The 139,411-nt window shown below is 57.4% G+C and overlaps 3 protein-coding genes and 1 long non-coding RNA gene across 7 annotated transcripts in view; 3 read left to right on the top strand and 1 right to left on the bottom strand.

The window, feature by feature from the left end:
- The window catches only part of CCDC85C (coiled-coil domain containing 85C), a 75,753-nt gene extending 48,439 nt beyond the window's left edge, over positions 1-27,314 (bottom strand). For all 4 annotated transcript variants that reach the window (XM_039252940.1, XM_039252941.1, XM_039252942.1 and 1 more), the window contains exon 1: positions 26,506-27,314. In XM_039252940.1, coding sequence (XP_039108871.1) covers positions 26,506-27,310 — 805 coding nt within the window. In that variant the 5' untranslated portion in view covers positions 27,311-27,314. The remainder of the gene's footprint in view (positions 1-26,505) is intronic.
- Positions 27,315-31,434: 4,120 nt separating this feature from the next.
- Positions 31,435-43,501, top strand: LOC120245761. The gene is made up of 3 exons (XR_005531868.1): positions 31,435-31,515; positions 32,739-32,886; positions 43,285-43,501. It is a non-coding gene; the product is annotated as an uncharacterized LOC120245761 (long non-coding RNA).
- Positions 43,502-56,857: 13,356 nt separating this feature from the next.
- Positions 56,858-87,786, top strand: HHIPL1 (HHIP like 1). The gene is made up of 9 exons (XM_039252916.1): positions 56,858-57,127; positions 64,933-65,579; positions 68,444-68,587; positions 70,744-71,072; positions 71,585-71,711; positions 75,168-75,313; positions 78,359-78,440; positions 81,591-81,673; positions 83,771-87,786. Exons 1-9 carry the CDS (start codon positions 56,858-56,860, stop codon positions 84,304-84,306), a joined length of 2,364 nt encoding a protein of 787 aa, XP_039108847.1. The 3' UTR covers positions 84,307-87,786.
- A 2,619-nt stretch (positions 87,787-90,405) lies between these two features.
- Positions 90,406-122,240, top strand: LOC120245736 (cholesterol 24-hydroxylase). The gene is made up of 15 exons (XM_039252921.1): positions 90,406-90,599; positions 97,480-97,560; positions 98,086-98,167; positions 104,260-104,333; positions 104,762-104,848; positions 109,586-109,724; positions 110,403-110,513; positions 111,316-111,466; positions 111,635-111,697; positions 113,584-113,656; positions 116,186-116,270; positions 116,926-117,036; positions 120,425-120,513; positions 121,281-121,347; positions 121,516-122,240. Exons 1-15 carry the CDS (start codon positions 90,478-90,480, stop codon positions 121,681-121,683), a joined length of 1,503 nt encoding a protein of 500 aa, XP_039108852.1. The 5' UTR covers positions 90,406-90,477; the 3' UTR covers positions 121,684-122,240.
- Positions 122,241-139,411: the final 17,171 nt, after the last annotated feature.

Raw genomic sequence — 139,411 nt, 5'->3', positions numbered from 1 at the left:
GCCTCCAAGGCCCCAGGTCAGGGAAGTATGTTTCAAGCGCCAGTGAAGTTCATTCGGTCTCAGACAAAGCAGCCCAGGGATGACAGCACCGGATCCCAATCACCAGACCACCAGGGAGCGTCCGCTGCCACCAGTGTGCCACACCACCTGAGGCCACAGCCTGGAGGGGTCAGACACCCCTCCCTAGGTCTGGGCCCCTCCCCCCCAGAGGGGCGGGTCACACAGGGCCTTGCTGGCAGCAGCTGGTGATGAAGCCCGTAGCTTCAAGGACAGGGCCCAACGGCATCTGGCTCCAACGGATGCCAACTCGCCGTCCTGAGCAGGCCTGGGAAGGGGGGGAGGGGCGCCGCACATCTATTACTCTGTTACTTCTATTCTCTGCCCTCAGTGACGTCTGACAGGTGTGCTGCTGGGGGGGGGACAAGGGGGAGGGAGAGGGAGGTGGGCAGGGGCGATGGCAGCCCTCCAGGCCACCTGGCTCTTACAGCCGTTGTCCCCTAAAGCACCCCTCACCAGAACCCCCCCAAGACCCTCTGCACCTCCCCCATGGAAGGGAGGGTGGAGGGTGGAGGCAGGTGAGCCTGGGCAGGGCCACTGCACCTGCTGGGTGCGGAGCAGGTTCCTCGGTGTCTCTGAGCCTCAGATTTTTGGAAATGCTCATGCCTGCGGACCTGCAGAGTATCCAGCTGAGATGCAAATGAGGGGCTGGGGGCGGAGGGGGGGGGGGCGATCCTGCCTTGCTGGAACTCCGCTCCTCATCGTGGTGTGGAAGGAAGGATGGGGACTGCCACATTTAGGTGCTGTCCCTGGAGCCCCAGATCTTGAGCGGACACCCTCACTGACAGAGGCCACGCGTGGCTGCCAACTTTGTGCAGGAGTTCAATTCTCAGGCAAGTTCTAAGTTCACGACTGCTCGTTCCCTCCCGCCCCAGCTGCGCTCTCTGACCTCTGGCACCTTCGCCACCTCGCAGCCGCTGCCGCAGCAGAGGGCAAGGGGAGCCCTGCCCCTGGGGCGGCTCAATGACATGAAATCGCTCTGGGAATTTCTCTGTGTGCTCAGCCGTGGAAACAGGTAGCCCTCGATGGGAACCTGTCCTGGATGGGGGAGGCAGGGAGATGCTGGCTCTGACACGCACCTGGCATGGTCTCCCTGCCCCTCTGGGGCCGAGCCCGAGAGCACTGCAAAGTTCAGTCCAGACTCGAGGCAGTGGGGGGATAAAGATGAAGGAGACCCATGGTCAGGGGGCTCCCCTGGCAGGTACAGGGCGCATGAGGGAGGCGGGAGGAACGCAGGGAAGGGACGTCCCGTGTGCCACGCTGGGTTCCAAACTAAGGATGGGGACCTTGTCTACTCCAAGTGATTTGCTTGGTCCTCACACCTGCCCTGAGGGCTGTCCCCGCCGGCAGGCTGGGGTCGGTCGGCCTGCTGGGCCCACTGCTTACAGCTCTGTGACCCAGGCATGTTCTTAAACCTGCTTTCACTTCTACTTCTGCAGGACCCACAGAGGGCCTGAATCTGGAGGTTAAGGGATCACAGGTCAGGTGCTCCCCCGGGGAAGGGCCTCGGAAACTGCTCTGTGGGGCGCCAGCCGTCCCGTGGGTCGTCCCATTTTTATACCCAGAGTCCGCCCCCTCCCCCGGAGAAGCGGGTGCCTGCCAAGGTCACTTAGCAAAGGGCTTTGACCAGCAGCAGGGAGGAAAGGCTTCCTGGAGGATGGGGACTGCAGCCAGAGATGGTGGCTCTATGGATCTCACCGGAATGGGGCCAGGTCCCGGCCTCTGCAGGGACAGCCGGTGCCTCCTTCCTGTCTCACTGGCACCACCCCAGGATCCAGCCTGTCCGGCCCCAGTTCCCTGACTCCGGGGCTCTGGGGTGGGGCCTGCTTCCTGACCCTCGGCCAGCACTGCGGATTAGGGTGCCTGTGCAGGGGGAGTGGCACAGCCCTCGGGAGACGCAGAGAGGCCTCGTGACTCGGGAGCATGGATCCAGGGCTGATCTCTGCCATCAGGGGCCCACCAGGGCGCTGCTCACCACGCAGGGCTCCAGCCACTCCTTTCTGTCACTGCGCGCGCAGGGCTCGGCACGCACCGGCACCCGGGACTCACTGGGTAGCGCTCGCAGCACGATGGAAATGCACGTTGGCAATGCTAGAGGAAACCATTCACGAACGCCCGACCAGGAGGCCCTTAAATGGACCTCCTGGTGCATTGGCAGACGGAGTGGCCCACCTGCTTCAGGCACTCTGAGCCGCGCCCCCCACAGACACCGAGCTACAGGCCCAAGAGGTGGCCCCGCCCCAGGCTTTCCCTGGCCCTGCCAGTGGCCGGGACATTCACCGACGTGCAGAGAGAAAACTGAACCCATGGGGAGGCAGCTTCTGGAACAAAGAGCCCACCCTGGGACGCCCAGCACTGACAGGCATGCTGGCACATGGGCCGACCCTCACAGACCAGTCTGTGTTTCGGGGGCGCCGGCCAGGGGCCCAGGGTGGACATCAGGGATGGGAGCCACATCAGACACCTGTGAGCAGAGATGATCTCCCCACCCCTTCCTGTCCAGAACTCAAGCAGTAACAGAAAACCACCTCATCTCTGTCCATGCGCCTCTCACGGGGACGGCCAGACGGTCGGTCGCATCTCCCTCCACCCCCAAACGGAAACCACAACCCCACAAAGGGGGTGGAGGGCGCATGGAAGGGGCTGTCACGCACAGTCATGTGTGACATTCAGTGGGGATTCCTGGCTACCCCGCTACAGACCAGAGCGTGGCTGCTGAGTCTCCCCCATGAGCACCAGCAGCCCCGAGATGGCACACACGGCAGACGGCACAGGGCAGCCCTTCCTGCTCTGGACGGGACCGAGCTGGCCCAGGAGAAGGAGCCCCCAGGAGGCTCACCCCCACCCCTGCCTGGTACCGCGCAGGCCCTGGGACAGGATGGGGCTGTCCACGCACACGCCATGAACCTCCCCGGTGGGGCCTGCCTCTCTGGCCCGACAGCCTCACCTCCAAGAACTTGTGAGATCCAGGAGTATTAAAAGGAAGCCAATGGGCGCCTGGGTGGCTCAGTCATTAAGAGTCCAGCTCAGGTCATCCTCCCAAGGTCAAGCCCCGTGTCAGGGAGCCTGCTTGGGATTCTCTCTCTCTCTGCCCCTCCCCCACTTATGCTCTTACTCTCTCAAAATAAATAAACTGTAGAAAAATAATAGCACAAAATAAATAAAAAGAAGCCAAGTCCAGGTTGACATGGAGATACCAGGGCATGTGAGGTATAGTAGCCCTTGCGGGAACCTCACATCCCACTCCCCTCCAATCTGATGAGAACAGAGCTCCCCACGTGGGCTGCCCGGAAGGCGCCAAACATGTGCCTGGCCTCTGCCAGGTTTACAATCTTCTGGCCCCACAACACCTTGGGGACCCAGGGGCGGCGACCCTGTCAGTCACTCTGCAGGGAATAGGGGCTCAGAGAGGGTAGGCCACATGCCCGAGGTAACAAAGCAAGTCAGCAACTCTTTTCGTCCCACCCTCCCCACCCCACCACCCCAGATGCCTTTGTCGGAACACCTACCCACACCCACGGGTGAGCCCTCCCACCCCACCCAGGCTGCCTGGGCGCAAAGGGGAGCACCAATGACCATATGCCCCAGGGGCCCCGCTCCCGGATCAGCTCTGCAGCTGGAGGCCCCACGCATCAGAGGAAGACCTCGCAGGGAGCCGGGGTCAGGAGAGCGGATGCACAGACACAATCTGATCCAGCCTCCCCAGACACGACGCTCCTAACCTGTCTCCTCTGTGATTCTGAGTCTGCCTCCTGCTCACCAGCCCTGCGCGGGGCCCTTAATAAGCCCTGATGAGTGAACAGCGGCATCACCACCGTTGAGAACTGGCAACGCGCAAGTGTGCATCCCCGACCCACACAGCACCACCGGTGTCCCTGAGCCCCCCACAGCTGAGCAGACCAAGGCCAGCAGCTGAAACAATGCGCCCAGACAGCGGGTGGCACGATCAGAAGTCACTGCACTCCCCCAGGGCGCTTCCTCCTCCACCAGCCAAGTGGGTCCAGGCTTGCGCCCCAGGGAAGCCACGGCGAGGATGACGGACACCGCGGTGGGTGCCCACACCCTCCCTGTCTCCATTTGGTTGGTCCATCATCCCCTGAACACCATCGGTGGGGGAAACACACACACTGGAACCCAGGGCCACCTCGGGGCTCAGGGCTCCCTAGGCATGACCTGGCCAGCTCCCTCCATGCCTCGAGCCTCAGTTTCCTCCCCTGCAATGAGGGCTTCATAAGCACGAGAGAGGAAGGGGCTGCGTGCTGGTGGGGCCGCTCCCAACACGCGCCCAGGCACCGGGCTGGGGGAGGGGGTCACCCTCCACACACTCCATGGGGACTGAAGGGCGGGGCCGGGGGCGCCTCAAGCACCAAGTGTCACCCAGAACCTTCCGTGGGTGCAGCCAAACCGCCCAGCAGAGTGTTAACTACCCTGGGAAAGGGCTTAGGGGAGTTGGCTCTGCTCTTAGGAGGAGCTGAGGGAAACGGCGTTGATGTTAAAAGGAATGAAAGCGCTCCCAACCGCACGTGCTAAAGGCCACATCACGCCAGTGGCCCCGCGGTTGTGACTGTTCCACTGAAGAGAGAAACAAAAATAGAAGCCACGGGGAGGAGGGGGGGAGCCTTCTAAAGCCATTGAACGTGGCCAAAGGGGGTGAGTACGGGCTGTACCGGCTGTGGACACACACACACACACACACACACACACTCACACACACAGTCATGTATACACACGCTCTCACACAAACTCATATAGTCTGTGTGTGTCTCTCACACTCACACACACACCCTGCCCCACCCCTCGTCTTCCCCAGGTCAACCTCCTCAGCTCCCCTACAACCCAGGGACCCGTTCCTCACTCCTGCCCCACTCCGGGCACTGGGCGCAGGGCAGGCCGGAGAGAGCCCGGGGCCTGTTCTCAGGGAGCCCGGTCAGAGGCCACGCACCCCTCGCCTCAGCGTCCTGTGTCGCGGACGGCAGCTCGGTTCATCGGAGAAGCCGGTGGCTCCACGGTTGAGAACGGGGGCTTGGGGCAGGCAGGGGAGCCCCCGACCTACAGGGCACCCACGAAGGGCCCAGGATGTTCCAGACGTCCAAGGGCAGCAAGCCACCCCCTTCACCCTCTGAGCCTTCCCAGAATGCAGCCCCAAACAGCCCAGGCGAGAAGCATGGGGCAGAACCGCCCCAAAGGGCAAGGACACTTGCCCGGGATGGCTGGAGGCTGGCCAGGGTGGGACGGAGCCTGACTGCCCGGTGACTGTCGGGCCTTGCCCACCCCCCACCCCACTGAGGGGGCTGTGAGCTCAGGGTGGCTGAGGAGGGGTCACACACCAGCCTCCACCTGCTGTCACCCCTCCTGACCTCACCTTCCTTGTCTTACTAATGGGGACACTGAGGCACAGAAGGCTTCAGACTGTCTGCCTCAAAGCAGCCTGAGTCCAGACCGACACCCCCCCCCCCGCCAATCCAGCCTGGTCTCACAGCAGGGTGGTGGGTATCTCAGCCTGGGGCCGGGGGTATGAGGCAGGGTGGAGTTTGAGATGTGACCCCAGCAGCGCCCTCTGTGTAAAAACCACGTGCACTTGGAGCGAGTCACTGGGGTGACTCTCCTCCTGGTGTCACATTCTGGGGCCGCCACTGGAGGGTCACACTTCCAGGAACCCCGCCATTCAGGTGGCCAGAGCCACGGGGTGGGGAAGCCGGGCTCCCTGGGGCCCAGAGGAAGGAGGGACAGGCAGCTCACACCCGGTCCTTGACCAACAACAGTTAAGGAACAGCACAGACCCAGGAATGCACTGCAGAGGCTGGTGTTGAAATGGTCACAGTCTGGACAGAATGAAACGCATCTCGGATCCACACTCAGCACTGAGGGTGAAGGCAAGAGAGGCAGTTTGGAGTCTGGGGAAGGGGAAATGGGGAAAGGGGGCGGTATTTCAGCCAGAACTTGCAAACAAGCAGGATTTTTCAGGAGAGGCGAGAGCAAGGAAGGGGAAGGGTACTGGAGGCTGGGAAGAAGACAACCAAGGCCAAGCACAGGGTGTGGAAATGCCTGGACAGTATTCAGGGACTGCTACTGGCCTGGGGTCACAGCTTCCAGAAGAGGTAGGAGAGGGTGTGGTAAAGGAGTCCAGGTCAGAGCCCAGAGCACCTCCAACTTTGTTCCCTGGGAGCCCGAACTCCACGCTGAAGCGAGGGTCCCTGCAAGGGGTGGGGACAGGGCAGAGGCTATGTTTCAAGAAGAATATTCCAGAAGGGACAATCCTGGAGTTGGGGAGGCCAGCTGGGAAGCTGGCTCCCGGAAGCTGGAGCAGAGGGTTGGCGTGGGGGTGGGGGCGAAAGCCTGGCACTGAGATGGACAGACAGAGCGAAGCCAGTACTAAACCCAGTACCAGGACCCCACAGCCACCCAGTGTCCCCACACCACCGTGCTGGCCAGAGTGTCGACCTGGCCAAGGTGGGTGGACAGGCCGTGCAGAAGCTACAGGCCAGGCTCCACACAGTGGGAAGCCAGGGCACGGCTCCTCTGCCCAGGTCTGGCAAACACTCCCCTTCCGCAGAAGTGTTTGGGGGGGGGGCAGCCCCCATGGGTCTGCCCTACCCCGCCCCAGCCCAGGGCATCCACTGACCCTGCCCAGACGGCCCCAACAATTGTGCCTTTTGTTTCAGGTCCCCATTGTCTCCGATTCTCTCGCCTGCCTGCCCCAGAGCCAAAGGAGGATTTCCAGCGGGAGTTCTCATGGGCTCACAGAGAAACACCCTGGCAGCAGGACCTGCTGTTGGCCGCCTGGCCCTGAAAGGCCACCGAGGGGTGGGGTCAATGACCCCTTGGAATGGCCCCAGATTCGAGTAGCTATTCATTTTTTTATGTTTTTTTTTTTAAATGTATTTCTAAGAGAGAGACAGCGTGAGCAGGGGAGGGTCAGAGAGAGAGGGAGACACAGAATCTGAAACAGGCTTCAGGCTCTGAGCTGTCAGCACAGAGCCCAACACGGGGCTCGAACCCAAGAACCATGAGATCATGACCTGAGCTGAAGTTGGACGGTTAACTGACTGAGCCACCCAGGCGCCCCTCGAGTGGCTGTTCTTAACCGAGCAATCTGTGGGCTGCACGGTGGGACACAGGAGCTGATCAGAGGAAAGGCTGCTCCATCTCGAAATCTAAAATCTGTCGCCTCCAGGGCACCTGCGTGGCTCAGTCAGTTTAGCCTCCAACCTTTGATCATGGCTCAGGGATCATGATTTCATGGTTCGTGGGTTTAAGCTGACAGTGCAGAGCCTGCTAGAGATTCTCTCTCTTCCCTCTCTCTGCCCCTCCTCACTCACACATGCTCGCTCTCTCTCTCTCTGTCTCTCTAACATAAACATTAAAAAATGATAGAAAGAAATAAAACCTGTGTTCTCCACCATTACTGTTCACCAGTAGTGACAGTGACTTGCTCTTCCTGCACTTTGCAAACAAACCCTCATTTGCTTCTCTCGACAGGCTGCGAAGGACCTCTGAGTGTGCCTGGCTTCCCCAGGGGAAACTGAGGCTCACAGAGGTGGTGGGACTCACACAAGATCACGGGGCCAGTGCGGGCAGAGCCATGTGTTATAACCTCTCCCTCCACCCCACCCCACCCCACTGCCATGCTCTGCCCCCGTGTGACCTCGTCCAGTCTGTCACAGACACACGCCCTCGTGTTCACGAAGGTTCAGCTGTCCCGGGTGATTCGTCCCAGGAGGGCGGGACTCAAGGTGGCCTCAAGGACGCCGGGAGAGGCTTGTCTGCCTCCTCCAAAGCTGTCCCCACATCACACAGAAGACGGTGCCAGGCCGGCCCGTAGGACCCCCTTGCAGGACAGACCGATGTGACGGAAGAAGCCAAGATGGTGCAGCATCCCTTCCGAAGCTTCCCACCCCTCCAGGCAAAAGGTGGGGGTGGGGGGTGCATACAACAGAAGGGGCAAGCAACTACACGTTCAAAGACCAGTCCATGATGCAATAAGATAGAATTAACATCTCCCATAGAAAAAGGTGAGATTATCAACCGCAGGGATATTATGAGGCAAATTGTTTTTTTTTTTATTTTTTTAATGTTTTTCACTTTTGAGAAAGAGAGACACAGTGCGAGTGGGGGAGGGGCAGAGAGAGAGGGAGACACAGAATCCCAAGCAGGCTCCAGGCTCCGAGCTGTCAGCACAGAGCTCAGTGCAGGGCTCGAACCCATGGAGATCATGACCTGAGCCAAAGTCAGACGCTTAACCGACTGAGCCACCCAGGCACCCCTGTGGCAAATCATTTTTTAAGAATTGTGTCGGGGCGCCTGGGTGGCTCAGTCGGTTGNTCTCAAAAATGAATAAACAGCAAAGAAAAAAAGGATTACAAATAAAGCCATGACATTCTGTTTCATCCCTCTGGGGAAGAAGCTATCGCCCTACTGACATAATACAAGGTGGTTAGTCTGTCACACTTTCTCCTATTTTTCTATAGAGGTTTAAATGTAACCTTTCAGGGGTGCCTGGGTGGCTCAGTTGGTTAAGTATCCGACTTCTGCTCAGGTCATGATCTTACAGTTCGTGGGTTCCAGCCCAGTCGGGCTCTGTGCTGACAGCTCAGAGCCTGGAGCCTGCTTCAGATTCTGTGTCTCCCTCTCTCTCTGATCCTCCCCTGCTCACGCTGTCTCTCTCTCTCAGAAATAAATTAAAAAAATAAAACATTTAAAAAAAATAAAAAGAATTGTGTCTTGGATAGGATCCTGCATAGAAGACGGACAGGGGGTAAAAGCTAAGGAAACCCAGTTAATACTAATGGATCAGTATCGATTCATTGCCTGCCACAAAGGGCAGGAAGCTCACAGCGGGGGCCGGCGCATGGGCTACGGAACTTTATCTTCTCAATCATTCTGTAAATCTGAAATTGGATTGGTTCCAAATAACAAGGTTTAGTTTTTAAAAAGCAGGACAACTCTACTCGTGTGATAAAATCTCATAAAACTACGCGCGCAGAGAAAAATGAGTGCCGGTAAGAGCAGGTGCCGTGTGAGTTACTATCTGTGTGTATCTGTGTCCTGCTTCAATAACACGCTGTGCTAAGATGTCACCACTGAGGGAAGCGGGGGGAAGGGGAGAAGGGAGCCCTCTCTAACGCTTTTGCAACTTCTTGCGAGGCTGCAATCATTTCAAAATAAAAAGCTAAAGAGGTGTCTAGGGCTCTCTTTGGACCTGGCGTTTCCTGATCTGGGAAACAGAGCAAAATGCTAACGTCAGATCTCTCCAGAGGACAGGATTAGAGATGATTTTTAAATTTGAATTTCGAGACTCCGGGTGTCTTCCAAGCTTTCCACAATGAGCAATGGATTCTTCAGGGGAGAAGGATACTCCGTACCTCCACCAGCGATAAATCAGGGGGAGGGCGGGAGCCCGCAGCCTGAAGGACCAGGTGAGCCGGCAGCTGCAGAGGTGTGTCCGGGAGAGGCGCCTGGAGCACGGGGAGCACGCCCTCCCCACCTGCACACACCCCCTCCCAGCCCCGGGGGACTCACACATCAGCAGGCATTCTGGCCTCCCAGAGCCCCTGTCGGGGGAATCGCAGGATAAATTAGGAGGGCTGTGCATCTCAGGTCACACCGAAGGCAGAGACGACATCTGGGGCGCATGACGCACCCTGAGAAATCTGTAATGTGCTGCATGGCTCTGGAGCCAGCGTCCCACCTGTACTCCACCTTCAAGTCCACGCGACAGCCCCAGCGCCCACGGAGAGGAGAAAACCCGCACCAGAAACTAGAATGTCCCAACTGTCTCCTTAACAAGCCCATTTAACCAGCCAGTCCTCCCATGGGAGGTGAGGAAACACACCAGTTACTGATACCATCCCCCCGGCCACATCTCCGTGGTTCCCAGAGGCCGCCTGGGTGCTGGGGCCCAAGGTGATCATTCTCCCAAATTCTCTATAGAAAATGGAGAAAAGTTATTGACGGGGTCGTGGCTGCAGCCCCTGAGCCAGAGGGCTGGGCGTCCAATCCCAGCTCTGCCCTTTTCTACACTGGACCTCAGGCTGCTTAAGCCTCCTGGGCCTCAGTTTCCTCTTCCGGTCAAATGGAGAAATCTAAGTGCCCTGGCTTCTTGGGGACCACGTGAGTGAATGTGCAGAAGGCACGGAGTGCCCGTTAGCGGCTGCTGCTACCATCCATGCACATGACTGTGCCGTCCCCACAGTGGCCCATGGATGGAACGGACGGGTCACCCATCTAACGGAGGCAGAGGGCTGAGGCACGGGGGTTTGCTCGACTTGTCTAGGATCGCAGAGGTGGACCCACGACCAGAGCTCAGGTGTGAGGGCCCTTCCTCAGGACCCTCTCAGGTAGCACAAAATCCTCAGGGTGCTGGCCAGGTAACCGAATCACCACCTCATCTGGGACCTGCTGGGGAATCAGCCTTTGGCAAACACACCCCAGGCCTGCTGGAGGCCTCCTGCCGCCACGGTATCAGGATACAATCGGGGGACGTTGGGGTGACTTGGTCGGGTAACGTGCAGCTCTTGATTTCGGCTCAGGTCACGGTCTCGTGGTTCGTGGGTTCAAGCCCCACGTCAGGCTCTGCGCTGATGGTGTGGAGCTTGCTTGGGATTCTCTCTCTTTCCCTCTCTGCCTCTCCCCTGCTCACTCTCTCTCTCTCAAAATAAATAAATAAATGTTAGGGGGAAAATGATACAACCTGAGGACAGGAATAAAGGGCACTGGGGATGTGATGGAGCACAATCACCTGCTTCGGGAGAGAGCTGCGTCTCAGGAGTCCATCAGCCTGACACCCCAACTGTGGCTGCTCACTCCCCTCCAAGACCATCTTCCACCTCGTTCTCTAAAACCCATCAGCAAAACAGCTGAAGTGTGTGATGTTAATGGTCAGAACTAAGTCCCTGACGGAGGCTGTGTTTGTTAGTTCCCTTTGAAAGGAAAAAACCCAGAATGGTTGTACCTGGATTTATTCCAACCCACAGAGGTGGTCCTCAGAGGTCCCCAACTCAAGGGTCTGGTTCGCAGGTGATGAAGTAGAGCCAGGGAGGGGAGGCGGCAGAGAAAGGGAGGAGGCAGGGAAGGCCCATGCCCTCTGAGCACCTCAACAAATCCGACTTCCACTCACCGCTCCCCTGAGGGGCCCCCAGCCAGACTAGAGCAGCTGTGGGGCTGGCGTGGTGGAGGTGGCCTGGCGCGGCCCAGCGGTCCGGGTGCCCACAGCGTACCTGGCTCTGTGGGAGGTCCTCCTGGCAGAGCGGTGCACCTGCGGGGGGTCTCCCTGCCCACCCCCCTTTCCCTGCCCTCGCAGCGGGCTGGTCCTGTCCCCCGGAAGCCTCATTCCCGGGTGTGAAAGGACATGGCACAGGCAGTCACCCCGGCCGGGAGCCCCACGCCACAGGATGCCTCAGAAACGCCTGCTCCACAAATGAGCAAAGCCCCGTCACACTCGTGGCGAGCCTCAGCTTCCTATCTGCAGGGAGAACCCGGTGAGCCCGGCCCAGTACCCCTTCTATCTCCCCTCAGCCCTCCCCGCTCACCTGGTCACACACCCCCCAACACCTGCCTCAACGCCCTGAGGCCACCCAGGCTTCTCAGCTGCATCTACCCACGGGGACCCCCTTCCTGCTTCTTCCAGCTGACAATCAGGGAACCCCCGAGGGGCAAGCGGGGATGATGTCGGGGAGACAGCATCTCAGACGGGTACAGGACTGCCCCCTCCCCGGCAGAGCCACTTCACCCCACTGGTACCCAGGATGCAGAAAACGCCAGGCAGCATGCAAGTAAATTAACACCTTTCAAAGTCAAGTGTCCTTGGCCAGTCCGTCCAGCGCCCCAGTCACCACCTCCTCCTGGCTCCTGGGCCTCCCCTGGAGGCTTCCAAGCCTGGCATTTTCATTAAGGCAAACAAGACACGAATGCATGTATATTTAGCCAGGGAAGAAGGGGAGCCTGCAGGCCTATTCAAAAGGCACCAGAGTCCTGGTCCGTAGGAGGAGGGGGAAGGATCAAGGTTGCAATTGAAAAGAAGAAAATTCGAAGACTTTCCCATTTTTATTCTGCTCCTGCTGGCAACGACTGCTGTGCCTGGCAGCCTCAGGGGACATGGCACGTGAGACCTACAGGGGCACAATACTGGGAAAGGGAGGCCTTGTGGGGGAGGGTGGCAAATGATCCCTCCTGGCTGTCGCCTCCTGAGTCTGGGTCAGATCATTCCCCCACCTGGGCAAGCACTTGCACAGTGAGGGCCTGAGGTTAGAAACTGGGCCACTATGGATCCTCAAGGCCCCAGAGCAGCAGAAAACAGACAGACAGACAGACAGACAAACCAGGTGGCACTGGTTAGGCCTCATGCGAAGAGGGGACAGTCTGGGAGCAGCCTTGCGGGCGAGGCTGATGCCCAGAGATGACCCAGGCACTTCAGGAACTTCACAAAGTCCTTCCAGACTCTCTGAGTCTCTGAGGACCTGACCCGACTGCCTCATCATACAGATGGGTAAACTGAGGCTTGGGGAAAATCAAGGGTAGAAATCAAGGCAGAGAGGAAACGACAAGGAGGGAGATGCCCAGGAGGCCGAAAAGGTTTATAGGAAAACACCTGCACGATCCTAACACATAAATACAGCTTCGGGAAGGAGGCTCAGGGGTGTGACCTCTAAAGACGGAGGGCAGCCAGTGGGGACACAGAGCTGGCCATCCAAACCTGCCAGACGACAGACACAAACCAGGACTGCCGGGTGTCAGCGGTCAGCTCAGGGAGGAAGGCCTTTCCGGCTCCCTCGGCCCCTCTGTGTCCTGCGTGTGGCTTCCTGACCATGAGCACGCGTTACGTTTACCCCTTGCCGTTGGTGTTGAAGGCTTCGTGGAAGAACTTCACTAACCCTCTACTGTGGTTACTGCTCTTTCCGGGGCTGCGGACCGCTCCAGAAGACACGGGTCATGTCCCAGGAAAAATGTATGAGGACACAGTCGTTTCAGGGGCCCAGGGGGTTCCTGAACCCGCCGAGGATGCTGATGGACGCATCTGCAGACGGGTCAGCCCAGAGGAGATGGCAAGGCTGATCCCGAGGGGCCAGAAGAGGCATCTCCCTCCTAAATAAAGCCCCAAGCCAGGCGATCCAGGGCGCCTGCTTGGGCCAAAGTTTCGGGGAACAAGAGAGGCCCTCCGCCCTCCCTCGTGTTCAGACTTTGGGCTGCACCAGAAACCAGGGGTCTTGTCATGGGCGTCTCCCACAGCACGGCGGCACTGCACGCGGGGAGCGGGTCACACGGCCACAGCCAGGCTGGCACTCACAGGGGCAAGGTCTACACTCTGCAGAAGGGGATTAAGATCTCTGTGGCGGGAAGGGCAGGATGAACGGTGCCAGGCTCAGGCCACCCTCGGGGTGGGGCCCTGGGTGGCAGGAGGGCAGGGAGTATGGCCAGGGCGTCCCCAATTACCGGGTCACACTCGGGAGCTGCCCTCTGCCCCCCATCAGCCAGGAAATGCCCTCAGGGGGCAGGGAGGGCAGAAGCGGGTGGGAGGGGACCCTCCCCCTGCCGGAACTCCTGCCTCCACACGGTCTGCATTACCAGAAAGTTCACTAGGCGCTCTCCTCTGACCCTCCCGGCCCCCGAGGTCAGAAAAGCCAGAACAACGTCAGCCCCTCTTCCCAGGGTGTGGCCCTCAAAGGGGACAAGGGAGAGAGCTCCATCCCGCTGTGATCTCACCAATACCACCGTGACCACCACCCCCCCACACACACACACCAGCGGGCTCGGTGGCAAGGACAGACGGAGGCACGGCAAGCCACGGGGCCAACCCCAGAGCCCCAGGTGTGGCACATGTGGCCTCATCTGCCAGGCACTGGCTGCAGGAATGGTCCACAGCTGGACACAGGCAGCTCATTTAAGCCCACAAGTCGAGGTGATGAGGCTGCCTGCTACTGGCCACGGCCACGGCCACGGGAATCAACAGCTCAAAGGGCAGGAGGGGGGCCACGCTCATATTTATTGGGTAACAACTGGGCCAGGGCAGGTATGCAGCCTCTCCAGAAAGCTCCACACACGGAGGGGAGGGGAGAGGAGGGAAGGGAGGCTGGCCTAAGTCCATTCCATGCGGCCACCCTACCCCGCCCCACCCCGCCCTGCCCCGCCCCGCTCCACTGTTTTTAAAAGCCATTTTCTTTGTTTTCTACTCCTGCAGGCCTCTTGACCTCATTTTGAGGATAAGGAGCTGGTGGCTGGGCTCTGCGGGGGAGACTTCTAGAGCCTCCTAGAGCCGTGTGGCCTCTCCAGGCTTGCATGTGAACCCACACGTCAGGCCTCCAGCCCAAGTGGCTTCCAGGGCGGCAGGGTCACCACCCGGAGCCTGGCTTGAGGATTCCACGTAGACAAGAGCAGCTGGTCACACATCCCACGACTGGCCACCTCCAGGGGCTGCCCCCAGCCTCCGAGGAAGGGCGGGGTTTGGGTGGGTGCAGGAGGCAGGAAAGGGCCATCCCTCCCGCAGCAGCCGGAAGGGCCCGTGGTGCGCCTGAAGCATGCGGGGGGGGGACAGGAGGGAGCCCCACCGTCATGCTCAGGCATTAGTGCTTCCTTGTAGAGACCAGGGAAAAGTTGTATGGCCCAGCAAGGAGTTGTCTGGACCAGCCCTGCCCAAGAGAACTCTCTGGAATGATGCAAATATTCCTTTACTGCACTGTCAACAGGTGCGAAGCACTTGCAAGGGGGCTAATGTGACTCAGGAAGTGAAACTCTCCATGGTACTTAATCTTAATTAAATGGAATTGAAGCGGTCACGTGTGGCCAGCGCAGCTCGGGGCTCAAGCCAGGAAACCCGGCAGCAGGGTGGCCGCCAGCGAGGCCGAGGCTACAGGCACGCGGGTGAGGAAGGAAGGGGCCCAAACTCAAAGGACAGGGCCGACAGGATGGAGACTAGTAGGGAAGCCTGGGCTCAGGATCAGCAGCAAGAGATGAGAGAGAGAGAGACGAGGGGGCTCAGCACAGGGCGGGCGGGGGGCAGAGCCAGAAGCTCCAGTCGGAGAAGAGGGAGGTAACCAGCCCGCCCTGTTCTGGAAGACAAGCCCAGAGTGGGCATCAAATGCCACCCACTTGTCAGGACAAGAGGCCACTGGACAAAGCCGGAGCCAGGCCTGCTGGGGGCAAGAACCGCCAGCAGGGAGGGGCAGGGTGGCCTGGGGAGGGCGGGATGACAGAAGGGAGAGGATTTTGTTTACTGCTTTGGACGAGGAAACATGAGCCTGTTTGCAGGGGAAAGAGCACAAGAGGAAGGAGACAATGGTGCAGGGAGGTCCCCCAGGAGGGGCTGGGGGAGGAAGGAGAGCAGAGGCCGCCCTCCAGGCCGGCCAGGGAGACAGGGACAAACTCGCGGCTCCTAATTCCCCTGTCCAGGCATAGAAGTGGGGTGGGCGCATCCCAGAAAAATACGGAAAAGACAGAAAACGGGGGCGCCTGGGTGGCTTAGTTGGTTGAGCGTCCGACTTTCGCTCAGGTCATGATCTCGCGGTTCGTGGGTTCGAGCCCCACGTTGGGCTCTGTGCTGACAGCTCGGAGTCTGGAGCCTGTTTCAGTCTGTGTCTCCCTCTCTCTCTAACCCTCCCCTGCTCACGCTGTCTCTCTCTCTCTGTCTCCTAGAAATAAATAAAAAACATTAAAAAAAAAAAAAAGAAAACGGAGAAAGGGCAGGCCAGGGAGCGTCCCATTGTCCCCGCAGCTACAAGGGACGCCGGGCGGCCGGGAAATGGAGCCTTCTGAGAGCTCTGGCACCGGTGGCGCGGCCGGAACCCGCCACAAAGGGCCACTCCCAGAGCGGGCTCATTAGGCAGAGGAGCCGGTGCCGCGCTCGCTCAGGGACAGGCGGGCACATTCAGGGCCCGAGCACAATCAGGCCCTTGTGGGGGGCGGCGGGCGGGGGCTCGGGGGGACTCTGATTCCAAGACAAGAGCGCGCCTCCTTATTGCCTTACAGCCCGGGAGACGGAAAGGCTGATTTGGGGAGACAAAGAGACGCTTCCCCTGACAGAGGATGGGCTATTTTTGGAAATGGGTCGACGCTTCTCCATAACGGCAATGTCAGTGCCACAGGCCTTGCCTGCATCTGTCTGTCCCCTTGAATGCAGCCTAAAAAGGCCCCCAGCCCGTCTGGGGTGGGCCAGCACCCCACAATGGGGGTGCTGAAGGCCACGCCTGGCTGCCTGATACAGGAGGAGGGGAGGAGCCGGCCAGGTGCGTCCAGGGCTGGAAATGCACATTCAGGTTCAAAGCCAGCTTCCCCCTCCTGCCAGGCGGCCCCCTCCCACCCCACCCCCCCCGGGCATCCACGCAGCAAAGGTCAGCAAGGGGAGACACAAACAGGCCGCTCTCTCCCTTCCTGCTAACGGGAGCTGACACCAGCCTCCCCACGCCATCGCCATCGGGCCAGGCTCTGCGATGCCCCAGCGTGGGGCCGTGGCTGCCTCCGGCCCACATGCTGACAGGCCAGCTTAAGCTTGGAGGCCGCAGCAGGCCGGGTGGCTTTTCTCCCGAGCTTTCCCCTCCTCCACCGGCTGCCCAGCAGAATCCCAGGGAAGCCTGCACAGCCCCCCCACCCCCACCCCATGCCTCTAGAACCTACAGGGCCCATGCCTGGGGGCAGAAGCAGGCACTGACATTGTTTAAAGCTCCCCGAGCGATACCGAATATGAAGCTGCGGGTAGGAATCACTGGTAAAAAGCAAGTGTGTATTTTTTAGTAATTGTTACAGGAGACAGGGAGGGGAAGTATGCGAGCCCCCACCCTCAGCGGGGAGGTTTGTATTTTTTTCTTTCTAAAGTAACTGAAGGCCATTTGGTGCCAAATGGAGCAAATGGGGTGGGGGGGGAGAAAAGGGCAGGTGGCCAAAGTGCGTTTAAAGTAACAAGAAGGTCACCTTGTGCGGTGCCTCCCCCTCCCCAGTCCTCTCCCGGATGTATCCCACGCATCCACTGCGGGGAGAAGGCTGTGGACCAGGCAGACACAGGATTGCCACACAGAGAAACCTCAAGTCCGAGACGGGTGGTCTTGTCCCGAGCAAACCCCACACAAGGGCACTGGGACCCGGCGCAGTCTCCCAGCGCCAAGCACGCTACCCAGGCTCAGCAGAGGAGAGTGGGTGGCGAGGGGAGGGAATTCCATCAGCCCCTCACGAAAACAGGCTGGCCGGGCAGGAGTCGCAGCCTCAGTGCTGGACAGGCGCCCTCCATCGCGCCAGGTGCCCCACGGGGAGACGTGCCCCCAGGCTGAGCACTGGCCACGGCACAGAACCACAAAGATGACCGAAGACAGGCAGGGGGCCATTCCCTTGTGACTCTATTCTAGAAACGGAGTCAGGGGGGCCTCAGAAGGCTGGGGGCTACGGGACCCTCAGCACAGCCTTCCCAAGCTTCCCATCTTACAAGTGAGAAAATGAGGAGGCACCCGGGTGGCTCAGTGGTTAAGCGTCTGACTTCAGCTTAGGTCATGATCTCATGGTTCGTGGGTTCAAGCCCCATGTTGGGATCTGTGCTGACAGCTCAGAGCCTGGAGCCTGCTTCAGATTCTGTGTCTCCCTCTCTCTCTGCCGCTCCCCTTCTCATGTACTGTCTCTCATTGTCTCTCTCTCAATCTCTCTCAAAAATAAATAAACCTTAACAAAATTTTTTTTAAAAAGGAAAAAACAAAGGGGGAAATGGGGGCCTGGAGGGAGGAAGGTGGGGTCGGAAGTGGGCCGAAGCCACTGACTCTATCCGTGTTCTCAGGTGCATGGAGCGGTGCTGGGTGGCATGCTGCGCCCCCAAATCCCCAGATGTGGGGGGCACATCAGCTGACGGGGCCACTGATGACGAGGGTGTGTTTCCCTTTCCTCCTGGCTTCCCCGTCAGCCAGAGGCCTTTGCCATTTGTTATTTCCTGAATTCGAAGATGAACATCTTCCCTTCTCTGTTACGAGGTGGGGTGCTGCTCGGAGCGAATGTGTGCGTCTACTGTAGGGTCCTCCCCTCCCTACAAAAACCGCTGTGAAGTGCGCAGGGCATCCGCGGCTGATGGTATCTCAGGAGGAAATGCTGTGCCTGGGAAAGCCGGAAACCCCTGACAAACTGCCCGGAGTCCTAAGGCACTAGCAGGAGAGCTGGAAGGGAAAGGGACCCACCCCGGGACTCAGCCACGCGGGAGCTGGGGCCCTCGGTCCGTCATCTGTCTATCTCGGAGCCTGTGTGGCCAGGGCCCTGGTGCCCTTGACTCACCCCCTTGGCACAGAGGGGCAGGTTCCAAAACTCTTTTGAGCAGAACTCAACATGCCTGGCGCAGTGCTCAGAGCCTCCTGGCTCCCGCAGGAAGGAAAAGCCCTGCAGGGACCCCCTGGGATCCCAGCTTTGCTGAGGAAAAGGCGGGCGGGGGGGGGGGGCAAGTCACAGGGGGTCATGTGGTGGGGTGAGGGAGACGGTGGGGCGGGAGCTCTGGCCCACAGGACCCTGGAACCTGCCCGGCCACACGTGCCCAGGTGGCCCAATCCCCTGGTGGGATTGGTTTTTTTCATCGTGTCCCTTTCGGTCGCAGAAGGACCCTGGGCTTTCCACCCCTTCAGGGTGCTCACAGCTCAGCAGAGGGGGCGGCTAAGATCGGGAGCTGAGCTGAGCCCCAAAAGTGCAGCAGGTTAGCACAAGCAGAACAGAGCAGGGGAGAGTCCCGGCGTGGCAGCAGGAAGGAGCCCGGGCACATGTGGTTCAGGGGGGTGGAGGGTGACGGGGAGCACGGGGTGGGCGGTGGGGTGTGCTGGGGCGGTGGGATCTGTGAAGCCCCTCCCACTGCACCACCACCGCCCTCCCCGAGTCCCTGGGTTGGGCTTTTCTTCAGGCCTTTTCTGAAGGGCTTTCCCTAAGGGATCCGGAGTGATCTGTTCGTGGTCTGCTCACAAACCTTTCTGTAGCAACATCCCCTCCCTTTCTCCTGCTCCCGCTTAAAGAATACATAGGGTCGTGAGTTTGAGCCCCATGTCGGGTTCTGTGCTGACAGCTCAGAGCCCAGACCCTGCTTTGAATTCTGTATCTCCCTCTCTGCCCCTCCCCAAGTCTCACCCTGTCTCTCTCTCCCAAAAATAAATATTAAAATTTAAAAACTTGGGAGTGGGGGGCACCTGGGTGGCTCACTCAGTTAAGTATCTGACTTCGGCTCAGGTCATGATCTCCCAGTTTGTGAGCTTGAGCCCCCCACTGGGCTCTGTGCTAACAGCTCAGAGCCTGGAGCCTGCTTCGGATTCTGTGCCTCCCTCTGTCTCCCTCTCTCTCTGCCCTCTACCCCCCTCTCTCTCAAAAATAAACATTTTAAAAATTTTTAATAAAAATGGTTTTAAATATTTTAATAAATAAAAAAAATAAAGAAGCCACAGTGTTCCACACCCCTGTTCAAACATCACACACAGGGTGAGCCCAAGAACATTTACAGGCAAATCAATAAAAGTCCTAAGCTTCCTGCCCTGCTTCCTAGAGAGCTGGAGACCATTACAGTGACTCATTCAAGAGCAGGCATCCACCACTGGGCGACCCAGCTCCAAACCTGCCCAAGAACCTTCCACCCACCTGCTCCCGCCAGCCCATGGGGGCAGGGGACAGCGTCAGGGAAATGTGTGACAGCAGCAAGCTCTAGGCGCTTACTAGGAGGGGGGCCATTCCTGACTTTCCACGATCAAGGAACATCCCAACGCTTTAGCAGACCAGCTTTGTTCTGTCACCAAACCTTGGGGGATGGCACCTAGGTACCCTCCTCACCCTGCTCCAGGGGGATGGAACTCCCTACTTCCCAGCTCTGAAGTCCCAGCAGCATCCCTACACGGCCCCTGGGCACCCAGGTTGTAGGCGTGGGCAGAGAGTGATGGTGGGCTGTGACTATTCCGTGAGCGGATACAGAACGAGGCGGCAGACAAGAGAGAGGAAGCCCCCGCCAGCCCAGGACTGCCCGACCCTAGAAGTCACAAGCAGGAAGACAGGGGCTGGGGGCAGGGCTTTGGGTCAGACCCGCCGGGTCTGAGAACCTGCAGGGTCTCTCCCGTGGCCACGATCATCACGGCCACCTTGGAGGCTCCAGGCTTCCTCCCTTGCTGTCCCCGGCCCGGCCATGACAGCCACCGGATTAGTGCTCCTGAATCGCCACGCCCCAAGCCAGCCCACATGAATCACTGTGTGCGTGTCACCCATAACTCAGGGTAACCGCTCAATAAACGTGTGCCCACGTCACCCTTCCTGCTTGAAGGGCAAACTCTCTCAACAACACGGCCCCGCCCTTCCACCTCCCAACTCTTCTCTACTCCCTGTTCTCTGCTCACACAATCACACCCCCAGAGCTGTCTGGGCTCTCGCGCTGCACGAGGTCAGGAATTCCCTTACCCGTCCAGGCTGCTGCCCGCACTCCTCCCCCGCTGGGGAGCCACCCACCCCCAGGGGCAACAGGGTCCTCCCGGACCTCGTGATCCTCTTCTCCATGGCCGCCGAAGGCTGGGTGGCTGCAACTCTGGGGCTCCATCCCCAGGGGCTGGGCACAGCACCCAGTCCCCGGGCTGACAGCGCTCCCTGCCTCACAGCACCAGCACCTTGGCCCCAAGGCTTTTCTTCCCTGAGCTCCACATTCCAGTTTTTTCTGTTCAGAGGAGGAGGCGTCCAGGCCCAGTGTTACCCCAGCTCCTCCCGGGCTCTCGGCACCTGTGGTCAGACCCACCTGTGGACCTCACTCTGCCTTATTCCTGCTGAAATGCTGTCTCCCTTCCGTCCAGCTAGGCAAGGGCTCGTTTGGCTCTGACACGAGGCAGGTGCAAGGCTGCCCTCCAAGCTTGCGGCAGGGGTCCCCCGTCCCCACCCCGAGCAGGCAAACCTGCAGGGGCCCGGGGGACGGCGGAAGGCCACCGAACCTATCCTTGGAGGCCCAGCTCTAGGACCAGGGTGTCACCATCCTCAGGACAGGGGAGGAAACTGAGGCAGGTGAGTGCCACACTGAGCTGGGTGGGTTCAGGGAGGGCCACACTCGCAGAGCAGGCGGCAAGGTGAGGCTTCAGCCAGGGCTCTCGGCCCGGAGCAGGAGCCCCACCCAGCACTGAATGCTCCAGCCAGCCGGGAGGAGGATGACTAGCGTGTGGCCACAGTCACACACCTCACTTTGCCCCCCGCCCCCGCTTCCCGCAACCCAAAGGCTGGTAGCAGCCTCCCACTTTGCAGATGAGAAAACAGAGGCCCCCAAAGGTTCCGGAACTCGCCTAAGGTCCCAGGCTTCCAATTCTCTGTGCTGATGACAGTGACAGTCATGGGGTGGAAAATCCCCAGGGGCGGAAAACACAGATTACGAGCAGCAGAGGATTTGCTCACTCATCATGCTGCGCTGGGGACGATGTTATAAGCGAAGTTGTGTGCCAGGGGCTCGGAGGCGAGGGGTCTGGTGGGGTCACCACGGCAGAGGGAAGCCAGCCTGGGAGAGAAGCGAGGGAACGAAAACACAAGAAGCGAGGAAGGACTCCCCACCAATGGAAGCCCGCGCCGCGCCCACGCCCCCCATTTTAGGGATCTCCACGAGCCACGCCGTCTCCCACGGGAACCCAGGGGAGCAGGAATGAGGCACCAGGTCTAGCTTTCCCAGAAGCAGTGTCACGCCTTTGCTACACAGGTCTGGCCTCTGGGGCTGCCCCCGGCCCTGGGCCCGTCTGCCAGAGACTGAGCTCTGGGAGGCCTTCCACAGCGCGCGGGGACTCCCACGGGAATGCCTCCTACGCCGACAAAGACAGAACGACCCGGCCCAGGGGGCAGCACACACAGAGGGGCAAGCCCAGACTCTGACACAGAAGACCCAGCATGGACCCTAGGTCTCCCAAGCAGTCGCATGGGACCTAGAGCAAGTCACGGGGCCTCTCCAAGCCTCAGTTTCCCCATCTATAATATGGGACCATTTGGGAGCTCTGAGCATAACAGAATCAGGACTGGGAAGCTCTTTCTGGGAACCTGTAAAGGGCTAGGGATGCCCTGGCCCTCCCCCAGGTCACCTGCCTGTGAGCCTCTTAGGGTCAAGGCTTCCTTTTGTGCCTGGCCCTGGGGGCCCAACACCCCAAGGAAGGTCAGGTTGGAGAGGGAGGGGGAAAGGCTTATCTAACCCGCCCCATTGTCTTTGCTGACCTTTGCTCCCAGGCCTGCCTGGGTTTAGGAAAAGCTGATCCTGCCCCTAATGAAAGACCTATTCAGGGCCTTTTTACAAGCTCCGGACCACCCTCACTCCATCCTCCCTTGAAACCAACAAAAAAACACACGCAGGAGAATAAATCCATCTTATTTTGAGAAGCTCAAATTTTTCATCCCAACTTCTAAAAGTAAACACGGCGCATACAAAGGCTGCCAGAGGCCCCGACTTCCCTAGGTTAGCTAACGTGGAAAGGGCCAGGGTGTGCCGGGTGGGCAAGATGCTGACACAGGAACTGGGGGGGGGGGGGGGGGGGGGGGGGGGGGGGGGGGGGGGGGGGGAGGGAAACTGCTGAAAATGCTTTTGTTTGGGGGAGGCTGGGTGGCTCAGCCGGTTAAGCTTCCGACTTCAGCCTAGGTCAAGTTCTGGCCATTCCGTTCCTGAGTTCCAGCCCCTCGTCGGGCTCAGTGCTGACAGCTCAGAGCCCGTAGCCTGGTTCAGATTCTCTGTCTCGTTCTCTCCCTCTGCCCCTCCCCTGCTCCCGCTCTCTCTCTCTCTCTCGAAAATAAATATTAAAAAAAATTTTTTCTTAAGAAAATGCATTTTAAGGCCAACAGACACATGAAACGATGCTCAGCATCCCTCCTCATCAGGGAAATACAAATCAAAACCACACTGAGATACCACCTCACGCCAGTCAGAGTGGCTAAAATGACCAAATCAGAGAACTCTAGATGCTGGCGAGGATGTGGAGAAACGGGCACCCTCCTACACTGTTGGTGGGAATGTAAACTGGTACAGCCCCTCTGGAAAACAGTGTGGAGGTTCCTCAGGAAACTAACAATAGAACTCCCTTATGACCCAGCAATAGCACTGCTAGGAATTTACCCAAGGGATACAGAAATGCTGAGGCATAGGAGCACATGTACCCCAATGTTCATAGCAGCACTCTCCACAATAGCTAAAACATGGAAAGAGCCTAAGTGTCCATCAACAGATGAATGGATCAAGAAGATGTGGTTTATCTATACCATGGAATACTACATGGCAATGAGAAACAATGAAATCTGGCCATGTGTAGCAACATGGATGGACCTTGAGGGTGTTATGCTGAGCGAAATAAGTCAGGCAGAGAAGGACAAATATCATATGTTTGCACGTATAGGAGGATTAGGAGGAACTTGACGGAGGACCAAGGGGGAGAAGAAGGGCGGAAATGGTGGGGGAAAGGGAGAGAGGCAAACCATGAGAGACTCTTGAATGCTGACAAAAACTGAGGACTGATGGATGTGGGGGGGAGGGGGGGATGGGCATGGAGGAGGGCACTTTGGGGATGAGCACTGAGTGTTATGTGGAAACCAATTTGACAATAAACTATTTGTAAAAAAAATAAAAAATAAAAAATAAAAATGATAACATCAAAAAAAATGCATTTTAAAAATCATTCGTTGGGGGAGCAAACCTGACTCTCTTGAGTTTGGGGTTCACCGGCCTCATCTGCCCCCCATGAGTACAGTGAACAGGACTCTAGTCCAGACTGCAGTCAGCACAGCCCAGACCTCGGTCAACGCGACCTCGGGAAAAGGCCTATTTGCATATGCGTTCTCAGCTGCCAGCCCCACCTGCCAAGGACAGCCTGGAATCAGGTGGGCCCGGGCGGCCTTCCTCAGCACCCCCCCACCCCCCACCCCCCACAAGGCTGCAGGTACCCCGCCACTTCAAGGTGACTCCAGGGCCACAGTCCCCCATCTCCTGGACAGGTGTTGTGGGCTCAAACATCCAGGCGAGCTGTCTAAACAGCAGAGTTGTGAAAAGAACACCAAAGTCTGCCTGGCAGATTTGCAAAGGGGTCCCTCTTGTTTTTTCATGAGAAGCCTAGGAAGGAAAACGCAGGACAAGGATCTGAGAGGTACACAGACTTCCCGTGTGCGGATCCTGACCACCCTCGACCTCGGTGGATAAAGGGGACGCTCTGGGTTTGGGCCCGCTTTGCAGGAAAGCAGAGAGGGGCTCAGAGAAGTTAAGGAGACGGTCCCTGAGCCCAGGAGGAGGCAGATTCGAATGAAGACAGTCTGACCCCTCCGGGTAGCAGGGTTATCAACCATCTGCTCCGTGGTCACCGATAAGGAAGTGACACTTCCCAGAATGTCAGACAAGAGCAAAACCAGGGTCAGGAATCAAGAATAGGGAGCCAACAATGTCTGCTAAGAGTCCTGGCAAGAAGGACACTAGGCCGGAGATGCAAGCCAGCCCCCACTCGGCCTGAGCCAGGGAGGAGCCCCTGCTGCCCCTGGAAGACCCCCCTCCCAGCAACCACACCCCCCCACCCACCTCCTCCAGGCAACTACTGCTAAGACACTTCCAATCCCCACTGCTTTCCCAGGCAATGCTCAGAACCTCTCTCAGCCTCCACAGAGAGACGGACACAGAATCCCCAGCGGGCTCCGTCGTGCTGTCAGCGCAGAGCCCAACATGGGGCTCGAACTCCCGAACCGTGAGATCATGTCTTGAGCCAGAATCAAGAGTCGGACGCTTCACTGACTGAGCCACCCAGGCACCCCCAGAAAAGTATTTTTTAAGAGAAGGGCCTTTCCTTGTTTCCAGGCATCCTAGTCACCTGGTTGGGAGAATTTATCTCAAGGCCATGCAAGACTTCAATAGACAAAACTAAACACCAACCTGTCTCAGCACCCACACTTCAGTGCCAAGAGCCACTCTCCCCAAGTGTCATTGGATGTCGCAGCTGAAAGCCAGGAACGTTTCATTTCCCAGCCACGGGGCTGCAGTGATCCCTCCTTGAACTCGGGAGAAACTAAGGCCCAGAAATCTGCCCTCCCCCCCCGCCAAGGCCCCCAAAGCCCGAGGCTGGGAGTCCTGACTCTCTAGACCCAAGAAACCACAACAAGTTACACCACCCACTGGCCTTAAGCAGCAGGCTGGGGTGGGAAGTGGGGGTGGGTACAGAGTTACAAAGGGAAACCCGAGTTGTAGTGGTAGATTGCTAATCAGTAACAAAATATCCCTCTCAACCCAGTCCTGCTCTGAACTCACAAGCACCGAAGGTAAATAAAGGAAAAATTGTGCTGTGATAGCTCTCCCCACCTCCAGGCGGCCAGTGCCCACCCCTACACCCCCCAGAGGCCACTTGGCCACCACCAAACCAGAGAGAGAGCGCCCCTCCTCTGCTCAGGCGTCACTCTGGGGGAAGAACAGGCATTTGAAGCCTAGACACATTTTCTCTGAACTAGGAAAGCCTTTAAAGAGAACCAGAAAGGGCTGTTTAATCTCCACCTTCAGGCAAATAGTTCAGGCAGCAGCGATTGCCACCACAACTGGGAGCCAAGCCACCAAAAATGTGGATGAACAGGGAGATAGGGAGAGCCACCGATCAGAGCATTTCGAACAGAAGCCACAGAAGCGGTTGCTGGTGCTGGGGGCCCGACAGTCACAGGGCCACCGTGGAAGCCAGTAGCTGAGCTTTCCTGAGGCCAAAGGTCCTCCACCCACACCCAGGCCACCTACCACCACTGCACTTCCTGTAAGGCACCCACGGTTTACAAATCCCTTGCGGGGGGGTGGGGGGGCGGGTATCTCCACCTCCGATCCACAAGGCAGGGAAAAGCTCCGTTCTACAGATAAAAAAATGGAGGCAGGCAGAGGAGAAAAAGCCAGGATCCATTCCAAGCACATATCCCTCTGGAAAGCTTTAGAGTCCAGGTTCAAAAAGGTCCCTCCTCCCTGAGTTCAAGACTGAGAACACACCAGAACGGGTCTCAACCCCGGGACCTCTGGCCCAGCTGCCTGCGAGCACTGTCCGTGCTCCCTCTCAGCCAGAAGGCAGCACCGAGAGCCCAGCTGGAATTCCCGCCCGGCACACACGTGCATGCTCCCCCGGTCTGGGGGGTCCCGGCTCCTCCAAATGCGACGGGACATTCACCTGTACCGGACAAGTCTTTTTCTCCCCCCGCCCTCCCAGAAACTTCCCGCTCCTGGACAAGGATTTCCAGGCTGGGACGAGGCGTCCCTAGCCAGCCTTGCAGTGCCAAACACCAATACTGATCATTCCGCGGGACGGAAACTTTTCTGGGGTCCACCGGGGCCCCGGCCCGGCTGCGGGTTCGGAGCTGGGCAGGGCCACGCCTCCATCGCTTGACCAGAAAAACAGTATTACCCGAAGCCCCACTGTGGGTGGGCGCGGGATCCCCGGGCCCAGAGGCTGGACACCAGCCGGAGGAGGGGTCTGGAGTGGCGGCCGCCCCTGGGGGGCAGGGGCCGTGGGCCCGAGACCCGCGCTCCCCGACGCGCGCGGTGCTTACCGTGCAAGCCGTTGGGGATGCTTCGGTGGTGCGGCGGCGCGGAGAGGTCGTCCAGGGACCTGCGCGTGGCCACTGCCTTGCAGTCGGGGGCCTTGTGCGGCCCGGGGGGCAGCAGCGGGGGCGGGGCGTGGTGGTGGTGGTCCGGGCTGCCCCCGCTGCCCGCGCTGGACGTGCTGCTGCCGTCGCCCACGTCGCGGGCCCCCGTGCCCGCCGCGCCGCCCGCCAGCGGCCCGCTCAGGCTGGCCTGGCTGTCGATGGAGCTGCGGGAGCCCGCGCCGCCGCCGCCGCCACCGCCGCCGCCGCCCGCGCCGCCCGCGCCGCCCGCCAGCGCCGCGCGCTCCTCGTCCAGCATCAGCACCAGCTCCTTGAGCTCCAGGTTCTCACGCAGCAGGGCCTCCTGGCGCGCCTCGAGCTCGCGCAGTTTCTGCTGCGAGCGGGCCACCTCGTGCCACACGGCGCCGGCCGCGTGGCGCCCGAAGCGCTGCCACTCGCGCGCCAGCTTGCGCCCCTTCTGCCGGTCGTCGTCGAGGAAGCAGCAGAGCTCGCGGAGCTCCTGGTTGTCGTCCTGCAGCCGCTGGTTCACGTCCTTGAGGCCGCGGATCTCCAGCAGGTGCTGCTGCAGCCGCCGGTTCACGTCGCGCATCAGGCCGCCGTGCTCCAGCATGAGGCCCACCTTCTCGCCCTCCGCGCGCCGCAGCCGCCGCGCCAGCTCCTCCTTGCTCCAGCGCAGCAGCTCCTCGTCCGGCACCTGGCTCAGCTCCTCCGACGCCGCCGCCGCCGCCGCCGCCGCCGGGGGCTTCGCCATGGCGGGGCCGTCACCGCGGCATCGCCCGCGCCCTCGCGCGGCCGGCGCGCCCCGCGCCGGGGCTGCGCGGGGCCGGTCGGCTCACGGGCAGGGGGCGGCCGGGGGCGCGTGCGGGCCGCCCCGCGCCACCCCGCGAGCCCTCACGCAGCGTCCGCCCGGGGCCGCCCGGGAACCGCGGGGCTCGGGGCTCGGCGAGCTGGGGCCGCTGCTGCGTCGGCGGCCGCCGTGCCGGGCGCTCTCCGGGTTCGGGCGAAGCAGGCGGAGGCCCGCCCCCGGCCCAGCTCCCGGAGCCCCGGCCGCCCCGCCCACTCCGGGCGGGGAGGGGGCGGGGCGCCCCCGCCGGCTCCGCCTCCGCGGGGAGCGAGGGGACGGGCAGAGGCGCGCCCGGCCCCCGACGTCCCCCCGCGCCGTGCGCCCGCCCGCCCGGCGCCCTGCCAGAGGCGCATTCGAGCCGCGGTCCCGCCCTCCCGCCCACCCGATTGGGCCGCTCCGGGGGTGTGTGGGAGGGGCGGGGCGCACGCGGGGGAAGCCGAGGAGATGGTACAGTCCAGCCTCCCGGCTTCCACCACCTCCCCCTCCCGGCGGTTCAAGTTTCTGCGCCCGGAGGACGCGGCCTCGGCCAATCCCTGGGCTACAGGGCGCTTTTAAAATGCAGGTACGGCTGCGGGGAGGGGAACGGTGGGAAAGGTAGGGCAGGGCTTTCCTTAAAGGAGACGCGCGGAAATGGACGCCGAGCCCCCTCCCAGGTCCGCGTCCGCCCCCCCACTCCCCCGCCCCAAATAAACAGACACCCGCGAGGCGGAGGACAGCCCCGCTTCTCCCTCCCGGGGGCACCAGAGTCCAGCGTAGTCGGAGACACAACGAACAATGGGACTGTGACTCGGAGGTCGCTCTCCCCGGAGGCAGGGCGGCTCTTTGTCCCCTTCCGAGCCCCCGACTCCTCCGCCCCCGTCCCCACCCCTGGCCGGAGCCAGCAGAGGCTGCGTCTCCACTCCAGCCCGGGGCTGTGACTCCTGCGTCTGCGCCCCAACGGGGCCGGCGCCTCGCCCTGGACCCTCTTCCCTGCCCTGAGGGGGCGAGGGCACCGGGAACCTGCCCCCCAGCCCCCCACCCCGCCGGGAGCCGGGCTCAGAGTACCGCTCCCCCGCCCACCCGACCGCTAGTCCCTGAGCTGCTGGGCAGAGTCGGTGATTCCTGAGGTGGAGACCAGTGGAGAGGACCGAGGAAGATCTCCCAGTGGGGCCTAAACAACCGGGGTCGGGGGTCGCCGGGCCTGCCACAGAACCTGCCCCCCACCGGCAGCCTCGCTCCGCACCCGGCTGTTCCCCCAGCCCAGGAGTCTGCCTCTTTATCCCCGCGTCCCCGGAGCGTGTTTACGGCGCGCCTGCGGCCAGCCGGTCGGAGGGGGGCGTCCCTCCCCCACGACCCGCGACCGGATAAAACCCGCGCACTCGACCGTGAGCCTCCAAGGCCTGCGGCGCGCGCCCGCGCGGCGGCTGATGTCCCCATTTCCAGTTGCTCAACCATTCGTTGGACGACTGCGTATCCCAGCACCTTCTCTACACCGGTCCCGTTACACACACACACACACACACACACACACACACACACACCCCGGCGTGGTTGGGGGGCGGGGCGGGGGGGCTCTGCGGGGCACGACAGCAGAGGTCACTGCCCTCCAGGGGGAGGTTGCACTCTGGGGAGGAGGAGAGAGAAGATAATAAACACGAGATAACCATGAGATTGTAATAAGCACTGTGCAGGGGATTAAGACCGGCTGCTGTCACAGAACGCGGTAATCAGTTACTTTAGATGCCGTGGTCAAGGAGGATCTCTCAGGAGGTGCATCTAAGCTGAAAGGAGAAAAGCCCTAGGGTTGGCCTGTTACTGGCCTGTTCAAGCAAGGCCAGTGGGCACGGGAATGGGCCGAGGAAGGGGTGAGGGATGAGGTCAGAGGGGCCAGATCACACATGATTCTAAGGCAGCTGGGAAATCAGCGGGGGGGGGGGGGGGGGTTAGCACCTAGCAACATGACCTGATTTGCCTTTTAAGAGGCTCACTCTAACCCATATGTGGAGAAGGGATGGGGGAGGTGCTTAGAGAGGTCCAGATTCAGTACCTTATTCCCCATCCAGCCGCCCCTCTCCCCAGGTAGATATTCAGGATGGGGCGGTGAGGAATAAATTTGCGGGTTAAGCCCTAGAGGAGCTCAGGGTTCCCAGAACTCCGGCCTGGTGAGCCATGCTGTTCGCCACGGGCCCAACGCAGCACAGCTGAGTTTGGAGACGGTTTCAGCTCACACCTGAAAGCTGCCAGCCTGTCTTACCCCAGGAAGCCGGATTAATCAGCCCCCTGGAGGCATCCCGAAAAGAAGCCTGTACAGAGAGCGGCTTCTGGGATTTGGGGGGGGAGGGGGCTTAGGACACATGGACTCAGTAGGGAAGTCACTGAGATGAACCCCCTTCCCATTCGTGCGTGGCCCAAGGTAGTTCTTGCAGCCTGCATCTCAGTCCCCTGCTCCTCCAGGACTGGCAGCTTCAGCTGAACTTTTCCAAGACAAAAAGGAAGCTCCAGAGCTTTCCAAGAGAAAAAGGAAGCCCCCAGCTAGCTGGGGTTTGCATGCATCAGCTACAGACTCTAGGACCAAGAGTCCCCACCAGCCAAGACCCAGGAAGACATCCCTAACACCCCCCAACACAGCAAAGACAAAGTGCTAAAGATGAGGCTACCGGGTGGCCCGAGGGAGACTCTGCTCCCTGCACCATTGCTGGACAGGCTTGGGCACGACCAAATAGGATGGCTGGAGGTTGAGGGGGCTGAGCTCAGACGGGGTCCTGAAGCAAGAGGGATCGGCCAAGCCAGAACCCCCTCCCTAAGGGCCTGTGTCCCCCCGGGTCCAGCAAGGGGTGCCAAGCCCCCTAGAACACAGTCCAACAGACCTTGCACCCCAAGCCATGGTCTCAGAAATGTCATGTGCCTTGCTGTCTAGCTTCATGGTCGTAACAAACTCAGCTTTCTCATGAAAACAGTAAAACCAAATAATGGCTCTCTGGCACAGTAATTCTCTAAATATCCAGTTAAAGTAGTTGTGGGTCTTTTAAATAATAAAGATGCGCCCTCACCTGCCAATTTTTTTCTTTGGAATCTCCCAGCATGCATCTACCTAAAGCCACACAAATGTTTTGTTTATAAATGTTTATCTATTTTGAAAATGACAGCTCCACTGAGCAGGGGGAGGGGCAGAGAGAAAGGGAGAGAGAGAAATCCCAAGCAGGCTCTGCACTGTCAGCACAGAGCAGGGACGCGGGCCTCGAGCCCACAAACCTGTGAAATAGTAAACTGAGCCCAAATCAAGAGTTGGACGCTCGGGGCGCCTGGGTGGCTTAGTCGGTTAAGCGTCCGACTTTCGCTTAGGTCATGATCTCACGGTTCGTGGGTTCGAGCCCCGCGTGGGCTCTGTGCTGACTGCCAGCTCAGAGCCTGGAGCCTGTTTCGGTCTGTGACTCCCTCTCTCTCTGACCCTCCCCTGCTCACTCTCTCTCTCTAGAAATAAAAAAAAAAAAAAAAGAGTTGGACGCTCAACCGACCAGCCTCCTGGGCGCCCCACGCACAAATGTTTTTGAGAGCCAGATGGGGTGAGAACCAGTACTTGTAACAGAATGCGTATCATTTCCCCGGTTCAAAACGCAAGGTGTGTGAACCCGGGAAATGATCATAAGAGCAGGCTGGTGGTAAGCAGGTTTTCTCCCCATTAGAAGGGAGCACAGAGTCCAGAGCAGACACCATGTGGTGTTTGTTGAGTGAATGCATGACCCGGCAGCAAATGACCAATTGAATCGGAGCCCCTCATTTTGAAGCCCCAGAAGGGAAATGACTTCCCCAAGGCCACTTTCATACCTTGACTCACTGAACACACAAACATCTAATTAGGTAAGAATTTATACGCAAAGGCGCATATATGCACAAAATGCGTGGAAATGCACACTGGTAAGTACCACAGGCCAGGTGAACAGGACACACCATCAAGGGAGCATCCTGAGGCACTGGGCTTCCTGGAGGAGGTGGCATCTGAGCTGAATCTTTTTTGTTTTGTTTTTAAGTGATCTCTACTCCCAATGTGGGGCTTCAACTCATGACCCCGAGATCAAGGGTCGTGTGCTCTACAGAAATAAACCAGCCAGGCCCCCTGAGTTGAATCTTGAAGAGTCAGTAGGAGTTTGCCAGATTTTGGAGGGGGGAGGGGAGGATTGGGACAGTCCCAGTGGAGGGAACAAACACCAGGACCCCAGAGGTAGGTGACGGTGAGCAGGGGGAGAGGGGGGTGTCAGAGGGAGGTGAGGCTAGGCACCGGGGTGCGGATGGCTCTGTGAGCTGCAGGGAGAGGCATGTGTGGCCTCTCCCCGGGGCCAATAGTTAACAACAGAGGCAACAGTAATAATACTCACCATCTCCTACCACTTGCCCTGTCCCCGCGATGAGCTGGGGCTCTCGGCCAGCCTTCCTGGGAAGATCACTACCACTCTATAGGGGGTGTCATTAGCTCTTCGAGGATTTAATGCCGATGCCTGTGGGCTTGCTTGTCTCCACGAAGCTCAGATCACCATGTGAATTCGCGGCCAGTGTATAGAGGCGTGTGGACCCCCCAGGACTCCAGTACAGCCAGGGCAAGGTTGTGTGGTGGCTGAATGCCTCTGCAGGCCAGCGTGGTGATGGCGGCTGACCAGGGCCGGGGCCGGGGTTTCTTCTCTGCCCACCCCGGGGGACCCTGAAACAAGAGAAATCACCACACAGAGCTGAAAGCCCACCATGCCTAAGAAATCAGGGCCCATGGAAAAGCGACCACAATTATGATTAATAAAGCGACCACTTTCCACGTCCCAGCCCTTCTAGGGCTTTACAGGGATTGTCTGATTGAGTCCTAACGGCAGCCCTGTTATGTGGGAGCCCTCATCCCCATTTTACAAAAGGGGAAACTGAGGCTCGCATTGGTGAAGTCACTTGTCCAAGGTCACACAGCTAGCAAGCAAATGAGCCGGGATTTAAACCCAAGATCGTCTGAGTCCAAGAGGGTCCCTGACCCGGCAGGCTGCTGCCGTCCTGCCCCTCAGTCGCCCCTTCTTGGAGAGGAGAGTGCACCTGATGCTCTGGACATCCCTTGCACCGTGGCTCTGGTCCTACCATTGGGGGGCCCGCCCTGTGCCAGGGTGACGTCCACCAGGGCACGTTCCCATGCAGCAGGCCGTCCACAAGTCACAGAGACTCCCCAGGCCTCCGACGGCAGCCAGGGGCAGAGCTGCCCTGTGGACAGACCACTGCAGGCTGCCAGCTCCGTGTCCCAGTGCCTACCTTGCTGACCTGCTGGGTGACCTCAGGCCGCTCTTTTCCCTTCTTTGAGCCACGGTTTTCTCACCCAAGCCCTTCCCCACAGGACCAGTGTCAGGCACTGAGCACAACTCTTGCAAAGCTCTGGAAATGTGAGCTTCGCCTCCTCGCCCTGCACGTTCTTCCCATCGCCTGGACCAGCACAGCCTTCCGATGAGCACATTTGCACCCATTTTTCAGAGCCCAACACTGAGGTACAGTAAAGCAAGGGCTGTCCAGGAACCCAGTGCTTGCCCCTGGCAAACCAGGCTACAAAGGATGCCGGGGGTGGCCCTCTGCTGCCACCAGCTTCCTTTGAGGACGGGAGCCACACAGAAAATGGGGAACCTCAGGACCCCATTTAGTGATCAAGAGTTTAGTGATCAAGTGTCTCAACTCCCACCTTTCTAGGTGAGGAAGCTGCATGGAAGCCGGGCCCACCGAGCAGAGTGCTTGGATGGTAGCCTCTGGAGAGCACTGGGGGAGGGCTGGGGGAGGGGAATGTGGCATCGTTTACTCACACCGCTGCTGACCGGTGTTCCAACGGTGAGCAGGAAGCCAGCGGTGCAGGGGACAGCTGCCTTGAACCGTTGATGTCTGGGGGGGATGGGAGGAGCTGAAGCCCAGGGGGCCTGGTGTCCAGGCAAAGGGCAAAAGGCCACATCACCTGAGGGCCACGGGGGGCACAGAAGATGTGGAGCGAGCCAGGAGAGACCTGGCCAGACTTGGTTTGATAGAGAGCACATGACAGAAGGTGTATTTAGGGAAGCAGGGATCAGAGAGGGTCGGCGGAGTCTGGGAAGCTGCAAAACCAGAGCAGATTAATCCTCATTGGTCCCCAGGGTGGAAGGTCCCTTTAGAGACCAATTGGAGGTGTCTGCATCCGCACCCCTCCCTTCCCGGCTAGAGCCACTGAAATTCCCTCTCCCCCTTCAGCAGCTGACATCCCCTCACACCACTGCCCTGAGGAGTGAAGCAGGAAGGGGGGCTCAGTCAGAAGGGAAACTGAGTCAAGGGACCTCTTTACAGAACTACCTCTGACTTCAACACACTTAAAAATATTATTCTTGGGACGCCTGGGGGGCTCAGTTGGTTAAGCATCTGACTTCGACTCAGGTCATTATCTCACAGCTCGTGAGTTCGAGCCCCGCGACGGGCTCTGTGCTGACAGCTCAGAGCCTGGAGCCTGCTTTGGATTCCGTGTCTCCCTCTCTCTCTGACCCTTCCTGGCTTGTGCTCTCTCTCTCTCTCTCTCTCTCAAAAATAGATAAACGTCTAGAAAAAAAAAGTTAAAAACACAATATTCTTGGGACACTTGGGTGGCTCAGTTGCTTAAGTGTCTGACTTCAGCCCAGGTCATGATCTCACGGTTGGTGAGTTTGAGCCCCGCATCGGGCTCTGTGCTGACAGTGCAGACCTTGTTCTGGATCCTCTGTCTCCCTCTCTCTCTTTCTCTCTATCTCAAAAATAAACAAACATTTTAAAAAATTATTCTTATTGAAAACTATTTTAGGCTCAACCTCATTGGTTCAGCTTGGTGCGACTCTTGATCTCAGGGTTGTGAGTTCAAGTTCCATGTTGGGTATAGAGATTACTTAAAAATAAAATCTTAAGGGGTGTCTAGGTGGCTCAGTCAGTTAAGCGTCCAACTTGAGCTCAGGTCATGATCTCACGGTTCATGGGTTTGAGCCCCACATCGGGCTCTGTGCTGACAGCTCAGAGCCTGGAGCCTGTTTCAGATTCTATGTTCCCTCTCTGTCTCTCAACCCCTTCCCCACTCATGCTGTGTCTCTCCCTCTCTCTCAAAAATAAATAAACATTTTAAAAATTTAGTAAAATCTTTTTTAAAAGATTTTAGAACGATATTATAGTTATTACAACTATATTATATATTATATACAACAACAGGGACATAGCAGGCACCTAGCAGCCCACTGCCCCGCTTGGAAAGTTACTGCCACTTTTTAAATATTTATCTATTTTGGCGGGGGGTGGGGGGGGAGCAGGGCAAAGAGAAAGAGAGAGAGAGAGTCCCAAGTAGGCTCCTTCCTGTCAGCGCAGAACCCTACATGGGGCTCGAACACTCTAACTGTGAGATCATGACCTGAGCCCAAACCAAGAGTCAGACGCTTCACCGACAGAGCCACCCCGGGCGCCCCTCACCCCCGGCCACTTGTGAAGACCCCTGGGGCCCCTCTTGGTCACAAGCTGCTGCCTGCCAGAGCCCACGATTCTGGATGTCGTATCCATTGTTCCTGTGCCTTCAGCATACCATGCCTCCCCTTACAACACACTGCCAAATTTTCTCGCGCTTGGACCTTCTCAAAACCATGTCGTGCTTCACAGGTTAACCGGCTGCATATGATCCTCCCTCATTATTTCCTTGACCCAAGCAGCCATCGCACACTCGCATGGCTGTGTAGTAGGCTTTCTCAACCGCGGCAAAGTTGGCTCCTTGGACTGGATGTCTTTGTTGTGGTGGCAGAGAAGGCCTGTGGTGTACATCACAGGATGGTTACCAGCTTCCCTGGCCTCTACCCTTGTGTGAAAGTAGCACCCCCACCGCTAGTTGTGAAAGCCCAGAGTACCCCCCAGACCTTGCCAAACGGCTCCTGGGGGCAAAATCACCCCATGCTCAGAATCTCTTCCGTCCAATATTCAGTGCATGAATATACTATCACTTTTACTCTTCCTTCGAAGGACATTGGTTTCTCGTTGTTTGCTAGAACCCGCAATGCTTCCATAGACATTCTTGCACATGTGTCCTGATGCATGTGAGCATGAACTCCGTTAGGGTCTACACCGAGACCCCACATGGCTAGGTCATATGGCATACCCAGCTTCAGCTTGGCTAGGTGATGCTGCCCTGCTTTCCAAAGAAGTGGTGCTGGGGGCGCCTGGGGGGCTCAGTCAGTGGAGCGTCCGACTTCGGCTCAGGTCATGATCTCACGGTTTGTAGGTTCGAGCCCCGCGGTGGGCTCTGTGCTGACAGCTCAGAGCCTGGAGCCTGCTTCACATTTTGTGTCTCCCTCTCTGTCTGTCCTTCCCCTGCTTGCACTCTGTCTCTGTCACTACAAAAAAAAAAAAAAAAAAGTTCAAAGTTCAAAGAAGTGGAGCTAACTCACAATCCAGCCAGCGGGGTATAGAATGTTGTCACTCCAGTGGGTGAAGCTTCGTGCACTTTCCATACCTCCTTTCTTGGTCTCCCTCCAGCTCTCAGAGCACAAGAGAAACCCAGGCCAAATTTCATACTCTGGGTGCCCCATATATTAGGAGAAAAAAATAGAAGAGGAAACAATATAGCAGGTTGACACACTTGTGACTCCTTTGAAATGTTTATATGTATCAAACTGATGCTTTCACACACGTGCACAGGTACAATGCAACATTGTAGGATAATTACAGGGTTTACTGCAGGTGATAAGTTTCAGGCCCCAGACGCTCGCTTGGTCTTTGAGCCCGGCTGCCTATCCGTGTGACCGTCACCCCTGTTCTGGGAAGGCTGGAGGCCCCACCTATAACGGAAGGTTCTGTCTGCCTCCCCCAAGTGGACATTAATTGTGAACAAACCGCTCTCTTCTCTGGGACCCTCAGGGCAGGGCCCCAGCGATGTTCTCTGGGTGTCTGCAGCTGCCCCATCTGCCCAGCCCCCGCACCCCCCTACTGCCCTGCAGGCCAGGCCTTGGGTGCTGCCTTTGCCCGGGGCCTACAAACAACAATGGTCCTCACTTATAGAGATCAGGGACCAATGTCCTCTGGTGCCTGAATATTTCATGTGCCGCATGTGGAATGAAAGTCAGGGCCTTAATTGTTAATGTGGCTTCTGCCTCTGCAGGCTGGACCTCCCAGCCCCCTCCAGCTTGCCCCTCCTTCCCGTCTGATACAATACCAGCAATAATAACCATTCCCCTGCCCCCTACCCCCCACCCCCAGTTGAGCCCACTGTCAAGAAGACGTGACATGAGTAAGTCTAACAACCATTGGGTCCACCATCTGGATGGCAGATATTCTCAGGGCCCTCTTGGCAAAGAGCCTGGGAGCTCAGTGTTTGTTGAATGAATGGATGATGGTGAAGAAAGTTGGGTTACGTAGAGAAGCCTGGACTTAGAGTCTGTATCTCAGAGTGGATAGCTCTGGGCAAGTCCCAGCCCTCTCTGAATCTCTGGATCTCACTTGGGGGATGGAATCATTTCAAATGCACAAGAAAAGTTTGGCTAAAACCCTAAGCCACACAGTGAGGTAGGCGGGATGCTGCTGCTTTACTGGGGAAAGGCAATATCCCAGAGTCAAGACAGGATGGGCATCTCAAGACTCTGAAAAGCTAGCAGAAGCGATGCCCCCTCTCTCCAGAAGAGGCTCAGCTCAGGGGAGCCTGGGGGGCTCAGTCGGTTAAGCGTCCAACTTCAGCTCAGATCATGATCTCAAGCTCGTGGGTTCAAGGCCTGCATCAGGCTCTGTGCTGACAGCTCAGAGCCTGGAGCCTGCTTCGGATTCTGTGTCTCCCTCTCTCTCTGCCTTTTCCCCGCTGGCGCTCTGTCTGTCTGTCCATCTGTCTCTCAAAACTAAATAAACAGTAAAAAAATAAAATAAATAAAATGAAAAAAGAAGGGACTCTGCCTGGCTAAGACCCAACCCCATGACATGTCCCTACAACGAGGAATCATCACCTCTGCATCCTGAGCCTTCAGAGCTCCTGCAAGAAGTCAGGGCCATAATGAGGCAGGTGGTCAGACTCTATAAACAAGGCCAGTGGGTAGCCCAGTGGTTTTCAGTCCTGGACACTTGTTAAGTTACTTAGAAGCTGGCAAACCGCAGGTGCTCAGACCCCAGCTCACACCAATCCAGTCAGAATACCTGGGGAGGCGAGCCTAGAGGGCAGGGCTGTGGAGAACTGGGTTGGATCAAGGTCTTGCTCATTGGCGTCAGTCTGCGCCAGAAGGAGAGAGCCCCCATTTCTTGGGGGCATAGCCCTCCCCAAGTGTCTGAATCTAGAGATATTTCTCTGAGATTATCCAAATTGCCCCACATAACCCTCAAATGTGCTGCCTCCACCTCCAGTAGAGAAGGGGGCTAGGGATTCTGCCATCTTTGTCGTGTTCACTTAACAATCCATACTTTTTGCCCTCTATGTAATGGGATAGAATGGAGGGAAGGAAAGCATTGAAGACATAATACCAAACAATGACGTGGGACTGCTGGACACAAAGGCCAGAAGAGAATTTAAAAAAAAGACAGTACTGGGCACATGATTGTAAAGTTTCAGGACACCAAGATTGAGGAGATCCTAAAAGCATCCAGAAAGAGACAGAGAGAGGAGGCCACATACAAAAGATCAGGAATCATAATAACATTGACATTCTCAAGGCAACTCCAGAAGCTAGAAGACCACAGAGCAAAGTCTCAATGTTCCGAAGGAAAATACTTCAGTCCTGAAACCATAAAGTGTGAGGATTGGGGTATGACATTTTCAGATGAAGAAGAAAGGAAAAGGAGAAGGAGAAGAAGGAGGAAGAGGAGGAGGAGGAGGAGAAGGAGAAGGAGAAGAAGAAGAAGAAGAGAAAGAAGGAAAGAAGGAAAGAAAGAAAGAAAGAAAGAAAGAAAGAAAGAAAGAAAGAAAGAAAGAAAGAAAAAGAAAGAAAGAAAGAGCTTCCCAGACAACCTTTCTTTAAAATTAGGGATGAAACCAAGAAATCAGAAGACACATTGACATGAAGTTAGGAAACAGGGAATCCCAAAGTGATGGTGCAGGGGAAGAGGTGGGGGCTTGGGAGCCAGGAGCAAACAATGCAGATTGGAACAGAGAGCGGGAACCCCAGGAGGAGCTGGCCAAGCAAGGGGACTCAGCTCATGGATGCCCCAAGGGCTTCGCTGTCTTACAAGGAACATTAGAGCTCTGTCAGAGTGTGGTGGTGTACTCTCTGTGATAAGCACAAAGAAAACCAAGCAAGTTGAACAAGGAGGCAATCATTAATCCCCAGGGAAACCCAGAAGTCCTACAAGGAAGGAAACACAGTCATAGGATGTATGGTAACTCCATTGGCTGTAATGTTTATATACATAGTATATTACATGAGCAATATAGATTAACCAAAACCTTTGATATAACCAAACTAGAAGGACAGAGAAGGGGATGTCAGGTGCACACGTGGACTCAACCTTCCTGGTCCCTAAGAGAAAGGCAGCAATAACAGGGATACCGGAGAGCCATTGAAGAGCAGTGTGTGGCATTTGCAAATTTAGGGATGAGTCACAGAAGAATCTAGTTGCATCTGGAAAGCACAAATCTGGGGTGGAGATATGAGGCAGGAGACTAGGCTATTTTGTTGTTTTTCTTCTTTCAAACCTTATCATTTTACTTGATTTTTGAAACTCTGGGCATGTGTTTTTAAACTAATGAAATATTTTAAAAACCCTGGCATTGGACTTCTCATCAGTAATGCTGAAAGCTAGAAGGTCATGGAGTAATCAGTCACCTTAAAACTCCACGGGAAAAGGATTTCCTGCCTGGATTCAATGCCTACAGAGAGAAATCAGCCAAGTATGAGACTGGAATATAAACTTTTTCAGAAATGCAAGGTTGCAAAAAAAAAAAAAAAGTAATTGGTGTGCACCTTCTGAAGTTTTTGCAGCACATGCTTTCCTAGGCCCTGAGAACAGACGCTGGGACAGGAAGTCTTCCCCAGGAGGGAGGGTCCTTCCCAAGGCTGGCTGGGTTCAGGCCCGAGTTACCAGAGGCCCTGGAGCTAAGAAAGGAGGACTCAGCCTGGAAGGGTCCAGGGCAAAGGCTATTTAAGACATCCAAATGCCTGAGCATATTTGCCACCAGTGTCTTTAAGAACAGGATGAAGGAGCTGGAAAAGTTAAGAAGACATATTTAAATACCTTGCAAGTTTTGTGGGGTTTTTTTTGGTTTTGGTTTTGGGGGGTTTTATTTGCTTTTTTGTTTGTTTGTTTTTTTGTTTTCCTAATGCTCTAACTCCAGGGCACCAGCAAACAAAACTCTAAGAAAAGGGGCTGTCACTGACCACACGGTGACTTTCAGAGACTAACATTTACATAATCCCAATAAAACCCTTGACAAGCGGTTAAGAAAGAAGCGGATAGAGCCCTCGAGGGATGCAAGGGAGGGGAGGGGGAGGGGCTGGCTGCAGAGAGCTAAGCCTCATTTGTCCTGACCGGAAGGCAACAGAAATGTTTCCAATTGAAAAAAATCAAGAGGCAGCAACGGAAACATCTTGCTGAGAAAGGTGGAGGCCAAACCCAGAAGGAACAAGTACACGTGGAAACTGGTTGTTCCTGGGAGAAAGGAAAGAGAGGGAGGGCTGGGAGCCATTACGTCTCCTTCTGAGATGGTCTATTCTCCTTCTTTTTAAGTCTATTTATTTACTTTTGAGAGAGAAACAGAGTGAGTGGGGGAGGGGCAGAGAGAGAGACAGAATCCCAGGCAGGCTCCCAGCTGTCAGCGCAGAGCCGGAGCCCGGGCTTGAACTCACCAACCATGAGATCACCATCTGAGTCAAAATGAAGAGTAGGATGCTCAACTGACTGAGCCACCCTGGTGTCCCTCCTGAACGTTCTAATGATATTTGATTTATTTTTTTCCTAAGTGCATGCATTGTTTTGTGTACAATATACATATAATTTATCGAAATGATCATAAAAACCTACCTCTGGGCAGTGGCGCATGAAACACGCCAGGAGGTGGGGAGCAGCTGGAGTGCTCCCGAATGGAAGCCCCCAGACCTCACTCTCCTCCTGGCCTCACCCACCTCTCCTGCTCGAGGCCCCTGCCCTGCCCCCACATGCCCAGACTGTCCAGTTCACAAAGCACTGTCCGGGCAGCTTTCTCCTCCTGCCCTCCCAGGAACCCTCACGCCCCTTCAACCAACAGAAGCTGAGGTTCAAGTATGGATTTCGGGGGGTCTTTAGTGGGTCCCTCACATGGCAGGTGCACCCTCCGAGGAAGGCATGTAGGGAGCCAGGGAGGGGCGGCACATGGGAATTTCAGAGCCCCGCCCCTCCTGGTGCAGGGGGAGGGCGGTGGAGACATCCGCAGAAACATCGCCACAGCTCTGGGGCATTCGATGTCCTCAAACAAGCCCGTGGCTCGGGGGAGGGCTCAGATTTAAATTCCTTGACAGTCACGGGACTGGGAGAAAGGGAGACTGGGCGCCAGGAGAGGCATGGAGGAGGGCGGGGGCAGAGGGGACACAGGCTGTGTAAGTGGTGACAGCTGTGGGGGATCCCGACCCCACTCAGGGCCAGGGCTTCGCCCCGGAGCTAAGCCCACTTCACACATGCAACAACAAGGAGGAGTTAACAAGGTCTAAACAAATACTTCACAGCAACTTTAGCCACGGGCAGGGGTTCTCACACCTGCCTGGCGATAAGAATCTTATGGGACGTTTGTCAGCTAGATTCCTTTTCCTGGAGATTCTGATCCACTGCCTCTGGGTGAATCCCAGCGTCGGCATAGGTCTGTTTAAGGAGTGCGGGGTCGGGGAGGGGGCTTCAGGAATCCAGGGTGTCCAAGACCCCCTCCCCCAGCCCTGTTCGCCCTATTTCATAACCGCGTGATATTTAACCAGCTGAGGCACTTGGCCGCTCCCCGGCTGCTGGACACGAGGGTTATTTCCGGGGCTGTGCCATTACAAATAACCCCGTGTGGGCCATGTTCCCGCACAGCGTCGCTTTCCTGTTTGATTGTTTCCCTGGGATAAGTTCCCAGAAGTGGGATTCGTGAGTGGAAGCATGGCCATTTTCCCGCTCCTGATCCTCAAACCTATCCTAGTCCGGCCCCGGGATGAGGATCCGGACTTTCTCTGGCCTGGGGGAGGGTCAGCCAGCCAGAGTCCCACTTAGAGATTCCAGAGAAAAATGACAGATCTGACCCTTTCCTGTAAGAGCTGATTACCGCTCCACGCACTCACGGCTGTCGGAGCGACGAGGACCCAGGTGACTCCAGGCCATCTTTCTGGGGTCCACCCAGGCTGCTTGGCCAGCCGGCGACGGACTTTCCCTGTAGCGGTCACAGCGAGTGAGGAAAGGATTTCTCGGGGGTCCCCGCCCCCCGCACGGGGAAACAAATCTATCAGCAGCTTTGGGAAAGGCCAGAAAGGGGGCCTGGAAACCCAGTAGGCAGATCATTTTTGGTCTTTGCAGACAACAAAGGGCTTCTGGTCCCTGCCCCTCCAACCTGTCTTACAGGAAGGGCTAGCTGTTCCCTGAGGAGGAAGCCCCCCTGCCCGGGCTGAGGGTTAAGGAGGCCCCTGCACTGACCGCCTACCCTCTACCACCTCCCCTGTGGGGTGAGCACAGCCTCTCTTTGGGGCTCTGCCCCCCTTGGGCTCTGCCCCCCAGGTCCAGGGAGGGCAGGAGTCAGCCCCTGACTGCTGCCCTTGAAACACACACTTACAGAGTCACCACTGCAGGGAGGGGGCCCCAAGAGTCCCCTCTCTCCTGAGGGAGCAGCAAGCGAAGGCGGGGTAGGGCAAGGTTTGGGAGCGTCCCACCAGGGGGTCCCAGCATTCGCAAGCACTAGCGCTAGCCCGGACACAGAAGCCTGCTCATCCCCGCTGACCAGTGAGCCAGGCCTCGGGGCAGGGCCTGAGGTGGGTCTGCTCCTTCAGGGTCTGTCTATGGAAGACTGGCCCTTCTGCTGGGAGCACCCCCTAACAGGACCAGGGGAGTCAGCCTCCCGGCGTCCAGAGGTCCCGCAGAGCCTGGGACCCGGGCACTTCCCCAAAAAGTCTGTGAATTCTTTGAAGTCAGGACCAGTGTCTGCTGCGTTTCAGACTCGAGGTGGTGAGTTCCCTGTCCCTGGAGGCAAAACAGCTAAGGCAGCATGGACATGTCTCGGAGGAATAGAGGGAGTGCTTGCTGGCAGGGCGGGGGGGGGGGTTCCGTGGGCTGAGTGTGCACCCTGTGCCACCATCCAGCCGACACTTAGGCCCACTTTACAGCTGGGCAAACTGAGCCCCCGTAGCTGAAAAGGCCTGGAGCTCTAAAGACAGCTGGCACTGCATGAATCATCAACTATTTATTGTGCGCCTGCTGTGTGCCAGGCCTCCTTGCTTCCCGAGTCCCTCCTTGACCAGTCTGCCCAGCCGATGTTCATAGTTAATTACAAGCAAAAGTGGCTGCCTTCTGTCCCTTCCCACAGGAAGGGAATTATCCCCGCGGCCACGCCCCAAAGCCTCTGTTCACTTGGCCATGGCCCTGTCTGGTGTGTCCACACAGCTAGAATGACTTCCTGGGTGGGACTGGGGGCTTTCATGTGCACGAGGCCCGCGCCAGCTGTTTCCAGTAGCAGGGGAGTCTCACGGGCGTTGCTGGGGTAGGCGCTGGCCCCCTCCTCTGAAGGACTCTCCCGGGGCTGGGAGCCCAATGGTGCAAGGTATCCCCCCCCCCCGCCACTGCCACTGACCATGGAATGTTCATAGAGGATCTTCTGTGCTCGGGACCAGGAAGATCTCAGCCTCCAGAGATGCACCTTCTAAAGATAACTGGGGATAAAGAGAAGCCTTGACAGTAACTTGTCCGTGTGTGCAATTGACCTTTTGCACCCAAGGGCAGGATATTCTGGTTTACCCTCCTCAACTCCATTCTGTCAGTTTCAGTCCCCTGTTCCGTCTGCTGACGTTCCCGGAAAGGCCATGCTTTCACGAGGCGTCACCATCGGCACATCCGCTAAGCCTCCGATGGCCCCATCCAGAGGCTTGGTCGAAACAGGCAGGGCCAGAAGCACAGACCCGTGGCCCTGCCTTAGAGACTCGTACTTCCGGCTGCACTGATGTACAGAGTATGGTCTCTGGGGGCACCTGGGTGGCACCGTCCGTTAAGCATCCGAGTTCCGCTCAGGTCTCGATCTCATGGTTCAAGATCCAGCTTCGGGCTCTCTGCTGTCAGCAACAGACCCACTTCGGATCCCCTCCTGTCTCTCTCTCTCTCTGCCCCTGTCCCGCTGGCAGTCTCTCTGTCTCTCCTCAAAATAAATAAACATTAAAAAACAATAATAATTAAAAAGAGAATATCCTTCAAAACCCCAACAACAACGGGTATCACCTCTGGGCCGCGTCGTGCAGGGAGCTGTGGGCTCCTCCTGATGCCCACTCTCTGCCCGCGTTTCCCACTCTGCCAGGAGAACAGCACAAAGAGTTTGACACACGACCACCTATCCCTCCTCCATGGCTCGCCCGCACTGTCCGCTTTGCCCTGGACGTGCCGACCGTCTCCCTCACCGCGCTGACTCCCACACCAAGACGAAGGTTTGTCACGCCCCCCTGGCCTCTGTCGGGCTCTCACGGCCCCCGACCGCCTGCCTGCCCAGCCCCTCCCTACACCCTGAGATCCCAGGATCCCCAGAGTCCAGTGGGGGCAGGGCCCCCTCAGGGACAGCACTGGCTTGGGACCAGCCAGGCTCCGGCAAATGACGAGAGCTCTGTGAGCCTCAGTTTCCCCATTTGTCAAATGAGGATCCTCACCACATTAAGGGTTCTGGTGAAGACCACAGACCACGGGTGTGAAGTGCTCAGCACACAAGCTCGGTGGGTGTTCACCAGCCAGGAGTGGCCGGGGACAGAGGAGGAGACAGAGAGATGTGCCCTGAACAAGACCAATGTCCTATGGGTAGCTCCAGGAGGGCCCAGTGATTCAGATGGGGGGGGGGGGAGTGGGGCTGGGAAGGCTTCACTGTAGGGGAGAAGCGTGGCTGAGCCTGAAAAGGGGCTCCCCAGTTCTACAGGCAGCAGAGTTGGCGAAGAAGATCCAAGGAAGAGAGGCTTCGGGGGTGGGCTGTCTCCTACAGACCTGCTCGTGCCGGCTTTTATCATCTTGATGATGTGTGTGTGTCAGATTTTAGAGGAATAGAATGGTGTCAGAGCACCTGACTGCATTTCTCTGAGTTCCCGTTTCCCTTTAAGGCTGGCTCTGAGAACCACGTTTCCTTAAGGACTGAGCGAGGAGAAATCCTTCTCCATTAGCTCAGGATTGAGAAATGAGCTCAGCCCAGGAGAATTTGGGTGATTTGGAGGAAGTGGTGCTTGTGAGATGACGATAGCCACACTTGATGGGGGAGGAGGGCGCAGGACCCTGGCATGCCCCCCTGGGAATGCTGCACTTGTGATTTGGGGAGCATGAAGGGCTTTTCCTGGCCAGACACGCTGCCCTGAATTCCTCCAGCACCCGTGCCCCTTGCTAGGACAGGCACTTCTGTTAAAATGTAAATATTTTGTCTGGGAGAGGGACACTTTGCCTTGCTATTAAAGGAAAGGAAGATGGGAACTGGCTTACTAAGTGCCCATTGCAGGAGATGGGCACCCCACGCTGTCATCGAACCCACGGGGCAACCTGGTGAGGTGGGAGTTACCCCCTCAGCCTCCCTCCGCGGGTGGGAGACTAGACTCAGAAGGGCCAGAGCTCAGGCTGTCCACCTCATGACGCACAGCCACTCCTCTGCTTTCTTGGCACGCGCCCCCCGGAGTGGGAGATGAGACAATGCAAGCGTTCTGGGGGCTCTGGGGTTCCCGTGCCCCGCTGCCCCCGACGAGCGAGCGGGGAGCCTGAGCCAACCTCCACCTCCCGATTCCCCCTCTGGCTGTGGATGCTAGCCCGAGCACCCACACTGCGCCCCGGGGCTGTTGTGGGGACAGAGATACGCAGAGTTGGTGATACTGTGTCTGGGCTAGGGCTCAGTAAAGGGCAAGTCTGCACATTCTTATTCTTTTTTGTTTTTTTTTTTTTCAATTTTATTTCTAAGTAATCTCTACATCCAACGTGGGGCTCAAACTCACAACCCCGAGATCAAGAGTCTCACGCTCCACTGACAGAGCTAGGCAGGCGCCCCACCCCCACCCCATCTGCACATTCTTCTTTTTTTTTTTTATTCATTTTTGAGAGAGAGTGCGAGGGGGGGAGGGACAGAGACAGAGGGAGACACAGAATCTGAAGCAGCTCCAGGCTCTGAGCTGTCAGCACAGAGCTTGATGCAGGGCTCAAACCCACAAATGGTGAGATCATGATCTGAGCCGAAGTCGGATGCTCAACCAACTGAGCCAGCCAGGCGCCCCCTGTCTGCACATTCTTATCAACTCACACAGGTTGGGGACTGCAGAGCCTGGCTTCTGACCCAGGGATCCCCCCGCCGCCCTGTCTCCTGTGCGTGCATCCTGGGGTCTGTGGAAAAAAGGCAGGTGGCCTGGAGCGGGAGCTTGTTCCTGGGACTGGTGGCTCCACGAAACTACCTGCCCCCCGCCCCCCGCCCCTGACAGTCATGTGCACAAATACCATCTTCGTCCCATTGTTTCTCTGGGAGCCTAAATCAGGAACTACACAGAAGAGGTCAGGGTCAGAATCCCTGCTTGACCCCTGACCTTTTGCCCCCAAGGCCAGAGGTAAGGCCCTGGCCTCCTGGGTGCCTCAGTTACCCTATCTCTTAAATGGGCAGCCCATCCAGCCCACATCTCCTAGAAGGAGAGGAGCCTGGAGAAATAACTAGTCCTGACCTAGTGCCAGTTGCATGGGGCCTTGAGGATGAAGTGTGTAAGCCATCCTCCAGCGAGCTGTCATCTCAGGACCTGAACTTGCTCATCAGCTGATGACGGGCAGGTGGGGTGGCCACAGGAACTCTGAGATGCTTCTGTAGGATGCTGGTGGGCTCCCTAAAGGCACAAGGTGGGGTGCAGGGGCCCCCCCTTGCTGTGGCTGTAGCCCAGGCTCTGTCCCTGACAGGCTGGCCAGGACCCTGACCCCTCAGCAAGTTCATTCCGTTTGGCAAAGGAGGAAACTGAGGCACAGGGAGGCCCAGTCACTAAGGTCCTGCAGCCAAGGTGTGCCAGGTCTGCCTGACCCAGTCTGGGCTCCTGACCATGACGCCAAACTGCCTCCACGGCTACCACCATCATCACGATAGAATGTTAATAATAGTTGTAATTATTATTATTATTGAGGGCAGTGCTCCAGGCAGGGAAGCCTGGGTGACTGCATCACTGGGGCCGGGTACGTGGCCGGTGCCCAGAATTAGGCAGCGCCCTGTCCCAGCTGGCCCGGGGACTATGCTGAGGATGGCAGTTTCCGTCACACAGCCCAGGTCACAGCTGAGGACTTCTTCCTACACCCCCACCCGTCCGCCCCTGGATGTATTTGCTGATGGACCCAGTGGAGATTCGTGAACGGGGAGACTGAAAACTGAAGCAGAGGCAATCAGTGTTTTCAGAGAGCTCAGCCCTCTGCCTTCACCCAAGCCAGGCACCCCTTCTCCAAAAGATGGTGGATCCTGATGTTCAGAGCACGGGCCAGCGCCCAGTCTACCAGGGCTCAAATCCTGGGGCTTCTGCTCGCAGGACAAGTGATCCACTTTGCTCTCTGTCCCCGTCTGCGCAACCATGCATGGCCCGAGGCCTCCAGGAGGACCGAGTGAGAGCTGTGCCCGACCCACCCTGCCTGGTGCCCAGTAAGTGTCTGCACCTTGACCCCTCCGGGTGGGTAGAGCCGAAGGAGCCGTCTGTCCGGCTGCTGGAGAAAAAGGGAGCCTGAGACGTGACTGTAGACCGACTTCGTGACTGAGTTGGACTCCGGAACGACTGGCTTCAAGCGTGTTAAATGTCTGACTGCTGTGGCTGGGACAGTCCCCAAGCCCCAGCCGGCGTCAGTTCTGGATGCGAGCAGCCTTGGTGGCCATGTGGGTCCAGGCCTAGGCTTTTGCAATCCCTCCAGCCGCAGTAGAGCCCGCAAAACAGGTTCCCAGCTTCCCTGCCCCAGTCAGGGTTCCGGAGCCATCCTCTTGTGTCTCTCCTGCAGCACTAAGGGAAACAGCTCGTGACCGGTCCTGCCCTCCGGACGGACGCGGCCTGCCCAGCTGCCTCAGCTCTGGGCTCCGAGGCTGAGTCTGCAGCCTCCGGACGGGGTGGGGGGTGGGGCAGCTAGGGCCTGTGCGGGCCCAGAGCTCCCCGCAGCACGTGTGCCGGCCACGGGCTCTGCAGGCTCGGGGCTGGGAAGGGCAAGGGCGCCCCCCACAGAGGCGGCAGCAGATTGCAGCGGAGGAGGCCTCGCAGGGAGCCCGGGCGAACAGGCAAATGGACAGAGCAAGGCAATGACGTCCCCCAGGGAGCGTCGCTGCGGCTGGGGCCTGGGGTCACAGGACGACCCCTCCTCCTGTCTTTGCTTAAAAACATTTCTTCTTTTCTTTCCAGGAGAGGTGAGTGGGGTCACAGGTGGCCTCAGCTTCTTGTCCCCGGATTTCTGGACAAGGAGGATGGACAGGGCAGTGCTTCTGGAAACTCAAGATGCCAAGTCCCCAGCCCAGGTGCCTCCCTCCCTCCAAGGAGCGTCCTGTGTTGTCCTGGTCACCTCTGGATGTGGTGTGGTCACCCGCAGGACAGGGAGGCTCCAAGGAGCCCCCTGGTGGCCCACGGAGTTGCTGCGGCCACACCAGCCCGGGCGTGCTCCCTCCGGGACATCCACTGACACGGGACCTTTCTTGGGGACCCAGACCCTGTGCCAGGCACTTTGCTGGGGGACACAAGGGAAAAATCATCTCTCAACAGCCCTGGGAGGTGGGTGTTACCCCGTTTTATAGATGTGGACACCTGGAGGGGACTGCCCTGTATCATTAGGCTACAGAGCATCGACAGCAATGACATGAAAAGTGTATTTATTTTATTTTATCTTTTTAAAACTTTTTTTTTAAATGTTCTATTTATTTCTGAGAGAGAGAGAGAGACATTGTGAACAGGGGAGGGTCAGAGAGAGGGAGTCACAGACTCTGAAACAGGCTCCAGGCGCCAAGCTGTCAGCACAGAGCCCGACACGGGGCTCGAACCCACGAACCGTGAGATCATGACCTGAGCCGAAGTTGGACGCTTAACCGACTGAGCCCCCCAGGCGCCCTGAAAGTATTTATTTTTAAAATAACGATTGAAGGGCACCTGGGGGGCTCAGTTGGTTTAGCGCCCGACTTCGGCTCAAGTCACGCTCTCACGGTTCATGAGTGTGAGCCCCGCGTCGGGCCCTGTGCTGACGGCAGAGCCTGCTTCGGATCCTCTGTCCTCTCTCAAAAAGAAATAAACATTAGAAAATAATAAAATAAAATAAAAATAACTATCGATATGCTGGCGCATGTGTAAACCCTGGAGGATTGTGCGAGTACCAGGCGTCACCAGCAACTTCTGGAAGGGGAACTGGGGGGGGGGGCTGGAGGGTAGGGTGGGAAGGAACTGTTTTCACTGGATTTAGTTTTGTGCTTTTTGATTTTTGAACTATGTGGAAGTATTGCACATACTTAAAAATACACGTAAGATTTAAACATTCATCGACGTTCAGTGACAGAAAGAAAGTTGGAAGTGACCACATTTTCTTCCAGTTACAGCAGCACTGACAGAAGCTGTTCAGCAACTACTTGCATGCCTCCGGTGATGGGGTGCTTACCCCTTAATGGGTCAATTCCCACCCTGGAAAGACCCTCTGTCTATCGGCTGGAACATCTCCCTGGTCAAAATCCCCTCTTCCTCCAAAGAGGACATCCAGATGGCCAACAGACACATGAAACGATGCTCAGCGTCCCTCCTCATCAGGGAAATACAAATCAAAACCACACTGAGATACCACCTCACGCCAGTTAGAGTGGCTAAAATGAGCAAATCAGAGAACTCTAGATGCTGGCGAGGATGTGGAGAAACGGGCACCCTCCTGCACTGTTGGTGGGAATGTAAACTGGTACAGCCCCTCTGGAAAACAGTGTGGAGGTTCCTCAAAAAATTAACAATAGAACAATTGCTACGACCCAGCAATAGCGCTGCTAGGAATTTACCTAAGGGATACAGGAGTGCTGATGCACAGGGGCACATGGACCCCAATGTTCATAGCAGCACTCTCCACAATAGCCAAAACATGGAAAGAGCCTAAGTGTCCATCAACGGACGAATGGATCAAGAAGATGTGGTTTATCTATACTATGGAATACTACATGGCAATGAGAAATAATGTATTCTGGCCATGTGTAGCAACATGGATGGATCTTGAGGGTGTTATGCTGAGCGACATAAGTCAGGCAGAGAAGGACAGATACCATATGTTTGCACGTATAGGAGGATTAGGAGGAACTTAACGGAGGACCATGGGGGAGAAGAAGGGGAAATGGGGGAGAGGGAGAGAGGCAAACCATGAGAGACTCTTGAATGCTGAGAACAAACTGAGGGCTGATGGGGGGGGAGGGGAAGGGGGGGAGATGGGCATGGAGGAGGGCGCTTGTGGGGATGAGCACTGGGTGTTATATGGAAACCAACTGGACGATAAACTATTTTTAAAAATAATCCCCTCTTCTGTGATGGGAGGGATGAGTCAGATCTGGGACCAGCCAGGGGCTCTCTGCAGCCAGGATCAGGGTGCAAATCACATTTGGGGAGCCACATGGGGCACTGTGGGAGGGTTCGGGCAGAGGAGTGACGGTTTGATGAGACCCTGACGAGTGTTGTGAAATAGTTTTCGCTACCCTGCTTTCTGAATCCGGGGTCATCAGGTGGCGGGGTGGGGGTGGGGGCTGTCTCCATAGACCCAGCGGCCCGCCCTTACTTTAGGGGCTGCTGTCTTTGTGGGAGACAGAGAGAAGGCAGGAGAGGGGGCCAGGCGACCTCAGTTTTCCTGTCTTTAAAATGATAGCCCATTTTCCAGCCCTGACGTCCACGGATTTCCCTGGAACTTTGGTTTTGAGACAAGGGTTCTGATACGTTTTGGTCGGGATTCCCCCCTACCCCGCATGCCCAGGGCAGTTTGGAGCAGCCCACACGTGGCATTTGAGAAGCGCACTGGGCACCAAGGTGGGGCAAGGCTGCAGCTTCCGTGTCCTTGCAGGACAGGAGCAGACTTGGCGTTTATTCCTCCGGGGACCGGGGGGGTGGGGGGGGCGGGGAGGGGAGGCTGTGCTGGGCTTCCCAGCAGGCAGGAGCTCTGGTAATCAGGCTCCAGAAAACCTCCCAGCCTCCCGCTCAAGGCAGCACACTCAGGCTGTGCAAATAGGTCTCCCCTGGGGCTTCTGGGCCTGCATCTGGGGCTGCGGGGCGGAGGTGTGTCTGCCCTCAAGATGCCAGGGAGGCAGCACCAGTCAGTGCCTTCTGGGGGTCCCTCCCACGGCATCTGCCACCTAACTCTTCTCCACCCTTGCCGGGAGGGTGTCATTTCTTTTGACAGACTACGAAACGCAACTCTGGGGTTTCTGACTTAGATGTGTATTAAAACAGTGGGTAAGAATAGTGTTAGTAGATGTGCTGGGAATCAGATGTCTTACTTAAACAAACAAACCAGACTTTGGCTGCAGGACTTTTCAGAGCCTTTAGCATGCAGAGGTATGTCTTGAATCTCTAGAAGGGGCTCGAAACCTGGCATATCTAAACTTACCCGACACCCCATGTGGCCCCAGCCTCTGATAAGAACACCCAGAACCCACGGTCTGCCGACAGAGTACGGGAAATGTCAAAAGAGAACATTTGAAATTTGAATTCCTCAGAACAGCTGGGCGGCTGGCTGTGGTGCAGATGTGGAAACTGAAGTTTAGGGTGGGACTCCTCCAAGGTCAAGGTAGAAAGAGACTGCAGATTTAAGCTCAGGGTTGCATGGCGTCCAGGCCACCTTCCTGAGGGAGCCAGGGCCCAGGAGAATCTTCTAGAAGAAGAGTAGAGAGAGAGAGCCAGTGCCAAGGCCGTGTACTCACAGTTAAATCAGCCACTTCGTCAAAGCCACAGGGGCAGCGAACAAGCAGTTGCTGCTGCCCAGCCTGGGTCATGAGCCGGGTAACAGGTGAGTGCCGCGGCCATGAGGTGCCACAGCTGGTGGCCAGTGGGAGGACCGGGCAGGCCCACGGACAGTCTGCTGCTCATTCCATCCATGCTTTCACCTCGGGGCCTCAGGGATGGGTCCTGCCACCGAGCCCTGGGTTCAGATTCTGACCCCTCCGCTTTCTGCCCCCACTGCAATTCCTGTTGTCAGTAAGCCCTGCCTCCGTTTCTCCATCTGCACGTGATGAAGAAAGCAGAGTGTGGGGCGGGCAGGACGATCGTGGGGCTGCAAACATCATTGCCCCCTGAGTTCACGGAGGCCCCTGCAGACTCCAAGAACACCAGGGGGGACCCGGGGGTCCTGCAGGCCCATGGGGAGGGGGCGGACCGTCCCCTCCCTCTGGCCCCCTGGGCGCTGAGGGCTGAGACGCCCGCCCCACGGCCCCGCATGCAGTCCTGCTGCTGTGAGGCCTGCAGGGGGGAGGGGAGCCCCCGGCACGGCAGGGGCCTTCAGTCGACACTATTTCTGTCTTCCGTTCTGCTGTTTCCTTCTCCAAGTTTAAAATTAAAAATAGATGTTTTGAGAGACCAGCAGACTGGCAAGCAGGCCGGTCTTTGGGGATGTTCTGAGCTGCCTTTCGGTGATTTGTGACATCTGCGGAAGGTGGAATGGCATTCTAGGCAGCAGTGAGAGAGGATGCCCTTGTTAGTCCGGGCCGATCTCAAACACTGGGTTGAGGGGTGAGAAGCAAGCCACACAAGGAATCGTGCAGCAAGAGATCACTTACACAGAGTGGACAGGTGACCGCCTATGTTCTTTGCTGGCACCTGTGGTCCCCGCCTTCAGGAGAACCTTCCCTTGGGGACAGAGGAACAGGCCATGAGGCTGGTGTGAGGGCCCAGGGGGTGGGTCTATAATCACTCCCACTTATTGAGCCAGGCTCTCTTCTTCTTCTTCTTCTTTTTTAATGTTTTATTTATTTCTGAGAGAGAGAGAGAGAGAGAGAGAGACAGCATGAGCAGGGGAGGGTCAGAGAGAGAGGGAGACACAGAATCTAAAACAGGCTCCAGGCTGTCAGCACAGAGCCCGACGCAGGGCTCGAACCCCCGAACCGTGAGATCATGACCTGAGCCGAAGTCGGACGCTTACCCGACTGAGCCCCCAGGCGCCCCAAGCCAGGCTCTCTTCTAACAGCCTCACCCATCATCCCCATTTAACAGATGAGTAAACCGAGGCGCAGAGAGGTTAAGCGGCCTGTCCAAGGTCTCACAGTTAGCAAGTTGCAGAGCCAGGGCTCCAACTCAGTACATGGCTTCTCGCCTGTGGCTCCTAGTTCTTCCTCTCGTCCTGAAGTGGTTGAGGACCCTCTGAAGCAAACGTGGGCCAATATTCACATCGACAAGGTGCAGTGGTGTGTCCTTGGGTGCTCTTTCTTCTCTTCTTTACAATCTTCTGTAGGTGTGAAATGTTTACAAAAGCCCTTGGGCTCCGGTCCGAGGCCTCTGCCGGCCTCAGGCCTCATCCACCCACAATCCACATCGCACAGGATAGGCCAATGGCCAGAGTGGCAATGACCACCTCGCTTTCCAGTGCTCCCAAGAGGACCCCCGGCGTGTTCTGCTGCTGCGGCTGACGGCCCTAGGAGGTTCTGGCATCTGGGGGAAAGACTAGCCAACGCCTGGCCTCCCCTCTTGAGACAGAGAGGGCAGAGAGCCCCGCGGCCCACAGGCTGCCCATGGCCTTCCCGTCATTCTGGAGAAGGAACGAATGACCGTGTAATTAGCAGATGTGTGGTCTCCAGGACCGCCGCTGCACCGACCCAGTCTGGCCACACCCAGTCTGTGTGTCCTGCTTTGGGCAGCCGACAGTGCCCACCGGGGTCCTGGAAATGTGGGACCCTCAGCACCCAAGCCTGGGACTCGGAGTGGCTAGCAGTGGCCTGGTCTCACTTCTTTCCCATGCTCACTCAAGACCGTAGGGAAAGGGTAGCTGGGGGGGGGGGGGGCCCTGCGTGGAGTCACGGGGTGGGGGGGCGTCCACAGCTGAGTATCCCCTCATGCCAGGCGGGGCCTGGATTAGGCGACAAGGGGCCCTGACTCATCTGTTGACAGTATAGAGCCAATGTCTGGAGAAGGAAATCCTGAGGTTTCGTCAGCCACAGGGCGGGTTCCCGAGGCTGTTTCCATGGGGGGCGGGGGAGGGGGGACAGATTGAGGGCACACGGGGACCAGCTCTGTCCCTGCCCCCAGGCGGTGTCCTCTCTCTGCTTCCTCATAACTGCAGAAGGCATTTGGTGAAATTGTCTGGTCTGTCAGACCCATGGAGCTCAAGTCCCGTGGAGATAGCAAAGTCATTCATTCACCACTCACTCACTCACTCATTCATTCATGTCTTCGTTCATTCATGCGATGATTAGTTCATACAAATAATAGAACGCCCAGCACTGTACCCTGAGGGTTCAATAGCCAGGACCCCTGCCCTCAGGGAGGGGACTCTGATAGGGTGCCGAGGACCCAGTTCAAACTTCTATTACTGAGGTTTGCTTTATTTGAAACTAATGAAGCCTGGGTTCCCTTTGATTAATGATAGTGTGTGATATCTTTCTCCACCCCTTTGTCTGCAACCTATCTGAGTCTCCACATTTAAATTGAGTTTCTCGTAGATCACGAATAGTTGGGGGCTGTTTTTATCCACTCTGACAATTGGTGACTTTGAAGTGGTTTATTTCAATCATTCACATTTAACGTGATTAATCTCTCTTCAAGTTTACTTATTCATTTTGAGAGAAAGAGAGAGATGAGGAGGGGCAGAGAGAAAGGGAGAGAGAAGCTCAAGCAGGCTTTGTGCTGTCAGCACAGGGCCCGACGCGGGGTTTGAACCCACAAACCATGAGACCATGACCTGAGCCAAAGTCAGACGCTTAACCGACTGAGCCACCCAGGCGCCCCCTGTTTGTCTTTCTTTCTTTTTTTTTTTTAATGTTTTATTTATTTCTAGGAGAGAGAGAGACAGTGTGAGCAGGGGAGGGTCAGAGAGAGAGGGAGTCACAGACTCTGAAATAGGCTCCAGGCTCTGAGCTGGCAGTCAGCACAGAGCCCGACGTGGGGCTCAAACCCACAAACTGCGAGATCATGACCTGAGCGAAAGTCGGACACTCAACCGACTAAGCCACCCAGGGGCCCCTGTTTGTCTTTCGAACATGTTTTCTCCTCCTTGTATGTTAAGTTTGGGAAGTCCCTACTGATCTACCTTCAAGTATAGCAATTCTCCCCTTGACAGCTTCCCGTCCCCTGATGAGCTCACCAAAGGCGCTCTTCGTTTCTGTTACAGTGTTTTTTGATTCCTAGCATTTCTTTTAAAAATTTTTCATAAACTTTCCTTAATGCTTACATTTCCCACCTGATCCTGCATGCCGTCAACCTTCCATTAGAGCCTGTAACATACTAGTCATGCTTCTAATTCCAAATTCTGTGTCTTAACCTGAGTCTGGTTCCGATGCCTTTCCTCTTCAGAGAGTCTTTTCTTGTCATTTATCACGCCGTGTGTGTGATTTTTTCCTTGAAAGCCAGGCATGTTGGGGCGCCTGGGGGGCTCAGTCGATTGAGCGTCTGATTTCAGTTCAGGTCCTGATCCCACAGTTTTGTGAGTTCGAGCCCCGCGTCGGGCTCTGTGTTTTCAGCGCAGAGCCTGCTTCGGGTCCTCTATCCCTCCCCCTGCTTACACTCTCTCCCTCTCAAAAATAGATAAACATAAAAAAAGAAAAAGAGAAAGAAAAGCCAGACACGTTGTCCCGGGTAACAGGAACTGAGGCAAACGCGCGGTGAGCATGAGGGTCTATGCTGATCTGGCAGGCGGTGCACTGTGGCTGTGGGAGGCTCGAAGCTCCCAATTCCTCTGCGGTCCTCTCTTCGTCTACACTGTGGTCTTTGCGATTCCCTAGGATCTTCCCCTTGGAAGGAGTGCGTGACGGTTACCATGCCGGAGCCCCGTTGAGGTGGTGGTAAGGAGTCGGGGAGGAGAAATGTTCTATAATCTTCCGTCCTTGGGCAGGGACATTCACCAGTGTTTCTCAGGTCCTCTGCATTCAGTAAGTCTCCAAGTGTAGAGGGGGTTGGGGTTGGGGACGCGCCATCCCCAGGGCGGATAAGGCTCTGGTAAAGCCTTTTTCCCTGGAGAGCAGGCCTTTGTTATGGAGATCGCTGTGGGTCCACACTTTCCACTGGGGAGATTTCTGGAGGTTCAGGGCAAACCACCGCCTCCTCCATTGGAGGGCCACCCTCCCTCCCCCCAGGAGCTCCTCAGCCTCACACCCCAGCACGCGGCCCCCAGCAGCTCCTCAAAATGACCCCTGAAGCCCTCCTACCTGAGCAGATAGAGACTGAGTCTCAGCTGAGACCCTGCATTTGCTTGTCTCTGCAGATTTGGGGGTGGCACTCGGCCCTGAGTCCTGACACCTCAGTTCCCTAATGGGTCTGAGAAAAGCCGATTGTTAGTTCAGCTTTTTTCTTATGGGCAGGACAGGAGCCACAACTTTCAGGCTCCTTCTCGGTCAGAGCAGAAACAGGCTTGGGATCTCGAGCACCTGCTGTCCATGAGAGGCTGGGGAGCCCTCCGTTCACTCGGGGCCTGTGTTCCCTCTTGGGTATAAGGGGACCCATAACCCCTGCCGGTGACACAGGGCAGAGGCGGGGCACGCGGCTGCCCAGAGCGCAAGGGGTTGGGGGGGAGGCCCAGCTGTCCCAGGCTGTAGGGGAATCTGCTGGCCCCGAGGGGAGACGGGGAAGAAGCCTGGGGTGAGGACCGCGGGTGGACTCTGGAGGCGGCCCATCCACCCTCCCCAACCCAGGCCTGGGTTTCACTTCTCCTTATGAGTCCCGGGCAGCACAGCCCGCCCTTCACGCTGCTTCACCCCCATTTTTAAGTGATTGGGTGAGAATCCCCAGCCCCTGGCTCCATCATGTCCCTCCCTGTCCCATGTCCCATGGCCCAGTCGGAGGCACCCCGGAGTCCCCGCACCTCCCGGCCTGAATAGCGCCCGGCGGAAGAGGGAAGCCCAGTCGGCACCTCGGGCCCCAAGAGGCCGGGCCACCAGCGCCCTGTATTTAGAAAGGCTCCCGGTCCAGGAGGAGTGGGGGATGGGGAGGGTGCCGCCGGAACAGCGCGAGCAGAGCTGGTGCCGGGTGCGGAGTTCCCAACCTCCAGGCCCTGCGGGGTGAGCCCGCCCCTGCCCCGCGGCCGCCCCGGGAGGGTCCGGGGAGGGTCCGGGCCGGAGGGAGGCGAGCGCTCAGGGCGCGGCCGGCAGCTCCCGGGGCGAGCGGGGCCGGGGTGCCCGCCCCCGCACCACCCCCGCCTCCTCCTCCCCTTCCCCTCCCCCTCCCCCTCCCCCTCCTCCGGGCCGGGGCGGAGCGGGGCGGCGGCGGCATGGCGGGCGGGCCGGCCGGGCCCGCGGCGCTGCTGGCGCTGCTGGCGCTGCGGGCGCTGGGGGCGGCGGGGCACCCGCAGTGCCTGGACTTCAGGCCGCCCTTCCGGCCGCCGCAGCCGCTGCGCTTCTGCGCGCAGTACTCGGCCTTCGGCTGCTGCGCCCCCGAGCAGGACGCGGCGCTGGCCCGCCGCTTCGCAGCGCTGGCTGCGCGCGTGGACGCCGCCGAGTGGGCCGCGTGCGCCGGCTACGCGCTCGACCTGCTGTGCCAGGTGAGCGGGCGCGCGGCGGGGCCCCGGCGGCCGGGCGGCGACCGAGGGGGGGCAGCGGGCTCTGGACCCGGCCGGGGCCCCCGGCGGAGTCTTGGGCGCGGCGCGGGGAGACGGGCTTTGCCATTCATTAGCCTCGTGACCTGGGCCTTCTCTGGGCCTCAGTTTCCCCTCGCGAAGCAAGGCGGGCGGACACGGCGATGTCATCACTTCCCTGGGAGTCTGGGAGCCCCTCTGCCCTGGGACCTCCTGGAGGCAGCCCCGAAGAGCCCCGCCCTTGTCAGGGCACCGGGATGGGCAGCCTTTGTCCCGCTCAGGGCGTCCCGCGGTGTCCCGGGGGAGGTGGGAGCTGCCCGCACCCGCAGGGGGCGTGGGCGACGCGCGGGACTTGGGCTGGGAGACGTCGCTCCCAGTGAGGGCCCCTCCCCCGCCCTGAGGACAGGTCTCAGAGCCCCGTCCCCTTCCTGGACCAGACGTGCCCGCTGCTCAGACCCTGCGAGAGGCGCCCTGCGACGCCCCTGGACTTCACGCCCCCACCTCGGTTCGCGGCGTGCGCTCTCCCTGGAGGCGCCCCCGCCTGGCAGAGGGTCCCTCGTCCTTTCAGACCACAGCCCTTCCGTGTCACCTCTCTGTCATCTCCCCTCTGGGGGCAGAGCCCCTACTTCCGCCAGCACAGGACTGTGCCTTAGAGGCTCGTGCGTGGGTCTGACTCCCGAGAGACTGGCCAGAACCCCTGGGGAAATGGAGTCAAGGCCAGGAAGCCCTTAGGCTGGCCCCGCCCACCATCCAGGCAGCGCGGAGGCTCAGGAAGGAAGGGTCCTGAAGGGGGCGGGGCGGGGAGGAGGGGGACACGGCGGGAGGCCTGGCTTGGAATCTGACTTCCTGGGTTGATCCTGGCCCTCCGACCCCTGGCTCTGTGACCCTGGACGGGTCACCACTGCACTTCCATTGCATCATCTTTAAAATAGGGGCAATCTTAGCGGTCCCTCCGAGTTGCCACACAGACAAAAGGGAACATACTCAGGGCTCAGTGGATGGTTCTGGTTGGATTTCTCCAGTGCCTCTTTGGCACCCACTGGCTTCCCAGCTCTAGGCAGGGACAGAGTGGGGCCCAGAGGCCGATTCAGGGAAAGCTCAGAGAGGCAGGGACTTGCCCAGTGGTCACACAGCTCAGTTACGGGCTCGTGGGCCACGCTCAGTGCCAATATGAGTGGGCCACCTGCATCAGAAATCAGAGGGCCATGGTGGGGGGTTTGAGGAAAGGGGCCCTGGGGAGCACCAGAATGCAAAGGAGGGGGACACCTGCCTATGGTGGTCACCGCTCAGTCCTTGTGCGGTCTGTGCGTTTCTGGGGAGCCAGAATGGTCTGCTCAAGCACCTCCCTCCCTCCCCAGCACGGGGGCTCTTTGGAACCAGGCCCTTCCCACCCCTGCTCTCCTAGCTGGACTCATGCATCCACTCCGCATTTGTTTCTTGAGCACCTACTACGTGCCAGGCTCAGCAGGGCAAGTAAGGTAGGCGGGTCCTAGGAGGAGGAAGGGAACGGTCAGCCCTGCTGACCCCCCTCCCCTCTTCCCAGGGGAATCTTCCCAGCATGGCTTGGCCTTGAGTCACCAGTGGGGGAATGGCCGCTAGCACTTTACCCCAGGCGTCTCTGAGAGTGACCTCATGTCTGGAGTGAACTTGGAGAGGGCAGTGGAGGTTGGATCACGGTTTCCCTGGTGGGGCCTCAAGGGAGGGCAGGAGAGTGCAGGATGGAGGACCGGGCTGTCTGTGAGCCAAGGCCACGTCTGCATTCAGCACCTCCTGATTTCCACCCTGGGGAGGTGGCCAAGGTGACTTATTTACAAGTTTCAGTCAATGACAGCATTCAGGCCTTCACATCTGCCTTAGGGAGCTGGACCCCAGACAGGAGAGAGGCCATGAAAACATGCTCGCTCCCACAGTCCCTTCTAGAACCTGCCCCCATCTGGTGCCCACAGCCCCTCCAGGTGCCCAGGATGGCTTCTTAGCTGGAGGGCGATCGTCCCTTCTGGCCCTTCAGACTCTTTCCTAGGGCTTTGCCCTCATCTGACTGATGCCTGTGTTGTCGAGAGGAGGAAAGAGAGCTTGTGACACGTGATGTTCCCCGGTTCCTAGTGTCCATATGAGAACTTCCTGTATAAACGAGATTGTCTGTCTCTGTAACCTGAAGTCTTCGAAGCCTGGTTTCTGATGGAAATCTGCATGAACATACTCTGCGAGTGCATGTGCTGGACAGATGTCTCCCCACAGCCTTTTAGGGGCTGGCCCTGTGCTGGGTGCTGGGCCCAGAGGCAGTTGGCAAGTCATAGGCCCCACCTCCAAAGTCCCCTTGTTCAGATCACGGGACAGACACATGGATACTTACCAGAATGCACAAAAGGGCTCTCAAGGGTGACTGGACACTACGGGGGATAGGGAGAAAGGCCACACTTTTCCCTGTAAAAGTCAGGGAAGGCTTCCTGGAAGAGGAAACATTGAGTTGCATCTTGATAGTTTATACCATTTGAGCATTTATTGAGCAACACATGCATCCTCTCATTTATTCCTACCAACACCCATGAGGTTGGAATTCCTTTTCCCTTTTACAGACGAAGACACAGGCACAGAGAGGCTGAGGAACTTGCCCGAGGTCTCACAGGGAATCGTAGATTCAGTCTCTAATGTGCTCTGGCTCCAAAGCCCTTCTCTTAATGACTTTGTCATATTGCCTGTTTTCTTGAAGCCCCACTGTGTGCTGGGCCCTGGGGCCCTGCCCTGGAAGGTCCCATAGTCTGTGGGGTGGGTGGACGTTCAAAGAGATAAGTCCTAGCCAGGCAGACCAGCTGAGCCGTCTCTGGCAATGAGGCGGTGACGGCCCAGGAGGAGAGCTCACCCCACGAGCTACGGAGTTACATTTCGGTGATGTGCATCTGAGATATGGACAGGGGGCTGTGGGAGCGTCCACGAGGGGCCAGGCTGGGGGAGTCGGGGCCCTGGGGGGATGGAGGAGCCAGAGGAGACTTTTCAGTGGGGCCTGGAGTCATGAGTAGGAGTTTGCCAGATGAGGAAATGGGAAAGGAAGGAATGCTCTGCCTGGAGAACACTGCGCGTGAAGGCCCGGCCGTCCTGAGCAACAGGGAGTGGACCTAAGAAACCCTTGGGACTCAGGACCATGAGCTGTGAGCAGTGGCCGCTGCACAGGGCGATTTCAGGGCAGCGAGGAGGGCAGGCCCTGGTGCAGTGTGATGCCCGATGGGCTCTCCGTGGGTTTTCCACTGCCTCTTCCACGGACCCTGCGAGGCTCGTTGCGCACGGTCCCTGCCGACAGCGACCACTGCAGCCTCCTGTCATGTCCTGCTTGTGGATCACTCTGGTCTGAGCGCCACAAAAGTATGTAGGCCTCGGGGCGCCTGGGTGGCTTAGTCGGTTAAGCGTCCGACTTTCGCTTCGGTCATGATCTCACGGTTCGTGGGTTCGAGTCCCGGGTCAGGCTCTGTGCTGACTGCCAGCTCAGAGCCTGGAGCCTGTTTCAGTCTGTGACTCCCTCTCTCTCTGACCCTCCCCTGCTCACGCTGTCTCTCTCTCTCTCTCTCTCTCCTAGAAATAAATAAAACATAAAAAAAAAAAAAAGTATGTAGGCTTCAAGTGAGGGCTCGCCAGGCCCGGGTCCGACGCGTGGACGCTGAACCTCCAGCCTGGCCCCCCGGATTCCCCATTGCTCCCCCTCTAGTTCTGGGCCGGGCTCTGGGGAGTGCAGGGCACTCCAATCGGCTTTCAGTAGCCTGTCCTGCTCCTCTTCGTGTCTCTGGAGCTGAGGACGGTGCCCGGCGCACAGTGTCCCGTAAACACTTGCCGATAGAAACACCACTGACTAATCCGGAAAGAGCACCAGTGTGGGCGTCAGGAGGGCTGGGGCGGAGCCGCGGCCTGACCGCTTCTTGGCACATGGTCTTCTCTGGGCCTCAGTTCCTCATCTATAGGACAGAAGTCACAGTGACCCTGCCTTGAAGAAATCAAAGGAGGAATGTGTGCAGCCGGACCCTCCCCCCCACCTCCCCTCCCCAGCTGCTGGGTGGACAGCTCCTACGAAGGAGGGCCCCCGGCAGCCGCGTGGGACAGGATGCCACCGGAGGCCCGGGCCTGGCTGTCTCACCCGCTGGCCGGCTAAGTGGGGACACGGGAAGCCCTGTGAGGCCCGGGACAGCGACTGACCGGAGACGTCCAAGCAGACGTCGCCAAGTGGCCCTTAGCCTGCAGTAGCAGGAGAGGTGCCAGGAGGTCAAGGCCATGGTGTGACCACGACGCTTCCACGGGAGGGACTCGCCCCTGGCCCAGAGCCTGAGCACACACCCACCAGGGCAGTCTGCCACCTGCTGGCCCTGGAGGCCTCCTGTGGGAACCCAGCCTGGCCCTGCCGGCGAGGAGGGGGGTGTGTGGCCGCGGAACAACCATCCCCTGAGGCCTGGAGGGTCGTGTCAGTGCAGACCTCGGCCTGCTGAGCCCACGGTGGGGCAGAGGGTAGAGGGTGCCAGGCACAGACAAACATAATTACCTCGGCTCAGGTCACGGGCTCTGACCCAAGGAGGTTCTTTTTTTTTTTTTTTTAAGTTTATTTATTTTGAGAGAAAGAGTCCCAAGCAGACTCTGCACTGTCAGCGCAGGGCCCGATGTGGGGCTCGAACCCACAAACCGAGAGAGATCATGACCTGAGCTGAGATCAAGAGTTGCATGGGGGCGGCACCCGGGTGGCTCAGTCGGTTGGGCTTCCGACATCAGCCCAGGTCATGATCTCACGGTTCGTGAGTTCGAGCCCCGCGTCGGGCTCTATGCTGACAGCTCAGAGCCTAGAGCCTGCTTCAGATTCTGTGTCTCCTTCTCTCTCTCTGACCCTCCCCTGTTCATGCTGTCTCTCTCTCTGTCAGAAATAAATTTTAAAAAACATGAAAAATTGAAGGAAAAAAAAAAGAGTTTCATAGGGCACCTGGGTGGCTTAGTTGGTTAAGCATCCAGCTTCAGCTCTGGGCATGATCCCATGGTTCGTGAGTTCAAGCCCTGCATCCGGGTCTCTGCTGTCAGCACAGAGCCCACTTCAGATCCTCTGTCTCCCTCTCTCTCTGCCCCTCCGTTCCCCCTACCCCAAATACATAAACATTAAAAAAAAAACAAAACTGAGTCACTTAATTGCCTGAGCCACCCAGGCATCCCCTGAGGGAGGTTTTCATAGAGCTTTGGAGCTGAGGCCTCTGCTCTGGGTGGGGGGTGGGGTTCACTTAACTAGGCTTTGGGGGTGGTAGCAGCCAGTGCACCCGGAAATGCCCCAGCTTCTCCCTGTCTCCCATCCTCCAACCCCAGTAGGTCAAATCCGGCCTTGGTTAGGGACTTCCTTCTCAGCCTCTTCTTTCCCGTCTGTACAATGGGACTGAGAACATACTCCTGGCACAGTCAGTTGCGTTGAGGGGGAAATGTGGATTCACCCAGCATGGCCCTGGTCCACAGTTGACCCCAATGCCCAGGGCTGTTATGGTTACCACTATTTCTCCAACAGCTGTGGCTGGTATTTAAGGAAGAATCGATTGCTGCTTTTAAGGGAAGGGCATGTCTGCCAAGGGAACAATGTGCGCTGAGGCTCGGAGGTGAAAATAGCAGAGAGTGTCAGGAAACTGAGGGGGGCAGGAGGCGGGAGCTGATGGCAAAGCTGCATCCGTGAGCGCTGGCTCTCAGGCTGGGGTTGGGGTGTGAAGTGAGGGATCCTCTCCGCTCTCGGGGGGCTGTGGGGGGGCTGCTGGAGGCCTGAAGCTGGGGAGAGGCCCCCTGGGGTTGGTCACCTCTCCCTGGGTTCCCAGAGAGCAGAGCCTGGGGCAGAGTTATGGGTTATTTCCTTCTTGGGGCGAGAGGACCCAGCGGCACGAGTGATGGGGGCCGGGCCAGGGGCTGCTGCTCGATGCTTGACCGAGTTCCAAGAAGCCATCCAAACTGCGAGTCGGGACCGTCTGCTGGGCAAGGAGGAGGGCAGAACACTTTGCCCATCAGCTCTGACTGCCCTGTATTCCAGATCATGCCCTGTGGGCCCTGAATGGGGTCTCCAGTGTCTCATCCGTGGTGGGGTCCTCGACAGGGGGCCAGGGAAGCCAGGGGCGGCTGATCCATCTGTCCCCAGGGGAGAGCTGCACTGGCACCCTGGCGGCAGAGGACCACCCAGGACCCTGCCCGAGGTGCCCGAGCAGTGGAGGAAGAGGGGTCCCGGGCCAGGGGCTGCACGGTGTGGGTGTTATCAACCTGTACGTGCACCAGCGGTGCTGGGGAGAGTGGGGGCGGCCCGAGGCCAAACCCAGACCCCTCTGTGCTGCCCAAATGGTACTGAATGACCCTGTGCCTCAGTCTCCCCATCTGTAACACTCTCTCCTTCATGGGCCCTTGTGAAGATGAAGCCAGTAATGGAGGTAGGAGCACCCAGTCACCGTTAAGGACTGGTTGGGTAAGTTAGTATCCAGCACATTCCCTACACATTCACTATGGGCTTGCTATGTGCTAGGTACTGTCTTAGGTTCCCGGACACACACTGACCAAGACACAGTTCCTGTCCTTGTAGGGGTGCCTGGTTGGCTCACTAAGTTAAGCGTCTGACCTCAGCTCAGGTCATGATCTTGCAGTTCGTGAGTTCGAGCCCCGAGTCGGGCTCTGTGCTGATAGCTTGGAGCCTGATCCTGCTTCGGATTCTGTGTCTCATTCTCTCTCTCTGCCCCTCCCCCACTCGTTCTCTGTCTCTGTCTCTCTTTCACTCAAAAATAAATAAAGATTAAAGATTCCTGTCCTTGTAGAATCTTTCCAAGGAAGACAGACAGTAAACATGCAAACGTTTTCATTTTTATCATGATACCAGATAATGGTAAGGTTTGTGATTCAGGGTGTTTTAATTTAGTTTTGTTTCGTTTTAAGTTTATTTATTTATTTTGAGAGAGAGAGAAAGCGTGTGTGGGGGAGGGAGAGAGAGAGGGAGTGAGAGAGAATCCCAAACAGTCTCCACACTGTCAATGCAGCGCCCCACGCGGGGCTGGAACTCAGGAACTGTGAGATCATGACCTGAGCTGAAGTCCGAAGGTTAACCGACTAAGCTACCCTGGGAGGTTGTTGGTTGTTTTTCTAAGCAGAGTCAGAGGTCAGACCGGGTTGGGGGGTGGCTGTGGGTCTGGGCAGATTTCTCTGAGGACGTGTCCCTTGAGCGGGGATCTAAATAAAGCGAAGGAGTAAGTCATGCAGATACAGGGCTGAGGCATCATATGAAAAGAGAAGTACCTAAAAATGCCTCAGGGGAGCCTTGGGGGCTCAGTCGGTTAAGCATCTGACTTTAGCTCTGGTCACGATCTCATGGTTCATGGGTTCGAGCCCCACTGTCGGGCTCTGCGCTGACAGCTCAGAGCCTGGAGCTGCTTCCGATTCTGTGTCTCCCTCTGTCTCTGCCCCTCCCCCACTTGTGCATTCTGTCTCTATCTCTGTCTCTCTCAAAATAAATAAACATTAAACAGATTTTTTAATACATTAAAAATCAGTGCCTCAGACCCTTTCTGGCACACAGTAGGTCCTCAAGGGCTGCTGCTGTTAGCAGTAGTAATATTGTCGTTATTTAGTCTAACAGAAGCAGCGTTGAGGCGAGAGAAAGAGGAAGAAGGTGAGGAGATACGAGGTTGCTGCGTGTTGCTGGACGGATGGGGGCCCATTTTACAGATCAGCAGCCTGAGGCCCTGGGGGGCGGGTAACAGACCTGGCACACAGCATCCCCCCCCCCCCCCCCCCCCCCCGTCCTGCAGGAGTGCTCGCCCTACGCCGCGCACCTGTACGACGCCGAGGACCCGGCCACGCCGCTGCGCACGGTGCCCGGGCTCTGCGAGGACTACTGCCGCGACCTGTGGCAGACGTGCCGGGGCCTGTTCCGCCACCTGTCGCCCGACCGCGAGCTCTGGGCCCTGGAGGGCAACCGCGCCAAGTTCTGCCGCCACCTGTCGCTGGACGACGCCGACTACTGCTTCCCGCGCCTGCTGGTCAACGAGAACCTCAACTCGGACCTGGGCCGCGTGCGCGCCGACGCGCGGGGCTGCCTGCAGCTGTGCCTGGAGGAGGCGGCCAACGGGCTGCGCAACCCCGTGGCCATGGTGCACGCGCGCGACGGCACCCACCGCTTCTTCGTGGCCGAGCAGGTGGGGCTGGTGTGGGCCTACCTGCCCGACCGCTCGCGGCTGGAGCGGCCCTTCCTGAACATCAGCCGCGCGGTGCTCACGTCGCCCTGGGAGGGCGACGAGCGCGGCTTCCTGGGCATGGCCCTGCACCCCGGCTTCCGGCTCAACGGCAAGCTCTACGTCTACTACTCGGTGGGGGTCGGCTTCGACGAGTGGATCCGCATCAGCGAGTTCAGGGTCTCCGCGGACGACGTGAACACCGTGGACCACAGCTCCGAGAGGTGGGTTCCCTGGGGGGCGGGGCTGAAATCGGCTGCCCCGCGCCCCGGGAATGCGCCGCTGCTGCGACAGGACCAATCCGCGGGGTGCACCTGCACTCGCTGCCAAATCCTCCGCCACACCCAGCGAGGAGGCTGGGCCCCATGTTCTGGGATGTTCTGGAGCCTCAGAATAGCGTCGCAAGATCATGTCCAGACTCCCACATCAGCCACTGCAGGTGGTTCATTCCATGCGATTCTCTTAAAGTCCAGTGAGACTCTCCCCATTTTGCAGGTGAGGAAGTGGAGGCTCGGAGCGGTAAAATGAGCTGCTAGGCCACACGGCTGGGAAGCGTCAGAGCTAGAATCCCCATGTGCCCCTCTCCTGAGCCCCACCTTCCACTTCTCCCCTCCCAACCCTCTGTCCCCCCTCCACCTCCCCCAGCAGGTTTATCTCCACCTTTCTTTTTTTTTTTTTTTTTAAGAAAAATGTTTAATGTTTTTTAAAAAATTTATTTCTGAGAGAGAGAGAGAGAGACAGCATGAGCAGGGGAGGGTCAGAGAGAGAGGGAGACACAGAATCCAAAGCAGGCTCCAGGCTCTGAACTGTCAGCACAGAGCCCGACCTGGGGGGATCTCACGAACCCATGAACCATGAGATCATGACCTGAGCCGAAGTCAGACGCTTAACCGAGTCACCCAGGCGCCCCTATCTCCACCTTTCAACACTAGCCTCCTGTCTGTGTGTTATCTATGGACACCCCCCCCCCGCCCCCACCATGTTCAAAACTGCTCTGACCTAGGGTGGCATGAGGGGCATATGCATCAGTCTGGGTCCAACAGGAAAATAAATCCTGTACCAGCTAATTCAGCGGCAAGATTTGATGCTGGGAATTAGCTACTCAGGCAACCTGGGGAAGAAGTGAGGCAACTCTGAGTTTACCAATTAGAGGAAGCTGCCTCCACCTCTCAGAAGGACAAAGTGAGAAGGTGGGGCCACTCAGTGGAAGATGAAAACACACAGTGGGCCTGGGCAGGGGAGTTGGGGCCATGGAGGAGGTACAGCTACTGCCAAGACATGGCCTGAGCAGAGAGAGAGAGAGAGAGAGAGAGGGAGAGAGATGGGGAGAAATACCCTGGCTTCTCCTTCCTCCCGCCCTCCAATCTCCTGCCAGTGCCTTCCATTGGCTGACCCTTTGTGGAGGCCAGCTGGCAAGGGAGCATGGGAAATGTAGTTTGCAGGATCGGAGTCTCTGAAGCAGAGAGCGGGGAGGGCCAGAGCCAGGACCGATCTGAGGCAAATAATGGCACATCATGTATTTCATAAAACTGTAAAATCTTGACATTGAAAGTATGAAAAGGAGAATGAATGAAATATGCTGGCTAATGTGAGGGCTAATGTAGGTCTTGTCAGGCTGCATTAATTTTGACTATGAGCATCCTGGCAGCCAGAGCAAAAGGAGAAAACGTAAGTCTCATGATCTTACATGAGGCTGTATAGCCAGTTCTCCAAGAGATACCAGGTTTCTCTCTTGCAGCAGACAGATGGATGGGACAGAATGGATGTGCTTCATTGGTGGCTTTTAGAAAGTGACTCTTGATAAAAACTGAAGGTGCGACATGCAATATACAGATGAACATATTTCAGAGTGAGTGTTCACTGAGAATCCTCTGGGGACCTATCAAGTACAAGCCTAGAACTTGACTCTCAGAGAGGGGGAAGTGGGCCTGGCTAGTTCAGGACGGGGCCAAGACCTCGGGGTCATCCTTGCCCAAGTCAACTGTCAGTCTCTGTTCCCAGGGCTGGGATCCCAGCGAGAGGCAGAGACCTGATGGTCTGAACTATCCTTTCCAGGGAGGACTTGGGGCTTTGTTTGGCTCACCACGTCATGTCAGTTGGCCTCCGTATGTTGGCCTCAGTGGAAGGTCTTGGATCTGAAGGTTTACAGCCCTGAACTCAAGTTACTTGACCTTGTTGTACCTTGGTTTTTCTTACCTGTATTAACAAAGGATTAGTAAGTCAGTGACCGATTCTGGAAAACCTAAGCAGACAGGGCGTTGGCTACAAAGGTATTAGGAGGCTCTGGAGAAGGAAAAGGGTGAAGATTAGCAACCGCAGGAAGCCAGAGGAACAGAAGGGAACGGTGCTTTGCTAAGTTTGCTGCTCCTGGTACATCCCAAGATGTCTGCGTGGAAACCCAAGAGTCCACACTCAGGAGCCACTGTTCCCATCCCTGCACCCACCACTTCCGGAAGCCAGGGAAGTGTGGCTTCTCCCTTCCTCTTGCCCCTCCACCCTCCGTTGGCAAACCCCAACCAGAAGCCAGCCAGCTGGCCGTGTAGTGGAGGGTTTTCTGCCGTGAGAGTAAATGAGGTTGCTGAGGGGTGAGTGTGTATGTGCTCAGCTACCCACATCAACCACCCACCTCCTTAGAAGTTATGGCACATAACAAATGAAGGGGTGTGGAGAAAGTGCTCGGCTTTAGTGGCTGGTGTGTGGGCAGCTATGATAAGGAAGAAACTAGCTGTGCCAGTGACCGGGTCAGCAGTGTTGCATAATTCTAACTGGGGAGCTAGCGGTGGGCAGCAGTGAGAAGACCGAGTTCCAACTCTGATCCCTATGGGCTGTGTGGCCCTGGGCAAGTTGCTCAGCCCCTCTGCGCCTCCAGTTCCTCGTCAGCACAATGGAGTGAATTATCCCCGCCCAGTCTACCAGATGGATCCTTCTAAAAATCACCTGCTATAAAATATATGACAAGTCTTTTCAACCGTGAAATGGCTTCTGAGAGAGAGAGGAGATTTTATTGCTGTGATCTCGTTTTGTGTTTTTGCTGAGGTTGGTGTTTTTAAGTTTGTTTGTTTGGTGGGGGTGGCTTATCTCCTTTTAGGATAATCCTGGAGATTGAAGAGCCAGCCTCCAACCACAATGGAGGCCAGCTGCTGTTTGGAGACGACGGGTACCTCTACATCTTCACTGGTGACGGCGGGATGGCCGGAGACCCCTTTGGAAAATTTGGAAATGCCCAAAACAAGTACGTTCCACTTGGGGCTGGCTGGTGGGTTGGTTTACATAGCTTCCTGGAGGAGGGGGTTTACTTCCTGGGCCACACGGCACAGGGCAGTAGAAAGGGCTTTGGGCCCCAGCTCAGTCTGCAGCTGGGGACCCCTGTCAAGTCGCTGCCTCTCGCCAGTTAGATGGGATAATAATAATCTCCAGGGGGAGGCTTGTCATGAGGAGTAACAGCGATCCTGTTTGTCGAGGGCGAGGCCCAGAAGCCACTTGTCACAGGTGCCCAATATATGATATCAGAGAGCCTCTGGGAAGATGGGATTTTATTGGAAGTCAGCACAGCCCTGCTTGAACTAGAGGAAAGAAAGAGGGCCTTCCAGGACCAGATGCGAGTGTGAGCTGGTTGGAGCAGGAATGTCTGGGAATGAGGGCTTCTGCCCCATGGGTCACCCACATATGGCCCGGAAACTGAGGCATAGTCTTGCTGTCACATATTAACTTCTTGGCTTGAGCAGATGGCCTGCCATTATTCTACTCCTTACACACACACACACACACACGCACACACGCATGCAGTGTAGATGAGGCTATCTAGGGCAGCCTCCTCCCTTCTCTTAGCTAAAATGACAAAACCTTCCTTAGCCCAGAAAGTAAAAATAGCGAGGGTGATGTTGATTACAGTAATTAAATGTTCATGATTTGTCACTTGCGCTTTCATACGTGACAGTGTAGGAGTCACTGAAGCTTTCTCGTGTTTGGGATGTGTTTAGAGATGTAGTTGGGAAAATAGAAATTAAGGATTTGTGGATAATTGGACAGAACTTAAAACATTATTTTGCAGCTATGAGTTTGGCCCCCTTCCGCGGCGAAGCCCGCTGCGCGGTGTGTGGCTTCAGAGCGTGATCCGTGGCTTGGTGCTGAGCGGGCTGGAGAGTGTGAGGGGCACTCCTTGGGGCAAAACCTAAAGCACCACAACAGGGGATTAAGGGTGGAGCATCTTTGGGTGGGAGCCTCTCACACGGTTGAAGAAGACACTTGGGAGATGCCTAATGGTGAGGGAGACGCTTGGGCAAGGGGAGGGCATGTGATGTATCAAATGTGCAAGCCGGGCAGTCCCGCTTTGGAAGGCAGCCTGGGGGCAGAGCGCCAGCGTGCTAACGGCGAGGAAGAGCGGTGTGGCAGGAAGATGCAGATGCAAAGGGAGCATTCTCCTCTGTGCACCTTCGAGCACATTGCAGGTTTCTGCAGATTCACAGGGTGAATGCAACCCACAAGCTACTCGCCCTGGGAGCCGCGTGGAGGTTAGGGCTTCTCTCCTGGTTTCCGTGGCTCTGGAGGGCGAGTCCTGAGTCCTTCTCACTCCAGAAGCCGATGTTGCTTGGTGCCGTGGGAGTGGCCTACCCTCCAGTCCACAGCTGCCCCCGGGATCTGGCACCTTGGAACCCGGGTGAGGGAGGGGTGGTGGGTGTGGAGTGTGGGGTGAACCGAACGGGCGCTCAGGCCTGCCTGGCTCTCGTTCGTGTGTGAGAGACAAAGCAAGAGCACCAGCGTCCCATTTTCCGCTGAGAGCTGCAGGGTTTTCGCTCCCGTTCCCTGAGCCCTGACCTGTACTCTTGTATGGTGCTCTTGACTTTGATTGCATCTATTACCCAGCGGTTACTGTGCTGGGTGTTGAAAGAAAACTGTAAATGAGTCATTTTTAGGAGTATTTTCACTCCCCCCCCCCCCCCCCCCCCCCCCCAGCCAGCAGGGAGGCAGGAAAGACAGGGAGCAGCTAATGCTAACGTTACAGTGAGGAGACAGGCGTGGGGAAGTTGGGCAGCGAGTGGCGGCAAAGAGCTTGGGTTTGTGTACTCCCGCCGCCTGGGCTGGACCCAGCTCTCCCTCTGCTAGCCGGGTGGCAAGTGGACACGTTATGTGGCCTTTCTGAGCCCAGGCGCGCCATCGGTAAAAGGGCATCGCAGTACTGCTCACCTTGAGCTGAGGCATCAGAGGGTACGTATGTGCGACGCTTCCCACGCGCAGCCTGGCACGCAGGGAGGTGCCAGATAAACGCCGAAATGAGTGAGTGAGGTTACCCAGCTGGTAAGCAGCTAAGGAGGACTTGAACCTGGGTCTGGTCCTGGCCTGGAGCTGGCCCCGCGCCCCGAGCCGCGCCCTCTCCCGCCCCGCCCGCAGGTCGGCGCTGCTGGGCAAGGTGCTGCGCATCGACGTGGACCGCAACGAGCGCGGCCCGCTCTACCGCATCCCGCGCGACAACCCGTTCGTGGGCGACCCCGCCGCGCGGCCCGAGGTCTACGCGCTGGGCGTGCGCAACATGTGGCGCTGCTCGTTCGACCGCGGCGACCCCGCCACCGGCGCCGGCCGCGGGCGGCTCTTCTGCGGAGACGTGGGCCAGAACAAGTTCGAGGAGGTGGACCTGGTGGAGCGCGGCCGCAACTACGGCTGGCGCGCGCGCGAAGGATTCGAGTGCTACGACCGCAAGCTGTGCGCCAACGCCTCCCTCGGTGACCGCCACCCCCCACCCCGGGGCCCTCCCCGCGCCCCCGGGGCCCACCTCCCCGGAGCCGCACCCCTGCCCCCGGCCACGGCTGTGCCCAGCGCCTCCCTTGTGCGCCCCACCCCTGCCCCGTGTCGCGTGGAGACCGCCCGCGTGCCCCGGGGACACTGATCCTGGATCTGTCCCCCGTCCCAGAGGGTGTGCGCCAGCGCATCTCTCCCTGACCAGCCGTACCCCATCCTGGATCTCCCCGAGCCTCTCCCTGCTTCCCAAAGCTCCTGGGCTGTCCTGGCTCTCCGCCCCAACCTCCCCATCCCCCTCTCCCTCCCCCGCACCCCTGCACACGCAAGCTCGCCTCCCTGCTTTACCCGAGCTGCGAGGGGCCCCAACTGAAGCCTTCCTGGTGACCTCCCACCCCCTTGCCCTTCCGGACTCAGACCACCTACCGAGCTTCATTGTGGGGGAGGCTGGCCCCCGGTGAACCCACATGCTCATCCCCAGTTTCCGTCCCCTCTGCAGATGATGTGCTGCCGATATTCGCCTACCCGCACAAACTGGGCAAATCGGTCACGGGAGGCTATGTGTACCGGGGCTGTGAGTACCCCAACCTGAACGGCCTCTACATTTTCGGCGATTTTATGAGTGGGTAAGTGGCCCGTGGGCTCCCGTGCCAAAGCAGCCCCCTGCCCTGAGTGTCTCTGGCCGCTGCCGCGACTTTGTGTATAAAGCGGAGAGCGCAGGTGCGCGTGCAGGTGCGCGTGTGCAGGTGCGTCCTCCATACAGCTGCTGTCTGACCGGGTCCTCCAAGTGCCAGGCAAGCAGTCTCTTCCTCTGGCAGGAAGTGTGGAGTCTCAGCTCTGGAGACACCCTAACCAGCCCCCTTTTCTCCTGATATTCGTCCTGAGCCTTGCTGGCTGCCTCAAGCACCACCCCGAGGGCACAGCTCACCACGAGAGAGAGAGAGAGAGAGAGAGAGAGAGAGAGAGAGAGAGAACGCTTGGTTAGTGCAGACCCATCGTCTTCCCCCCCACCTGACATTCCTGGGCTCCAGGCCTGACCACCGGGAAGGCCGGGAAGGCCAGACGGCTGAGGTGGAATGTGGGGGGGGGAGGGGACATGAACAACTTCCGTGACAGACTCCTGGCTGCTTCTTGGGTTTTTAATCTTTTATTTATTTCTGAGAGAGAGAGACAGCATGAGCAGGGGAGGGGCAGAGAGAGAGGGAGATACAGAATCTGAAACAGGCTCCAGGCTCTGAGCTGTCAGCACAGAGCCCGATGCGGGGCTCGAGCCCCCGAACCATGAGATAATGACCTGAGCCAAAGCTGGACGCTTAACCGACTGAGCCACCTAGGTGCCCCAGGGGCCCCCTGGCTTCTGAGGAAACCTGGCCCTGTCGCTGCACCAACTGACTGGGGCTCCGGGGAGTGGTGATCCAGAAGAGGCCAGAGAGGTCATTCTGCTGGGGTGGAGAGGATGGGGTCCAGCCAGGGTCTGGCCAGTCCCCACGCTCTGTGGCAGGGTCACCTCACTCACTGAGACCCTAAAGGGTATATGTGTGTGTGTGTGTGTGTGTGTGTCTGTGTGTCTGTGTGTGTCTGTGTGTGTTTGCATGGGGTGAGGGTTGGGACATACCAGGTTTTGGAGGGAGAAAAGAGAGCATACCTCCTAGGCCTGCTGTGGGTCAGACGCTTTCCCGAGGAGAGCCATGACCACCTCATCCTCCCATTGTACAGAGAAGAAAACTGAGGACCACGGAGCCCCAAGGAAGACATATACCTGGCACGAGGCTTAAAAGTGCTGTTGGGGGAGGGGGGTGCCTGGCTCAGTTAAGAGGGATATGTAGCTCTTGATCTTGGGGATGTGAGTTTGAGCCCCACATCAAATGGGGTTTGAGCCCCATTTAAAGCAGAGATTGCTTTAAAAAATAAACAGGGCGCCTGGGTGGCTCAGTCGGTTAAATGGCTAACTCTTGGTTTCGACTCAGGTCATGATCTCGTAGGTCATGAGTTTGAGCCCCAAGTCTGGCTCCACAGTGACAGTGCAGAGCCTGCTTGGGATTCTCTCTTTCTCCCTCTTTCTCTGTCCCTCCCTAACTCTTACATGCACTCTCTCTCTCTTTCTCAAAATATACACTTAAACATTTAAATACATAAGTAAAGATTTTGAAAAAAATAATTTCTTTAACTTTATCTTATTTTTAAGTAATATCTACCCCCAGTGTGGGGCTCGAACTCACAACCCGGCGATCAAGAGTGGCATGCTCTACAGAAAGACCTAGCCAGGCACCCCAAGTAAAGCTTTTGTTTAATGCAGGTAGAGATTACTTAAGAATAAGATCTTTTTTTAATGAAAAATTATGTATTTATTTTAGTTTTTTAAAATGTTTATTTATTTTGAGAGAGAGAGACAGAGACAGAGCACGAGTGGGGGAGGGGCAGAGAGAGAGGGAGACTTAGAATCCAAAGCAGGCTCCAGGCTCCGAGCTGTCAGCACAGAGCCCCACATGGGGCTCGAACTCATGAATGGGGAGATCATGACTTGAGCCAAAGTCAGACGCTTAATCGACTGAGCCACCCAGGTACCCCTTATTTATTTTTTAGATAGATTCAGTACATGCATGCATGATCAGGAGTGGGGCAGAGGGAGAGACAGAAGGAGAGAGAATCCTAGGCAGCCTCCACACTCAGATCCGAGCCTGACGCAGGGCTTGATCCTGCCACTCTGGGATCATGACTGACCTGAGCCAAAGTCAGAGTTGGACACTGTATTGACTGAGCCATCCAGGTGCCCCAAGAATAAAATCTTAAGGAAAAAAAAAAGCATTGCTGAGATGGCTTTGGTCTGATCCTGGCCAGCTTATTAGCTGTGTGGCCTTGAGCCAGTTATTTCATCTCTCTGTGCTTCAGTTTCCCCATCTGTAAAATGGAGACGATAATAGTACTTGCTTCCCAGGGTTTGAGGACCGAATCACTTAATATACATACAGCACTTAGAATCCAGTATGCGCTCACTGTCTGGCGGCTCTTAATTATTCCCACCCCAGGCTCTGCATACGGGGGCAGCTCAACAGGGTTCCCCAGAAGTAGAAATAAAGAAATAAGGAAGCCTGAGGATGGCCAGAGAATTCTCATCTCTTGCAGGCTGCTGAGGCGAGGTTGGTTTCTGTCAGCCCCCACACTGACCTTGACCCAGGCCTCTGGAGTCTGGATCCTCCCCAAGCTCCGCCCCTTCCCTAGGGTCCGCCTCTGCCGCTCAGCTTTCTTCTCTGGAAACGGGTCTGGACGAAGCCTCTGTTTCTATGTCTGATTCTCCATTCTCCCTTTTCCTGGCCCCCATGAGAACCCAAGTCTCTTGGCCACACACATTCAACGAATTTTGCCCGCCTTTCCCAAGCCCTTCTGCTGCACCGGGGGTCCGCCCACTCTAGTCCAGCCTCAGGCAGCCTGTGCGCAGTGCTGGGGGAGCCCAGTGCAGGGGCAGTCAGGAGGGCTTCCCAGAGGAGGGTCCGTCCAAGCTGGTGATGGACGGAAGGAGACGGGAGTAAGGGGCAAGATCAGCATATTCTGAAGACACCCAAGCATCTCCGAAGTGGAGGCAGCTCCGGAGAATAGACAGACTTCTGGCCCCCAGCCTTGGAGGATTCTGAGGCTCCTGACTGCCTCCTGTAGGTCAGTGGGTGGGGCTGAGCTGAGGGGGCGCAGGGGACAGGCTGGTCTCCTTCCCTTGCCCTTTCCTGGTGCATAGGAGGTGCCCAGTGAGGAATGCAGCAGGGCCTGCTTTATGGGAGCACCAGATCCTAACGGCCAGGCCATCAGGGAGCGTCGAGGGCCAGCTTTGTGGATGTGCGGCTGTGCCGATGCACAGACCTCGTGCTCACAAGGGCCCGCCCTTGACCGCACAGTGGCTAAGTTCCGCTCACTATATCGAAATACTTGGTAGTTTTTGAACAAGGGGGCCCTGTATGCTCATTTTACATGGGATCCTGCAAATGAGGTGCAGTCCCGGCTGCATGAATAATACGCATGGATGGAGGGACCATGGGTTGGCTTCCCCCGGGCAGCGTGCCGGCCAGGACCCCACAGCGTATCCTTCTTTGCAGGCGTCTGATGTCCCTCCGAGAGAACCTGGAGACGGGCCAGTGGCACTACAGCGAGATCTGCATGGGTCGCGGCCAGACCTGCGCGTTCCCAGGCCTCATTAACAATTACCACCCACATATCATCTCCTTTGCAGAGGATGAGGCCGGTGAGCACTCCTGAGGCCCTGAGGCTGCTCTGTCCAGGCGGCCTGCCCGGGATGGATCCCCCCCACCCCTCCCCCAGCCCCCGTGGGTCCTCTGGGCCTGGGATTCCAGGGATGGGGTCTCAGGCCTGAAATCCCCCTAAGGCTGGGGAGCGGGAGTACAGGCCTGAGACCTTGCTGGGGCTTCGGCCCCCACCAGCCTGAGCTCCTGTCTCCTCATCTGGAAGATTGCAATATGTCCCTGCCCCCCCGCCCCCCATCTCCCTGCAAGGCTGCTTCTAGGCCGCCAATGATGATGCAGATTGAGGACACCAGGAAAGGGTTTATGATGGTGGAAGTGCAGGCTGGCGGGGGAAGAGCGTGTCCCAGACCCCCACCACCCTGGGTTCGTGAAGCCCCAAGCAATCTGGCCTATGAAATTAAGCCACATAGTCCTCAGAAAGTGGGTAGACACCACCCTCTGGCACACCCTTTTGCTGCCATACTTGTTAGTGGGTTCCCATTCAGGCTCTTGCATTTTCGATGCAAGGCACAGGGAGGGAGGGGAGAGGATGAGGGGCCCTGGAGGCTCAATCCTGCTCCAGCCTCCTGCCTTTGTCCTTGGCCCCCATTGTCCCTGGACAAAAGCCGAGGGGCCCCCAGTGGGGCCTGGGGGGGGGGATGCTGGGCAGAGTTGCTAGGCAACGCCCACCCTGGGACCTTTGGAGGGGTATCCCCTGCGGGGCCCAGTGCCCAGAGCCCCCAGGCCTAAGTCTGGGAAACCTTTATTGGATGACACCCGTCACAGTCTAAATTTCAAAAGGGCAGCCCCAGCCCCCCCTGCCCCCCCAAACCCACTGGGCCTTGAAAGCCTTTTTCTTTTGGTCAGTAGGGGGTTAATGTGTTTTGGAAGGAGGGGCGCCCTTCCCCCACCAGGACCAGGGCTTGGAAGGTGCAATTCCCAAGGGGCCCTTGTTCAGCCCTCTGAGTGACATCAAGTAACGGATGGCCAGGAGGAGGCTCGAAACCACACAGCCCAGGGATAGCACACTGGTGACCTCAGGCCGGCGACCCCCAACCGCTTCCGCCCCCCAAGGCTCAGAGCCCCGGGGTCTAATGCAGACAGTCCTTCCCCAGCTCCAGCCTCAGGCCCCAGCTCCGGGCCCCAGCTCCTACCTGTCCAGTCGTTTTTTCTGACACTTGCAAACTGCAAACAAGGACCTCTGCTGGCTTGGTGTCCTCCAGGGATGGTCCACACAGCAGAGAGAAGCAGGCAGTGTGGCCCTGGCTAGGGCTCTGCAGTGCCAGTGGGGGGCAGTGGCTCCCAGCACGCGAGGCTTATAGGCCAAGCAGAGTGCCTGGTCCAAGCCTATTGCTTCACAGAGGTGGGGTTGGGGGGACGGTACCCGACCTGGCCCCTGAAGGCCTCCCGCGGCCTTGAGCTTGAGCTTGGTCAGCCAAAGGAAGACCGGCCATGGAAAAGGGAATTCCAGGAGGAGGGAGCAGCATATGCTAGATGGCTTGCGTCACTCCCGGGCCCTGGAGAGTAGGTACGAGGGCTGCACAGCCAGGGAGGAGATGGGCTCCCGGAGGCCTCTCTTCAGAAAGAGGTCCAGAGACGGAAGTCATAGCTCAAGGCTGCACAGCAAATCCATGCCTGTGACATGGGTTCTCCAGCAGGGGCTGTCTTCCTGGGGTTGCATCATCACCTTGGGGACCTGTTAAGCACCCCCCAACCCCTCCAAAGCAGGGCTGGAGCTTCTGGAGGGGGGTCAGAGGCCATTGAGCTCTCAGCATCCTGACCTCCCTCAGCCCCAGGCTCCCCACCACAGCTGGGTCTACCCCACTTACACGAGTTCCCCACCCCTCCCCCAAGCTTCTTCTGCTTTGTGGAATTCTCTGGGATTCTTGGGCCTTGATTCTCAGACCCCACCCCCATGCAGCCCTCCTTGACTGCACCAGTCCCCACAAACATGCCCTCCTCTGAGTTCTCACCTCTCTGTCCATCTTAGCCTTTCCTTGGGGACTGCCCCCACCCGTGGGAGAACTCTTTGCTGTCCTTTTACAAAGACAGAACTATTAACATGGCCAGGCTGTCACATTGAATCCCACCTGGCCTGTGTCTGGGCCTCCCAGGCACCAAGCGTCCTACGGTGATGAGGGCTCTGGGGCAGCAGACATTCCTGAGTTCCAGGCCGGCTTAACCACTCCCCAGCTGTGTGACTCTGGACAAATCACTTAAACTCTCTGAGCCTTTCATTTTCTCATCTGTAAGATGGGGACGTTTCCTGGGCCTTGGTTCCTCTGGCAGCAAGAATCAGGGGGCGGGATGAGGGTGAGGAGAGAGAGAATTCATTCACTCAGAGTATCCAGGTGCTCATAACTCTCAGGGGCTCTGAGAGGGCACAGAGACTGAGGCTCCAAGTGGGGCTGTCCTAGAGCTACAAGTACGCATGTGGGGCTAAGCGCGGGGGCTGGGGTTCAGACTAGAGACCCCCAAGCGTGGGCTCTTCTGCCCCCGGGAGGTGCTTGCTGGTCCGTGGAGAGACTCTGGCCTCAAGGACTTGGCGGGACCTGGATCCTGGAGGATGACAGTGATAGCAACAGTGACAGCAGCTAATATCGATTGAGCATTTAGTCTGTGCTCTTTTAACCCTCATTACGGCCCTAGGAGGCATCCCGCATCGGGGATCAGGAAGCTGGGGCTCAAAGAGCCACATGTGCCAACAGTGGGCAGGGAGCAGTTGGCTGGGGAGCTGGGCTGTGGCCCCTCACTTGTACCCAGGCACGTGGGTGCTGAGCATGAAGCCCGGTGGGGACCAGGGTGCAGCTGGGTCCCCAGAAAGGAGGCAAGAAGGTGGGTAGGTCGAGCAGGCAGCCCGGGAGACTGCTGGAGACTTCCCTTTCTCGGCCTCTGGCTCCTGCAGACCGAGAACGCCCCTGGCACGGCTCTCTGGGGTTGGGGTCTCTGTCAGATCTGGCAGGGGAGGGGGAATGGGGGTGGGTGGGGTGCTGGTCGGGATCTATCCTAGTCCTTGTTTTCACCCCTTGCCTGGTTTCTCGCCCAAGGGGAGCTGTACTTCATGTCAACAGGCGTGCCAAGCGCCGCAGCGGCCGCTGGGGTTGTCTACAAAGTGATTGATCCCTCCAGGTGAGCCCCGCCCACGGCACTGCCTGGGCTCCTGCTGTCCTGCTGGGGGGAGGGGGAAGGGGGAAGGAGGGGGAGGGGTGGGGGGAGGGGGGTCCTCGCCTCCGTTGCCTTGTTTTCCCCTCCACCACCTGCTCAGGGAGGATATCACTCAGAGCCCCATTTTTCAGAAGGGAACACTGAGACCCAGAGAAGGGAAGTGACTGTCCAAGCCCATAGTGCTGGTGAGGGGCAGACCCAGGACTCAAAACCGGGTATGCCATCTCATATCTAGCTCTGCTCACGGGAGAAGGCGGCCAAGGATGCCCCCCGGGGCAGATAAGCATGGGCTTGGTTTGGCTTTCTGGCCTGCTCCCCGCCCCACCCCTGTCCTTTCTCCTCTCCGACATGCCCCTCACTCCTCATTTCCTGGGCCAGCCCATCCCCTGCACCAGCCGACAGCCCCCAGCCCCTGACTTGCCTCTGAGACACCCTGATGCCCGCCTGTCCCCACCTCAAGGCTGATCTCCCACCTTCCCCCTGGCTGCTGTGTGGAACATGCTGGAGCTTTCACAACACCTCCCTGACCCTCTCCCTGCCCATCTCCATCCACTTTGCTTCTACATGTAAAGCCACTGATTTGGTGCCAGGCGGTGTTCTGGCTTCTTCCACGTGAGACTCGTTGATGTCGCAGATGCTTAGTTTACAGAGATAGAAGTCATGTAAAGTCAAGTGACCCGGTCCAGCCAGAGCCAGAGGTGGGGCTGAGAGGGGGCATCTGGCTCCAGAGCCCTGCCCTGCCCCCTCAGCTTGAGCCTTAGGCCTCCCTGCCTCCACGGAGCCTTTTCCCTCCTGGACTGGTCCTGTGCACTCCTCGGCTCTCACCACTCAGACCCCTCGTCTGTACTCTCTGCCTCACATGCTCCTGAAGCACCTGCTCACTTCTGGCAATCATCCTGACACGGACAGTTGCCCTGACCTTTGAAACACGCTGGTTTTGGAAGAATCCTGAAAACATCATCACACTTAAAAAAAAAAGAATTTTAAAAACTCAGCGTAGACTTAGATGTGCAGACAGTTTGCAAAGATAGTTTGGAATTTCCCTCGCCTGACGTCCTCTGTCCCAAAAATCCCGCATCTTCGGGGTCACAGGGCATGAACAGATACTGGTCCATTGCTATTACTTAAAGGATTTCTCTGGGTTTCCTCTGCCGGCCTTTTTCCGCTCCAGGATCCTTTCCAGAGGCCACGTTACATTCAGCCATCCTGTCTCATGGCTTCAGCTGGTCTGTGACAGCCTCTTAGACATTCCGTGGTGACCACACTTTTGTTTTTTTTCCTAAACACAAATCTGTTTGTTACCGACATCATTATTTACCAGGAAACACAGAAACACTCCCTCCTGTCTTCCCTCCTTTCCATTTTCCCCAGGTCTCCTCCGGCTTTCCCCTTCTCCACCGGTCTCTCTGCCGGTGCCAGGATTCACATCCACGCAGAGGAGCACACACAAACTTTGCATTTCTCTTTGTTCTCTCTGTTTTTCTCCCTGTTTCGTACACACATCGCCACCGGGGAACACCACTCTCCAAAGGATCGTTTTTAATGGCTGTGTAATTTGCTGTTGAGTCCCTGTGCCATCATTATCTTACCCATTCCTTGGCCGTTTAGTTTATTTCCTCTTTCTTTCTTTTCTTTCTTTCTTTCTTTCTTTCTTTCTTTCTTTCTTTCTTTCTTTCTTTCTTTCTTTCTTTCTTTCTTTCTTTCTTTCTTTTGACAGAGTGCTGCTCTAAGGGAATATCACATACATGGAGCATGTAATTCATGCCAGAGGCTCTGCCTCAGACCCGTCCTCTGCTTTGGCCACGCGGCTCATTTTCCTTCCCTTCTGGCTTCTTCTCCTGACGGAGATGCCCAGTGGCTGAGGGAGGTCTCCTGTTCTGGGTCTCCTGGAGTCGGGGAACCAGAAACAGGCTAGACTCCCTCCCTTCCCTCCCTCTCCCTCGTTTCTTTTGTGTTTCTCTGATGGAATGCATGTCTGCCTTTGCAACAACACCTTACTGCATGGAGGCTCCCTTCCAGGACATCGGGGGTGGCCAAGTGGGCCCAGCACCCCCCCAGACACAGCCACTGTGGCAGCGGGGGGTGTATTTCCACCTTTGGCATAACAGAGTTTTTGTGGGGGTTTTTTGTTGTTTTTTTTTTACGTGATTTCCTTAAGGAACACAACCGAGCGGGGCCTGCCTGAAGAATGCAGGTATTATCTGGGGTTGGGGGCGGCCTGCAGCTTTGAGACGCGAGCGTGCCTGGCTGTGTGTGTGTCTTCAGTCTCTGGGTGGGGGAAGGCCCAATGGGCCTCCTCAGTTTCCCTCTGGCCGTGCCTGTCTGGAAGCCACCTCATGTCACATGGCCACTTCACCCCTTGGGCTTTCTCCGCGTGCTGCTGGGACCCTATTGAAGTCTGGGCTCACGTGGGCTGGTCCCAGAATAGGGCCGGTCTCATTCAGAGACTCACAGAATGACAGCCAAAAGCTAATTAAAATGGAATTCCATTCCTTACTTGTGCCCCTCGGAGATGGCAAAGGAGACCCAATTCATAGCCCTGGCAACCCTTCTCAGACTCTTTTTTTTTTCCTAGAACTCTCAAGCCCCACCCTCCAGGGCCCCAGATCCCTCAGCTCTGGGTGCCAGCCCCGAGGCTCTCCCCGACCCTTTATCTTTAGACTGACCTTACCTTTCCCTCTGATGTCGCATCACCAAAATCCAGGCGGAGAGAGAGCCTCCTCACCGGCTGCGCAGTGCCGGGGCGCGGGTGGGACGCGGGATCGGGCTGCGGCTGCAGTTACAGAAGTGGGCTGATCACATCCCCAAGGCCAGTTCACGCTCTGAATCCGAGGTGGCCCGGGAAAGCCTGAGCCGCCTGCCCTAGCGCTCTTGAAGCAGAGGCCGGGCAGGCCCTTGGCAGGATTTCTGTCCTGGGCTTGGGCTCCTTAGAGCCCTGGGGGGCCCAGAGCACGCAGGCTGCCACGGGCCACACCGTAGGTGCCCCACAAATGGCCACCGTTGATACTGTCCACACCCGCCCAGGCCTGAATGCACACACACGCCTGCCCTGCTGCAGGGGGAGAGCGGGTGGCAGAGGGACACACTCATGACCTCCTTCCTGTGTGTCGGCAGACGGGCACCACCCGGCACGTGCCAGACCCAGCCCACCCAGGTGAAGGTGAGGAGCCGCCTCATCCGTTTCGTGCCCAAAGAAAGTAAGTGCCCACACAGCAAGGGGGGATCCTCCTTGGCCCATAGCAGCTGGGCAGAGGGGCCTTCCAGCGGGCCTTGGATGCCCTTCCTGGGCCCCTATGCCCGGTGCTGGGAGTGGCACACAGACACATTCAGTTAAAGTTGGTGGGGCTCTTTAAACCCGGGTCATGGGGGAGTGGCCTCAAGGGGGCAAAGGAGAAGGGAGAGATGCCAAGTACACTCAGAGCTCTTGGGGCAGAGACAGTGGGCTTATCTGAAAGGGCGCAAGATTGGGATGAGGTGTTCCGGGTGCAGAGCCCCAGGGGAGGGGGCATTTGCCTGGGCCCCCCCCCCGCCCCCCCCACAGGATGGTTCATTTTTGACCAGTTTGGTGGAGAGGGAGGTGGGTGCAAATCCAGTACCTGAGGGCCAGGCAAGGCCACAGATGACGGTCCCTGGCATCTGGGGCCAACTGAAAGGGTGTGTCTTTCCTCCCGGGCCCCAGGTTGGTGGGACCATAGAGCCAGTGCTGGCAGACCATCCAGTTTGCATCCATCCATCCATCCATCTATCCATCCATCCACCTGCTTACCACATACCTGTGCCTCGTGCTGGGGACACATCGCTGAGCAAGACAGACACGGTCCCTGCCTTCTCGGGCTGCCATATACAATCTCCCCATTTGCAGATTTGGGCGACTTTGGCTCAAAATTTTAAAAGTCACCCTGCAGGCCAAAGGACAGGCTTCAGCGGGGCCAAGTGTGCCCAAGAGATGCATCACCAGTTGGTGGGCTGAGGGGGAGGGGAGCAGGAAGTAGGGGTGGGGGGTGTTGGACACCGGGTGGTGGGGGGGGGCCTACCCTGAGGAGGTGGCGCCCCCAGTGGAGGAAAGTTGGGGGAAGGAACGAGCTCAGTGTTTTGTGACGTTCATTCTAGCTGCAGTCAATTCCAGGCCTTGGCCAGTTTTCCATTCATTCAGCAGTTTCTGGCACTTTCAATAGCCACCCATTCGGTGCCGGATGCTGGGGCCACAGGAGAAGGCAGACCAGGGCCTGTCCTGGCTGAGACCGACAGAGAAGTCACTTATGGTCCCAAGGCCATTACAGAAGTGTGTGCCAGCCACCGTGGGGACCCAGAGCAGTGCAGGACTGGGGTGGGGGTGGGGGCGGTTCCTGGAGGCTGAGGGTTGGGGTCTGGAATGAAGAGGAAGGTCCACTGGGGTGGGGTGGGGTGGGGGCACAGTCTAGTTGGGGGGGGACCAGATCAGAAGGGGGGCAGCCTGGGGGCCGGAAGTCCTTCCCTGTGGGTGGCCTGGGGGCCCGAGTGCAGGGAGGGTAGCATCTGGCCCATGTCACTGTGCTCCTGGTCCTGAACTGCACATGGCCTTGAATCAAGACCCTTTCTCAGCCTTCATCTCAGCTGAGGTGGGATGGGGGTTGGGGGGTTAGGGTTTGGACTGGTGGCCCCGGGACCCCTCCCCATAGCAATGGCACAGTCTGGGAGTTCCGTCTCTCCTGGCAGTGTCTCCTAGAGGGTGAGGTTTATCTCTGGCTGACCAGGGCCAAGGGCGAGGGCCACGTGCTGCAGGGACACAGGGAGTTGCCCGCCTCAGCTCCCCATGCCTACTGTATCCAGTCCCGGTATTCTGGTAGATGGTCAGGGCACCCTGCCCCCGCCCCCAGGCAGGAGCCATGGGAGCCTGGAGGAGAGAGCTTCACCCTGGGGGCCCTGTGCCCTCCAGGTCCCATCCTGCCTGTCTGCCTTAGAAGAAATCCTCAGTTTTTCCCCCATCAGTGGGCCTCAGGGTCCTCACCCCTACCTGGAAGATTGGAACCAGAAAGGTTCACGTGCTCCGAGAAGCCCTCCCAGATACTCTTTCCCTTCCACTGGGCTCATGAGTTACTGTGTGAGGGTCGGTTCCCATCCCTGCTCCCAGACTAGAGGCTCCCAGGAGGCCAAGACTAAGGGCAGGGGAAGACCCAGCAGCAGACTGGCACTTCCAAGAGCTGAGAGCAGAATGAGAACATCTTTTCCTGGGGAGGGTCTGCATTTCGGGGTGGAGAGCCCGGGCGGTCTGGGCAGCCGGGGTCCCTCTGACTGCTTGCTCTTCCTCTGCGCAGAGTTCATCCAGAGGGCGGAGAGCACCCCACGGCCCACGGCGTGCGCACCCACCAAGGCGCCCCGCCGCAGCCGCCCCACAGCCGCTGCGCCCGCGCCCACCCCGCGGCCCGCACGGCCCACTCGGCGGCCGGGGGGCCGGAGGGGTGGCGGGAGGCGGCGGGGGCGCCCGGGCGCGGCGGAGTCTGCGCCCTCGAATGGCGCCGTGCGCCTGGTGCGGCCCGCGGGCCTGAGTCCCGGCCGCGGGCGCGTGGAGGTGTTCGCGGGTGGGCGCTGGGGCACCGTGTGCGACGACGCCTGGGACTCCAAGGCCGCCGCCGTCGTGTGCCGCCAGCTGGGCTTCGCGCACGCCGTGCGGGCCGCCAAGCGCGCGGAGTTCGGCGAGGGCCGCACGCTGCCCATCCTCCTGGACGACGTGCGCTGTGCGGGCAACGAGCGCAGCCTGCTGGAGTGCGCGCACGCCGGCGTGGGCACGCACAACTGCGGGCACCAGGAGGACGCGGGCGTCGTGTGCAGCCGCGAGGACCCTGACCTGTAGGCGAGCTCCGGCCGGCCGGCCAGGCCAGCTCCGTCCCGCTGGGCCTGGCGGGGCCCCGCCACCCCGGGCGCCCCGGCTGCCTGCCCGAGTCTGAAGGCGGAGGGCGCCCATCTGCAACACCTGTGGACGCTTGTGAGGTGTGTGCAGTGCTCGGGTGCTATGTCCCTGCCCGCGTGTCTTCTGCAGACCGGCAGCCACGGCGTGTTGGGGTCTCTGTGCTCATGGGCCCGGGTGTTCTTTTCTTACTCCCAGACATCTCAGGCATGTGCAGGAACACAGTCCGGCCATGGACCCTGAGCACTGAGGGCTACCACCCTTCTAGGGCAGACATGGCTTTGGCCGCATTAACAGAGGCACAGCAGGCAGATTGAGGGAGGGGGCCAGGTCTGTCCTGCCCAGGGCTGGAGTGGCAGGCCCGGGACCACCTGGAGCACGGCCTCAGAACCCAGGGCCGGCAGTCACAGGCGCAGAAGTGAACAGGAGGGCATCCAGTGGGGCAAAGGGAAACTGTCAGACGGATGGGTCCTCGTGACCCGTGGGCCCTGGCATCTGGGTAAGGATCAGGCTGCTTAGGGGGAGGTGAGCTCTGGGGAGGGGGTACTGGATGACCTGGGGGAAGCCTTCTGGTCACCTTGGGCTTCATTGTCATGCTGGGTCTATGTGGCTGCTCTGGGGACAGTGCTGGGCCCCCGGCCCTGAGACCTGACTCTCTCATGGTCGCTGGGACAGAGGCCACCACCCTCCGGCCACTCTCAGCACCATGGCCCCCAGAGAGTGACTGAGGTGCCAGGTTTCTCCACTTTAAAGGCCATCCTGGGGGCACTGGAGCCGCTTCGGTCACCTCCATCCTCACGCTGGTCAGTGAAATCGCAGGGACCCTCTGGCTCCTCCAGCTGCCCCCCCCCCCCCAGGAGTCTAGAAAGACTCCTGGTGCTCTGTCACTCGAAGCTGTGCCAATAACGTCACTGTTTACAACCCCCTTCCTGCCTCTTTCTGACTATGCTGCCTGGGAGCTGGAGGTAGGGGTGGGGGGGTGGGGCTAGACCTACAGCCTCCCTCCTGCTCACAGGTGGAAGTTCCTTTGCCCATTAAGGGTCTCCACCCTGGCTCCCTGACAGGCCCATCAAGGCTTGTTGAGTAGGGCACAGCCCCTGGTAGAGAGGGCAGCCACACGGTCACTGGGCAGTGAGGACAAGGTAGAGCCCGTGTCAGGGCCTCTCAGGGCTCTGGGTGGGTCATCCCAGCCCAACCCATCCATCCATCATCCTGAGAGGTGAGCCGGCCCCAGGGGTGTGTGCCCAGCAGAGGAAACAGTACAGGCATGTCTGGAGTGCATCGCCTGGCTGCTCACTGAGGCTGAGTGCGGAGGAGGGGACGGCATAGAAAAGCTCGGGGCCACCTCTGGGACTCCTCGTACCTCTGCCTTGGGTGGGCTTGCCTGGCCCTGTGGAGCCCCACCCGGAAACCATAGCCCCTGCCACTGAGTGTGGCTCGCGTGCGGGGCACCAGTGTGCCCACAGCATGCAGGAACTCATTTGAGTCTTTGAATGGCACTCTTCTCATCCCCCTTTTACAGATGGGGAAACTGAGGTGCACAGCCAGGGAGGGGAGAAGCCAGCTGAGAACATGCACAGCCTAGCTCTCGCACCACCCCATACCCTAACCATTGTACCCCAGTGCTGCTATGCAGGAGAGATGTGGCTTGGCCCAAGGGTGTTCCCCCCCACTGGGGGGTCGCCAGCCTGTCTGGGAAGCAGCTGATGGAGACCCCCCCCCCCCCCACTGCCCAGCGGTGGCGGACAGGCATCTTTCCCAGTCGTGGGGACATTCCGAACAGTGCTAGGAGCTGGGAGGGCCCATGGGGACTATTCAGGGTGAACTCACGGTGCACATGGAGGAAGGAGCCTGGGGGCTGAGAGTCCTAGGCCTGTCCCAGATGTGGCTGAGCTGACACTAGAGCCCAGGGAAGCTTGGGGCCCCTCAGAGCACGGTAGCCCCATGGCCTTACCCAGTGGGACAACCAGAGCTGTTTGTCCCCCTGAGCCTGGAATTAGGGGAGGTCAAAGCAGCCTCTTCCTGGGACTCCTCCATACTCTTCCCTGCCCTTCCCTGCCCTGTTGAGCCCCCTTTTCATTTCAAGACCTGCAGGCCATGATGCCACCAGGTGTGGCCTGGGAAGCAGGTGGAGGGGGAGGTGATGAGGGGGATCTTCCGTGGAGCCTCGGCAGTGATAGCCTGAAGCCACCGTCGGGGGCTCCTGGTACCTTCTCTCAAGTGGTGGAGCGGTCCAGCCCTCAACTGGGCCCTGAGTGTCACTGTTGTTTGTGGGACAACTGGGCGCAGTCCCAGGCCCTTCTGCTCCTCTGGATGGGGTCCTGCCCCCCCTGGTCCCCCATCTCGTGACCCCTTGGGCTCGAAACAAGGCTTAGGCTTCAGCCTGACTCCTGGACAAGGAGGCTGACACAGGCTCACTGCTCCTTCAGTAATATGGGTGCATAGCTGACATTCTGACATTCGCTGAGCACGTATCATGGTCACCCTTCATTGTACAGATAAACCAAGGCCCAGGGAGGCTTTGTTACCAGGCAGTAGGGCTCTGGGGGGCTGTCATACCACTGCCTAAAGAACATGGAGTTCAGTGTCTCCCCCACCTCCCATTGGCCCCTCACATCGTGCAGATGGGGACACAAGCCCAGAGGGAGGCAGAGCCGGGTTCAGACTCCCTGTCCAGTGCTCCTTTGACTCCACTGCCTATAGCTGGCTGCGGAGGGAGCATGCACAAGTGACTCTGTCCCCAGGGACTCGGAGTCCTCCAGGTCTTGGGGGTAGGGGCTGACCCAGGGGTCAAGGCTCCCTCTGCTCCCCCTCAGCCTTCGCCATCACCCCCTCTAACTGGGCTTCTGGTCAAAGGTTAGAGCAATCTCTCAGAACCTGGCCCAGAGAGGGGCTGCCGCCACCCAGTGTCACACAGCTTAGTTCTCGAGTCCCCCGAGCCCAATGCTACAGGGACGTTCCAGGTGTGCTCGTGCACCCCTGATGGGGCCTCGATTGTTCCTTGTTTACCTGCATCCCTCTAACAAGCCCGAGCCAGGCCAGGGCCTTCATCCCATGTTCAGAGGACAGCCACTTCAGACCCACGTCTCCCTCAACGATTTCTGCTGGGAAGCCACTTCCTGTCTGGCATTGTCAAAGTTGAGCAGAAACACTGCAGGGTGGGTAAAACACAAGTGGCTGGGGCCCTATCAGAGTTTTTGACTCCGTAAATCGCAGTGGGGCTGAGAATTTGCACTGTGTCCCCGGGTGATGCTGCTGCTGCTGGCTTAGAGGCCACGCGTGGAGAACCCCCGTCCATACCAGGGCTGTCCACTACTATGGAAGCACAGAAGTAACTTAAAATTTTCTAGGAGCCACGTTAAAAAAGTAAAATGAAATCGGTGAATTTTAATATATTTTCCTTAACGCAGCATATTCAAAAATGACCCTTTAACAGTTAATCAATATAAAAATATTAATGAGATTTTTAAAAAATGTTTTATTTATTTCTGAGAGAGAGACAGCGTGAGCAGGGGAGGGTCAGAGAGAGAGGGAGACACAGAATCTGAAACAGGCTCCAGGCTCTGAGCTGGCTGTCAGCACAGAGCCCGACGCGGGGCTCGAACCCACGAACCTCGAGATCATGACCTGAGCCAAAGTTGGATGCTTAACTGACTGAGCCACCCAGGTGCCCCAAAAATATTAATGAGATTTTTAAAGCATTTTTTATATCCAGTCCATTCAGTGTCTACACACACAGAACATTTCAACTTGGACTAGCCATGTTCTTCTTTTTTTAATGTTTATTATTTACCTTGAGAGAGAGAGAGAAAAAGAGAGCGTGGGAGCGGGGGGAGGGGCAGAGAGAAAGGAGAGCTAGAATCCCAAGCAGGCTCCACGCTGTTAGCACGGAGCTGGACATGGGGCTTCCTCCCACAAATCGTGAGGTCATGACCTGAGCTGAAATCAAGAGTCAGATGTTCAACTGACTGAGCCCCCTAGGTGTCTGTGGTCTAGCCCAGGTGCCTGTGGTGAAGCCATGCTTCAGGTGTGGGTTGGCACATATGGCCAGTGGCTGCCATATTGGATAGCCAAGTCTAAACCTTCCCAGTGAAGGGCCAGGTGGTTGGCCACATGCTTCCAGGCGGCACCCTCTGCTGGCAGCCTGTAGTGCTGCCTGCCCAGTGCTGTCTGAGCCTTGCGGGTGGCCTCTTTCATCACTCCCCGCCTGATCACCAGAGAGCTGGAAGAATCAGATGAGGTGCCAATGGGACACCTCAAGTGTCGTCAAGTGGACTTGGTGTATAGGGAGGGGACACTGTTGACTTGTCCCAGTCAGGAACAGGGATGCTCTATTGACAGAAATGCCAGTTGAGCCATGGTCACATCAAGTCAGAGGTTACTGGTGTTGAGTGATGCACCAGAGGATATTAACGCCCATTCCTCTCCTGAGCTCTAGCTGGACAGGCTCACAAATGCACCTTGAGGCTCCCCCTATGCCTGCCTCATGTGAGACCCCAGACTGTGCCCAGGGCAGTTTAGGACCTGGCATTGTCCTCAAAACACAGTTGTTGGGAGCCGTCCCTCGAAATTGCCCCCATCCCCTGGTGCTTTCACAGCCCAGGAGGGGCTGTACAAGCCGCCCACCCCCATCCACCACCCCACGCAGGGCCAGCCAGCGGCTGCTTCTCACCGCCATGTGGGGGCGCGGTGGCAGGCCGTCGTGCCCCACTCCTAACCCCCTAACTGTAGACGCATGTTGCTCCTCTAATCCCCGCGCCAGGGGGACGCCCAGGCTGCGGTGGTTTGGGGACAGGAGTCCTGTCTCTTCTGGATCCAGCTCTTAGACTGGACTGTGGCCCCTAGTGGGGGCTGCCCCTGGCTGCCCCTGGCAGGAAGGTACATGGGCCTTCTGTTTCCCAGCCCCCCCCCATCTCTCCGGGAGTGGCCCGCGAATGAGGCAGGGGCATGTCCCCTCCTCAGGAACTCAGCAGCATCTTTGCCGGTTGGAGCTTTGTCGGCACCAGGGGTGTGCATACCTGGCCCTTCCCACCCCCTGCTTCCACTCTGAGTGGGTTCTTGGTGTAGGAATGAGACCTAAACACGCAAAACTGGCCTCGTGTGTCCCACCCAGACGGGTGAGGACAAGGGGGTTACATAAACGGGAGGGAAGTTTCCGTTATTACTTCAGAAATACCCTTTGGCCACAGCGGGCACATTTCTCCTTTCCCTCGAGGGGCCACCTTGCGCACCCAGACTTTCACGCACTCCGGCTCCGGCCCCTTGCGGCCGGGGTCAGCGCCTCCGACTTGGCTTTCCCTGGGTCGCGGAGGTTCGGGAGGCGCCAAGACGCTGGGAGAGCAGACTCCGGTCCAGCGGCGCGCTCCTCATTCGCTGACACCGCCTCCCCACGCCCCCGGGGTCCTCGCCACTTGCCCAGTGGCCCCGCGGGGAGACCGGGGGCGCTAGGCGTGGACCCGCCAGGCAGGCGGAGCCCGCTTGTGGGGGTTGGGGGTTCCAGAGAGGTTTTGGCGTAATACGGACGTTTGGAGTCTGGGATGGGGTTCCCAGGGAGGTTTCAGGGAGCAGGAAAGGGGCCTAGGACCGCGCGCAGAAAACGCGGCTATTTGCGGGCGCCCAAGGGGGCGGAACCAGTCGGCTGGACCGCACTCGCCCGCCGGGGCAGGATGCGCCGAGGAATCGGGGTTGCCAAGGACAACGCGTTCTGGGCGGAGCTGCTTCTGGGAGAGAGCTTGAGGGGCGTGGGGGCGGGGCCTGGGGAGGCGGGGAGAGGGCGGGGCCTGGGGGTCTGAGCCAGAAGCGGCGCTGTGATTGGAGAAGATCGCATGCTCTGGGCGGGGCCTGGGCTGGGGAGGACCGTGTGGAGGTTGGGGCGGAGCTCGGCGCGCGGAGGGGGCGGGCCCCGAGAGCTGGAGCCCGTGGCGGAGACGTGGTTGGTGGGGACGGAGCACCCTGGGAGGGGTCGAGCCGGCAGGGGCGGAGCCTAGGGGGAGTGGGCGGTGCTGGGTCGCGCCGGGCCTGGGGCCGAGGCGGCGCGGCGCTGACAGCTGAGTCGGCTCGCGGCCTCCCGCCCCCTCGGTGCCCGGCCCCGACCCAGGCCGGGCCTGCCAGGGAGCCATGAGCCCCGGGATGCTGCTGCTGCTCGGCAGCGCCGTCCTGGTTGCCTTCGGCCTCTTCTGCACCTTCGTGCACCGCGCTCGCAGCCGCTACGAGCACATCCCCGGGCCGCCGAGGCCCAGGTGAGCGGGGGGTGGGGGCGGGGGCCTGGATGGGGCGCTCGAATGGGGGGCCGGGGGACCGCGTCCAAGCCGGCGTCGGGGCCGGGGGTCCAGCCTCGCCGTTGCGCGTGGCCGCCTGGAGACGGCGGCCGGGAGAGGGGCGCTAACTATTCTTAGTAACAAATTACTCACAGCCGCAGCAGCTGCTCCGCGCCCACCGCGCTCTGCTGGGCCCCACAAACGTGATGGCAGCGACAACCCTGTTAGGTAGGCGCTATTGTTACCCCATCGTTCAGACGAGGAGACTGAGGCGCGCAGAGGCAAAGTCACCTGCCCAAGGTCACACAGTTAGTAAGCCTAGATTTAAACCCAGGTCAGCCTTGGCTCTAAAGTGATCACTCTTAACTTTGGGACTTTAAATGGGGTCACTCAACCTGAACTGGACCACCCTATACTGGGTCACATTGCCCTTTGGTATTTCTGTCCTGGTACATGCTTTTTGTCTTCTCCTTAGTACTTGCATTCCATCCCCCACCCCCACCCCAACTCACCTCCTCCCACCAGAAGCTTACCTTTCTGAAGCCTGAATCAAATGTGTAATTTCTCTGCCCCCAAAGCTTCCCATCACTGTAGAAGGAAATTGAATTCTAAATTAAGTCCTCTGTATGGCCAGCAGGGCCCCTGCTGAGCTCTCAGAACCCACTCTGAACTGTTCTCATCCCCCTTTGCTTGCTCACTGCTGTCCCCAGTCTTTCTGGAACCCCTCCTGAAGCTGATTCCGTCCTCCAAGGTCTTGCTGCCCCCCATCCACCCTGTGTAAAGCCCACCTAGCTCCAGATTTCTTATGGGGCCGTCACCCCTGAAGTTGCCTTCTGTTCACTTTGTTGACTGTCTGTTCACCTGTTGACTGTGTCTGTCTCCCCCTTTAGAATGTAAGCCCTAGGAGGGCAGGGCACTGTGCATTCCCTTGTGTATCCCTGGCTCCTGGCACATTGCAGATGTTCAATAAATATTTGTTGAATGAATGAATGAATAAACAATGGCATTAGATACACTTTTTAAAACCCCAGGACATGAACATTCTGGAAGGTGCCCACCTCCAGCACAGGCCAGATGACCTGGCATTAGAAGCCTGAATTCCTGTTTGGTGGGTCCGGGAAAGATGTCTGTGGCTGGTGACACAGGGAAGCGACGGTTCTCCCTGCTGGCTGGCTGTCTTCCCAGGTGCCCTTGCCCACCTCTGGGTCTTCCTTTTCCCATGCCTAGCCGCTGTGTCTTCCACGCCACCTGGATGCTCCTTCCCCTCATCTCCCAGGTTGGGCTTCAATGCTAACTCCTCAGGGACGTCCCACCTGCTTCCATGCCCGAATATATTATGTTCATTTTGTAAACTCTTTGTCATTGTAACTGTAGTTGGGCAACTCTTTGTGCAACCTCTTGTTAAGTGTCTGTCTGTCCCTTAAGCCCGTGTCCGTCTCGTTCGCTGCAATGTCCCTGACACCTTAGCAGAGCCGCGGCTGGACATCCACTTGCATAGTGGATCCTCGGTAAACAGTGATTCCCAGTGGATGGTGGAAATCGCCTACGAGTCCTGTTAGGCACGCTGTCTTCTTTCGAGGTTTCCGATCAGCCACCGACAGCCTGGGATCGAATGAGCTTTGTGCTTGTTCTGCTTGGCCCCATCATGGCTTGGTCTCCACGTAAACCCAGATGCTTCGAGCACCGCAGACCTGCTCTCGTCTCTTTGTCTTGAGAAGGCAGAACTTAAATCACGCCCCTCTCCGCCTCTCCCATATATTTTTTTTCTTTATTGCATTTTCAGAATAAAATTGTGCCCTAAAATTCACCCTTTTAAAGTGTACAATCAGTACGTACTGGGATAGTGACAGAGTTGTGCCATCTTGAACCACTGGTCCCGGAGCATTTTTATCACCCACACAGAGACCCAATAGCCTTTAGTTGTCGCTCCTTCCCCCCTCCCCCCCCCCCACCTCCAGCCCTAGGCAACTGCTAATCTGTGCTCTGTCTCTAGATTTGCCTGCTCTGGACATTTCATATAAATGGTACCATACACTATGTGACTTCCTTCACTGAGCATAATGTGTTCAAGGTTTATCCATGTGGTAGCCTGTGTCCGCATTTCTTTCCTTTTTATGTCTGAATTCTCCCCCAAATCCTACACCGCGGAATCTCCGTGTGACCTACAGGTACCTGTGGGCGGGTAGAGGTGTAGGAGGAGGTTAATTACATAATATTTAATTATATGATTACAGTGGGGCTCTTTATTCTGAGGAGGTGAACTGAACCGTGCATATGCAGAAAGATTTTGGATTAACAACGATCTGGCGGTCGCATATAAAAGTGCACTAAATGAGAGTTCTGGAACCTCTCCTAGCACAGATCAGATGGCTTTTGTATTCAGCGCCTGGATCCTCAAGTCATGATTGGCAACACCATGGGTGCCTAAGAAGTGGACATATCAGGTCCCTGGTGGTGACATTTGTCCTTAGTGCTTCCCGGCTTTGCCAGCTCAGGCGAGGACCCCTCTGCCTTGCAAGGGGCAGCTGCTGTGCTCCCCGACCCCCCACCCATTCTCCTCCTTATTCAGCAGGAGTCAGCAGGCTGCCCTCTCCTCCAGGATGCCCTCCTGGAGTTCCCCACAGGCCACATCCCACTGCAACCATCTGCGTGACAGCTGGAAACTCCGACCCCATGCAAACACTTGTGTTCCGATCCCACACAACCACTTGTGGCTTCTTCCTTTCTCTGTTGCTGTTCCCAACTTTCCCATCAACCCCCACCCCCCGCTCCCCTGGTAGCGTGGGATGCACGTAAACTTGACAACAAAAGTCTCGCCCTACCAGGTTTTCTTTATTTTGGAATAGTTTTCCCAGTGTGACGCCCGGCTGGCGGGGGCTCCTCCTCTCCTTCTTGCTTGTCAAGTTGCCGGAGGCGAGGTCTGTTCAGTACCTTGTCCGATGGTTCCTGGCGATGGTGGGACTCCCTTGCTGGCTCTGCTGGGCAGTGCATCCAAAGGTCTTTGGAGCCCTCGCCACCCCATTCCACTGGCACGAGGCAGCCATGGCCCCTCCCCCTCACTCCCGTCAGCGGCCCCCACCCTCACCCCAAGCTGTCATGTGGCTCCCTTCATCCCTGTGGCTGGCCTCACCGTGGGCTGTCCAGATGACCTCTTCTCCCTTATTATCCAAGACGTTCTCTGTCCCCAGGAAACCTTGGATGCCCACTGTGCCAGCTGCAGCGTTATAGGAAAGAGCGTTACAGGAAAGAGGGTGCCGGGGACCGGCAGGGGAGGGGGGCTTCGCCCTCCTCTCCCTCCCTGAGCTGCTCCACCCCATCCAGTCTACCGACGGGGACATGCCAGGCGGGCTTCTGTCAGCCCCCCACCCCAGACGCAGTATTCCCCCCCCCCCCCCCCATTCTGCCATCCCTTACCTTTCCAACACCTGGTCTCCAGGCCCAGCCTTTGCCTCCCGGGCGCCCCCTGCAGGAACTGGAAGGAATGGGTTTTAGTTCCCTTTCTTGCCGGGCCGTGGGGCCCCCACACCGCTCTGTCGCCTTGGCCTTGGGGTGTCACTCACTCACCTTCTTCCCCAAGTGGCATCGGACCCGAGCGTTTAAGGCAGAGGCTCTCAGACAGGCCTGGTGGGGTGGAAAGGGTCTAGCCTTTGTTATCACTCAGGTGATTCAAACCAGAACATTCTCCCCTAATGTGCAGCTACGGCAGTGGCCACGGTTACTAGGTTATTCTGGAAACACAGCCAGGCGTGTGTGATGTCCTCAGGCCATCTTTCTGCAGGTGGAGCGCTGTAAGTTCAAAGCCACTCACCCCCAGTGGGCTTCAGCTGCCCCCCCTCCTTGCATCTGCCCGCCCACTCTGGAAGTGCGCTCCGTCCCCATGCTCAGCCTTGATTCCTGCCTCCTACCTCCCTGGGTAAATGGAACAGCCTGAGGGAACTTCCTTCTGAGGCTCTGCCAACACAGCCGCCCCCTTCCCTGCACCGGGCCCACGCGCCCTTCCCACTGGGACCTGGGTGCTTGCGGCCAAGGAGAGCCGCCCCCTGGGTTTAGCCGCCCTGCCCAGCAGGGCCCCTTCCCTCTTACGTTGCCAGTTTTCCTTCTGTCCAGCATCATTCCCATTTTTATATAACATGTTGAAGAAAACAACAACCATCCTTCTCTCCCCTTCTCACTCCCTCCAGCCGCCGCCCCCTGTCTCTGCACCCCCTCTACAGCCCCCTGAGAAGCCTGTCTTTGGGACCCCATTCCTCCCTCCCCTCCTTTCTTGGGTCAACAGCCCATCGGGCTCTGGCACCTCTTCTGAGCAGCCCACCCTGCTTTGCCCAAAGTCCCGTGACCTCTCTGTGGCTACACACACACACACACACACACACACACACACACACACACGGTGGCCCTTCAGTCCTCCCTCTTGCCTGGCCCCTGGACAAGTCCCTCCCCTGTCCCCTTGTCCTGCTTCCTTCGCAGGCCGCCCGCCCCACTGCGCCTCGCCTCTCCTCTGGCGTCTCTTGCTCAGTCTCCCCACCTGGTTGTCCCTTTGCTGCCTGACCGCCTGGCTCAGCCCTCGAGTCCCTTCTCTGTCTCACCCCCTCGCGGTCTGAGCCGGTCGCTGGGCCGGAGGGCCGCCTCCCAACTGAGGACTGTCACATTACAGCGCTCGCTGCAAGCACCTCCTGTAGTGCTTTCCTCTGCGAACCTGCGGCTTCAGAGCCCAAGTCCTTATTTAGTCCACTTGTCTCAGCTTGGTTCCCAGACGCTGACCCCGAGGCAAGAATTGAAATGGGGGCGCCTGGGGGGCTCCGTCGGTTACGTGTCCAACCTTGACTCAGGTCACGGTCTCGCGGTTCATGGGCTGGAGCCCCGTGAGGTGCTCTGCACTGATGGTATCGAGCCTGCTTGGGATTCTGTCTTTCCCTCTCTCTCTGCCCCTCTCTGGCTCATGCTCTGTCTGTCTCAAAGAAAAAAAAAAAAAGAATTGTGAGTGGTTGGGGACCGGGGTGATCCCAGTGGGAGTTGGGGAATGCATAGAGAGAAGTCAGAAAGCCAAAACAGCAAGTTACCTCTGGGGAGAAGTGCAACCCCCTGGGAGCCCTGGGAGTTGGCCCCACCAGGGTGCAGAGTGCAAGGTCACTGGTGGGGGGCTGTTCCAGGGGTGCTGAGCTGGAACTCCTGGCCCGCCCTTCCTGCAGGCAGAGCCAAAGCCCGAGGCAGAGTCTCCGCTGGCCCCCGTGCAACCCGCCCGGCTGCATGGACAAGGCGGAGGCGGGCACCACAGGGTCCGCTGCCCCCCACCAGCCCGTCTCGGTCCTCCTCACCTTAGGAAACAGCAACTCCATTCATGCTTCCAAGGGTCAGGCCAGAAGCCTCGGGTCAGCCTTGACACCACTCTCGCACCTACATCCATGCCCCAACCTGCGCTGGGGCCCGGGTTTCTCCCACGGGTCTGCGCCTCTCCCCTCCCACAGCGCCTCGCTGGTGCCCTCCTGCCCCCCACCCACCCTGTGTGCCCCCAGCACAGCAGCTGTGAGAGGCAGCCATTGAAAACCTGTCAGACCCTGCTCTGCTCTGCTTTGCTCAAAACCCTCCGGTGACCCTCTGCATTTCAAGGTCAAAGCGGTCTTGACACCAGCCCGCAAGGCCGCTGGAGATGTGCCCCCTCCCTTGGCTGACCCCATCCTGTACCCCATCTCCCTCTCTCTACTCCAGCCACAGTGCTTATCCCTGTTCCTTGCACTTACCATGCAAATTCCTACCTTAGGACCTTTGCACCTGCTCTTCCCTTTGCTGGGATGCTCTTCCCCCGGATACCTGGGCAGCCAAGCCCTTCATTTATTGCAGCTCACATTTACCTTCTTTTTTAATGAAAAAGTATTTTAATATTTATTCAATTTTTGAGAGACAGAGAGAGAGAGAGAGAGAGAGAGCAGGCAAGTGGGGTAGGGACAGAGAGAAAGGGAGACACAGACCTGAAGCAGCTCCAGGCTCTGAGCTGTCAGCACAGAGCCTGATGTGAGGCTCGAACCCACGAACCGCGAGATCATGACCTGAGCAGGATGCTTAACCGACTGAGCCACCCAGGTGCCCCATGTTACCTTCTAAAAGGGACCTTCCCGACCTGCCCACTCCCATCCCCGGCTCTGATTACCTCCCACTCTGAGTGTTCCCCTATCACTCTCTGACTTTTTTTGTTTATTTACTCTCCGGGAGAAGGCGAGTTCTCTGACTCAGAAAAGCCCATCTGTAGTTTCTGTCACCTGTTCTGGATGGGGTAGTGAGTGGGCTTGACCGGAATCAGCCATGCGGGAGGTGGGAGCACCTTTCAAACGTGCCGCCAGGTGACACCAGATGGACTTGTTCGCATTCTGTCGATCACATACCCACGGCAGACTTAGCGTGACCAAACCTTCCCCCGGTGAGAGGGGCTGAGGGGTGCTCTGGCCCCAGCCATGCGACCGTGGGCAGGTGGGGGTCACCTGCCCAGCCTCAGCTGCTCCGCCTGTGAGGCAGGTTAATAACAGGCCTACCTCCGGACGGTGGGGGAGGGCGGATGGAATGAGGCCCAGCATGGCACCCAGCAGGCAGGAAGTGTCCAGCGGTGTCCCCGGGTAATTCTGCACAATACCACTGGGTGCTTTCCACCCACCAGCCCCTCCTGTCCGCACCGGGGAGTTGGCCGGACCTGTATTTGCATCCTGCCTGCATTCTTACGCTGGGTGCCCCGAGCCAGTGCCGTACCTCCTTGTGCCTCAGTCCTCCCACCTGCAAAGTGGGCCTCCTAACCCCGACCTCACAGGCTCCGTGGGGAAGGGAGCACTCGCCACTGGTGACTTCCGGTGACCTTAATGTTTCCCGTTTCTCCTAGTTTCCTTCTAGGACACCTCCCCTACTTTTGGAAAAAGGATGAGGTTTGTGGCCGCATGCTCCAAGATGTGTTTTTGGATTGGTGGGTCCTAATTGTCGTTCGTTGCCCTTACTCCAGCCCAGGTCCCTCATGGGGCAGCCCTCCCCCTCCCCCAGGCCAGCTCACACACTCCCCGATCCCCGGCCAGGTCACTCCCACCCCCAAAGGACCTCCCCTGAGTGGTTTCGAAGGCAACCTCTGCCCTTTGCAACTGTGTGACCTGAGACTAGACACAGAAGCTCTGAGCCTCAGTGTCTCCATTGCAAGCTGGGTGGCGGGTGTGACTCAATAACAGTCCTTGTATTCGTTGGTGCTTTGCACTTTCCAAAGCGTTTCAGAGACACGGTATCTCTTGATTCCCAGCAAACTCTTTTGGGTCAAAGGAGGAGCGTAGCAACCCTATTTCGTGGCTATGAAAACTGAGACCCAGCGGGGGATGTGACTCGGCAGTGGGACCATGTTAAGCCCCTCCTGGGATGGGACACCCTGATCCTCCCTCCGGGTGGTGATGATGATATTCATGTCTCCCGCCGCTGACAGCCTCCTTTGGGTCATTTTGGTTTCCAGGGCTAAGAAGTACGGACCCGTTGTGAGGGTCAATGTCTTCCACAAAACCTCGGTCATCATCACGAGCCCTGAGTCGGTCAAGGTAGGAAGCAGAGCAGTTTCCATGGGGAGAGCCCTTCCCTTCCCTGGGTTGGGGACACAAAACTCGACTCCAGAGACTGTAAGAGAAATATCCCAGAGTTACCAGCATTTGGGCTCGTCTCCCAAGGATCCAAAAGTCAATGGCATCTTTCTCTCTGACCACCCACCATATGGGAGTTTTGCCCAAGTGATGCGCACACGCTTAGATAGCTCTCCCCTCTTAACCTTGGTTCCTTCATCTTCCAGGTGGGATCATAACCCCTCTGTCTCAGGGCTACCTTGAGATTTAAATATCAATGGATTCATTTAACAAATGTTTATATAAACAAATATTTATTTAACAAACAAAGGGGCAAAAGATACTTAAACATGTACTTCTTTACTTCCCGATTATTAACCCATTTAATCCTTACAGGGATAGAGACTCTTATTAGTACCCATTTTAGAGCAGGAAACTGAGACGGTCAGCACTGATTGGTCCCTACTACGTGCAGCGCAGTACCTGCGATGTAGGTACTAAGAATGGCCTTCATTCATTTACTTTGAAGTTGGCTGAACTGGGCTAAATTCTGGCCTCTGCCACCACTCTGGGCCTCAGTTTCCTCATCTGTAAAATGGGGATGATGCCTCTTACATGTGGTTGTAAGAATGGAAATGAAATAGTATATGTCTGAGCCATCTAGCTCATGCCTGGCACATAGCAGTTGCTCAATAAATGATGGTGCTGTTTTTCTCACGGTGGGTACACAGCAGATGTGTGGAGTGAGCTTTGGCATGAGAGAGATAAGATGCAGCTTAGGGCCCAGGCAAGAGAAAAGCTGAACAACAATGGTGTCTCTAAAAGGATGTAACAAATAATTTTTTTGAAGTTTAATTTCAAATATGGAAACAGTTTAAGATTTTTGGAGGCAACTGGGTCTCTCAGTTGGTTGAGTGTCCGACTTTGGCTTAGGTCATGATCTCATGGTTCATGAGTTCAAGCCCTGCATCGGGCTCGGTGCTGATGCCACAGAGCCTGGAACCTGCTGCAGATTCTGTCTCCCTTTCTCTCTGCCCCTCCCCTGATCTCTCTCTCTCTCTCTCAAAAATAATAAATAAACATTAACATTTTAAAAAAAGATTTGTAAAGCATGCTACTGAAAACCATACACAAAGACCTTCATGACACTCAATGAGAACAGTTGAACAATATATATTAATATGATGCATTGCATTGGTTAATTTTCAAATGATAAACCAACCTTAAATTCCAGCTCGTGATATAATTTGTTCCTCTCTGCTAAGAGTTTTTGTTTCTATATTTGTCTTGTTTGAGGACCAGATTAATAGGCCTCATAAGATGAGTTGGGAAATGTCCTCTCTCCTCTATTTTATGAATGAGTTTATATGGGGTGGTGTTATTCCTTCCTTTAATGTTTGATAGGATTCACCAGTAAAGCCATCTGGGCCTGGCATTTTCTTGGATGGAAGTGCTTTTGTTTTGTTTTAATTACTCAATTTATGTAATTGATTTATGGCCATTCAGATTTTCTATTTTCCTTGGGTTTGGTAATTTATGTCTTTATTTATTTATTTAGAGACAAAGAGAGTACAAGTTGGGAAAGGGCAGAGAGAGAGGGAGAGAGAGAGTCCCAAACAGGCTCCACAATGTCAGCAGAGCCAGATGTGGGGCTTGAACCACGAAGTCGCGAGATCATGGCTGAGCCAAATCCACCCAGGTGCACCTGTAATTTGTGTCTTTCAAGAAATTTGCCCATTTCATCTAATTAAAATCGTTGGTATAAAGTTGTCCATAATATTTATTGATTACTTTTTTCATGTCTACTGGATCTGTGGTGATATCCCTTTTTCCGTTCCTGCAAATAATTTGGGCTTTCTCTTGTTTACTTAATCAAGCTAGCAAAAGGCTTATCAATTTTATTTATCTTTTCAAGGAACCAGATTTTGGGTTCATTGGAATGCTCCATTGTTTGTCCATTTTCTACTTTATTGATTTCTGCCCTTTATTATTTCCTTCTTCTACTCACCTAGGGTTTAATTTATTCTTGTTCAAATTTTTAAGGTGGGAGTTTAGAAAACTGATTTTAGACCTTGTTTCTTTTCTAACATAAGCATTTACAGCTATGCATTTCCTTGTAAGTACTTCTTTAGGACAAATGTACCACATATTTCAATATGTTGTGCTTTTATTTTCCTTCAGTTCAAAATATTTTCTAACTTCCCTTGTGATTTCTTCTTTGAATCAGGGATTATTTATGTGCATACTGTTTACTTTCTAAATATTGTGGTCTTTACAGATATCGTTCTGTTATTGATTTCTAATTTCATTCTGTAAGGTCAGCTGAAATACTTTTCATGATTTCAATCCATGTAAATGAATTGAAACTTGTTTGATGACTGTCACTATCTTGGTGACTGTCCATGAGCACCTCAAAGGAATGAATATTCTGTAATTGTTGAATGGAATGTTTCAGAAACGTCAGTTAGGTCAAGTTGGCTGATAATGTTATTTGAATTTTTTAAGTCCTCACTAATTTTCTGTATACTTGTTCTAGAAATTACTTTGAGAGAAATGTCGAACTCTCCAACCACAATCATGGGCTTTTCTGTTTCTACTTTTGGTCCTATTGATTTTGCATCATGTATTTTGAAGTTCTGTTATTAGGTGTGTACACATTTAGGATTAATATGTCTTTGTAATGAATTGTGTGATTTGTTTTTAGAAATGTCCCGTTTATCCTTGATAATATTCATTTCCTGAAGGATATTTTGTCTGGCATTAATATAGCCACTCCAGGGGTACCTGGATGGCTCAGCCAGTTGAGTCTGCGACTTTGGCTCAGGTCATGCATGATCTAGCAGTCAGTGAGTCCGAGCCCCATGTCGGGCTCTGTGCTGACAGCTCGGAGCCTGGAGCCTGCTTTGGATTCTGTCTCCCTCTCTCTCTGCCCCTCCCCCACTCATGCTCTGTTTCTCTCCCTCTCTCAAGAATAAATAAACATTAAGGAAAAATAGATAGCCACTCCAGCTATCTTCTGCTTAGTGTTGCTTGGTATATCTTTTTACCATCCTTTTACTTTTAACCTATCTGGGTTTTTAGATTTAAAGTGGGTTTCCTCTAGATAGTATATAGTCAGGTCTTGTACCATCTGACAACGTCTGCCTTTTAATTGGCGGGCTTAGCCCATTTATATTGAATGTAATTATTGACATGCTTAGGTTTAAATCTACCACACTGTTAGTTGTCCTCTGTCTTGTTGTTTGACACCCCCCCCCCCCCACACACACACCTTTCCTGCCTTCTTTTGGACTGAGTATGTTTTAGCACTCCATTTCATCCTCACTATTTGATTATTGGCTCTCTTTCTTTCTCTCTTAGTGGTTGTCCAAAGGTTTATAGTAAAATCTTTAACTTATATCAATCTACTACTTTGTCTCTGTCTGCTTTTAAGGGTTTCTCTTGATCACTGGTTTCAGGAATTTGATCATGACCTGCCTTCATGTACTTCTTGTTGTTCAATTCTATGTAAGAATCTTTGTACTTCTTGGATATGTGGGTTCCTTGAGCATATTTGCAATATTTGTAATGCATGTGTTAAAGTTCTTTTCTGCAAATTCCATCATCTCTGTTATTTCTGAGCCTGGTTTTACGTAGATTTTTCTGCTCTTTGACACGTCCGGTGATTTTATGTTGGACACTGGACATTGTGAATTGTACACTGTTGACTTCCCAATTTTGTTTTATTCCTTTAAAGAGTGCTGGGATTCATTCTCGCCGATGGTAAAGTTATTTGTGGGTCAGTCTGATCCTTTCCAGGTTTGCTTTAAGATTTTTGCCTTAAGGGTTGATTTAGTGTCGACTTTTACACTAGAGCTAGTCTAGCCTCACTACTAAGGAGCGACTCTTTCTTCTGGGGGCCGCTAATAAAGAGCTTACATCTGAAGTTTAACTCTGGCCACTGGGACCTTAAACAGTTCTTGGCCTGTGGAAGCTCTGAGAATTGTTCAGCATGTAGTTACTCAGTAATTCTCCTTGTCCCAAAAGTTGTTTTTGCTGGTCTTGTGTCCACTGTGCATGGGCACGGGTTGGTGGTATTCATGCAAAGCTGGAGGGGATCCCAATGCAGATTTCTTCACAGCTCTTCCTCTATGCACTTCCCTCCCCTCAGGTCCTCTGCCGTACAAATTGTAGCCTCCTCTTGTGTGTCTGGACTCTGATCTCTGTCTCATCAATTTGGAAAGCCTACTGGGCTACATTTGAGTTTCATCTTTTAGTGCCTTTATCCTGAAATTGCAGAAAGCTGGAGTAATCTTAGGTCATAGGTCCCACATCTTTTTTTTTTCTTTTCCTCTTCTCTTAGGATGCACTTCCTGTGTTCAGTGTCTGAAAACAGACACATCATGCATTTTGCCTATTTTTCTGATTACTCGTGGCAGGAGGACAAGTCCCCAGCAGTTATCCCTTAGTGGGCGGAAGTGTGTTGCCAGTGTGGACAGCCAGAGAAGGTGCTGGGGGTGCCCTGTGCACCCCTCACAGCCCAGGACCCAGCTCACTGGGCCTTCAAAGGATCCCCAGCCCCAGAGACCACAGGCATGGGGACCCTCGATTTTGGGAGCACCTGATTGGAGCCTGTGTGGAGGCTGCTGTGCCCGCAGTGTGGGGATGCCTCAACTCGGGTTGGGAGGGTTGGCCTAGACCTTGGACTATTTAGGGATGTTGGAGAGGGACCTGGGAGGTGGGTCTTTACTGTCATGGGGATGGAGCCTACAGGTGTGGGTAGTGAGGGAAGTTGGTTTACAAATAAGAGTTGTTGGGTGGGGGTGGGGTTCTCAGGAAATGGCTCATGCCCCATGGTCAGCCATTTTGGGGGGTTCCTTTTAGCTGAAAAAATTGATATGAGATCCCTAACCTAAGCTCCCGGATACCAGAAGCCCCTGGATTAATGTACAGTAGAGATATCATCTTCCTGCTTCCCAGTGCTCACAGGACGGAGCTCAGGGTGCCAGGAGGCAGGCCTCTGGGATCCAACACCTCTGCTGCCCCTCCCCACCTCTCTTTCTGCCTGAACGCAGCACGTGGCCCAGGCTTCCCCTGCCTGGATCACAGCCTTCTCTTCCTTCTCTGCCACGGCAAATTGCCTGGATTCAAATCCCATGTCCACCATTCACCGTGTGTGGTGACCTTGGGCTTGTTTTACATCACGGTTTCTCCGCCACATGTAAGATGAGCATGAAAGCAGCACCTGCATCTTAGGGTTGGCTGGGCACTAGATGCGCTACCGGAGGCTGGTGTGCACCTGACGTTTGTGAAGCACGTGCTGCATGCCAGGCAGTGTTCTCAGCACTTTTCAGGTCGAACAAATTGACTCTTTGCAGCCGCCTCCCTGGCCAGGCACTCTTCTTATCCCCATCCTGTGAGATGAGGAAACCAAAGGCAGAGGAGATGAGGAACTTAGTCCAGGGCGAAGCCAAGATGTTGAGCCTGGATCCAAATTCAAGCCAGCTGACTCCACAGCCTGAATTGTTAACCCCTTGGCTATGCTGCCTTAAGAGCTGTCAGCTAAGTTATTATTGTTACCATCCACCTGGTGGCGAGGCAAATTGATCCTTCCTCCGGGAAGCCTTCCTTGGCTTCCACGGCTGGGTTGGCACTAAAGATGCTGAATCTGTGCCAAGAGTCTCTCCTGTGTCCCAGAAGCACCCTCTCTGGGCTTCTTCCCTTCCCTGCTCTGGTTTCAGAGCAGCACCTGCCTTTTCTTGTTCTCACTGCTTTAGAAGGTGGTGCGGTGTGAGGTCCGTGCGTGGGCATCGAAGTGAGGACCCCCCACCACACCACTCCAGCTGAGTAGCCACGGAATATCACTTCACCCCTCCCTGCCCCACTTTCTTCCTCCCCAAACAAGATGCTGTTGCTTGAAGACAGGGCTTCCGGAAGATTAGGCAAGGTTGTATGGAATGGAGTGTTCCCACCACAGCTGGCCCCCGGTCAGTGGTGATTGTTGGGCGTGTTTCACAAGAGTCCAGAAAACCGCTGAATCCTTTGCAGCCTCTCATGGGTACATGAGCTCATGTTGGCTTTTTGGGGATGTTTAGAAGTTCCTGATGTCAACCAAGTACAACAAGGACTCCAAGATGTACCACGCAATCCAGACCGTGTTTGGTGAGAGGTAAGGCATTGGGGGGGGGGGCTGGGGGAGGGGCCAGGAACCTCTGGCTGCAGACAGCCCAGGGGGCCCAGGGCACTGGCTGCCAGTCACACCACAGCTGCCCCGTAAATGGTGGCCGCTGCTCCTTCCTTCTCCTCTTTCCCCTCTGGATAGCAGGTGGGAGTGTGGGAGTTGCTAGGTTGGTGCACATAATCACCCCCATTTCTTTTGTATTTTATTTATTTTTTATTAAAGTTCACAAAATTCTTCATTTTAACCACGTTGGAGTTACAATTCGGTGGCATTTGGACCATTCACAGTATGGTCTAACCATCAGCACTGTGTAGTTCCAGAATATTTCCATCATCCCCAGAGCTGACCCTGTTCCCATCAACCCATCACTCCCCCGTCCCTTCCTGTTTCTCACGTCAAGCATTTGTCTCCCACAGACTGTTTGGCCAAGGCTTGGTGTCGGAATGTGACTATGAGCGCTGGCACAAACAGCGCAGGGTCATGGACTTGGCCTTCAGCCGCAGGTAAGTGTATCCAAGATTGCGGGTCTTGGGAAGAGAGAGGTCTTCACCCGAGGGGGATGAAGGTGGAGGGAGAGCCAGGCAGGCTGCTCGGGGTGGGGTAGACAGACAAGGGGCTAACCATCAGGGGCTGAGTGACACTGATATGGGGGGGGGTCTTTTCGCTCCTCCTCTGGCTTTTTATTTTCTTTATTAGAGTTCTTATTTTTGGTAAGTGTTTATTTTTTACATAACTTTTTACTTAATGTTTTTTTTTTTTGAGAGAGAGAATGATATGAGTGGGGGAGGGGCAGAGAGCAAGGGAGACAGAGGGTCTGAAGTGGGCTCCCTGCCCACAACAGTGAGCCCATATGGGGTTCAAACTCACAAACTGCAAGATCATGACCTGGGCCAAAATCGGATGCTCAACCGACTGAGCCACACAGGCGCCCCTGAATAACTTTTGCTGAGATGTGGTTTTTATAACACATATTTCACCCACTTATTCACAAAATGGAACAACTACCACCATAGTCAAATTTAGAACATGTTCGTCACCCCCAAAAAGTAGGCACTCCCCATTTCCCCTCAATGGGGTCAGCCCCTGCAACCACTAATTTATTTTCCATTTCTATGGATTTTCGTATTCTAGACATTTCTTGTCAATGGAATCGTCCGACATTTCTTTTGTGTCTGACTTCTCTCACTCAGAGAGAAGGTTTTCAAGCTTCATCCATGCGAAAGCCCATTTCAGAACTCCACTTTTTACATTGCCAAGTGGAATTCCATCATATGGACATACTGCTTTTTCTTGTCCATTCATCAGTTGGGAGACATCTGAGATATTTCCAGTCTTGGCTGCCATGAACATTGGTATCCAAGATTTTGTATAGATGTATGTTTTCATTTCTCTTGAGTGTGTACATACCTAGGGGTGGGATTGCCAGGTCATACGGAAACTCTGTGCTTAACATTTGGAGGAAGGTAATCTTTTATTTGGATATAATTTCAAATTTACAGAAAAATTTCCAGAACAGTCTAAGGTACTTCTGTATATCTTTTGCCCAGATTCACTTATTGTTTATTGTTTATATCACCATTTGTTTTATCATTTCTTCTTGATGTGCACATATAAACGTATTTATCATTCTGTGTGTGTATATATATTTATAATTTTTTAATATAGTGTACTTTTAAAACCATTTGAGAGTAAGTTAGAGACATTGTGATCCCTTCCCTTAAGTACTTACATGTGTATTTTCTAAAAATGTGGACATTATTTTGGATGACTATAGTCCAGTTATCAAAATGAGGAGATTTAACATTAATCCAATACAGTTATCTAATCTACAATCCGCATTCAAGCCTTGTCATTGTCCTCGTCATCATAGCTAAGGTCCAACCTGGGTTCACAAGTTGCGCTTTGTTCCCACATCTCGTTAGCCTCCGTTGTTCTGGAACAGATCTTAGTCTTTCTCTGACTTCCCTGATTTTAAGATTACAGGCCACTTTTGTAGAATGTCCTTCAATTTCTTTTGCTGTTTCCATACAATTACACTCAGGTGATGCCTTTTTGGCAGAGATGGCAGAGAAGTGGGGTTGTGTTGTCAGGGCATCATATTAGGAGGTATGCGTTGTTGATTTGCCTCCCTGCAGGAGATGTGGCAGAGACAGTGTCCTCCAGGTTTCTCTACCATTAAGTTACCATTTCGTGCACAATCTGTGGTTGACTGTATCAACATCCTCACCTAGACTTTCATCACAGTCTCCCTGGCCTCCCTACCTTCTCCAATGCATCCACCTCACCACCCCTGGAGAGATCCTGCTAAAACTTAGATCTGAACACATTGCTTTCCTTTCCTGAAGCCTTCAAAGGCTCCCTATCACCTGAAAGATGAAGGTCAGATTCCACCCACCCCCAGTCTGTCCTCTAGACCCCTCCAGCCTTTGGACCCTCTTTCCTCCATCTTTTGGGACCCCTGGGTTCTTTCTGGCTTCTCTGCCTGTGTCCCTGCCCTTCTCTCTGCCTTGTGAGCTTCCCTGAGAAATTCCCACGTCTACTTTGATACCCAGCTAAGATGTCACTGCTAGGGGTCTGTGGTCCCTGATCCTCCGAGGCTGAGCTCTTGCCTCCAGCATGGCTCCTGTCACACCCACTGCAGTGATTCTCACTCAGCCCACCTCCACCACCAGACCTCGGACAGAAGGAGAAGACACACCCTCTCCCTGGACTCCTGTGCTCAGCACTGCACCCGGCACTTTGTGAGCCATCTGGGAAGTCCATAGCGTGAATGAAAACACGAATGAAATAAGGAGTTGGAAAAGTCTTGTCCTTGCTGGAAAGTTGCCAGGAGTGCGAATGAGGAGGAACAGACTAGAAAGAAGCATTCATTTAATACATTCTTGTTGTGCCAAGAGCCGGGGTTACAAAAGCCAGGCAGGGCGATGCCCGCAGGAAGCCCTGAGGCTGTCAGTTCTAATCAGCTGACTTCCCCGCTGTCTTGGCCGCGTCTCCAGCACACAGGACCTCCCTTTCAAACAGCACTTTGCGTTTTCCTAGGAGCTTTCATAGACACTTTTATTTAAAAATCTTTTCATTGTGTTAAAATACACATACCGCCTGTTTCGTTTTTAGGAACACAGTCCATGGCATTAAGTGTGTTCACGCTGTTGGGCTGACATCACCACACATTTTTTATTTGTGTCTCGCAATAAGGTAATCATCTGAGAGATGGCAGTTTTATTAGAAAGGCAACATTCACAAGGTTGTATAAAGAAGCTCTGGGAGCTGCCTGGTTGTGTTTGTCACGTGGTACGTTCTTGGTGAGTCCGCCTTCACCGGTGAGAAAACACGACCCGCTAGTGAGTGTCCTCTCCAGCCATGATCTACACAGAACATTGTCACATACTTTGAATAAAATCATGACCATAAATTGCCAGGTTCTGCTTTTCTGGATACTACTTTTACTGGAAGACCTTGCTCTCAACCATTTCAATAAAAAAACAAAAAACAAAAACAGGTGGGTTGGGATTTTACTGTGCTGCAAACACTCCAGCCCAACATTTTATATCCATAATGACCACGGGAGATTCAGTGTTAGTGTGATGGTCAGCCACGCGCCACCCAAATAGTCAGCCTTCTTAAAACAGACACAACTACAAATAATCTCACATATACATATATACTTGCCAACCATGTAAGTGTCGTGGAGAAGTCGAGCAGCTATGGAAGCACGTGTAGGGGCTACTTGAGGCTGTAAGAGACATCTTCCTGAGGAAGTGGCTTTCGAGTATCATCTGGAGAGTGGGCAGACGTTCAGGGCCTAGGGATGGAGGGTGGGAGGGCAGAGGTCTCCAGGAGAGGGGATAGCATGTGCAAAGGCCCTGAGGTGGGAAGGAGCATTGTGCTGTGGAGGCGCTAAAAGGCCATTATAACAGGAAACAGGATTGCTGGTGGGCATGTAAGGATGTCCCCCACACTGTTGAGGGTGACAGGGTGCTTCAGAGTGCTTTGGGTTGGCAAGGGACCAGAGCAGAGTGGCACCTTCAGTAGAGGCCACAGAGGATGAACCCTGCAGGCGGCATGGGTGGGGGCTGGGCAGCAGTGAGCCAGGAGGCTGGGGCCCGGTGGAGCCGGGAGCCAGGCCAGGTAGATGGGCAATGGAGAATGATTTTCTTTCCTGATTAAAAATTCCCTTTCCTGGGGCACCTGGGTAGCTCAGTCGGTTAAGCATCCGACTTCGGCTCAGGTCATGATCTCACAGTTCGTGGGTTCGAGCCCTGTGTCAGGCTCTGTGCTGACAGCTCAAAGCCTGGAGCCTGTTTCAGATTCTGTGTCTCCCTCTCTCTCTGACCCTCCCCTGCTCACACTGTCTCTCTCAGAAATAAATACAATGAAAAAAAAATTCCCTTTCCTCTCATTTTCTCTAAAAACCTCTTATTTGGAAACAATATCAAATTTCTGAATAAGTTTCAAGAACGAGAATAGGACAAAGAGAGGCGCCTGGGTGGCTCTGTCAGTTAAGCATCTGACTCTTGGCTTTGGCTCAGGTCATGATCTCCCCAAGTCCCGTGCCGGGCTCTGCTTGGGATTCTCTCTCTCCCTCTCTCTGCCCCTCCCCTGCTGAAGCTCATGCTCACTGTCTCAAATAAATAAATAAAAATAAACTTTAAAAAAAGAGAAGGGGAGGAAGAACACCCCATACCCTTGACCCAGATTGGTAACACCGAAAATTACTTTTAATTACGAAAGCAACCGTTTTTCTTAGTAAAAACTCAGAAACACAGAAGGCGCAGAGGAGCCACCTCCCTTCTCTCACTTGCTCGGGGTTACCATCTCTTGGGAGTCTGGAGCGTGTGCTTCCATCCCTGTGTCTAGCTCTGTGCTCGGGTGACCAGCCGGGGTAGCTGTCCCCGGGGCGGGAGCGCCGTGGGAAGGGAGCTCTGGGTCTGAGGACTCATTTCCACGCAGAGTTGGGGGCCATGATTGCTCAGGGACAGGGAATGCAATGGGTGGGCGAGGAGGGTGGGCAGTGCCAGCAGAGGGGTCCTCGGGTGGGGACCGTGGAGCGATTCAGAAAAGGCGGAGGGACAGTGTTCACCCTGTGTGGAATGGCGAAGCCCCAGGGCCTAGTTTGATGACTGCAAGCCCAACGTGGGGGCCGGGCCTCAGGGGCGGCCCCCTCGACTCTGCACTCTGGTCCCCCGCCTAGAGGGGCGGCCGCGGGCCCGGAGGCCACTGAGGCTGTGCTGCTTCCCCAGCTCCCTGGTCAGCTTGATGGAAACGTTCAACGAGAAAGCGGAGCAGCTGGTGGAGATTCTGGAGGCCAAAGCGGATGGGCAGACGCCCGTGTCCATGCAGGACATGCTGACCTGCGCCACCATGGACATCCTGGCCAAGGTGACAGGGGCGTGGCGGCCGCGGGAGGGGCGGTGCCACGTGGGGCCAGGGCTGCTCTCCCTCCGCCTTCCCTTCCTGGGGCTCGCCCTCCCTCCTGCTGCAGCGTCGACCCCTCGTCTGGGCGGGGAGCTCCCTGTTTCCTGGAACAGGCAAAACAACTTCCCTCGAGATCACAGCAGCCAATGCGTTCTCTAGGCTCGGACACCGGACTGCGAGAGGGGTGGGGGCTGGGCCGTGTCCGGTCAGTGGTGGAAGCAGGACTCGATCTCAGGTCTGCCCGTCTCCCAGCCAGAGCCTGCCGCCCCCTCAGCACCCGCCCCGGGTCTGGCTTGGCTCAGCACTGCCCCAGAACCCCCTGCACAGTTAGGCAGCCCAGGCGCCCGGACTGAAGGGTCGTTGTCACTCTGCAGGTCACCGGGAAGCTGGGTGGCGAAGGGACACCAAGGTTGGTTTGTTGAGCCAACAAGAAGCCAAGTTTGTTGAGTGGCTACTATGTGCTGGGCAGCCCTCACCATATCCCAGGGGGGTAGAACCATCGTGGGTAAGGAGTCCACGCCATGGTACACATGAACCCTGCGCACAGGGCCTGGGTCTGTAGCTGACCAGCAGCAGGCTCTGCCCTGGGTCTTCAAGCCTCACTGCCCCCCAGGGATGACCTCGCCCTCCTCTCTCCCCCAGGCAGCTTTTGGGATGGAGACAGGCATGCTGCTGGGCGCCCAGAAGCCTCTGTCCCGGAAGGTGAAACTGATCCTGGAGGGCATTACCGCATCTCGCAACACTCTGGCGAAGGTAACATCTCCACAGCCCTCCGGTGACCAGCCACCGTGGCTGGCTTTGTCCTAATTTGCGGGAGCATCTCCTCCAGTGACCTTTTCCCAGAATGGGTCTTGAGTTCAGTATGACCAAAGTGATGTCCGCACCAGTTAGGATCTGCCTAGATCACCTCAAGTAGAGATTTGAGTAAATTAGTAAAGTGGCCCTGAGGCAGGCAGTCTAGGATGGCTGTGAGAGCGCCACGATGTCAGGTGTTCGTGGAATTCTGTATCTTTCTGTTCTGCTGTCTCTAGCACATCACCTCATTGTTATAAAATGGCTGCGGCAGCTCCAGCCGTCACCTCCTTGTTCCAGGCATGAAGGAAGAAGAAGGTGGAAAGGTGGTACTCGAATGGATTCCCAGACAGTGGCCAGGGCCCTTTCCTGTTCCCTGGGACTTAAGCTTCTGAGCTTAGAGTCCCCTGATGCCACCCGGTCTTTTCAGCACTTGATTGTCTCTGGCCATGGCTTCCTCTGACCACGCAGTCCTAGCCACCTCCACCTTCAGGGAGCCCTTCTTAAGAAGCTTCCGGTGCGATGTGGGTCTTTCTCACGCTATCTAGGGATTTGGAATTGGAAGGGAAGTCGATGCTTCCGCTCACTGTGCTGCCTTGGTCTAGTCTCCTTGGCTACTTGACCCTTTCTAGAACATTCTCACAGTCTTCCCCTTGCTTGCCAGTGCTGCTGTGGGTTTCTAAAGTCGGTTCGGAGCTGGGGGGGTGGGGGGGTGGTGAGGCGCGCGTGCCCAGTCCGTGACCCAAGCGGGAGTTCTGTTCAGTTCATGCCGGGCAAGTGGAAGAAACTGCGGGAGATCCGGGAGAGCGTCCGCTTCCTGCGCCAGGTGGGCAAGGACTGGGTCCAGCGCCGCCGCGAGGCCCTGAAGAGGGGCGAGGACGTCCCTGCCGACATCCTCACTCAGATCCTCAAAGGTTCGAGGGCTCCTGCGGGGGCCTGGGGAGGGCTGGGCGTCTCGTGCCACCCGTCGGGGTGGCCGATCACACTGGGCTCGGGGTGTCTGCTGGCTCCCATGGGAAGGGCATCTGGGTCCCTGAGGGTGAGGGGCGGGAGGGCCACCTGACACCCTCCTTGCCTTCCAGCTGAAGAGGGGGCCCAGGACGATGAGATCCTGCTGGACAACTTCGTCACCTTCTTCATTGCGGGTTTGTAGCTCCAGCGGGCCGACGGCTCAGGGCTTTGCACAAACGGGGGGGGCCAGGCATCCCCTACGCCCTGACTCTGGGAGATGTTTCGGGCTGTCTGAGCAAAGTTCTGCTGCAGAACTGGGGGGGGGCTGGGATGAGGAGCAGAAGTCCCCTCTCTGCTCAAGGAGGTCCCCCTCGGCGGCCGCTGACCTGGTAATGCAGTTGGCAACCTGAGAGTCATGACACTGCCTGTTGCGCGGAGAGACTGACCGCGTGACCACTCAGAGTCTGCAGGGAGGAGGCCTTTGTTCGACCAGCCCCAAAAGACACGCCAAGCAACTTCATTCCTTTGCTCATGAGATATTTCTTGAGCGTCTTTCTTTAGAAAACTTCTCCTTCGGCCATCTCTAGAGTACCTCTTCTTCGAGGAAGCCCTCAAGGATTGAGCTCCCAGTTAGAAGCTCTCCATGGTGCCCAGAGCCCTCCTCTGCCCCCACGACTCACAGGGTCACTCCATAGACTTATCTATGGCGAGTCTGGGAGCTCTTCTTCCCACCGGGTTGCACGCTCGGGGCGGGCCAGGGGTTGCCCGCTTCCACCCGGGTGTTCCCAGGACCCGGTGCAGTACAGATGCAGAAAGCGTGGATGAAACGAATGGACGAAAGCACGAACACTAGGCACAGAAGACAGGCGGGCGGACAAGATGAGGGACGTAGTCTGACGGTGGAGGCGGACAGACAGAATTAATTGGGATTTTGCTGGCCAGTGGGTTTTCGGAGGAGGGCACGTGCAAGCCTGTCTCCCCGGCAAGATGAAAGAGGAGGAGGGCTGCCTGGGGTGGGGGTGGAGGAGGGCCCTCCGGGTGTGGAGGGGTGCGTGCAGATACCCTGGGAGTCCCAGAGGGATGTCCGGGTCAGAGCAGGACCTCAGGGCCCCGTTCCCTGCACTTGACCATGTGCTTGCTGAACGGACAATGGCTGGCCTCATCCTGCGAGCCAGGAACCCAGGTGCTCCTCCTGGGATGTGGCTCCTCCACGGGCCGGCTCTGTGGCCTGGGCCTCGGTTTCCTCATCTCTAAAATGGGGGCCTGGAGGTGCTCGCAGACTTCTATCCAACCCCCCAGTAGGGTTTCATGATCTCCCTCCGACCTCACGGCCCAGCCCTGCGTCCAGACACTGTGGGGCGCCGGTGTGGGGGGCAGGTAGCCTCACTTCCCAGCACCCACTTACTGTAAGGCGCAGGCCCCGCTCTCCACCCAGGAGGCCCCAGGCTGCTTGGCTGGCGGTGGCTGCACCTGGTAAAGCCACTTTCCCCTTCAGAGGAAATGCATGCATCTCAGGTGGTCCCCTCCCAGGCCAGTGGGGGCGTTTGGACTTGACCGGGTGCTGCCAGAACTCAGCATCGGCCCTCCCGCTGCTGCACAACTCCACCCTCTAGGGGGAAGCCACCCACTGGTCTCCCCTCGAAGCTAGAAGTGCATCCTCTCCTGGCCTCCGGGGTGGTGTCCGCCGCCTGGGGTCAACACCGGCCACGGGCTGGACTTGAGTCCCAGTTCCTATCCTGTGGCCAGAGAGAGACTCTCTACTCTCAGCCTTAGTTTTCTCTTCTACAACATGGGGATGAATACCCCTCCGGGCCAGGCAAAGCTCAAGGGTGGAAGGAAGGAGTTTTAGTGTCGAATCCGGAGGCGTGCGGGCAGATGCTGTTTAGTGGGCGACACTGGCTGGCCCAGGGGGTGTGGGGGTGGGCAGCCGTCTCCTCCGTAGCTGTACACCTGGCCCAGCTGCAGGGCGCAGACGTGAGGGTCAGAACTGCCGCCACGGGCTCAGGGTCGCAGAGGCGGGTGGGCTGGGCCGGCAGCACCCCGCAGTCCTGTGTGGAGCCACCGCTCTCCTTTCCTGCAGGCCACGAGACCTCTGCCAACCATCTGGCATTCACGGTGATGGAGCTGTCGCGCCAGCCTGAGATCTTGGCAAGGTATGGGGTGGGGAGACTCGGGGGGTGGGGGTAGTGGCCCCCCTAGAAGCTGGCGAGGGGATTGTCTGATGTCTTGTTCCTGGAAGACAGCCTGCTCCAGCCTCCCACGGCGGAGCCTCCGCCCATGTGTCCTGCATCTCTTCACCCCAGGGCCTTTGCACATGCCAGCCCCTCTCCTGGAAGCTCCTGTCCCTGCTTTTCTCCTGGAGATCTCTGTCCACCCCCGCAGAAGCCCTCTCACGCCCCTGAAGTAGCCATTCTGCATTTTCCTCTCCTAGGCTCCTCCCAGCTCATTTCCTCCTGGGTCCATTTGCTTGGAGTCTATTTCAGTTATGAAACTAGCAGCTAGGGGTCCATGGTTCTTCTTCCCTCCCCATGCTGTGCTCGGCTCCTGGCTGGCACTGAGGACCCAATAGAAGTCCAACTAAGTGCTGTAGGAGGGCTTGTCCTCAGCTGAGGAGACAGACGGGGGTGTCCGGGAGCTGGCATCTGAGCTGGGCCACTGGGTTCCTTAAATACACGCGGTGGAAGCCCCAACGGGTGTGGGGTGGGAGCTCAGGAGGTGGGCAAGCCTTGGTTACACTCCCTGATCAGCGGCATCCAAGGGCAGGGGGCCGGTCGCTTGAGAATATAAAATAGTTGATTGGGGCTTTAAATATATCCATATTCCACAGGGCCCCACTCCCTGGATCATCTACTGAATTTCGCCCCACGTTACTATAGCCTCTTCTCCCAATCCGCTCTTTTTTTTTTTTTTTTTTTTTTTTTACTGTGGATACACACACACACACATACACACACAAAATTTGCCATTTTGGCCATTTTTAAAAAACATTTTTGCCTAAGGACCTCAATAATTTTTTGTAAGACCATGTGTCCCCTCACACACTTTTATTTTTTTAATAAAGTTTATTTACTTATTTTGAGAGAGAGAGAGGGAAAGAGAAAGAGAGGGGCAGAGAGAGGGAGGGAGAGTCCCAAGTGAGCTCCGCACTGTCGGCACAGAGCCCAACACGGGGCTCCATCTCACGGTTCATGAGATCATGCCCTGAGCTGAAATGAAGAGTCAGATGCTTAACTGACTCAGCCACTGGGCACCCCTATTCTGATCATTTAAAAAAAATTTTTTTAGGGGCGCCTAGGTGGCTTAGTCGGTTAAGCGTCCGACTTTCACTTAGGTCATGATCTCAAGGTTCGTGGGTTCCAGCCCCGTGTCGGGCTCTGTGCTGACTGCCAGCTCAGAGCCTGGAGCCTATTTCAGAGTCTGTATCTCCCTCTCTCTCTGACTCTCCCCTGCTCATGCTGTCTCTCTCTCTCTCTCCTAGAAATAAATAAAAATATTAAAAAAATTTTTTTTAATGTTTATTTTTGAGAGAGAGACAGAGAGAGAGAGAGAGGGCAAGTAGGGAGGGATAGAGAAAGAGGGAGACACAGAATCCAACGCAGCTCCCGGCTCTGAGCTGTCAGCACAGAGCCCGACGCAGGGCTCGAACCCACGAACCATAAGATCATGATGTGAGCGGAAGTCAGACACTTAACCGACTGAGCCCCCCAGGCGCCCCTCTTCTGATCATTTTTGGGTGCACAGTTCAGGGGTATCAAGCACATTCACACTGCTTGGCGGCCATCACCACCCCATTCTGGAACACTTCTGTCACTACTAATGGAAACTGTCCCCATGAAACAGTAGCTCCCCCCTCCCCTGAGGAACCCCCCCCCCCCACCATTCTGCTCTCTGTCTCTGTGGGTTTAACTCCTCTAGGACCTCATATAATTGGAATCATTCGGTAATTGACCTTCCTGTCTGGCTTGTCTCATTAGCACAATGTCTCCAAGGTTCACCCAGAAGGTGTCAGAACTTCCCTCCTTCTTTAAGGCTGAAGAGTAGTGCGTTGTCTGGGCGCCCCCCGTTTTGTTTACCTCCGCAGCAGTGCAAGTGCAAGTGTCTGAGCCCCTCCTTGCACTTTGGCCGTGTACACCTACAGAGGAGTTGCCCTGGCACTCGGTAGTTCCCTGCTCTCTCCACCTCCTTGCGACCCTAGTGATTTTCTGCCTTGTGATCAGAGCCTTCCTGACGGGCGTGAAGCGGCCCGAACGCACTCGCAGGCCTGTGTGTGACCCGCACAGCGGCGCGTGCTAAGGCTTCCTCGGCAGCGTCCCCGCGGCTCCTTCCGCTGCGGGCCCTGGGCGGCCGCGAACCGGGCTGAGATGCGCTTCTTTGCGCAAACACCTGTTCGTGGTGCGTTCATTTCCCTGAAGCCGGGTCCGTGCAGCCAACTGGGAGCGGAAGGCCCTGGAACAAAGTCCCAACTGCCTGGGCATCTTGGTTTGGGCGTGGTGGTCCCTGGACGTCTTCAACATGAAGCGGGCCGTGTGTGTGTGTGTGTGTGTGTGTGTGTGTGTGTGTGTGTGCGCGCGCGCGCGCGGTGCCCCGGGCGCTCTCTTCCCGCCTCCTTCCATCCCCCCTTCGTGACACTAACAGGGGCAGTCGGTCCCTGGGGACGAGCTTGCGTTTGTCTGACCCCACAGGCTGCAGGCCGAGGTGGATGAGGTCATCGGCTCCAAGCGGCACCTGGACTGTGACGACCTGGGGAGACTGCAGTACCTGTCCCAGGTGTGGGGGCGGGGCGGCAGCTTGCGGGCGCGGGGGAGGTTCGTCCAGCCGGGCGCTGCCTCCCCGAACCCCTTCCTGGGGGGGGGGGTCTCTAACTTCACTGCACGTGAGACTGTCCCGGGAGATTGAAAATGCTTCCCGCCCCCCTCCCCCAACCTGCCCCAGGCCAATGTCAGAGTCAATGTCAGGCCAATGTCAGAGTCGCTGGGCGGGACCCGGGGCGGGGCAGCCGTTTGCTAAGGCTTCTCAGGTGAGTCCCAAAGGCAGCCCCGCTGGGAACCCGGCCCTGAGTGAATGGCCCTTGGCACTTCCCAGCTAGGCCAGGCGCTTGTGGGGGGGGGGGGCTCAGGCTGGCCAGCGGGGCAGCACTCGGCGGCCCCCTCCCCCACAAAGCGCATGGGAGGCCTGGCTTGAGCTGGGGGCGGGGTGCCCTGGTTCAGACGGAGGCCTGGGCGCTGGGCCGGGCTCTGGCGCCGTGGTCCCGCACGACCTCCTACTCCTCTGGGGCCTCAGTTTCTCCTTCCGTGACAGGAGCGGTTGGACGAGAAGAGGCGGCTAACTTGGCAGGGGGCCTGAGGCCGGGGCGGGGGCGGGCCTGGGGCGCGGCCTGGGCTTCTCTGACGTCTCTCCTCGCCGCCCCACGCGGCTTCCGTAGGTTCTCAAAGAGTCGCTGAGGCTGTACCCGCCGGCCTGGGGCACCTTTCGGCTGCTGGAGGAGGAGACCTTGATTGACGGGGTCCGAGTCCCCGGAAACACCCCGCTCCTGGTGCGTAGCGGCCCTCCCTGCCCTCCCCCCGGGAGGGGGGCAAGCTCTGAGGTCGTGGCGTCGGTCAGTGGCCCCGTTGTGGCCACTGGGGCTTGTCACTGGCTTCACCATAACCGTATGAGGCCTTTCTCCCTTTCCACCGCATCCAGTGTGAGGTCGCGGCTGCTGATTCAGGAAGGGAGGCGCCCCGTGTACATCTGAGGGTGCTGAGGCTCAGAGAGGTTGGGTCACTTTCCTGAAGTCACACAGCCGGCAGGCAGCAGACACGGCAGTGCCGGGTTTCACAGCTGACCCACTCCCTCCTCCCCCACGGAGGGGACTGTCTCCCCCTCCTCGCCTTTACTTGCCATGTCGTTGTTTACACACTCACTCATTTGTTCCCTCGTCCCGCACCCCTTCATGCACAGCGACCTCTCAGAAAGCCACCCCCACACTAGAACCGTGTCACTGTCCTGCGTCCCTCCAGACGCAGTGACTGTCCTGAATTTTGTGCTTACCATTCCCTCCTCTGTGTGTGTGTGCGCACGTGTGTACATCCACACCATAGTATGTCCTGGGATTGCTTTGTGATGCGGGCCCTCACTTCACTGCACACTTCACGTGTGTAGACCGTCACCCCGTTATCCATTCTGGATCAGCAGGCATCTCTGGGAGCCACCCTGCCCACCCTACTCTCCCGAGGACTGCGGCTGCTGCTCCAGCCCACGGGACGGACACACCGTGCGGTCGGGGGCAGGAGGGCTGGGCTGTGGGGCATCTGAACCTTCCACTTGGTAAACTAGTGCCGAAGTGCTTTCCAGAACACCTGTGCCAACCCAGACGCCCATCCTCCCAACTGTGGTCCAGCTTCTTGCCAATCAAATAAGTGCAAGGAAGGTATTTCCCTGTGGTCTTGATTTGCACTTTTCCCAGTTACTAGTGAGGCTTGCAGGCCCGTTATCTCATTGTGAGGCAGGGCTCCCTGTAAAAATTCATTTAAAAATTTAAAAAAATGAATATTTATTTTATTTTTGAGAGAGACAGAGCATGAACGGGGGAGGGGCAGAGAGAGAGAGAGAGGGAGACACGGAATCCGAAGCAGGCTCCAGGCTCTGAGCTGTCAGCACAGAGCCCGATGCGGGGCTTGAACTCATGAATCATGAGCTCGTGACCTGAACCCAAGTGGGATGCTTAACCGCCTGAGTCACCCAGGCGCCCCTCCCTGTGACAATTCATATGTGAATCCTTTGTTGCAAATGTCATCTTTAGACTTGTGGACCGTCTTCGTTCAAGTGTTTTTAATGATCCGAAGTTCTTAATTTTTCAAGGATCGGTTCTCTTGTTTTCTCTTAGGGAGCCCCGCCCCCACCCCATCATGAGCTCAGCACAGTCACCTACGTGGTCTTCTGGCAATGTCACATTTTCCTTTTGCAGGTTAAGTCCCTGTCTACTTGGAGTAGTGTGAGGTGGGGATCTGTATTCCTTTTCTGGGGCTGCTACTACAAAGCACCACAGAAAGGGGCGCTTAGCAGCAGAAATGTACTTTCTCACGGTTCTGGAGGCTGGGAGTCCAAGGTCAAGGTGTCTGTAAGCCTGGTGTCTTCTGAGGCCCCTCCCCTCGGCTTGCAGACGGCCGCTTCTTGCCCTGCCCTCACAGGGCCTCTCCTCTGTGCGTGTCTGGGTCCTAATCTCTTCTCACAAGGACCCCAGTCATACTGAAGTAGGGCCCACCCCAATGACTTCATTATAACTTAATTGTTGCTTTATTTTTTAATTTTTAAAAATTAAAAAACAGTGTTTTTTGAGAGAGACACACACACACACAGAATCCGAAGCGGGCTTCAGGCTCCAGGCTCCGAGCTGTCAGCACGGAGCCTAACATGGGGCTCGAACTCATGAAACGCGGGATCATGACCTGAGCCGAAGTCGGACGCTTAACCAACTGAGCCACCCAGGTGCCCCAACTGTCGCTTTAAAGAGACTATCTCCAGGGGCACCTAGGTGGCTCAGTCGGTTAAGTGTCTGACTTCGGCTCAGGTCATGATCTCATAGTTTGTGGGTTCGAGCCCCGTGTCGGGCTTTGCACTGATTGTGCAGAGCCTGCTTCAGATTCTGCGTCTCCTGCTCTCTCTGCCCCTCCCCCCACCTCTGTCTCTCAAAAAAATAAACATTAAAAAAAAAAATTTTAAAACATAGAGAAACTGTCTCCACATATAGTCACATTCTGTGGTTAGGACTTTAAGACAAGGATTTTAGGGGGACAAAATTCAGCCTACCCCCAGGCCTGGTTTTGCTTTTACAAAGGAAAACGGCACGCTTGTGGCTCTGTCTGTTGGGCAGCCCTCAACCCCAGTGGTGGCCCGGCTTTCCCCGGCTCCGCCACGCCTCCCCCAGCATGCATCGAAGCCTCATGACGTGCGGGTCTTTATTCCGCTTTCCCGCTCCAATACCACCCGCCTGAATGGCCCAGGTGGCGGTTCAGATGCCCTCACATCTGGCTGAGCAGGCGGGTAGCCACGTGGGCCTGGAGGGGGCAGATCCCAGCCCCGCTCTGGCGGGCTGGACCGTCTCTGGGCCTCGGCGCCCTCCTCATAAACTGGGGGTGATCATCCCTGAGTCACAGTTTAATAGCTTTCATCACGTGTCTGGTAGATATCCCTGCACACAGTGGGGCCCTTTGCTGGCCTCAGCCCCCTCTCCACCTTATTAAGCTCCCACTCACGTTTCTGAGCTCGGTTCCAGGCCCTCCCTCCGCTCTCGCTGCCCTGACTCTCAGAACAGAGAACCGGGAGCAGGGAGCTCTTTTGTGCAGGCGTGGCAAGGCAGAGGGGGGCACCCAGGGCCCTAGTAGTGGGGGTCACGTGTGGCCCCTGGAGGCCAGGGGCACAGAACATTGCCCTCAGGCAGGAGGCGACATGGCATGCTTCGGAAGGCCAGTGGGGGCCCACGGCTCCTTTGCCTCCCCCCCTCTCCCCATAGAAACAAGCCTTGTGCTGAAAAGGGACTTGGAATGTAGCTCTTAGAGATCTCGAGGAAGGTGCTGTCGAAGCCGACCTGAGTTTGAATCTCAGTTTCGCCACTTACTTGCCCAGTGACTTTAGGCAAATCGTGAACCTCTCTCTGAGCCTCAGTTTTCCCATCTATAAGAGAGGGATAACTGTGGTCCCCCCCATAGCATGGGGCCAAGCACAGGATGATGCAGCTGGTCCTTACTAGCACCCTGGGCTGTCTCTTTCCTTCATCTTAGATACTTCCCAGGGGCCAGTGGGACCCCACACTGGCCCAGATGGGTGGGTGGAGTGGGGGGGCAGTCTGCTCCTGGTCACCCCACTGGGTGACCACAGGGGATCAGGGAGGTGTGAGGGTGCCAATCGTTGGAACCAGAGACGAGCGGGTCCTCTCCCCACAGTTCAGCACCTACGTCATGGGGCGTATGGACACATATTTTGAAGACCCGCTGACTTTCAACCCTGACCGCTTCAGCCCCAAAGCACCGAAGTAAGTCCCTCTTCAAGGTGTGTGTGAGTAGAGGCCTGGTGGGCAGAGGGTGGTCCCAGTGACCTCTGGGCTGAACCACCTATGAGCCCTGAGCCCACGTGGCTTCCAGATCACCATGAGGAAGTTGCCACCCCCACTCTGCCCCCTTTTATGGGGAGGAAATCACAGCTCAGAGAGGTAAGTAACTTGCCCAAAGATGCACAGCCAGTAGCTGCAGAGCTGGGGTTCGAGCCCAGCTCAGACTGGTTTCAACGCCCAGACTTGTAACTAGTCCCTTATATTGGGAAGCCCTGTGACTCGGGCAAGGGGCTGCTCCTCCCCCTGCCTTGAAGGTCCTATCTGAGTAATGGGAACTCCGATGGCTCCCTCTGAAGGCTGCTGTGGGGGCGAATGCCTTAAAGCACAGTGGTGAGGACAGCCCAGCCCCAGGGACCAGCCACCTGCGTCCAGACCCAGCCTCTGCCCAGAACTGGGCGTGTGACTGGCCGAGCATAGAAGTGGCAGAGGAGCAGGGGTGGGGGCCTTGCTTTGGCTTTCCAAGCCTCAGTTCCTCCAGCTGTGAACTGGGGATAATAACAGCTCCTTCTGGAAGGCTCCAGAGGAGGGCAAAATGACAAAATGCTGATGCGGAGCTCGACAGAGCCAGCGTCTTGTATTCAGTGGGTGCAAAAGCCAGCCCTGGTCCAGAGTGGTGCAAGGGATGGGTTTGTCACCGCGGTGGCAGAGCCATACGGGGCCGCCTCCGCCTGACAGCCCTCTCCCCGTAGGCCGAGGTTCACCTACTTCCCCTTCTCTCTGGGCCCCCGCTCCTGCATCGGGCAGCAGTTTGCTCAGGTAGGAGGCCAGGGCTGGGTGGTGTCTTGTCCTGGGCCAGGAGGCATTTCAGAGCCCTGCTCTGGGACCCCGGGGCCGGGGGAGGGGCGGGGGGGGAGGGAGGGCTGGCGGCTGGGGTGCTGGCTGCTTTCAGGCCACGCCTCCCGCCCTTCCCCCGTCTCTGCGCAGATGGAGGTGAAGGTGGTCATGGCCAAGCTGCTGCAGAGGCTCGAGTTCCGGCTGGTGCCCGGACAGCGATACGGGCTGCAGGAGCAGGCCACGCTCAAGCCGCTCGACCCCGTGCTGTGCACTCTGCAGCCCCGGGGCTGGCAGCCCGCACCCCCGCCGCCCTGCTGAGCGCGCCTGGGGTGGAGGGCGCTCCTCCGGCAAGGGCCGCACCCACACTCCTCTCAACCCCGCCGCCACCCCCCCCCCGTCCCCATGCCCCCCCCCCCCCGGGCACCCCCCACCTGCTTCCCTCCTCGCTCCTCCCCTAGAGCTCCCCGTCCGACGCTAACTCCACGCCCTTCCTGGATCGGCCCCTGCCTAACTCCCAGCTGCGCCCCAGATGTGCTATCTCTCACCCCAACCTCTTTGCACAGGCCACCACCCCCTGCCACACACCCTAACTCTTGCTCACTTCCTAAAACCCTCTTCAGGTGTCACCTCTTCCAGGAAGCCCTCCCTGCCACCCCCCCGGCCGGGCCAGGGGCCCCTCCTCTATGCTCCCTTGGTCACCTGTGCTACCTCTAACACCACACTGACCACACTGTATTGTGAGTGTCCTTTGATGTGACCAGCTGCCCCGCCAGGCTGCGAATGCCTCGTGGGCGAGGTCTGCGTATGATCGTCTCTGAGCTGCCCGGGCGTGGCCCAGAGCCGATGCTCAAATAAATGTGTGTTGACTGCATGAATGAATGGCCGGACCGGGCCAGAGCGCTCTGGCCTCAGTTTGCTCATCTGTAAAATGGGAGCGATGGTGAGGGTGGTCTAAGAGCTGGTGCAGCTCTAGGCGCTGCCCCTGAAGGCGCCCAGACAGTGCCATCTTGGACAAGGTTACCAGCAGGGCTCTGCGGTAGTAGAAGCCAGTTCCCGGGGTTATGTGTGCGGCCACGTTCCTGGACGTGGTGTGAGGTTGGGATTACAAGCAGGGTTTTGAGAGCTTGATTTGACAGGGTCAGGGGCCTGGGGCCCGTGTGGTCTAGTCTTCTCCCAACAAGGGTGCTGGTGCCCCAGAGGGCCTCAGGCAGGCTGGAGACCCCCGGGACCTCTCTTGGGAGCCGCTTGGTGGACCTGAGCGCCTGGGTGCCTGGCCTCACCCCTGCTGGCATCCTTTGCACCTTCTGGCACGATGCTTCCCTTCCCAACCCGGTCGGAGGAGGCCGGGGGGCCCAGTCCCTGGAGGTGAGACTGGAGCCCCAACAGGTGGGTGAAGACACCATTCTTTCCTCCCCGGGCCTAGAGGTGGGCAAGGGGCCACAGACGCTGGACTAGCCCTGTCCTCTGGACCCACCCAAGGAAAAGGACCCCCTGAGTCTCTCCTCCAGTACTCGGGAGCGTGTCTTCCCGCGGAGAAAGCAACATGCCCTCTGCCTGGGGTACATGCCCTGGAAAGGTCTGCTCTCCATACCAGGGAGGGTGTGGATTTGGGGCGTCGCTCGCTTTACCTCAGCTCCTCCTCAGTCCTTGAGCAGTCTTGAGCCGGGGACCTTCCTATTTAGCAGAAGACGAAGCTGAGGCTCAGGGGAGGAAGTGACGGGCTCAGTATGGGGGGATGGGGGTGTTACTGAGCCCATTCCTCTCCCCGGCCCAGGTGGGTCAAGGGAACTGGCACTTGTCTGCCCTGAGCCCCTGGGCAGAGCGTCCAGCCTCCAGGACGCCTCTGTGGCCGCAGATTCTTTGCAGCGGGAGAGTTCTGCTCCCCTAGTTCTCCGCCCAGACCGAGCACTAGGCCTTGATCCAGCTACACCCCCACCCTCCCTCTCCTTTCCAGTTCCCTGTCTGGGGGGCCTCAGAATGTCCTGTGGCTCTCAGAACGGTGTGCCTGGGCTCTGCCTCCAGCTGCGTGGCCAAACCCACCCCTCGCTTGTCTCTGCCCAGCTCCCTCCCACGGCCACCCAGATGCCACTGTTTCCTCTTGTCTCGGTCCTGGGCCTTCAGCCTTGTACTGCTCCCAGGGACCTGCCCTGCCTGGGCCATTACCACCCCCCCCCTGCGGCTTCTCTTTGAGGTTCACCAGCCCCCTGTAGCCCTCCCTCAGCCCCACAGCAGCCCCCACACACTCCAGGCTCCCCCACCAGCCCCCTGGTCTCCACTAGCACCCCCTACTCCATGCCCTCTGCTTCCTGCCGTGGCTGGGCCTGGCCCCCACAGGACAGAACCTCCTTTGCTGTCCATCTAGAAGGTCCACCGTCTACCAAGGCTTAGCACTCCAGGTGCGTGACCTGGCATTGCCCGAGGGGTCTGGAGAGGTCAGCTCCCTCTGGAAACTGCCGATTGCCTTTACCATCATCTGACTTAGCAAAGACTTATCCGTTGCTGAGCCTGAGTCTTCACATCATTATTTCTTCAAATCCTCTCGCGTGTGGCCCATTTCACAGATGAGGAAGTCAAGGTCACCACTCACAGCCAGGCCATAGTGGAGTCGGGACTCAAACCTGACCTGCACCAGCTCAACGAGCCCTGTCACCCAAGGCCGGGGCTGGCCTTCAAGGACTGGAAACCCAGGCCTGGGAGGCCTGAGGTGAGTGGGAAGAGCAGAGTCTGGACCCCCTAGCTGGGCTCTCCTGTCATTGCCTGTGGGTTAGTGCACCCATCCCGACCTTCCCAAGCCACTTCCTTCTCCATAAAATGGGCTTTTCATGAGAGAGCAGGCCTGGCTGCATAGATGAGTCACTTGGGCCAGCTGGGTCCACTATGGGATGGGATCCGGAAACTTCTCTTAAGTCCCCTGGAAAACTCCAATGTGCACAGGGATGGTGCCAGCCCCTGGAACTCGGAAAAGATGTATCGAATTGAAACCAAGCTATTGGAGCCAGACCTCCTGGGATCAAGTCCTACCTGACCTGTCACTGTCTGGGGGGCTTGGGCCTCAGTTTCCCCATCTGTAAGGAAGGGGACGGATGATAGGACCCACATCCTAAGATTGATAGGAGAATTAAGAGCATTCTGTATAGATCGTACCTAGCACGGAGTCTGTCACGACAGTGCTGAAGACCCGCCAGCAGTAATTGTCACTGGCGTCGGAAACTTTATTGCTGTAATTTTTAGGGAAGAAAGGGTTTTCCGGGGAGGCCAGGCAGTGCAGTTCTCAGAAGGGCCACACGGTGGCGCCCCGGGGCAGCGCTCCCGCAGGCGCGTGGGCGGCGGGCCGAGTGGGCGGTGCCTCCCGCGTCCCGCGGGGGGACCCGGAGGCCCGGAGGGGGCGGGGCCTCGGCGAGGCAAGCCCGGCCTCCTGGGGGCGGGGTCAGGCCGGGAGGGCTCAATCCCGGGCGGCCGGGCGCGGGTGGCCTGGAGCGTCCGCCGAGCCCTCCGGTGAGGGTGGGCTGGTGGGCCGCAGGGGGTGGTTCATCCGGTGTCACAGGAGGGGCCGCCGAGGCGCGGCGAGGCACGGCAGCCGGGCGCGGGGGACGATCGGGGGACTGCCACGCAGCGCCGCGATCCCGGGTGGTTCCCCCTCACCTCTCCTGGCGGAGGGTGGCGGGGAAGCGCGCTAGGAGGGGTGCAGGGGTGCAGGGGTGCTGCCTCCGCCTGGGAGGGCTGGGGGGTGCCTCCTCAGGGCTGAGCCGCTGTAACACGGAACACGCTCTTGGCCCAACCGAAGCCACCTCCAGTGTCCTCTGCGGGTCCTCCGGGCTGGGGGTGGCCTTGGGAGCCTCGCCTCCGTGGGCGGGGGGGGGGGGGGCAGTGAGAAGCTGGCCCAGCGGGGGGGGGGGAGGTTTTCTTCTCTTTGCACCTGAGGACAGGGGTGTGGCTCGGAGTCACCAGTGACCCTGCTGGGCGTCAGTGGGCAGCCGACGTGCGTGGGCAGCGGGCCACAATTAGCAGCGCCCCTGGGCGGGTTAATCGGGTGTGGTGTCCTTCCTACTCGTCAAGGGTTTGCTAGGTCCAGCCTGTATATGTGTGTATTTCCTGGGGATCAGTGAGAGAGGATGGCCACCTGGAGGGGTCCTGAGGCCAGGGCAGGAGGGGGCTCAAGCCCGTGGCTCTTCCCACATTCCAGCCTCTCTGCGAGGTCGTTGCCTCGGGGGGCCAGAATCCTGCATCCCAAGCAGGCCTCCTGATGAGTGTGTGACCCAAAGGCTGTTCTCTCCCCCCTGGGGTGGATGACCTACACCCGCCTCTGCCCAGAACCTCGCCCCCAGGCTCCAGACAGCCTGGGGCATCTCTGTCTGCAAGGCTAAAAAAATAACCCTGGGGGAGGGGGCAGACCCTGGGGGTATTTCTGGCCAGGCAGGGGGAGACTTACTACCAGAGAGCCATTTCTCTGAATCAGAGCTGGCGGGGGAAGGGAAGGGGAGGGGAGGGCGTGACAGATGGAGTGAAGGCCCTTCCTTGGCCTGGAGCCATGGAAGCATTTCTTTCTCCCACGCTTCCTCCTCGCTTAGGGAACCCCTGTGGTCACCCTCCTGGTGGTGCCCCCCTTAGGTAGCCCCTGCCAGGGGGCCGGACCCTGGGCCCGCAAGGTAGGGGGGTCACCACCGGCGGGGGCAGCTTGCAGGGCAAGTCTGCAGGCCCTGAGGGGGCACCCCAGAGCCCCCTGCCCAGGGCCGGCTGGCCGGCAGCCCCCACCCTGCTGTGCCGAGCTGCCAGGCCTCCCCATGGGCCTCAACAGTGAGGCAGGCAGGGGCCTTCCATGCAGGAGCCTGGCCTCCAGGGTGGGCTGTGGAGGGTCCCCGGGTCAGTGCTGGGCAGGCAAGGGCAAAGGCCTGGTGTCCCTTCCTGCTCCCTCTTTGGGCCCAGCTCCTCCGCTGGTTTCGGCTTTTGGGGGGCAGTGGGGGACGATGACAGCGACTCTGCTGGGCTCTTCTATCCCCAGCCCACGGGAGAGCCCTTATCCACGCCCCTTTGGGTGGCCCTGGGACCCTGGGTCGGGAGGAGTCCAAGACACTAGTCACGGAGGCACGGACCATGCGGCCAGCTCACCGCTGAGCGCACACTGCAGTCAGCCCTGGGCCCACTGCACCGTTACCGCGGCCCCAAGAGGTGGGGCCTCACGCTCCCTGGGAGCCTCCCCCCTGCTGTGAGCCCTGGAGCCAGAGGAGGAGGCCAGAACATCCCCCCCAGCTCCAGCTCCTCCGTGTCCCCTGAGCCACCCCCACCCCTCACCCCAAATGACAGCAGCTCTTGGCCTCCACTCGAGGTGAGGGTGTTGCTCGAAGGACCCGGGGGCTGCCCACGTCCTCGCCCCAGGGACACCTAGTGCATCTGGCCGGGCCCCTGAGCTTCTCGCCTGGCTGGGGCCTGGAGGCTGCAAGGCTCACCCCATCAGCTTAGGGCGCCCGGGCTGGGTGCAAGCCCCTGGGTGTGGGAGTGTGTGTGCACACGTGTGTGTCCATTTGTGTCTCTCCCTCCGTAGATCTCTGTGCTCCTGTGGTCTCCCTGTCGCTGTGTATCCGTCCCTCCCATGTGGGTCTCAGCGTCCACATCTGTGTGTCTCAGGCCACCTGTGTGAGGGCTGCGCTGCGGCCCGAGCTGTAAGGAGGCATCTGTTTTAACCTGAGACAGTGGACAGGCCTGGGAGGTGTCGTGAGGCCCGTGGGCACCAGGCCCTCGCAGCGCGGCACCCCCCTCATCCTTCCCACCAAACCTGGAGGCTGGTGGCCTGCCCCAGTCACATGCCCGGGAGGTGTGGCCACCCAGTGTGGACGTCCACTGCCCTTCCCCACGTTGTGGTCACCAGACACCCAGGTGAGGCTCCTTGTTCAAAACTTTCCTCCCTTGGCTCCTGGGAGCTCAGTCGGTGGAGCATCCAACTTCGGCTCAGGTCATGATCTCACGGTGTGTGGGTTCGAGCCCTGCGTCGGGCTCTGTGCTGACAGCTCAGAGCCTGGAGCCTGTTTCAGATTCTGTGTCTCCCTCTCTCTCTGACCCTCTCCCCCACCTCTCTCTCTCTCTCTCTCAAAACTAAACAGGAAAAAACCCCACTTTCCTGCCTCTATTATGGGGCAGGGGGAGGACCCAAGGCCGGGAAGACAGGGTCTCCAGCAGGGAGGAGTTACATGGCCAGAGGAGGGGACAGGTGCCAGTGGCGGGGAGCGGGCCTCCTCCCCCACCCCACCGTGCAGGGGAGCCGCTCCTGCCTTTGGTGGGGGCGGCCCTGATGCTGCTTTCCTGGGGCGCCCTCCTTCCAGCAGCAGAGCTGGCTGGCTCTGCAGTGTGAGGGCCGGTGGGGGGGTGAGGCGGGACCTGGGAGGGCCCTCGCTCAGATCCGGCCCCGCTGATGTGCAGTAAATGCGCACCCTTCCTGCCTGGCTCCCCTTTAAGCAACTTGCACCCCTGCAGGCTTTGGAGGCCCCACCAGCGGCCCGCCTGCCCGCTCACTGGATCTCCCACCACTGTCCCTTCCCGCCGCACCCGGACCACTTGGCCAGCGCTGCTCCTCCGCCGCGCCTGACCCAGCAGGTGCCTGGGCTGCCGGCTCACCCTCCCAGCCTCTGCCTGCGCGACACTGCTCAGAGAGGCCCACCCTTGCTGGGAGCCCCAGCGGCCAGCACCGCGCCGGGGACCCGGACAGCGGCTTCGAGCTTAGAGACACAGGATGAGCTCGCGGGAGCCAGAGGGCGCACACGCGTGTGTACACCCCCCCTACACACGTACACAAGCTCACGAGGGCACACGCATGCCCCACGTGCTTACACTCCCCTGCACGCCCACATATGTGCTCACCCAGGAATACACGCGCACTCATCCACACTCCCCTCCACAGTCGTACGTGCTCCCATGCACATAGGTGCACACGTACGCTCACTTGTACCAACCCATACCTGTGAGATGCTCTCCGTTCTCACCTGCACACAATTTCCCCGCACACGCACCCACCCCCACGCACGCCTGTGCACACCCACATGCATTGTCACGTGTGTTTGCAGACACACGCTATGGCCTAGAGCTGCTGCAGGGACCTCAGGAGCAGAGAAATGAAGTTGTTTTTTCCCCCAACACATGTTCCCACCATGAAAAACAACAGGAAGGGACTTGGGGCCAGGGACAGGAAGGGGAGGTGGCCCGCACACAGGGGGCTGGACACTGGGCGGCCTGTTTGGGTGGGACTTGGGGAGGCTGCACCAAGGCTCCTGGGCCCTGGTGTTCAGCCTCGCCGCAGCCCCCCATTTTTGGATGAGAAACCGAGGCCGGGGTCAGCTTGTCCCAGTCGCCGAGGAGGGCCGGCAGAGTGACCCAGGCCACCTGACAGTGCTCCTCCCGGCCCTGGTCCAGCAGTGGCCAAGGTGAGGGGCTCTGTCTGGGACGCCATGTGGCTTGCAGGGAGGTGGGGGCTCTTTCTGCAGCACCTCTGTGTGTCCAGCGCTGGGCACACCCGTGCCACCCCGGCAGTCTCAAGGGGTGCCCTGAGGTCAGTTCCCGTGTGCTCCTGTCGACCCAGCTCATCCCAGGGAGCTCAGAGCAGGGGCTGCAGGAGACGAGACCTGAGCGTGGCCGCATGGGACCCGGCACCCCTCATGGCTTCTTCCTGCCCCAGCCTGGCCCAGGGTCAAGTACACAGGAGGTGCTCATAAATGCTCTGCCGATGTGGAAATAGAGGCACAGAGAGGGGCCAGGGCCTGCACAAGGCCACACAGTGAGCAGGTCGGACCCCCTGCCCTGCCTCCTGCTGCAGCTGGGGGGGCGGGGGGACAGCCAAGTGCTGAGTGGAGGGCTTGCAGGTGGGTTCCAGCGCCCCGCCCCGGCCCCGCCCTGGGGTCAGTAGCTGCCACCTGCGAGATCTGGTGCCCTGTTGCTGCTGCAATATCACCCTCAGTCCTCAAAGCTCTGCAGGTGAGACGCCTCCCGCTGTGCAGGTGGGAGGTTCCGAGGGCTCCCAGGGTGCAGGTAGGCTTTCAGGGCTGAAGTAGGGAAAGCAGGACCAGCGGGTCACTCTCGAGGGGCCCCAAACCCATTTAATCCAACCCCACCTGCTGCTTGAACTCCCTCCACTGTGTCCTTGTCTGGTGGCTGTCCAGCCCTGCTTACATCCCTCCAGTGACGGTGAGCTCATTACCACACAGCAGGAGGCGGACAAGACCAGGGTCAGGCACTGGCCACAATGAGGTTTGTGGAGGAGAACACAGAGGGGCCTGGCCCACCTCCAGGGACAGCCAGACAAGGCTTCACAGAGGAGGAGATGGGGGGCGGGGAGGACAGGGAATTCCTGACCCAGGGAACAGCACAGGCAAAGGCCAGGAGGCCTGCAACTACCATATAGGGATTGAATTCCTTTGCTATTATCTCTGACAATTGGTGTGAGTGCAACTCTCCCCCACTCCATCTCCAAAAGGCAGTTCCTTTGGAAACATGGTGGCCTGGGCCCTCCTGTCTTCATTCCCAGGGGTCTGAGCTGGGAAAGCCATCAGTGCCTTTGTTTGTTTGTTTGTTTTTTAATGTTTTATTTTTGAGAGAAAGCATGCGTGGAGGAGGAACAGAGTGAGGGGGACAGAGGATCCAACACAGGCTCTGCACTGAGAGCAGTGAGCAGCCCAGTGAGGGGCTTGAACTCATGAACCATGAGATCATGACCTGAGCCACAGTCAGACACTCTGCCGACTGTGCTACCCAGGCACCCCAGGGCCTCAGTGCCTTTGAACAGCTGCTAGATGCTTCTGAATGCCGTTTCCTGCCCCTCCCACTTTTCTGAGGCTCATGGACCCTTTAGCACCAGTGTCTGCCCCCTCTTCCAAGAAGCCTCCTCTGACTTCCCTTGCCTTGGATGCCTCTCCTTCCACAAATGTCAACCACTTCTCCTTGGGATCATTATCATCTCCAAGCACCTGCCGGGGACACCTGCCACCCTCCAGTCCCAGTCAAGCTTTCCCAGTGCTCATCTGTGCACCTGCTTGTCTCTTTTCCCGGAATGCCCTCTCTTCCCCTGAAAAAACCCTTCTTACTCCTCAAAGACATAACTCAAATCCCAGCTCTTCCAGGAAGCCCTCCCATATCTGTGTGATTGGGGTTGATCTCTACCCTCTCCTTCTCATTAAAGCCACTTCACTCCTTCTACGCCCTGAATGCAGAACTGGGTAGAGCTCGGGCCCTGGGGGGCCCAGAGATGCCCAGCCCTGGCACAACGCCTCTGGGAACTGAGCCCAGAGCCTTCCGTTTGTCTCCCTGCCCTGGTCTCTGGCCCAGGCCCTTGTGGGGACCCAGGACAAGGACCAGGCTGCCTGTTAGGAAAGCACACAGCAAGTGCATACTAAGTATTTGTTGAGATGTGTTCTCCCAACCAGTATTTCCTGAGCACCCACTCCATGCCTGGCACTGAGTCACATGGCTGCGCCCAGGGAGTCCGTCTTCCTCTCCCCACAGCACCCCTGGCACACACGGCGCAGTTGGCACCCACCAGGTGCCCAGAAGTGGCTCCCCTCCGTCTGCCAAATGAAGGCAAGGGCCACGCCTTCCTGTAACCTTGGAGACAGACAGTCGGGCTCCAGAGTCCAGCTCTGGTCACACGCCGAACTGGCCGGGTGGCCCTGGGTGGGTCATGGCCACTCCGGAGAGCTGAGATGACAACCATGGGCTCAGCAGGGACATCACTCTGCCGTCTTCTCCAGTGGCTGTGAAAGCCGCTCGCTGGCCGGGTGGAACCATTCCCGGGGAGAGAGGCTGCGGGCGTACTGGGGTCTCCAGGGCTGGGCCGGGCTCCCAGGGAACTGCCCGCGCACCCAGGGGTGCAGCAGTCTCTCAGGAAACATTCCCAGGCTGCCCGGGAGAGGCCCAGGGCAGGGGAGGGCAGTGCCCAGATTTATCCACCAATCGCGCGGGCTCCTGGCTCTGGAGCACGTTCTTATCTGCCCAGCCCAGCATGGGGGGGGGGCCGCCGGTGGGGGCAGCTGGGCCGGCTGGGGCGGGACGCTGCCTGGGGACTGGACGCGGAGCAGGCCCGGCAGCCCCAAGCCCCACCAGGTGGGTGACAGCCACTGACGGCTCTGAGCGTCCCTGCAGGCTTGTGGCCGGCTGCCCGCCCATCTCCTGCACCATGTCGGACGGCGAGGGCCCCTCGGCCGGTGAGTGGCGGCGCTATATTTACCCACCGCGGCTCCGGTTTCAAAGCCAAAGCTCCTGGTGGCCGAGGGCACTGGGAGCCCCCACCCCAGGCTGCAGGAGGCTGTGGGGCTGGACCCCCTTCCTCCCAGCCCGATGCCTGCAGTGGGGGTGGGGGAGTCTGTGCTCCAGGAAGGGGAAATGGACTTTCAAAGCTAAGGTCTGCTGCACCCCTGCCTTTCAGATGGGGCTCGATTGAGCAAGGGGCTGTGCCTGCTGCAAACCCCTCCCACCACCAGCCGGGGGGTGCGGAGTGGGGTCTGGACTGAGCCCCTCAGTGGGCGTGGGGTGCCATGGGCCCCCATGAGCACATGCAAGCGAATGTGGGGTGGGGGGAGCCTACCGCTGGCCATCGATTCCCCAAAGGTCTGAGACCTCCCAGAAGTCCTGAGCCCCTGGTCGGCCTGCACAGGGCAGGCTCCCCCGTGGATCCCCAAACCATCTAGGTTGGAAATGGCCAGGGACGCAAAGGCAGGGGGGTTGTCAGATGCCGGGGTCTGCTCGCATGCCCCCTGCCCTCCCAGGGCCAGGGCTTTGTGGGGACTGGCTGCCTGTGGCCCTGGCTGGCCACCCTTGCTCCTGCCGGTTGAAACAGGCTCTGGGTAGACGTCTCTGAGGCTCAGAGCCCCCAAGTGAAAGAAGAGAGAGTGGTAACAGTTCCCACCCTACAGGTGGTTGGGAAAGTTCAATGTGCTGGCGTGTGAAAGATGATCTGTCGGTGCCGGGTGTGCAGTGAGGACTCGGTGATGGCTTCGTGGGAGCGGCAGTGGAGGGTCCCGGGGAGGAGCCCAGAGGCTCAGGAGTGTGTGCGTCCGGGTCTGGCCCCTCCGGGCGTGCCTTTCTGCCTAAGCCACTGCCCCGCCGTGGTCCACGGATTCCTTATCTGTCAAGCACCGCCGAGGAGAATCCTGGGCTCGTCCGGCGGTCCTGGGGGACCTGGGGTGGCTTGTGAGTGACAACAGTGTGCCCCCCTCCCCCACACGGTGTCTGATGGACCGTCCCGCGCCTGGACCTGGCCAAGTCGGATTTGGAACTCTGAGTGTGTGTGTGTGTGTGTGTGTGTGTGTGTTGGGGAGGGGGACACCAACAAAAACGGCCTGACCTCACCCTCTTCCACCCGGCGTCAGTGGTGCTGGCTGCCAAGAATTGTCCGCCGTGGAGCCAGTATTGGGGGGGGGGGATGTGTGCAGCAGACAGGCCCTTTCTGGCTGGCTCTGTCTACACCTGACACGAACTCGGAATAGCTCTCTCCCTGCACCAGGGACATGGCCCTGCTTTTAGCAGCTTGTAAAACCACCCGCATGGAGATGGGTATTTCAGGAAGGGCCAGGACAGTATTTAGCCCAGTGGGGCCAGGGAATGGGGGCCATGTGCGTGTGCCTGTGTCCAGGAGGCTGGGAGGTGATGCCGCCTTTACTGCCCCTCCCCTGCTTACGAGAGGGCCAGCTGGGTCGGGGGCCAGTAGGCACCGCCATGGCTCTGCCCACCCTCGCTGGGCGGGTCACCCCTGGTGGGCTGGGGGCTTGGCCTCCTGTCTGTAAAATACAGGGATGGCCTCTTATCTCTGCGGTGCCGGACTCGAGTGGGATCTGGTCGGCAAGAGTAACGACAAGATGTGAGTGCAAGGCTGTGTGTGTGTTTATCGGGGAGGGGTCTCCTAGAAAGTGTGGTCTGAAGTTCAAGACTTTCTAGGATTCCAACCCCACGGCAGTGGTTGGCTCCAGGAGGCTGCTGTGAAATAAATATTTCTACTTATTTTCACAAACGAATCCCTGGGCCCGTGTCTACAACAGGGAAGTTCTCAGCTCTCTGCCCACGACCTACGTGACCTTGGGCAGATTATTCCAGAGCACCGTGCCTCAGTTTCCTCATCTGCTAAATGGGAACAGGAAAAGGACGTTAGCTCCTTTAAGTCCCAATGAGGAGTAAGTGACTGAAAGCACGTAGCCCACTTAAAATAACACCAGGCTTGCTGCTAACAGGTGTAGCTGTTGGAATTACCATTCACCCAATAAATGAGCCGCAGCCGAAGAGGAAAATGAAGGGAACGCATTACCTGTTGTATCTTGTGTCCTGGCCACTATGGAGACATTGTTTGATCCCAGAAGGAGGGAAGGGGAGGGGAGGGGATGCGTGAACCCCACTGTAGAGCTGGGGGAACTAAGGCTCAGAGAGGCAAACAGACTTGCCCAAAGTTGCCCAGCTGGTAAATGGTAGAGTCAGGATTCAAACCCAGCTCCCCAGACTCAGACTAAGAGCCCCGTCCAGGAAGTCCCGTCCTGCTCGCCCAAGGGCGGGGGCTTGGGGGGGTCTCATCTGAATAACAGCCCTTCTCATTTCAGAGACAGCTACCTAGTTCTGCATTGTCTCCAATAATTTGGAGCCTATAAAAAAAAAAAATGTGGTACCTTGTTACGGTGTCAGGAAAAGTCCCCAGATCAGGAGCACCGTGGCGGGCAGTCGGCTCTTGGGTTCGTGGCCCTGCGCCCGGACAGGGGAGCCTAGAGGCTAAGGTTACCAGGAGTCAACATCGTATTTATAGCAGGAAGCCGCCTGCACCAGGCACTGCCAGCCTGCACACCACGTCCAGGGAAGGTGCTTCCCTTACAGTTGTCTGGATTGTAGGCCTGGCTCTGCCCCTCGGTGAAGCAGGGCATTGGATGGGCCACTGCCCCGCCGAGACTCCGTTTCCCTGCCTATAAAATGGGCCCCTGCCACGTCCCTCCCTGGGTCCGGGGACAGTGTCTGTAAACGCCGACGTGGACTGGACAGAGGGGCCGGAAGGTGCCGGCTCCACACATCCTGGGTCTGTTGATTGTCTCTTCCTGCCTTTGACCTCGCGGTCTGTCCCCTCCCCTCGAGTGGAGCTCTGCAGGAAGAGAATCCAGCCTCCGTGCTGTCAGTCCCCACATGTTTGGGAAAGTTTCCAGCAAAACGGTTTCACAATCCCAAGCACCGAAGAATATTCCCAGGCGAGCAATGAATGCAAGCCCATCAGAGCCCAGGGTTCGAATCTCTGCTTTACACTCCTGGGGTCTGTGACCCTGAGCGAGTCACTTAGCCTCGCTGGGCCTCAGTGGTGAGTTTCCATTCGCCCTGCTTTGGGGGTGTGGGGAGGACGGACACCCCGAAGCCGATTATGTGCTCAGACAACAGAGTGACTCCCTCCTGCTGTGCAGCCTCCCAGCAACGCTGTGCCCCCTCTGTGTCTGTGCGGTGGACGATGGACAGGACACCTCGCTCAGAGCTCCGCAGGGCCTGGAGCTGTTCCAGGTGATTCCGCCGGGGGTCAGAGGGTGGGGGCGGGCAGCAGCTCCCTGGGGTCCCCCCAACCTCCCCGAGTATCTCTCTTTGCCTGGATCCAAGCAGGTTTTCTGAGGGTGCAGGGCTGACGTTGGGGTGGGCCGCCCCGTATCTCACTCGATTCCTCCGGGCGCCCCTGGAGCCCAGAGAGCCCCCCTTCCCTGTCCCTCCTGGTCCCGGCCTGGGTTTTACTCTCTTCACGTTTACCGACCGACGTCAGGGTCATTTTCATTGTTCAGGACCTACTCTTAGAAGGAAGTGTCGCAGGCAAGAGGGTCCTGAGGAGAGAGGCTGAGGCTGATTCAGGTGGGGGCGGGGGGACGGGGGGAGCAGGGAGGCTGTGATCCGTGCCCGCTCCCCATCGGGAAGGCCGGCGGGACAGACTCTCTTCTCCAGGGGACTGGGGTGACCTGGCCAAGTCCCAGGGTTGGTCTGTAAAAACACGTTGGAGTTGGGGCGGGGGGGGGGCCTGGGGGCTCAGGCGGTGAGCGTCGACTTCAGCTCAGGTCATGATCTGCGGTTTGTGGCTTTGAACTCGGCCTTGGATTCTCTGCTGTCAGCGTGGAGCCTGCTTTGGGTCCTCTGCCTCCCTCTCCCTGCCCCTCCCCTGCTTGCTCTCTCTCTCTCTCTCAGAAGTAAATAAACTGTAAAAGCACCACGCTGGAGTGCATGGAGAACGGTGTCCGCGTCAGGCAGGCCTGGCCCCGGCGGGGTCGCGGGCAGGCCCCTCTCTCTGACCCTCCCCACAACCCGGGAAGTGATGTGGGCATTTGTTCTAAGTCCTTAGGCGCCGCAGGCCTGGGGGGGGGGGGGGGGGAGGGGTGTAGGCTGCGCTGTCGGAGCTCAGGAATGAGCCTTAACCCTCTCCCACACGGGGGGGTCCCAGGCTCCCGGCCACGGACGGCAGGGGGCTCGGCCTGAGCGCCTCACAGACCTGGGGCGAGGCCGAGAGTCGCCGGGCGGCCCCCACTCTTGCCCTTCACGTCTCCACATTGTACGTCCACACTCCCACGTCCACGTGGCCTCCCTGCAACATGGAGGGGAAACTGAGGCCCCAGAGTGAGGAAGACTGGCTCAGGGTGACCCGGGGGGGAGAGGTGAGTGGGGCCTCAGGCTTCATTCCTACTGCGGCCCTGCCCGCTGGCACCTTCTCTCGTCCCGCCCCAGGCCAGCCCTTCATCCGGCCTCAGTGCGGCTCCGCCTCCCCCAGGGCCCCTCCCGCGACTCGGCGGCGCCCGGGGTCCCTGCGCCCCTGGAGCGCCCCCCGCCCCAGCCATCTGGTTGAGCGGTGCCCGCCCGCACACCCCGTCCCGCTCGCAGGAGGCTGGGTGGCGGTGGCCTTCATGGCCGTGTGACCTGCAACAAGTCTCCTTTCCTTTCTGGCCTCCGAGCGTCCCACGGGCGAGCACGTGGCCCTGCACACGTGGCCTGTGTCCCACCCCGAGGTGGCCCGCGCCCCTCCAGGCAGCAGCGGCTACACGGTCACGCCGCTCCGTTCAGGTCCCTGCTCCGGTTTTTCCCCACGACCCCCGGGGGGCGCTGTGTCCTGAATTCGGAGAACGAAGGTGGACACAGAATGAGCAGCCGGCGGAGGTCGGAAAGGAAGAACGGAGGGAAAGCTCTCCTTACAGAGAAAGTGTCGCCAGGGGACTAGAGGGGAGGGTCCTTGTTTCAGACGGTTCCGGTCTGCCCTCCCCTCCCCTCCCCCTCCCCCCTCCCCTCCCCCCCCCCCCCCCCCCCCCCCCCCCCCCCCCTCCCCTCCCCCTCCCCCCGCTCCCTTGTTCCTTCCCAGGTCCTACCCTTATTGGCTGGATGGCTGTAGGCCCTGGGTTGTCCACTCCTGATTGGCTCGTTTCCATTGTAGGAGGCGTGGTCTACAATGGCGGTACTTAGGTCTTCTGGCAAATTCTGGAGGGGAACCTTGAGGGGGGTAGGTGGGGTCTGTTACTTTCTTAAGAGGAAGCTAACGCCTGAGGGGGCCTGCTGGGGTCAGACCCTCCCAGCATCGGTCCAGAACAGGTGTCTTCCCCACCCAGGGACCTCAGGTCCTGACCTTTCCCTCCTGCCTACTGAGTGCTGTCTTCTCCTAGCATAGGACCCTTCGGGGGCCTTCACACTTACGACAAGAAATAAAGGTTACAGGCTGTTGGGAATTCAACTTGGAAATGAAAGTTACCATGTCTGTTCTTTTAAGGGACTGGGTTCATTCTAAACAGTTTTTAAAAAATGTTTATTTTTGAGAGAGAGAGAGACAGAGTGCGAGCAGGGGAGGGGCAGGGAGAGAGAGGGAGACACAGAATCTGAAGCAGGTTCTAGGCTCCAAGCTGTCAGCACAGAGCCTGACATGGGGCTCGAACCCATGAACTGTGAGATCATCACCTGAGCCAAAGTCGAATGCTCAACCGACCCAGCCACCCAGGGTTCATTCTAACTGAGCATTCTTGAGAGAGCAAGAGAGATTTTTTAAAAAGCTTTATTACGTTTTTAAAATAAAACGAAGCTGCTGGCTTTTGCAGCCACTTAACTGTGTTTCCTCGAATCTATGCAGTCAAAATAAAATACAAAAATCGGTGGCGGAGGCGGGTCAGAGATACCTGCCCGTCGTCATCCACAACGGCTGATTTCAAATCTTTACATCCATCAAAACAGATCCTACGTGTTTTACCGACTGTGTCACGCAGGATGCACTCCGTGTGCTCTGGAAAAAGGCAGATCAGTGGCTTAAGGCAACAAAGGTGTATTTCTGGTTCATGCAAAGTCCTTTGCGGATCTGGGTAACCCTCAGGGTGGGTGACTTGGGCGGTGGCTCTGACTGATGCCGCCATGTGGACCCACACTTCCCCAGTTGTGAGGCAGACGAAGAGACAGACAGAGATGCCACGCGGACGATTAAATGCTCCCACGTAACAGCGGCCCCTCCTGCCAGTCTTGGCATTTATCGGCTCCGGCAAGTCACATGGTCACACCTAATGGCAAGACGGCGGGGTAGAGCCCTCCATTCGTGAACCACTGTAGTATCTGCCCCCCATTGACTTTTGTTCCCAGTTGACTTTTTTTTTTAAGTCATCTATCTTAATTATGAACTGTTCAGAGCGTGTCGTCTGAGCTGTGGTCTGGAAGCATCTGAAATGCAGATTATGAATCCTCCCGACAAGCAGATCGCAAAGCAAGGGGCCCGATTTTTCGAGACCTGTTCTTTCCCACAGATTTAAATTTGCGTTTAAAAGCATAAACACACATTTCTGAAAGATTTGGCCACAACACCAGCAAGGAGAGGCATAACCAAGAGGAACATTAGCCGCTAATTGCCCCAAAGCTCTATTGATTTATTATTTGCTAAGGCGCCAAAGTGGGGGTTGGGGCTGGACGGCTCCTGAGCCCTGTAATCAACATACTCAGTGGATAAAGAGATGGGGTCTGAGATCAGAAAGCAATGATTCTAGAGGGGCGTCTGGGTAGCTCCGTCACTTAAGTGACCGACTCTTGGTTTCGGCTCAGGCCATGATCTCACAGTTTGTGAGTTCGAGCCCCATGTCACAGTGATGGTGCGGAGCCTGCTTGGGATTCTCTCTCTCCCTCTCTCTCTGTCCCCCCCAGGGCTCCCTCCCCCCCTCTCAAAACAAGTAAAATAAACTTAAAAAAATGTTAAAGAAAGAAATGATTATAGGAATCCATTGGAAAGTGAGCTGTGAGTCTGCGCTTCACCTCTGACACAGGCACTATTTCCTTGACCCCACGACACCACCACATAAGGGCTGTGCAGTCACTTTAGCAAGAGGCTTCGCAATTGACTTATAATAACAAATAACGAGTTTAAGTGCGAATTCACAGTCCACCAGAGGGCCGTGGCCAGGGATGCCGGACGTCGTTTTGCATAATGAGACCAGACCTGGGTTTAAAGTAACGTTTGCAAAGACTAGAGGCCATCTCTAAGCCCTTCCGTAAGGGTCGATGATGTCAACCGAACGGCTAGAAATAAAGCTGGAATTGGGGTTGGAATGGTGGAGCCGGTGCTGGGGATCAGACACCCCTGCAGGCCTGGCCTCCATGTTCCAACCTCTAAGCCCAGAACTCTCTACTCAGTTTAAACACGTCCACTAGGGCTCCCACCTCCTTTATTTCGGGTGGAAAAACGTGACAAAGCACAGGCGCACCATCCTGCGACTCCTCTCTGGAGGGGCCCGCGGTCTCAGTGGACCACCTGACTTCCGCAGTGCTTGCTGGGCACGTCCTGTGTGTGTGGCTCCCGCCATGTGAGGGAAGAGCAGGGGCCTTGGCCCGAGGAGCCCTCTGGGGGGCAGCTGGCCGGGGGACTTGTGCTCAGGTCCTTCTGAGCCCCACAGGGAGGAAAAGGGTACGCGGGCTGCAGGCTCCACACGGGGTCCTGGGGGCCCCCCGGGCACCATTCCTTTTGGTTTGGGGACAACGGCTTTACTGAGATGTAATTCACGTACCACACAGTGCACCCACCTCGAGTGTTTAATTCGGGGGATTTTAGTCTATTCACCAACCTGTGCAACTATCCGCA

Source organism: Hyaena hyaena, unplaced genomic scaffold, assembly GCF_003009895.1.
Source record: "Hyaena hyaena isolate Hyena2069 unplaced genomic scaffold, ASM300989v1 scaffold_427, whole genome shotgun sequence".
Classification (NCBI taxonomy): domain Eukaryota; kingdom Metazoa; phylum Chordata; class Mammalia; order Carnivora; family Hyaenidae; genus Hyaena; species Hyaena hyaena.
This window is presented reverse-complemented; position numbering and strand designations above follow the sequence as displayed.

Coding starts and splice junctions, on each gene's coding strand:
- HHIPL1 (XM_039252916.1), top strand. CDS start 56,858: ATGGCGGGCGGGCCGGCCGGGCCCGCGGCGCTGCTGGCGCTGCTGGCG. Junction 71,073..71,584: donor GTGCGCCAACGCCTCCCTCG/GTGACCGCCACC, acceptor TCCCCTCTGCAG/ATGATGTGCTGCCGATATTC. Junction 75,314..78,358: donor CTTTGCAGAGGATGAGGCCG/GTGAGCACTCCT, acceptor TTCTCGCCCAAG/GGGAGCTGTACTTCATGTCA.
- LOC120245736 (XM_039252921.1), top strand. CDS start 90,478: ATGAGCCCCGGGATGCTGCTGCTGCTCGGCAGCGCCGTCCTGGTTGCC. Junction 104,849..109,585: donor GACTTGGCCTTCAGCCGCAG/GTAAGTGTATCC, acceptor CTGCTTCCCCAG/CTCCCTGGTCAGCTTGATGG. Junction 113,657..116,185: donor CAGCCTGAGATCTTGGCAAG/GTATGGGGTGGG, acceptor CTGACCCCACAG/GCTGCAGGCCGAGGTGGATG.